General features: G+C 44.5%; 3 protein-coding genes across 9 annotated transcripts; 2 read left to right on the forward strand and 1 right to left on the reverse strand.

Moving 5' to 3' along the window:
- Nucleotides 1–279: 279 nt before the first annotated feature.
- Nucleotides 280–14699, reverse strand: tmem203 (transmembrane protein 203). The gene is made up of 2 exons (XM_072240580.1): nt 14549–14699; nt 280–3140 (listed from the first exon to the last, which is right to left on the reverse strand). Exon 2 carries the CDS (start codon nt 3025–3027, stop codon nt 2617–2619), a length of 411 nt encoding a protein of 136 aa, XP_072096681.1. The 5' UTR covers nt 3028–3140; nt 14549–14699; the 3' UTR covers nt 280–2616.
- Nucleotides 14700–14736: 37 nt separating this feature from the next.
- On the forward strand, nt 14737–80818 carry ndor1 (NADPH dependent diflavin oxidoreductase 1). Of its 7 annotated transcripts, none has more exons than XR_011882855.1 (18): nt 14751–14787; nt 19950–20000; nt 23510–23644; nt 26762–26839; nt 28033–28130; nt 30720–30818; nt 31818–31919; nt 39696–39905; nt 41549–41670; nt 44387–44607; nt 45779–45886; nt 48675–48789; nt 53994–54140; nt 55972–56090; nt 59502–59596; nt 75464–75606; nt 75830–75880; nt 80778–80818. XR_011882855.1 is itself a non-coding variant. In XM_072240573.1 (18 exons), the coding sequence occupies exons 2-17, from the start codon at nt 19998–20000 to the stop codon at nt 75830–75832; spliced, it is 1827 nt and encodes a 608-aa protein (XP_072096674.1). In that variant the 5' UTR covers nt 14751–14787; nt 19950–19997; the 3' UTR covers nt 75833–75880; nt 80778–80818. The 7 variants fall into 7 exon arrangements, 6 of the variants coding, with proteins under 6 accessions (XP_072096676.1, XP_072096674.1, XP_072096679.1 ...); XM_072240573.1 differs by having other exon boundaries at nt 75435–75606; XM_072240574.1 differs by lacking the exon at nt 14751–14787 and adding an exon at nt 15578–15592 and having other exon boundaries at nt 75435–75606.
- On the forward strand, nt 80803–98066 carry alad (aminolevulinate dehydratase). The gene is made up of 9 exons (XM_072240707.1): nt 80803–80874; nt 82241–82376; nt 85436–85519; nt 87850–87938; nt 89059–89114; nt 89832–89919; nt 91439–91525; nt 92114–92243; nt 98005–98066. The coding sequence occupies exons 1-9, from the start codon at nt 80803–80805 to the stop codon at nt 98064–98066; spliced, it is 804 nt and encodes a 267-aa protein (XP_072096808.1).
- Nucleotides 98067–124791: the final 26725 nt, after the last annotated feature.

A 124791-nucleotide genomic window follows, 5' to 3' on the forward strand; every position in this document is an offset into this window, starting at 1 on the left:
TTAAATAGGTGAATATTCCCTCCATTAAGCTTAATGAATGTATCCAAGACTGAGAATACATTGATTTTTGAGCACTATGCTAATGAACAATGAAGGGACAATGGAATTGAAGTTAAATGATTCGGCACAATTGTATTGACTGGCAAGAGAGGCATGATGGATTGTATCTCTTTTACTATATTGTTACATTTGTTAATTTTTAATTTTGTTGATGTATATCTAGAAAATAATGAGGAACAAATCTTTATTACTTAAAGTTAGAAGGTAAACTAGAATACAATGGCATGTGATAACCATGATTAAATGTCTATAAGATCATCTATTTCCAATTCAACCTTATCATCTCTATAAAATTCCTGTCACAACACACATTAACTTTCTCTGACTGCAGTATTTAACTGGAACAGGTATGAAAGGAACTGTGTAACTTCCAAGCAGTCAATCGCACCACTGCCAGTGAGCTGAATGAATGGCGTCACGAAGAGAAAAGTTACCTTCAGCAAGGTAACTGTGACTGGACTGGGAGAATGTATCAGGTGGCATTGTGATTTTTTTAATGCTGGTCCTGTGTCCACAGTGATTATAGAGGATGTTGCATTCTCTTCTCGCTGCAGTCTAATCCTATCAGGTTGACTGCAGTACACGGCAAGCATTTATTTTGCCAGTCCAGCACAAACCCATTATCACAGAAAATTAGGGACTTTGAAATTATAATTACAGAATATTTGATCAGACCTCTCAGTAAGAGCTGAAGCAATGCACCATGAATTACTATCGACTGGTTACTGCTGTTCCTTAGGAAACAGGTCAGACAATTAACAACAAAATGAATGACTCTTTGAGCCGTTGTTGATCGAGGAAGGTACTTTGCATACGGAAAAGCAAGCCTACTGCTCTTTACACCTCACCTGGAAATACGTACAAGACTTGGGTTTAAACACTGCACCTGTAACATCACCTTCAACCTTGCAACACTCCTCTGATATATAAAGGGTGGATCAGGATCAGGTGCAATGCATCTTGAACTTAGTCTTCACACCCAAACGTGAAAGACATAGTGCTACCAAATACTAGGCTGTTCATAACTGTCAAATATTCTCTTCACCTGGACTTATAATAGTTTTGCAGCCTTCAAATAGTTTTGAAGGGTACTCTCCACTCTGTAAATACTAACCTCCATCCAATGAGTGGAAGGTACACAAGATCAGGTGAAAGGAGCCCTCTGTACATGTAAATATAAATGTAAATAACTTACCAGTCTCCTTCCTATAGGTTAGGTTAGTTTCATTCAGGAAATTGCTATAACACAATGTTAACTGGGCCTTGTCTCAACATTCGGCAAAGCAATACTATTGCTGCTAACTGAACTACCTCTTACCAGCTTTCAAACAGGGATCTTATTCAATCTCCAGATAGCATGGAAAATAATAATCCATTCCTGAAATTCCTTAAAAGGTGTTAGAAAGATAAAAACAAAAATCAAAACGATAGAAGTGGCAGCTTTCTGAGAGAATCCCAACTCAGGGTGTAAACTAGAATTAACACAGCTTCCCCTCAGGGTGGTCACCTTCCACGGTAAATGAATGCACAACACACAAAGAAGCTTGAACACACAACATTAAAACATTCAGCTCATCTGAGTACAGGAAGCTGATCATGTATGCAGCAACAAACTGATTGCCTGTATTTAACCTGAAAACAATTGGAATGGTCTTTTGACACTAGCAGCATGAGTTGTTAATACAATTAACCTCAAATGCCTCCAGTGTTGATATACAACTGTGAGTTCTGTAAAGAGGTAAATAAATTACGAGCCAATCACTCAGGACATCAGTCACAGCGACTTGAAATCAAAAGTAGTTTACAAATGAAAATTATGAAACTCAATCTACAAAAGGCTGTTTGCATACAAAATCTTTATTACACTCTCCTGGAGTCCAGCCAGGTGACTTGGTAATACAAGATAGCATAGGGAGCTGTCAGGTGTTGTTAGGTCATTTAGGAGAGGGAGAAACAAAGAAAGGAGGAATTGGATTAATTTTAAAATTTAATTTAACAATATCTTTGATTACTTCTATCACTTCTGGTCCAATGAATATATCAGCTAAATCTCTGTAAGAAGTACAGGACATAGAACTCCACTGTATCTTCAACCTTTGGAAAACTTGAATGAGTTCCCAAACATAAACCTAGTGAAGGTAAACCTGTGGAGTCATCTATTGATTAAAGTTTCACCAAAATGTTAACACATTCAGAGGAGGGTATCTTGGTCCTAAGCAATCACCGCACCCTTTCTCACTGTTGCCTCTGATTAAAGAGCAATGGGGCAAGACCCCACAACCACTTGAGGGTTGTCCTGGCCTCTGGAGCTGAAGGTTAGTCGTGAACACACTCTTTGTGCTTCTCCTCACAGGGGCCAGCCACCAGGCTCACTGTCTGGTTGTACTGTGCTCAACAGCCGCTGCGTAATAAAGCAACCACCATGACATCACTGAGACAAGAACCATCATTTAACTCAAGTTTCCCCTCCTCACAGCCATCATCCAACACGCCTGGGACTTGTACATCTGGGAGTCCATTGGTTTGAAAGTGAAAGGCAGAATATGGTTTCAGGGCTCAGTTGACCCGGCAGGCTCGTATCATCAACAACTGGAGGAGAATGAAGACAGGTGACATGATGAGGCCATACCATAGGTGAGTGCTTTGTTCTACCAGCTTTTGGCACAGCAGCATCTCAAAGACAAACTTGAGGCTAAGGACAGTCAGGATCCAGAAAAGGCGCATGATGGCCAGGCGTTTCTCCCCGTCCTGGAACAAGCGGACAGAGACGATCATGGTGAAGTAGGTACTGAGCCCATCGGCAGTGAAAAGTGGGATGAAGACATACCACCAGTCCAGCTGTCCCACAAAGTTGTCCACCTTCACAGCCAGCAGCACCGAGAACACCAGGAAAGCTGTCAGATGCAGCAGCATTTCAAATGTGGCAAAGCCCAACCACTGTACCAACTCACGCAGCGAGAACAGCATCTTGGTGCCAGCGTTGCCTGGGCCCCAGAGAGGCCTTGTCAGTCAACAGGAACCAACAGCTCACATCGGTACAGCAGCAGCTCCTGGTGTCGACTTGCAGTAAATAAACTTCTCTGAAAAAGAACAGAAACATTTTGTTTTAACAGGGATCATTACTCTCAGTAACGGCACAAAACTATAGCACTTTTACAGAAAAATATTGTACTTTCTGTAACAAACTTTTGTAATCTCACAGTGCTAAAGACCTGGTTTAATCCCAACACCAGGCGCTGTATGAGGGGAGTTTGCATCCCTCTCCCTCTGACCTTGTGTTTCCAATGAACGCTCCAATTTTCTCCCACATCACAACGATGTGGGTTGGTGGGTGAATTGGCTGTTGTAAGTTGCCCCTAGTGTGTGGTGTAGAATCTGGGGGAAATGTGGGAAGAACAAACAGAGTGGGATAATGCCAGATTAATATAAATGGGTAGTTGAAGATCGGCAGGGACTCTGTGGGCCAAAAAGACATTTTCCATTCAGTACCGCTCCATGACTCTACTGTCACACAGCACATTACAGCCAATTGAACAGCCTGAAGTCCAGTCAATGTTCTAATTTAGAAAGAAACAGAGCAGTCAACATATGCAAAGCAAACTCCTGAAAACAGAAATGTAGCAAAGAGCTATTGACGGAACAGGCTCGAGAGGTAAATATTAGTCGAGGCATTGAGTTCAAAGTCAAGGGGTTATGTTACAACTTTATGGAACTGTTAGGCCACAGCAGGAGTATTGCATTCAGTTCTGGTCACCCCACTATAGGAAGGATGTTGAGGTCGGACTTCCGGGTCATCAAGGGAATGGCGGCATAAGGAAAAGGTCTCTCGACAAAAAAGAAGGTAAACTGCCCCAGAATCGAATTTAGACAAATACTTAATATTGCATAACTATATTAATAAAAGGGGCAAGGATGATGTCTAAGAACAAGATTAAAAAGTCCGCTCCGAAGGCTGATAAACACAAAGAGATGCAGCAAGGCAACGGGCCTAGCTCCCCCACGGCAAGCCAGGACGGAGAGAATGAGGGGGAATCGGTGACTCTGTCTTTGATTCTCGAAGAGATTCGCGAGTTCCGACAAGATAACAGCAAGCAGCTGGAAGATATTAAAGGAGAAATAGTAAAAACTAACTCGCGGATAGATGAAGCCGAAGCGAGGATTGTTGGAATTGAAGAGAAGTTACAAAACGCAGAGGAAGTGATAGCAGAAATGCTGAAGCTACAAGACCAGCTCCAGTGGAAAATAATAGATCAAGAAAGCCGCTCAAGAAGGGAAAATGTGAGGATCTACCGAGTTCCCGAAGGAACTGAAGGTAAACCCGGATTGATGATTCCCTTCGTGGAGAAGCTGCTTAGAGAGAACCTTGATATACCGGCCGCAAAAGACCTACAGATAGAAAGGGCTCACCGCGCGTTGGCACCACAGCCTCCGGCAGGCACCCAGTCCAGATCGATGCTGGTCAGATTTCTCAGTTACAGAACGAAGGAAGAGGTGCTTAAACGGGCATGGCAAAAGAAAGGTTTCATGTGGAGCAACTGAAAAATCAGTTTAGACCACGACTACGCACCGAGGATCCTTGCCAGGCGGAAGGAATATGCGGAAACACGGAGGGTCCTGAAGGAAAACAACATCACATTTCAGACCCTGTATCCAGCTCGGCTGAGAGTCTTTTACGACGAAGGGACAAAAACTTACGCTACGGTGGAGGAGGCAACGTTGGACCTGGTGGACCGGGGACTACCTATTAAAGTTATCACCCAACCGGAGTCACTACTGGAGAGGATTCGGCAGAAGTCGTGGAAGCCAGTGTGGCGAGGACGCTCCACACGAACCAGAGTGTCAAACTGCAAGGAAAAGCTGCAAATATTCAGACGCGAATGTACAGAGAGTACAGAGTAATTAAGAGAAATGACCGAAAAGAGCAATTCGGACTTAAAGGTAAAATAAAAGCTGGTATCTGAAAATAAACTAGACGGAATAACTTGAATGATAGCAATATGGTCGAGACATAAATAGGAGAAAATTCTCTATGATTATTCAAACTGCTGAGGGCCCTCTAACACAGGGTGAAGATAGAGGTTATCCCTCTGAACTGAGGCGGGTCGGTGCTCAGGCCTCACTGTGGGAAGTCGGGAAAAATTTTCAAATGTTATACATTCAAAAATGCCTAGGGTGTGGTTATATGTCTTGGTTTACTGTTGAGAAGGGATTGCTTATTTTTTGGTTAGAAAAGGAGAGTTTTTTTCTACTAGAGAAAAATGCAAACTGAATTGGTAAAAATAATTTCCTATAATGTTAATAGGGTTTTGAATCCAATTAAAAGAAATAAGATTATGTCTAAATTGAAAAAAGAGAGGGCACAAATAGCTTTCCTCCAGGAAACACGTAGGAGCCAATCTGAACATGGAAAATTAAAAAGAATGGGCTTTAAGCATGTATTTTATTCATCGTATAAATTGAGCCACAAAAGAGGGGTAGCTACTTTAATATCAAGTACTCTTAATTATGAACATATTTCAGAGACTAAAGACAAAGATGGACGGTTTGTAAAAATTACAGGAAGAATAGAAGGTACAGAAATAACATTGCTGAATGTTTAGGCTCCTCCAGGTTGTGAATGGTCATTTTATAGACACATTTTTGACCTAATGGTCAGTTCTCAAGGGGTAGTAATTTGTGGAGGGGATTTTATTATTAGATTAAATCCTGTATTAGATTCTTCAAGAATAGTTACTCAGAATAAATCTCTGACTCGGAAAATGTATTGATGGAGGAGCTGGGAATTATAGATGTGTGGAGGGAATTACACCCTACTAGTAAAGATTATACACATTACTCTTTCCCTCATTCAGCCTATTCAAGGGTAGACTATTTCTTTATCTTTAATACAGATAGACTCAGGATAAAAAACTGTAATATTGCAACAATTGATCTGTCGGATCATAGCCCAGTCTCTATGTCTCTAATCCTGGAAAGGAAAATGAGGAAAACAGTACGGCGGCTAAACTCACATATACTCAATAACCCAAAAGTAATGGAGAGATTAAGGGGAAAAATCAAAGAATATCTAGACCTTAATGACACGGGAGAAACATCACCAGTGATCCTATGGGATACATTGCAAGCTGTACTCAGAGGGAAAATTATTTCCATTACCATTCACATGAAAAAAAATCAATGCACAAAAATTAGCAGACCTTCAAGGAAAATTAGAACAACTTCAAGTTGTAGATAGCAACAAAAGTAATTCAAATCTAAAACAGGAAATTAGGAAATTGCAAAGTGAAATTGACGATATTTATACATTGGAAACTCAAAGAAATTTTCTTTACCTGAGACAAAAGAATTATGAAGTAGGAGGTAAATCAGTTAGATTATTAGCATATAAATTACGAAAACAACAGCAGACAATACAATTCATAAAATAAAGAATCCAAAGACAAAGCTTGTGGAGAGTACAATAGGGAAAATTCAAGAGAGTTTTGAAACATATTATCGAGAGCTGTACTCCCAACCCCAGGCCCCCAATGAGCCCTATATAGACAGTTTATTGAATTCTTTAGATCTATCTAAACTTACAGATTTACAAAATGGAAGTTTATTAGAACCAGTAACTGCCAAAGAACTGAACGTGGCCATCTCTAGGTTAAAGGCTGGAAAGTCCCCGGGTTCTGATGGGTTTACCTCAGAGTGGTACAAGTCCCTGAAGACACAGTTAGCCCCATTACTACTTAACACCTTTAATTGGATCTTGCAGAGAGGAGAAACTCCACCTTCCTGGAGAGAAGCGATTATTTCAGTTATTCCTAAAGAGGGTAAAGATAAACTAGAATGTGGCAATTATGGGCCAATTAGTGTTCTTAATTTAGATTACAAACTATTTACATCTATATTAGCGTGCAGATTGGAAAAGCTTTTACCTGGCCTAATCCACTTAGACCAGACTGGATTTATTCAACAAAGACAAACACAGGACAACATAAGGAGAACTCTGCACATATTAGAACAGGTTAATAAGAACGAGACAGAGACAATGGTAGTAGGATTAGATGCTGAGAATGCTTTTGATTCGGTTAGTTGGGCATTCCTATACAGAGTGTTAGGAAGATTCGGCTTTCAAGAAAAGTTTATTAAAGTAATTCAGACCCTATATGACAGCCCTACAGCCCAAATTAAGATAAATGGGGACCTCTCTGACTCTTCCATCTTAGAGAGAGGCACTAGACAGGGATGCCCAATTTCTCCGCTCCTTTTTGCGCTATATATTGAACTGCTTGCCCAACTAATAAGACAGAGCGAAATTGTAAAAGGTATCAAGGTGGCAGGGATTGAACAGAAAGTGACGTTATTCGCAGATGATGTTTTGGTCTATCTGAGTGAACCAGGAAAATCATTTATAGGATTGTTTACACTGTTGCGAAAATATCAGGTTATAAAATAAATGTAAAGAAAACGCAGGTTATGTCCCTAAATTATACACCATCCAAAAAATTGCAGGATACATACGATCTTAAGTGGGAAGCTAAATCATTAAAATATTTAGGAATAACCCTGCCGAAGGATCTTTCAACGCTGTCACAGGTAAATTATGGGCCATTAATCTCAGAGATAAAAGCAGATATGCATAGATGGAATCTTATCCCCTTTTTAAGTTTAAATTCAAGGATAAATACTATAAAAATGAATATTCTTCCTCGGTTACTGTATCTTTTTCGTACTTTACCTGTGGAGGTGGATGATAATCAATTCAGGGAATAGGGCAAATGGATTTCCCGCTTCATTTGGCAAGGAAAGAAATCTAGAATTCGATATAACACCTTACAGTTAGGGAAGGAGGGAAGGAAGGAAGGAGGTATGGTTCTTCCTTGCCTGAGAAATTATTTTTATGCCTCACAGATAACCCCTCTATTATATTGGTGTAATAGGGAATATAAGTCTAGATGGAAGGAAATAGAATTTGGATTAGTTGACAGTTTTCCTCTACAGGCCTCAATAGCTGACAAAGGATTGATGGCCCAATTGGAAAAATTTAAAAACAGTTGGATAAACCTTACATTAAAAGTATGGCAGAAGGTGATTAATTCGTGTGGAATTAATAACATGTTAAAACTCTTCAGATGGTGTGCATATGATACCGAATTCCTTCCCAACAGAGGAGATAAAAGATTTAAATTTTGGATAAAGAAAGGTCTTACAACCTACCTCTCATTTATAGATAAAAGAGTATTACAAAGTTTCCAAATCCTGCAGGACAAACTTGGCCTAGAACATAATGACTTTTTTAGATACCTTCAAGTACAAAACTATGTTAACCAGAGCTGTAGATATACAGACCTATCAACAGTAGAATTAGAATTTTTCAAGATCCTGAATTCGGCTTGCAGTTCAATACCTAGTAAATCAGTTTCTCAATTATATAATGCACTCTCCCATGCTAAAAAGGTAAACACATTGTATATTAAAGAGAAGTGGGAGAAAGAAGCGGGGTTGGTACTTTCAGAGGAGGCTTGGGGGGAGAATATGCAGCTTTCAGTGGTCCTCGACTAATTCTTTGACTTGGAGAGAACATGGTTGGAAAAATATTATAAGATACTTCAAGACCCCATATCAGGAAAAATATAAAGATACAAACGTGACGTGTTGGAGAAGGTGCGGCTCCAAGGAGGCAAATCATTTTCATATTTTCTGGGATTGCCCTAAATTAAGTATATATTGGGAAAGTATTCATAGAACATTAGTTAAGGTACTTAGGTCCCAGATACCTCTGAACTTTGAGACACTCTATTTGGGGCATGTATTGTTTCTTGAACAGAAGGAAGATATAAAGTTGCTGCAGGTCCTCTTAGCAGCAAGTAAGAAATCAATCACTAGAAAGTGGCTAAATCCAATACCACCTACATTAGAAGACTGGCATGAAATTATCTTGGAAATATTTAAAATGGAAAAGTTGACTTACTCCCTGAGAATTCAAAAAGAAAAAATTTTAACAAATCTGGAATAAATGGATTGAATATATAACCCCAATGCGAGCAGACTTTAGATGACTCTCCTAATGATTTATACTGCTCTTCTCATCAACACAGTAATATTGCTAACGTAAGCACCCCTAGTCTAAATGTTTACTGTTTTTGTTTTCTTTTGGAAAATAGAGAATTAATACAAGTAAAGGAAAAGATTTGGGAAAGGGATAAAAAATGATAAAATTAAGTAAATAAGTACATAGGGATTGGATAATTATGTCTGGGGGCAGGAGCAAGCATGAACAAGTTAGGATATAAACACCTACAATGGTTGTTACATAGGCTTACATACAACATTTTGGACCAGAAGAAATGGTCCAGAAGAGATTTATGGAAACTATTGTTACTATGTTTCTTAACAACTAATACCATTACTTAGCCTAATAGATTAGAATTACCACTGTACATAATTATCTATTTAAGTGTCTAATTTCCTTTTATATCATCTCAATGTGTACTTAAGAATGTATAATTATAGTTTTATACATATAAAAAAATGGAAAAGGTTATAAGTGTGGAAAAAGTACATGATACTTGTGAATTCCTTATCCAAATAAAAATAAAAATAAAAAAAGGAAGGATGTTGAGGCTTTGGAGAGGCTGTAGAAGAGATTCACCAGGATGCTGGATGTCTAGAATGTGCTGCCTGGTATAGTAGGAGAAGCAAATACCTTCGAGGCTTTTAAGAGATGTTTAGATAGCCACATGAATATGTAGAAGACGGAGGGATATGGACATTATATACTAGGAGAGATTAGACTTTGTTTTTTTTTTGATTTACTGTGGAGCTGGTTCAGCACAACACTGTGGGCCAAAGGGCCTGTTTCTGCTCTGTATGAAGGAGAATTCTCTTGCTTGGTCATCAAAATAGGAACCAATTATAAGTTCTGTTCCTAAGAATTCAAATAACACCATGGATCTGGGCCATTTATATTCAATTAAATGGAAACACAGTAACCATTAAATACCAGTCTAAGATGCATTCATTTATGTGGCTTTCAACCCACATCATGCGGCAAAATCTCAACTGCTGAGCAAGCTATTCAGATGGATCAAATCCAAACATATTAATTAGGACAGCTGCCCACAGATCAATCAAGCAATAATCTGAAGTAACGATTTCTTTCAGTGAACTTGCCTGGTTAAATCATGTCACATCAGCAGTACAGACAAACCAGGATGCAATGATACAGTGATATACAGATTCTGGAAGTACTCAACATCAATTTCATGATGTCGTATGGCATCTGATCAAACAAACCCAGGAAATCTGCTGATTGGCGCCTATAGTCTTCCCTTGGTGATTGAATTTAAAGCACTTAATGCACAGAGTAGCTAGAACAGAGAACATTTTCAGAGTGGGAGATTTCACTGTCCAGAATAGCTCTTCAGCACCTCCTCCAACGAAATACCCAAGGACATCATTGGCTTGCAGCAGGTGAGGAAAGAAGCCACAGGAAGGAGAAACACACCTATCCATGAAATTGGCAGCTGAACAGGCGATACATTTGCAGTATTAACAATGACTCCTAGTGCACAAGGTCCCATCCCACCTGTACAGCAAGGACCCCCTTCATCACGCGATGCCACTTATTGATGAGATAAAAAAATAAGGCAGCTTAAAGCTACACCATGAAACACTATTAACCACTAACATTACAGAAATCCATCATAACCTATACTTGCTACATTGTAGAGGTAAGCTGCAATATGATACACTGAAATTGAAGCTAAGAATTTATTTCTTGAAGCTTTAACAAAAAGAGAAGCAGAAGCAGTGGTTTTTAAGACAACATCGGATTACACTGAATAAGAAGTTTTTTCAAAAGTGTTGCTTCCCCAGAATTTTTTGTTTTGTTTATGACAGACCGCTTGAAGCTGAACACGAATATATTTTCAGACTACTTGTATCATGATGGAATTTGGAAAAACAAGAAACTAACTTTTATTGAATATAATGTATTTAATTGCATAATGCTTCAACTAAGCTAAAATATTTTGTTGATGATTTTCATTTGTACTCAGTGTCTTGAGACTTCTCGCTTAAGTGTCCAACAATAATCAGCCAGCATTGATAAGACCTCAAGATATACGTAGGAGCTGAATTAAGCCATTTGGTCCATCGAGTCTGCTCCACCACTTCATCATGGCTTATCTATGTTCCATCTCAGCCACAATCTTCTGCCTTCTCCCTGTATCCCTTCGTACCCCGATCAATCAAGAACCTACCAACCTCTGCCTTAAATATGTAACAACTTGGCTTCCACAGCCATCTGTGGCAATAAATTCCACAGATTCGCCACTCTCTGGTGAAAGAAGTTCCTCCTCATCTCCGTTCTAAAAGGATGTCCCTCTATTCTGAGGCTGTGTCATCGGGTCCCAGAGTGCCCCACCAGAGGAAATATTCTCAGCACATCCACTCTATCGAGGCTTTTCAACATACTGAATGCCAGTGAGTCCAGCCCAGACCCATCAAATGCTCCTTATATGACAAGCTGTTCAATCCTGAAATCATTTTTGTGCATCTCCTTTGAACTCTCTCCAGTGTCAACACATCCATTTCTCCTTGACTGCAATGTCCTGGTGAAACCTTTCACCATGCTTGTCACTGACAGCACCAAGATTTGCAGGGAAGAAGTCTAAATGGGAATGCTGAAAATTAATCTTTAGTGACATGTTGCACTTCATGGTTTTGTATGCTTGAAACATGTTGTCATTCAACTGCATGTAGTTTGCCAAGAAAATTTTCAACAACATCCTTGAATGCCTTCCATGCGGTTTTCTCTGATCCCACGGGAAGTTCTTTGACCTGCCTATCATCGATGACCTGTTTGGTTTGTGGACCAACAAAAATGCCTTCCTTAATCTTGACATCAGTTAGTCTGGGAAACATCTGTTTCAAATATCGAAACCCTTTACAGAAATTTATAGCCTTTCTAAAGCCTGTCCTGCCACGCAGCATCCACCATAAGCATGCCTGGACAAGACAGAAAACGTTTCAGCTTACATGTGGGGAACATCTTAATTGACTTAAAATATGAATTGAAATAACAAATATGGGCAATTTTAAAAAATGGTGCATGGTAGCCCAAAATCAATAAGATACACCCAAAAATATTCAGAAAGCCAAATTTTTGTTGTCTAGTGTTATTTAACGGATCAATGGCCCCCAAAATAGGGACACATTGGATATATTCACATGTAGGTCAAAAGACAGAGGAAGGTAGAAATTTTCAGAACAGTAAGCTGATACTCAATCTGCAAACCAAGGATCAGTGTTACAATCAATGTTAATAGCGCGGATGGAATGGCTCAAGTTTGCTGACAGTACCGAGTTGGATGGCAAAATAAATTTTAAGAAGGGGGCAGAACAGGCTTATTGACAGACTAAGTAAGTGGATAAGCGTAGTAGATGGAAAGTAAAGGGTAGAAAATAAAAATACATTTAAGTGGTGATAAAATATTAACACGGTCTTCAAAGGGAGATTCGAAGTGTTCTTATAAATAAAATACAAAGCAAACATAAGTTATAAGTTTGCAATCTGGAAAGTAAGTGGTATGTTCATTTTTGTTATGAGGGAATTGAAGTACTAGAGCCATAGTATATAGGATGGCTATTCAACCCATCAGCGTGTTAAGTCCCAGGCGTGAAATCCTAATAGCTCTCCTATTTATCCTGTGCCCTTGCAAATTACAATTCCCATCCCTTGATTTGTTCTTCCATTAACAGACCATAGGGCAGGTCTTCAGGGCATGACGGAATCCCATACAGTCAGGCACAGATTTCAAAATCAACACCAAATCTGTAGGAAGAGTTGTACTGACTGCTGCACCACTGTGCCACAGCAGCCTTAGCTCTGATCAAAGTCAAAGTAAAGTTCATTGTCATTTGCACAGACAGCTGCAATGAAAAACTTATTTGCTGCAGCATCACAGGCACACAGCATCAGAAACATAACGTTCACATGAAAAACATAAATTATACAAGAAGGGACACAATTAGAACAAAATAAAACAAAGTCCATTGTAGGTCAAAGTGACCACGGTGTTGCTATACTAAGGTGGTGATTAGGGTTGCTTCAAGAGCCAAATGCAATTACAAGGATCTCGGGAGGATACACTTCCTGAGAAGTAACACAAAAGTTCACATGAATCCTGGTGTGCAGGATTTGCTGAATAGCAGAAATGAAATGAATAGAGTTCCAAAGAATGAGAAATTATATCAATGAAACGTTTAACTCAAAGAGGAATTAACTCACTGGCCAGAGAGACCAAAACCTGTGATGTACACCCAACCCATGAATTGGACCCATCACTGCTGCATTCACCATCCTCACAATCTCAGCAACTTTGTTTCGAGCTCAAATGACTGCTTTCCCACCATCTCGGATTACCAACAGTCTCGCTTGTGAAAGGGATATTGAATTTGCAGCTTGGTGTTAATAACAGATTTCAATTTCCCCATACAATTGTAGAGCCAGGAATCCTCAGGACAGCCCCAACAGCTGAAAGGGAGCTACCTGTAAGGTAATCAGACAGTAGTGCATAGGATTTGGAAGGAGCATGGTGCCTGCAGCTGAAGATTGAAAAGTAGAACTCCCTCCAGTTACCTTGTTACCCAATACTAGGCTTCTTTCCACAGAGCAGATCCAATGCTCTGGTCCCCAACAAATGGGCACAGGTCTAGATACTGGGGTCGGAAGCAGTATTTCCCAGCTTGTGGCTAATACGTGTGTGGAAGATTTAGATTGGTAAAGTGAATGAGCAATCTGGAAAAACGTGACATTATCCACTTTAGCAGAAAGGTCAAATACTTCCACTTTGAAAAATGGTGACAGCCCATTGTTGTATTCAAAGGGACCTGGTACACAAAACACTTAAGTCTAATATGTCAATACATCAACCAGTTAAGGTGCCAATGGTATGCTGTCCTTTACTGCAATAGAATTTGAATACAAAGGTAAAAGTAATGTATTACTATAATTATATAGGATCTTGATAATATCACAGAGCCGATTGTGTACAAGTTTCATCTTCTTACCCCAAAAAATAAGATGTACTTGCTCTAGATTCTGCATCAAAGATTCACCAAGAATGACGGGTCTTTCAAGAGACCAAACATGGGGTAGACTAGTCCTGCATTCTCTAGCTTTTAGAACTTGAAATCATTTCGTGGAAATAATTCTTAGAGGTATGATTCTGGGGTATGACTGACGTGTGGAGAAATTTCCAGATTCAGATCGTTGGGAGTTCCCGACCCCAGCGGTGAGGAGGCTCTGTCAGAGTTTCTGCAAAGCTCAGATGGACGGATATTGGGAGCAATAAAAAACTATCTGGGGTCGGGGCAGGGAAGCGGCGCTGGAGGTAGATTAGCCGTGGCTGTTGTTGAATATGGAGCCCAGCATTAGCAACTCCGCTCGGCCCTTCCGGCCGTCTCTGCCCGGCCTCTCCCAGGCCCGCGACCTTACCTACGAATAGCGTCTTTCCCGGTATCCGATTCCTCGCTCGGGCGCCGCGTCTTTCCCCGACTCTCGGTACCGCGCCAGGCGGAGATTGCGTCCCCGCCGACCAGCGCTCCGCCCCGCCGATGGTCCCACTCACTCTCCCCAGCAACAGCTCCCACTGCGCAGCCGCACGATTGGTCCCTCCTCTCGCGAGACTGCGCGCGGGAGCCCGGCGGCGGCGGTGTCGCAAAACGTCGGGAATCGTAAGTATGGGAAAGGAGTGAGGGGTGTCTGAGGGTGACGATAGCGAATGAGTGAGAGTAGGAGAGGAGTGAGGGGTGTTTGAGGGTGACGATAGGGATTGAGTATCTGAGAGTAGGAGAGGAGTGAGGACTGTCTGAGGGTGACGATAGGGAATGAGTGAGAGTAGGAGAGGAGTGAGGACTGTCTGAGGGAGTTGTGGGTGAGGAAGGGGAAGGGAGGAATGATGGTTGGGGAGGTAAGTGAGGAGTATCTAAGGTGTATGAGGTTTATTTGAGGGTAGGTGGGACATGCCCGTGTGCGGGTCAGTTGAGTGAGAGTGGCTGAGGTGACCGAGATGAGTGAGGGATGTCTGGAGGGGTGAGTGAAGATGAACGTTGATGGGTTCTCAAGTGAGGGAGATCTCGGGTAGGTGAGGATAGTAAGGGGCTTGGATGTGGGACTGTTGAGATAAGTAAAGGGGCTGCCAAGAAGAGTGATGAGTGTCTTGGAAGGGTCGAGGGTGATAGAGGGCATGAGGTTCTGGAGTTGGTTGGTGATGAGAGTCAGAGGGAGGTAGAGAGAGTAAAACAGCCCTAGCATATTGAAAGTGGTTGGGGAGAGTAGGGAGGTTTAGGATGGTTTGGCAAGTGAAAATGATATGGGGAGAGAAAGGGAGCATGGAGGGTGGGGGGGAAGACACCTGTTCATGTAATCTGGAAAGTGTGACGAGATAATATTGCAAACCTATTTAGTCCATGAACACTAAATGAAAAAGTGACCAATTGTGAAGAACTGTAATCTTGTGCACATAATGGGAAGCAAGAGGTGTTACATCTACTATGCTATAAGCAATTGATGTAAACAGTTAAAGTGTTGTGGTTGGTAGATGCCCTTTCAGGGCAATGTGCACTGTGGAGTTGGAGTGAGAGTGAATTTTACAGTCAGAAGTACTCATGAGTTAAATAGTAGAGTGTGGAAGGTCGAAATAAAGGGCTTGCATTTAGTGAAGGATGGGGGATGTTCCAATATTTGCTGGACTATGTGTTACTGATGTCAATAACACGTTCTTTCAACACTGCATGTGACATTATGGGGCTATTTTAACAATTGTGCTTTGTAATTGTTACAATCTATATTTGCCTTCAGCTCAAGGACATAATGAACTGAAGAGTCCATTTCTGTGTTGTATGACTGTATCAGCCAACGTGTACATTTATGGTTTGGTATACACAGCCAGGAGTTGCTGTACACCAAGATAATATGTTTTTTCTTCACTATATGCACCGAACAACTTGTCCTTAGTGATTGAAACTTGCATCTCAACTTCACTTTCTTTTGCTCTCGATCATCACCCTTCTGTCCTCTCCCTCGTGAACTCTTTTAGCCAGACCTAAGGGTAGTCCTCAGATGCATTTAATTCAGCAGCTGATTACCAGTTTCGTTCGTTCAGCACAACATCCTGGACTGAAGGGCCTGTTCCTGCGCAAAACTGTTGTATATTATCAATATATAAAATAAATTCCAAGTAGCAATACTGAGATGTGATGTTGACCAACATGTGGTAGTGTCTGGAAATTTGTAGCAAGATATAACGGGTCTTTAGCAAAGGACATGGTGTTGTTTTTATGATCAACAATCCAACTAAATGTGCATCCAGTTAAGTACTTTATATTCCTGTGCTCAATTATACTAAGATGTAATTTTCACAGATGTTTTCGTTAATGGCAGCCATTCTTCAAGCAGTTGGTGTAACCAGTTCAGTGATGGTGAATGGTGTAAACGTGGCTAAGTAATCCTGACCAGTTCTGCATCAGATATTCAGGTCTTGTCCATAAGACATCTGAGCAAAATTGGGCCATTTGGCCCATCGAGTCTACTCCACCATTCCACTATCTTCCCTATCTATACCATTCTCCTGCCTTCTCTTATGAACCTCTGACTAATAAACTACATCAACCTCCATTTTAAATATAACAAGTGATGTGGCCTCTACCCCTGTCTGTGGCAATGATTTGCACGTAATCACCACTCTTTGGTGAAAGAAATTCTTCCTCATCTCGGTTCTAAAGGGACATCCTTGTGTTGTGATGGGTCTGGATTTCCCCCCCCCCCCACTATAGGAAACATCCTCTCCATGCCCACTCTTGTTAAGGCTTTTCATTATTCGATAGGTTTCAATGAGAGTCCCCTCCCCAATTCTTCCAAACTCCAGCCAGCACAGGCCCATGCTCCTCATAGTTAACCCTTTCATTCCTGAGATCATTCTTGTGAACCTCCCCTGGACCCTCTCCAATGCCAGCACATCCTTTCTTTGATCAGGGGTCCAAAGCTGTTCAGAATACTATCACAATGTTACTTATTCAGGTGTTTCTGTTAACTGTTGGCTTTGCATGTTGAGAGGTGAAATGACTTTATGATGTACAGTGGTATCAAAGATTATGGAGCATTGATGCAAAACGGTGGGAGTTATTTTCATATAACTTGGAGGAGGAACAACTCTTATTCTGTCTGGGTAACCTCCAAACTGAGGGCATGAATATCGATCTGTTCTCATTCCAGTGAACAAATATTCCCCCTCCCCGCCAACTCATTCTCCACTCTGACCTTTCAATTCTTCTCAGCTGCCTACTATTTCCCCTTGGGTCCCCTCCTCCTTCCCTTCCTCCTATTGTCCACTCTTCTCTCCTATCAGATTCTTCCTTCTCCTGCCAACCTTGCCCACCCACTTGGCTTCACCTTACACCTTCCAGCTAGCCTCCTTCCCCTCACCCTCCTCCCACCTTTTTATTCTGGCATCTTCCCCCTTCATTCTCAGTACTGATGAAGGGTCTCAGCCCGAAACGTTGACACCATAGGCTCCTCTCCCACTCTCAGACACTCCCTCCATGGAAGCTGCCTGGCTTGCTGAGTTCCTCCAGCATTCTGTGTGTGTTGCTTTAAATTTCCAATATCTGCAGACTTAGTTATTTTTATAAGCTGTTACTAAACTCTCATGCAAGGATTCAGCAAACTGACGTGTACAGAACGGACAGGGTCTGGTTGAGTGAAAATATACTGACTCCTGGGTGTTGCTTCTGGTTTGTACAGTTTCTACCCACAACAGACTGACAGCACTCCAGAGTAGGAGAGGCAAGCACAGGCCAGCGTTATTGTAGAGTTCTCACCTTTCTGCCCATTGTCAGTGTCTATGATGAAAAATCAAACAGATGAAGTTTCCCTTCTGGAAGCCCGTTCTGAGCCAGGGACCTGTCCTTCCCATGGCTTCACACAGTCTGAGACCTGGCCACTCAGCTAACTTCAGATGCGATGGCAGAACCCACAGCTCTCTCATTTGTACAAAGGCTGGGCAATTCCTCCCTCTCAGTAACCAGGGGCTGATAAGCCATTGCGAAAGGTCACTGGCATGGCACGTGGAAAGCAAGTTCAAGTTTGATTGTCATTCAACCGTACATGAATACACAATACAGCTACTGGTCCATTCTCCAGAGGGGAAGTGTTGACCACCAGCAGTATCAGTCTGGTGGATGATCCATCTAAATATTACACCCAACTCTAAATCTTAGCCCTGTTTCCGTTGCCACAGATACAGCCTTACCTGCTGAGTGCTTCCAGCATTTTGATACCTTTTTTTAAAATTTAATATTTTTAGCACCACAGTTTTTTGACATTTTCTAATACTACATAATCTGTTTGTTTAATCACATTCTCAGCTGATTTTCAGATTCCTTGACCCTGACAGCTATAGCTGTCCTGCCAAAGGGTTTTAGCCTGAAAAGTTGACAGTACTCTTTCCCTAGATGCTGTCTGGCTTGCTGAGTTCCTCCACCATTTTGTGTGGGTTGCTCGGATTTCCAGCATCTGCAGATCTTCTCTTGTTTATAGCTGTCTCCTTTTCTGGTGTTTTCCCTGGAATTTCTCTGCCTTCATTCCCTGAATCCTAATGGTTGCACACTCGAGTGGTTTAAAACACAAGTACAGGATGAAGCAATTGGTTGTAGTCTGATTATTGTTATGTGTCATTTGCTGTTGAAGTGCACAGTCCTCTCTCAGAACTGCCCAGTCCTCCAGAGTTGCCCTGATTGCCTTTGCTCCTTTTCCCTGCCACCATCAGCTCTTTCCCTTTGATCATCACGAAGTCTGAGGAGCTCATGCACTTATATCATAAATTCAAGAACAATTACAAACTCCGTCTCGAATGGCAAACCTTTCTCTGTCAGATACACCATGTGTTTCTGTGTTACTGTTCTCTCCTCCTAGCTTGGAACACCAATGAGATCTACTCCATGCTTTTATCTAATGCAAGCTCCTACCCCCATACTGACTAATACTGGACGTGACTCCCTCTTCTCTTTCTTTCCAAAATCTCTAGTCTGTCTTCAAATTACTTGAACAACTTCACCTGATTGGGGCCTAATTTTCCAACAACTCTACATTTTAACCCTTATATCCCCCTCACCCCTCACCCCTTCTTGCTACAGTTTGGTTCCTCAGTCTGTCTGAGTGACTGCTAACAAAGTCATATTGATATTTGCTTTAACAGTGTCTTGGTAAACTTCACTCACTCCTTCTGTCCTTGCCTTTGACTTCGTTCAACATCTGACATGATCGATCATGCCATTCCCTTGCATTGTACAGCTGGGTCGGTGGGAACACATCCACCAAGTCCTATGCTTGCTGTTTGTTGCCAGAGCTTCAAATGCAATATTCCTTCACTATTGCCTTTGCGATCTCCTTTACTACCTGACAGCCTCATCAAACAACAGTGCCAGTTTTCCACAACTATGCTTAGCACTCGGTCATTTTGCATTCCTCTTGTACCTCGGTCTCCTTCAGGTAAACGCTGATGAAATCGACACTGTGAGCATCAGTCCCTGGCACAGACTCTGCTCCCTTGCTACCCCCTTCTACCTCTTTTACTGTGTCAGACTGAATCTGATCATTTGCAAAGTAGCATTCTCTTTGCATGTGGATGGACTTCCAGTGCCGGATTATCTCCATCTAAAAGCTGCCTACTTTCCCCTCTTGCTTCAGCCCATTTTCTACTGCAGCACATTTTGATGGTGTTGCTGTCTCTCTACAAATGCTACCTGAGCTAAAGAGTATCTGTAGATTGTTGTTTATTTATTGAACAAGTAATTTCTCTGCTACTAACAATTCATTTACTGTTTTATTGCTTGCTCAGACAGGACTTTGTTCAAATTGTATTCTGAAGCTGATACTGTGGTGATGTATGGTAAGTGTTTCATTAGACTGTCACGTTCTGTAGCTATAATTAAACCTGTACACTATTCACAGAATGGCAGCACAGCTACTCACTGGTTAGAGCAGCTGCCTCATAGCTTTGAGCATCCAAGTTCAATGCTGACTTTCAGCACAGTCTGGTATGGAGTTGGCTTGTTCTCCCTGTAACAACACATCTCTGATTTCACACCACGGGCTGATAATGTTTGTTTGGAGGCCAAATGGATACTGTAAATTGCTTGCAGAGTAGATGGGGAAAATCGGGAGTGGGGTAGGTGGAGTTGATGGGGATATGAGGGGAACACTGCGTTGTGTAGATGTAAACAACAGGAATTTTGCAGATGCTGGAAATTCAAGCAACACACATCAAAGTTGCTGGTGAACGCAGCAGGCCAAGCAGCATCTGTAGGAAGAGGTGCAGTTGACGTTTCAGGCCGAGACCCTTCGTCAGGACTGTGTAGATGTGTCAGGCCGTGCAGACTTGTCCTGTGTTTCTGCGCTGTTTAACCCTCACTATGATGACACATTACTAGGGGAAATTTTTCAGTAATCCATGCTGTCGAGTCTCTCAAAAGCAGAGGTGGTGGTGTATGTCTCATGATCAACTCCTTGTGCACTGATGTGTCAGAGACATCCCAATATTGCTAACCAGACCTGGAATATTTTGCAATTAAGTGCCATCCATTTTGCCTGCTGCAGGAGATTTCAGCGATCTTTTCAGTAGCAGTGTACGTTCCACCTCATCAAAGAGGCTCTAGATGATCTGTGCGATGAAGTCAACCTGCACAAAACAGCACACCCTGACGCTTCCCCCATCATTTGGGGGGTGGGGGGGAGTTAACCAAGCCAGCTTGAAAAATTCACTAAATAATTATCATCAACAAACCACTTATAGTACCAGAGGAAACAACAAACTGGACCACTGTTACACTAAGATCATGAGTGCTTGCTCTTCTATTCCACATCTATACTTTGGAAAGTCTGTACTTCTACTCCCTGAGTATTGACAGAGACTGAAGACTGCAGCACCAGTAGTGAGGGCCAAGAAGGTTTGGACAAGGGAAGCACAGGAGCATTTACAGAACTGCTTTGAATCAGTGAACTGGACTGTATTCAGGGATTCATCTTTGAATCTGGATGAGCATGCTGCAGTTGTTACCAGCTTCATTAAAACCTGTGTGGATGAGTGTGTGCCTACAACGACCTGCTGTATAATCCCAAACTAAAAGCTGTGAATGAACCAGGAAGTTTGTCACCTGCTGAGGGTTAGATCTGTGGCACTTAAGTCTGGTGAGCCAGGTCTGTACAAGAAAACCAGATATGACTTGCAGAGGGCCATTTCAAGAGCGAGGAGAAAATTCCGAGCAAGGGTGGAGGTGACATTGGAAGCGCGTCAGCTCTGGCAGGATTTGCAGGACATTACTTCCTACAAAGCGAAACCCAATAGCATGAATGACAGCGATGCTTCACTACCAGATGAGCTCAACGCCTTCTATGCCCACTTTCAAAGGGAGAATATAACTGTAGCTGTGAAGGTCCCTGCTGCACCCAATGTAATGTGATCTCTGTCTCAGAGGTCGAACTCAGGCTGTCTTTCAAGTGGGTAAACCCTCACAAGGCGGCAAGCCCTGATGGAGTACCTGGTAAGGCTCTGAAAATTTGTGCCAACCAACTGGCGAGTATATTCAAGGACATTTTCAACCTCTCATTGATACGGTCGGAAGTTCCCACCTGCTTCAAAAGGGCAAGAGTGCCCAAGAAGAGTAGTGTGACCTGCCTTAATGACTGTCGTCCAGTAGCACTCACATCTATGGTGATGAAATGCTTTGAGAGGTTGGTCATGGCCAGAATGAAGTCCACTGCAGTACTCAAACTTCTACAGATGTACTGTGGAGAGCATTCTGACAGGCTGCATCACTGTCTGGTATGGTGGGCGGGAAGGTTACTGCACAGGATCGAAAGAAGCAACAGTAAGTTTTAAAATTAGTCAGCTCCATCTTGTCGCTTCCGTAGTACCCAAGACATACTCAAGGAGTGGTGCCTCAGAAAGGTGACATCCATTTTGAAGGACCCCCATTATACAGGATATGCCCTCTTTTCATTGTTACTGTTAGGAAGAGGATTTAGAAGCTTGAGGCACACACAGTGATTCTGGAAGAGCTTTTTCCCCTTTGCCATCCGATTCCTAAATGGACATTAAACCAATGAACACTACGTCACTTTTATTATTTCTCTATTTGCACTATTTTTAATTCAACTATTTAATATACATATATATACTTACTGTAATTGATTTACTTTAGTACTGCATTGTATATTACGTACCCCGTAACTGGTTTGCCAAACCAGCAGAAATGGACCACTCAGTTGGAGTCTGGATTACTAGAACTAAGAAGGTTTTATTAAAGAAACAAGCAACACAGTACTCTAATCAAAAGGATAATGAATGCAACAGTTCAGCAATGATAAACATACATGTACACAGAATTAAGATAACAGGATCAATCAAGCTTTATCATTGTCTAGGGGTAAATGACCAATTTCAAAGTGACACAAAGTTCAGTTCAATTTAGTTCAGTTCAGTTCGCAGTAATCGCTGCTGTGGCGATGGACAGTGGGGGGAAGGAGAGAGAGACCAAAACGAATGGATATTCAAAACGGCTTCCAAACAGACCTTCGCAGTCAGCTTTCGGGCGAGCCCTTTGTGATGTCATCTGAGGTCACCGACCGTGACCCCTCCGTTTCCAGATGCGATCGTTTCTCTGCGGTGAACCTGGCACCCAGGCAAGGGTGGACACACACCAGGTTCCCGCCGATCGTGCCTTTCCACCCTGTGCGTCTATGGCCCGGTACTTCCCACCGACTTGTGAGAGATGCACCGCTTCCAGGGTCTTGTTACCTCGGGTGTCGTGTGTGTGTCCTGCCTTAGCGAACCTGTTCCTTTTTATCCCCCTGCTGGGGTATCGCCTGTCCATCACTTCAAACAGTTCAGGGTTCAAAGGGGGAGCCGATCTTGACAGCTCTCCTTCCGTTACTCTCTCCCGTCCCTTCATTAACATCTCCAAATGCTGCTCCATTGTTTTCCTTATCTCTCTCTGTCTTCTGAAGACAGGTGGCAGACCAACTGTTGATCCCACTGGTGCCAGCACAGGACAGCTACATCTTAATCTATGTGTATTCTCGTCACATGTACTGCTGCCACTAAGTTAACAAATTTCACAACATATGCCAGTGATACTAAACCTGATTCTGATAATTCTGATGATAGTCATTTTTATTGGCATATCATCATTCATTGGATTTAAGAAAACAAAGTGTGTGGTTAAAGAACGTTGTGTTGAAACTTGCAACTTGTGAGATGGTGCCCCCTGTACTTGCATCAAGTGTGATGTATATTTTGGTTATTGAAAATAGCTGACATCGGTTGATAGCTTGGGGCTATGTCAGTTTTGCCTCGTCATCTCCCAGCCTGGAATACCATGCTTCACTCTTCTCTTGCAGATGGAGGAGCGGAAGCTGTTGGTGTTGTTCGGTAGCCAGACTGGCACGGCACAGGATGTGGCCGAGCGGATTGGCAGAGAAGGAGTACGTCGCCATTTTGTATGCCGGGTTTTGCCTTTGGATAGTTACACAATAGTAAGTACCAGTGAGTGGTGACCGTACTGACCTTGACTTCAAGTGATATAAAATTTGTGTTTTCTTTTTCTGCTGTTACTGCTAAGTGCTAACAGTGGCATGGTTTATCAGAGGCATACTTCCTCAAAAAATAAATCTGCCTCTGTTGTGTGTGAAATACTTTGGGACCTTGGGGATGTAGGCACAGCAACAAAGAATGCATCTTGCCACCTAAATTAGTCCCAAGAGTGTTACTGTTGGACTGTAGCCTTTTTTGTAACATAGGAAGCACAGTGTTCACACGGTACATAATACATAGCAAAACCCCACACGCAGCAATGAGCTAATAAAAAAGATAGTAATCAAAAATGAAAAAAACATAATTTAAACAACGCAAAACTAACCAGGATCAGGCTGCATCTGTGGAGAGAGAAATAGAGTTAATATTTTAGAATATTGACCTCATCTTAACAGTCGGATTTGTCCTTTTGCTTGTGTGACGTCAAGTGTTGGATTTACCCCAGTTAAGTATTGGGAATTTGGAAGCCATTGAATTTGTTTCCTGCTAGAAGTTCCATTGCCAGCTCATTGGCTTCATCCCTCTCCCTCTCCCTCTCCTGAAGTAGTTCACGTTTGCCCTTTTTCTAGGCTTCTAACTACATATCCACACCATCGTTAAGCCCTCCAGCTTTCATCTCTGTAAATATTTCCTAACTCTCTGCCTTTGTCTCAGGTGAATTTCTGCTGAAATGCACAACAAAATTTCTGTTATTTTCAGATGCTCTATAAAAACAGAAATTGCCTAAGACATATCCCACATAAAGCAGTATCTTTGTGGGTCAGTGACCTTAAGCGTTATCTCTATTTCTATATACAACCTATCCTCGTTATATGTGGGGGATACGTTCCTCGAAGTTGACGCATAATGTGAAATTGCATCATGTGAATAATTATTTAAATGGAGAAAATAGAGATGTGTTCCAGGGGGCTTCCTAAATATGTTTTATCTGTAATTTATTCACATTTTCATACCAATATGACACAAAAGCAGTACTACAAGACAGCATTTGTATTATATTTCATCAATTTAAGGTAATATTCAATGTAATAAGTCACAAAGTTAACATCCGAGGGTGTACAGTACTCACCAACAATGGCGGGTGTGTTCGCCAGGATCATACCAAGCACAGCAAGGGGTGAAGGAAGACTCACAGAACTCTTAGAACTGCCGGCAGCAGAAGATTACACCGATTTAAATAAAGTGGTGAGGGTTGTTTGCTTGGCAGCATTTTGTTTTTCAGCATAAATTTGCTTGTAGGGAAGAAGGGTTGACGGCAGGGAACGACTGAAGTGCTGACTCCGTTCTAAACTTGGGTCCATGTCCATCGCCATTTGTGCCAAGTGTTCCGACTTCCACCATTCCCTCACCGTTGGTAAACTCCTGGGATTTTCAAAATCATCTGTTGCTTGCAGCATCTGAGAGATAGTTCGCCGTAAAAAAAAATACTTTCGCCTTGAATGTGGATTACACCTTGGTCGAGTGGTTGAATCAGCGATGTTGTGTTAGGCGGCAGGAAACGCACTATTATGTTAGGATGCATACTGTCTAAATGTTTAGGATGGGCTGGCGCATTGTCAAGCAACAAAAGAACTTTAAAGGCAAGATTCTGTTTCGGGCAGTAGCGTCCCAGACCTGTGTTACCTTCAGCTGATGCCGCACTGTTTATAATTTCCAACTTTTTTTCAAGTGTTAAAGCAGTTCTCTGCCACTCGGCTGACAGCCCAAGACATGACATCGGACGCTTAGGAGGCATAGTTAAATATTTCAAGCACAAAATCACTGCACCATAAGTAAAACCATTGGAAGTTTAAGATTGCGCATCCACACCTTGCCAAAACCAATGCAAGAATGGTGGGAGAGAGATTGTGAAGTGCACGCACCTGACTTGTGTTGGCAGGAAAGCAGTGCTCCTCGCATAACTGTGAATCCACATAGTCTGAAGACACATATAAGGAGGATAGGGTGTATCCAGCAGTTTTCAATTCCCAGTGCCTGCACTTCATTTGCTTCTCTCTCACTATTCCGTAACTATCCTGCCATCTTCCAGCCCTTGTCAGTTCCACTTCGCTAAATCTTCAACACACACACGCTGCTGGAGAAACTCAGCAGTTTTCAATTCCTAGCCCTTGTCACTTCTACTTCACTATATCGTCAACAACAACACATTGCTGGACAAACTCAGCAGGTCCAGCAGCATCTCTGGGAAGGAAGAAAGGTTGATCCCTGAGTTCTTCCAGCAGACTGTATGATGCTTCAGATTTGAACACCTGCAGTTTCTTGTGTATCACCAAATGTTCTGTTGTGCCCTAGCACACTAATTGCCATTCATCAGCCCAACGCTTTCTGACCAATTTTATCATAACCTACGGCAGTGGTTGTAATTTAAAATTCTCGGTTTAGCCCTACATTTTTTCTCATCTTCTGCTTGAACCCTGCGTTTCTGGCTTCGTGTGCCTCACCATTGACAGCCTTTCCTTCCGCTGCTTGAGCCCAAACCTCTAGCACTCTCTAAATCCTTTCCTTGCTACTTCTCTCTCCGGCTGTATGTAATCCCTGATTCAATTACCTTGATCAAGTTTCTTGCCACTTAAATAAAGTTACCAGTGTATCTCAGTATCATATATATCCTGCTGCTGTCTGTAAGGAGTTTGTGTGTTCTGTCCATTTCCATGTGAGCTTCCTGCAGGTGTTGCACTTTCCTCACACATCCCAAAGACATACAGGTTAGTAGGTTAATTGGATGTATGGATGTGCTGTATTTGGGTGATGCTGGCTTGCTGGGCCAGTAGGACCCGTTACAGTGCTGTAGTCCTAAATAAGTGAATAAAATTTAATAGAAATTTCTGATCCTGCGTCTGGGAGTGCCTGTGAAAGAGTTAAGGGCACTTGATATAAAAATTATTATCATTGTTTTCAACAATATTTTAAATGTAGTAGACAAGGATCGAGGTACAGGTTCACAGAGCTCTCCTGTGTTACAGTAGATGAAAATGAATTGCTTTGCATGTTAGAAACTCTCCTGCTATGCTGTACCTTTTATGCTGATATTCTGACAGCGCTTTTCTCTACCCTCTCAGGCTGACCTGATCCAGGAGCCTCTGGTGGTGTTTGTGTGTTCCACCACAGGCCAGGGTGAACCTCCAGACAATATGAAGGTAAAGTATCATTTGCTAAAGTCTCCTCATGCCGATATGCTGCCCCTGTTTTCTTTGGGGTCTGGGAAGCGGATCTCTACGAACATAAAAGTGCAGATTTTATTAAAATCCTGCTAATGAAGAATTTACAGCACTGAAAGTTACTTCATTGTTTGGATAAAGTGAAACATGAATAATTTTTGCACAGTGCAGAATGTGAATGGTCTAGCAGGAAGTGTTCTGTAGTTAGACTGGTCTCCTGATGCAATCTGATACAAGTGCAGTATAGTGAATTGGGTTACAGAGCTGCACAGTACTTTATCACAGTGAGAGAGAGGGACAAAATCATTCATATCAGCACAAGTGCAGTGAGGAACCTGAGTTAAGTGTAACAGCAGTGGTCTATTTTTCCAGGCCTCTGTGAACAAGCAAAGAAGCTAAGTGATTTTTGTACCACTGCTTGTTTGACCAAGTTCTCCTCTGAGAGAAAGAGTTTTTGCCTGTTCTTTCTGCCTTTAGTCTTTCCTCAGCTGATGTTGGCATGTTATCCACTGTTGAGCAAAGGTCCTGCTCACTCTGCTACGCCCTATAGTGCCCCCACTTCTATTCTGGTTCCCCATCTGACCTCTCATGGCTCTCTCACCCCCATCTGACCTTTCTTGGCTTTGCCCTAATCTCCTGAACCCTTATCCCCCAAGCCTCTTTTGCCTTTATTCCCTCAAACCCCTTTTGACCTTATTCCCGCAAACCCCTCTTGCCCTTATTCGCTCAAACTCCTCTTGCCCTTATTCCCTCAAACCCCTCTTGCCCTTATTCCCCCAAACCCCTCTTGCCCTTATTCCCTCAAACCCCTCTTGCCCTTATTCCCTCAAACCCCTCTTGCCCTTATTCCCTCAAACCCTTCTTGCCCTTATTCCCTCAAACCCCTCTTGCCCTTATTCCCTCAAACCTGTCAAGCTTCTACCTACAGCTGTCAGCCTCATGGTGGTAAGACAGCAGCAACGAAGTATTTTCTCGTTGGTGGACAACCAGACTGTCAGTGTCAAAGGTTCCTCGTTGATCATGCACTCTAACCATTTTTTCTGCATCCCCACATTCTTCCCTACAACGTTCATGTACACAGAGTCTGTATAATTATAGTTAAATAGTTCTGTCTAAGTGCTTCCTCAAGCTCTCCCTTCCCTGATAAACGCTGACTCTCATTTTGCCTGTAGAAATTCTGGCGGTTTATCTTCCGACGGAATCTTCCTGCTGCCTCTCTCTCCATGGTGAATAGTGCTGTCCTTGGTCTTGGAGATTCTTCCTACCCCAAGTAAGTGGAGTAATGAATCTGCAAACAGAGGGTTTAATCAGTGGTTGTTTCCATGGATCATGATGATGAGTGAGCTAGAGATTTTATAATGTTGTTTAATATTTATCCTTGCAGCATATTGAATGTTATCAAAAATACTGTTGCTCAGTGTTCAGTGATCAATAATGCACTAGTGGCAGCACGTCTAAACAATTGTTTTATGTGCTCTGTGAATATGGCGTGCACACACCCTGACCCCCTCCACCCTACCCCCTGGCTCCATGTGGTTGTGTCAAACAGTGATTCAGGCCTGCTTTGATGTAACTTGCGCACAGCTTACTGGCTCTGCAGTAGCTGCTGACGTGGTGTGCCTTAACCAGATTGCTGAGGTGCGGTTTAGCATTCATTAAAGGTTGGAAGGTGGGGAGTGCAAGACTTGCAACATCTTCAAGCTGGACTCTCCTTTAAGTTATTCAATGTTTTTTTTCTTTTGTGCTCCTACCTTTAGAAGGCATACGATGCATTGGCCTTCATCAATCGTGGGATTGAGTTTAAGAGCCGAGGGGTAATGTTGCAGCTATGTAGGACCCTGGTCAGACCCCACTTGGAGTACAGTGCTCATTTCTGATCGCCTCACTATAGGTTGGACTGGAAACCATAGAAAGGGTGCAGAGGAGGTTTACAACGATGTTGCCTGGATTGGGGAGCATGCCTTATGAGAATAGGTTGAGTGAACTCGGCCTTTTCTCCTTGGAGCGATGGAGGATGAGAGGTGACTTGATAGAGGTGAACAAGATAATGAGAGGCATTGATTGTGTGGATAGTCAGAGGCTTTTCCCCAGGACTGAAGTGGCTAGCACGAGAGGGCATAGCTTTAAGGTGCTTGGAAGTAGGTACAGAGGATATGTCAGGTAAGTTTTTTACGCAGAGAGTGGTGAGTGCATGGAATGGGCTGCCAGCGGTGGTGGTAGAGGTGGATATGATAGGGTCTTTTAAGAGACTCCTGGATGGCTGCATGGAGCTTAGAAAAATAGAGGGCTATGGGTAAAGCCTAGGTAGTTCTAAGGTAAGGACATGTTCAGCACAACTTTGTGGGCTGAAGGGCCTGTATTGTGCTGTAGGTTTTCTACGTTACTCTGTTTTGATCATCTGACTGACTGCCCACAAATGTAATGAAAGATCATCAACCTATGTGAGAATCTATAAATTAGAAGCATTTAATTAATCTGATCTGATTGTAATCTGAACACTGCCTTCTCATACCCCTGATAACCTTTGCCTAATAAGTATCCACCTTAAAAATATTCAAAGATTTCGCTTTCATTGCTTTTTCAAGAAACGGTCTAAAGATTTGTGACTCACCAAGGAGAAAATTCTCCTCCACTGTTCTAAATGTACGACCGTTTGTTGTTACATCAGAATCCACTGACTTGTGTGACTGTAGCTCCAACAATTTGCTCAGGAACATTGTGATTGCAATTTTCCCCAGTTCCACCCTCCCAGCTCCCAATTTACTGCAATTTTTGGGGTATTACTTGTATCCCGTATAGTGAAGACTGTTGCAATACACTTAGTTTTTGGCCCATTTTATCTTATTCTCCCATCGGTTGCCAGTCTTCATATTTTCCAGTTTGGGACACCAGCTCTTGATTTAATATCCAATCTAAAAACTGTATGGGCCAATGATGTTCTCCCACAGTTAAACGTTGGATTATCAGCCTGGATTACACATTCATGACACGGTCTGATCATAAGCAATCTCATCCACTGCATAGACACCACTTCTCTCAGAGAATCAGAATCAGGTTTAATATCACCGGAATATGTTGCGAAATTTGTTGTCTTTGCGGCTGCAGTACAATGCAATACATAATAGAAAAAAACATGAATTACAGTTTTAAAAAAAATATAAAATAGTTTATATAGGTAATGCTAAACTAAAAAATAGTGAACTGCTGATACTCTCTTTCCTTGAGGGTGGTGGAGGCTAGATCATTAGAGGTATTTAAGGTAGAGGTTTATAAATATTTAAAAGTTTGAGGAATTGAAGTTTATCAGAACTGACGCAGAAGAGGAGACATAGAACACCCGTGGTAATATAGAAATGGATAATCTTGAGGGGCTGAGTGGCCTACTCTGATTTTCTTGTGTTTATTGAAGAGTACTGAAACTAGTCCAATCTACTCCTTGCAAATGATCTAATCTTGCGAACTCTAGTAGTTGCTTTCTTCTTAAGCCAAATCAAGCTGATACATTCAACTTGGATGTGTGGATAGAACTGGAGTCTGTGTGTAGTAGTCAATATGCAGATACAACTGTGAGTATGCGTGCAGCATTTAACATAAGAGAATCTTGAGTGAAAGAGATTTATCAGCTTTGTTTGATCATTCCTGATTGATCCAAAATTATTCAGATAAAATGTGGATAGATTCAGTTTGGAACTTAAAAATAAAAAGCAGAAAATGCTGAAAATACTCAGCTAGTCAGACCTCATCTGTGGGAAGAGAAATGGAATGAATGTGTTCAGTTAGGGACTGTGGATATGAATACATTTAAATGGCGAGTTTCCAAAATGAAGGCTTTTTGTTTTCATGTTCTTTCTAATTAAAGGTTCAACTTTATTGCCAAGAAGCTGAGTAAGCGTTTGATGCAATTAGGATCCAATAAACTACTACCAGTGGGATTGGGTGATGACCAACATGATCTGGGGTAAGAGAACTCTCTGTAATTCTCTTGAAAATTTCTCTTGAATGCTTTGGTTGATTAACAGAACCATACAATATTAATGTACATAAAAAAGGTAGCTTTTGACTTCAAGCTTGTGTTGTTTCTCAAACTGACTCAACGCTGATCCACTTCTGCTAAGCCCTGATACTATTCCTTATAGTTCTGTTAGAAGGTAACTGTTTTTATGAGTGTAACTAATGATGCTTGCGTGGTTTAAAACCTGTGAGCTTAACAATAACTGTGTTCAGTACTGGCCTTCCTGTTGCAATTGCCTCACCAGTGATCACAGGCAAACTTTGCTTTAACGCGGTTGATAGTCATGTTTTATAACACTTCCTTGTGGCTTTTTGAGGGGTCTTTTACTCTGAGGACAATTTTTGTCTGGATGTGGAATGCAAGCACAGCTGTCTACGTACAATATGGAAACTGGAGTTCTGTAAATGTCAAGCTACTTTTAGGGTAGAAAAGGTGCAATACCAGAGCTAGCTTGGTTCTTCAGAAATGTAGAACTTGTCAACAGTTTTTATTTCTGCAGGAATCCTTCTGCAGTGTTGTCTATATCATACAGATATACCACTGATCTCAAAACAAAGAATGTGTAGGTTATTGACAAATAACAAAGTTAATATACTATATCCCATCTTCCCCATATTTGATCTTGGACCTCCTAGCTAATGATATCACACTTCATCTGACCTTTAGCCTATAATCTACACTCATATTTCACACCCTTGGCCAAGTTTGCTGCGGGTTAATCTCAAAGCAGCCATTATTACATGTGAATTTTCTGAAATTTTTACTCTGGTCACAAAATATTTATATTGCAGCTACTTGCTGACTGCGGATTTCAGCTGCCACACATTATTGTCTATGTATTTTGTGTTTTCTGATGGAATCATCACATCATCTGCCACTAACATATAAAGTAGTTTTCTTCTGAGTGATGCTTCAGAACTAATGTAAATGCTCTTTCCCGTCCAGACCAGATGCTGTAATTGATCCATGGCTAAAAGAATTCTGGGAACACGCTTTAAGAATCTATCCTCTTCCGCCAGGGTTAACCATGCTTGGTGATGATGTCATGTAAGTACAGAACAGCAAGCAACTCGGGAGGGAGGCATGTGCCCTATTTTTAGGTTTCTCTGTTGCAAAGTAAAATTGGTTCCTAATGGAGGAGTGAATGATTGGACCAAGAATCAAGCACTGTGCAAGATGGATTGTGATTATGTAGAACTAGCCATTATTGCCCTGTAGATGTGGGTAAAGGAGACCTTGACATCTGCTGCACATCTGATCTGTTGGACAGTAAGCACTGGTTCTGGCATGGTGGTTTATCTTGCACTATGTTGGACACCAAGGGATGCTTCAAAAACACCTCCTGTGGATTCTCAGATTTTTACCATCATGGCTTGGGATAATGGATTTGTGGGAGCTGTCGTTCATCTTTTCAATCAAATTCATTTTGATTCAGACGTGCAAGGTGATACATTTGGTAGGAGAAAAAAATCTGAGTTCTCTGGTTAGCAAGAGTGTGAATAGGGTCTCCCTTAACTTAATCTTCATCTCCACTAAGAAGTGTGAGAAATTCATGGTCTTTGGCATTGGAATTTAGCCTGCTGTTTCCTCCTTTCCCTTGATCCACCTTGTTTTAGCTCAGGACCCTATTCTCACCCAGCAATGACAATTCAAGTTCCTTTCTTGGTTCCAATATGTAAGCTGATTCTGTTAATGGTTCTCTATCTCACTCTACTTTGTGCCTGCCATCACTACCAGTTTCTAATATACCTTTCACCTCTCAATCCTTGCAAATTGCTGCTCCATCACCAGTCCAAAAACATTGCAGATGGTCAAGTTTCCCCAGATCCATGCTTATCTTCGTCAGAATGTTGAATCCCTCCAATTAGGTTTCTAACTCTCTACAGTCCTGAAACTTCTCCTGTCGTTCTTAGCAGTCTGTTTGAATAGGATTAAGGGAATCTAACTCTCCTTGTCATAGAACCATAGAAACCATAGAAACTACAGCACAGAAACAGGCCTTTTGGCCCTTCTTGGCTTTGCTGAACCATTTTCTGCCTAGTCCCACTGACCTGTACACGGACCATATCCCTCCATATACCTCCCATCCATGTATCTGTCCAATTTATTCTTAAATGTTAAAAAAGAACCCGCATTTACCACCTCGTATCGCAGCTCATTCCATACTCCCACCACTCTCTGTGTGAAGAAGCCCCCCCTAATGTTCCCTTTAAACTTTTCCCCCTCACCCTTAACCCACGTCCTCTGGTTTTTTTCTCCCCTTGCCTCAGTGGAAAAAGCCTGCTTGCATTCACTCTATCTATACCCATCATAATTTTATATACCTCTATCAAATCTCCCCTCATTCTTCTACGCTCCAGGGAATAAAGTCCTAACCTATTCAACCTTCTCTGTAACTGAGTCTCTCAAGTCCTGGCAACATCCTTGTAAACCTTCTCTGCACTCTTTCAACCTTATTTATATCCTTCCTGTAATTTGGTGACCAAAACTGAACACAATACTCCAGATTCGGCCTCACCAATGCCTTATACAACCTCAACATAACATTCCAGCTCTTATACTCAATACTTTGATTAATAAAGGCCAATGTACCAAAAGCTCTCTTTACGACCCTAGCTACCTGTGACGCCACTTTTAGGGAATTTTGTATCTGTATTCCCAGATCCCTCTGTTCCACTGCACTCCTCAGTGCCTTACCATTAACCCTGTATGTTCTACCTTGGTTTGTCCTTCCAACGTGCAATACCTCACACTTGTCTGTATTAAACTCCATCTGCGATTTTTCAGCCCATTTTTCCAGCTGGTCCAAGTCCCTCTGCAGGCTCTGAAAACCTTCCTTACTGTCTACTACACCTCCAATCTTTGTATCATCAGCAAATTTGCTGATCCAATTTACCACATTATCATCCAGATCATTGATATAGATGACAAATAACAATGGACCCAGCACTGATCCCTGTGGCACACCACTAGTCACAGGCCTCCACTCGGAGAAGCAATTCTCTACTACCACTCTTTGGCTTCTTCCATTGAGCCAATGTCTAATCCAATTTACCACCTCTCCATGTATACCTAGCGATTGAATTTTCCTAACTAATCTCCCATGCGGGACCTTGTGAAAGGCCTTACTGAAGTCCATGTAGACAATATCCACTGCCTTCCCTTCATCCACTTTCCTGGTAACCTCCTTGAAAAACTCCAATAGATTGGTCAAACATGACCTACCACGCACAAAGCCATGTTGACTCTCCCTAATAAGTGCCTGTCTATCCAAATGCTTGTAGATTCTGTCTCTTAGTACTCCCTCCAATAACTTGCCTACTACCGACATTAAACTTACTGGCCTATAATTTCCCGGATTACTTTTCAATCCTTTCTTAAACAACGGAACAACATGAGCCACTCTCCAATCCTTCGGCACCTCACCTGTAGACAGCGACGTTTTAAATATTTCTGCCAGGGCCCCTGCAATTTCAACACTGGTCTCCTTCAAGGTCCGAGGGAACACCCTGTCAGGTCCCGGGGATTTATCCATTTTAATTTTCCTCAAGACAGCAAGCACCTCCTCCTTTTCAATCTGTACAGTTTCCATGATCTCACTATTTGTTTCCCTTAATTCCATAGACTTCATGCCAGTTTCCTTAGTAAATACAGACGCCAAAAACCTATTTAAGATCTCCCCCATTTCCTTTGGTTCCGCACATAGCCGACCATTCTGATCTTCAAGAGGACCAATTTTATCCCTTACAATCCTTTTGCTCTTAATATACTTGTAAAAGCTCTTTGGATTATCCTTCACTTTGATTGCCAAGGCAACCTCATGTCTTCTTTTAGCCCTCCTGATTTCTTTCTTAAGTATTTTCTTGTACTTCTTATACTCTTCAAGCACCTTATTTATTCCCTGCTTCCTATACATGTCATGCAACTCCCTCTTCTTCTTTATCAGAGTTGCAATATCCCTTGAGAACCAAGGTTCCTTATTCCTATTCACTTTGCCTTTAATCCTGACAGGAACATACAAATTCTGCACTCTCAAAATTTCTCCTTTGAAGGCTTCCCACCTACCGATCACATCCTTGCCAGAGAACAACCTGTCCCAATCCACACTTTTTAGATCCTTTCTCATTTCTTCAAACTTGGCCTTCTTCCAGTTAAGAACCTTAACCCTAGGACCAGATCTATCCTTGTCCATGATCAAGTTGAAACTAATGGTGTTATGATCACTGGAACCAAAGTGCTCCCCTACACAGACTTCTGTCACTTGTCCTAACTCGTTTCCTAACAGGAGATCCAATATTGCATCCTCTGTATTTGGTCCCTCTATATATTGATTTAGAAAACTTTCCTAAACACATTTTACAAACTCTAAACCATCTAGACCCCTAACAGTATGGGAGTCCCAATCAATATATGGAAAATTAAAATCCCCTACCACCACAACTTTATGTTTCCTGCAGTTGCCTGCTATCTCTCTGCAGGTTTGCACTTCCAATTCTCGTTGACTATTGGGTGGCCTGCAATACAATCCCACTAATGTGGCCATACCTTTCCTGTTTCTCAGCTCCACCCATAAGGACTCAGTAGACAAGCCCTCTAATCTGTCCAGCCTGAGCACTGCTGTAATATTTTCCCTAACGAGCAATGCTACTCCCCCACTTTCATTCCTCTGCCTCGATCACATCTCAAACATCGGAACCCTGGAATATTAAGCTGCCAGTCCTGCCCTTCCTGTAGCCAAGTTTCACTAATTGCTATAACGTCATAATTCCACGTGTCAATCCACGCCCTCAACTCATCCGCCTTCCCCGCAATACTCCTAGCATTGAAATATATACACCTCAGAAGATTTTTACCACCACTCACAACCTTTCTATTAGCGGATTTGCTTGAACTTTTAACATCATTTATTTTCACCCCAGCCACACTGTCAGCTCTGGCACTCTGGTTCCCATCCCCCTGCAAATCTAGTTTAAAGCCTCCCCAATAGCATTAACAAACCTCCCTGAAAGGATATTGGTCCCCCTGTAGTTCAAGTGTAACCCGCCTCTCTTGTACAGGTCCCACCTGCCCCAGAAGAGGTCCCAATTATCCTGAAATCTGAAACCCTGCCCCCTACACCAGTTCCTCAGCCACTTGTTCATCCTCCAGAGCATCCTATTCCTACCCTCACTGGCATGTAGCACAGGTAGCAATCCTGAGATTACCACCCTCGAGGTCCTGCTTTTCAACTTCCTACCAAGCTCCCTATACTCACTCTCCAGGACCTCCTCACTCTTCCTTGCTATGTCATTGGTACCGATGAGTATCACAACATCTGGCTGGTCACCCTCCCACTTCAGAATGTCATGCAATCGATCAGAGACATCCTTGACCCTGGCACCCGGGAGGCAACAAACCATCCTGGATTCTCTGTCATGACCACAGAACCTCCTATCTGCACCTCTAACTATTGAGTCCCCTATCACTACGGCTCTCCTCTTTTCCCCCCTCCCTTCTGCACTGCAGAGCCAGACTCAGTGCCAGAGATCCGGCTACTGCAGCTTGTCCCAGGTAAGTCACCCCCCCCCCCCCCCAACAGTATCCAATGCGGTATACTTGTTGTTGAGGGGAATGGCCACAGGGGAACCCTGCTCTGCCTGCCCTTTCCTCTTCCCTCGCCTGACAGTGACCCAATTTCCTGTCCTCTGCTCCTTTGGCGTAACTACCTCCCTTTAGCTACTATCTATAATCTCCTCATTCTCCGGAATGATCCGCAGGTCATCCAGCTCCTGCTCCAGTTCCCTAACGCGGTTTGTTAGGAGCTGCAGCTGGATGCACTTCTTGCAGGTGTCGTTGTCAGGGACACCGGAGGGCTCCCTGACTTCCCACATCCTGCAAGAGGAGCATTCCAACATCCTGCCTGGCATTCTCTCTACGCTAGACAATCTGAATAAAAAACTTACCGGAACCTACCCTGGCCTCTGCCTGTTCTTACCGAAGCCTGTTGAGCCAAAGCCGTCCCACTCTGACTCAGTCCACTCCGACGATGGCCACTGTATATGGTGATCTGCTTTTAAACCTTGGCGCGCTACATCACACGCCTGCGCAGTGCAGACCCTTCTCCCCGAGCAGTGTTTAAGAAAAAAATGACTTTTTCTACCCGAATTCTTCCACTCCCTTCTTCAGCTGCTTGCTTCGACTGAAACAAGAACCGTTGAAATTTTCTCTTTTAAACCTTGGCGCGCTACGTCACGTGCCTGCGCAGTGCAGACCCTTCTCCCCGAGCAGTGTTTAAGAAAAAAAAAATGACTTTTTCTACCCGAATTCTTCCACTCCTTTCTAATATATCTGCAGCCTTTGAAAGCATCTTTCTCTTCCTGTATATCTCCAACTATACTCAGCTGGAGAAAAATACACACCCCAGGTTCCATTCGTAGTGCTCCAGTTACAGCACGACAATCATCATCGCAGCTGCTGGAGCTACTCTTGGTTTTCATCAAGGATCAGCCCACAGCTCCCTCATGTTTCTAAATTCCCATCTGCTCCCTGGCACTGTCATCTAAAAACACTGCATTTGTTTTTGTATGAATGCTCTAAAATCATCCAGACTTTTTTTTAAATCTCCACCTTCTCTACTGACCACTCGTATGTTGACAATACCTGGCATAATTTCACAACCTCTATCTCTGCTGGTTCCTTGTGAGTCAATGATATACAATTTTGTTTCACTACCATGTCTCCCAGTTCAAAATTTTTCTGAATTGCAAGACTTTTTTTTTTGCCTGATGTGCAGTTCTGGATGCTTAGAAATATCTTCCAACAAAATATTGTGAACAGTAAGCCTTCAGTCTCTGTAACAAATTTAATTTGTATCCAGCAATTTCATCTCTGCCTGACATTGAATCTGTCCCGGTGTCACATTTTACCCAGAAGTGAGCCGTGAACCAGCACTATTGAAAACTGATGCCGATGTCTTGTTTGTGTTAGTTTGAGATGAATATTTTGCAAGTATTATCTCCCTCATTCTACTGTATGTCATCTTCCAAAACTCTGCTGCCTGCGTCTTAACTCGCACCAAAACCTGTTCACCCCGCTCCATCCTTACTAACCTACAGTGTTTCCTGGTTAAGCAATACTTTGACTTTAAAATTACAGCCCTTGTTTTGAAATCATTCATAGGAAGCTGCACTCCCTGTCTCCACCTTCTTCTTCAGCTCTATCATTTACCAAGTTATTCCTGCTTCCCAGGTCTGGGCTCTTGATTTTCTACTTAATGGTGTCACCTTTGGTATTGTGCCCCAATCTTTTCCCTTTTTCATTCCTCATCATTAATGATGCATTAAACCTAGTACCACACCCACTTAACATTTTCCCCAGTCCAAAGAAAGTTATCCATCACCACTCTTTTTACTGCTCTGTTTCTTGTTACTTAACCCCTGTGCTGCTACAGCCTTCTTTCCCACACCTTTCAATCTGGATGACAGATTATGAAGCACATTTTGGAATTCCATAGCTACCACAAAAATGCAATTCCATTTTTTCCACAAAAACTTTTATCAAGTTAGTTAAACTTAATGTGCTTTTAACTAATCTATGTTGGCTTCTTCTAATCAATCCATGCTTGTCCAAGTGAGTGCTTGACGACAAAGTCCAGGGTAACAGATGAATGAAACCCACACGTAAGCCATCAAAAGTGAACATAAGACATAGCACAGCGCTAATCTGAATAGGGATTTCTCCTCAGAAATAATCATACAGAAACAGGACTTTCAGATCATTGAATCCACACTACCCATTTTACACTAATCGTATATTAATATTATAATTATTCTTCCCAAATACCTGATAACTCCCCCAGATTTTACCCAGGGGCGGCATGGTACAGTACAGGTGACCTGGGTTTAATTCCCGCCACTGTCTGAAAAGAGTTTGTACTTTCTCCCCGTGAACGCGTGGATTTCCTCCCACAGTCCAAAGACGTACTGGTCAATTGGTCATTGTAAACTGCCCTGTGATTGGACCAGGATTAAATTGGGGGATTGCAGGGCACCGTGGCTTGAAGAGCTGGAAGAGCCTGTTCTGTGCTATGTCTCAATAGATAAACAAACAAACAAACTCAAGAACCAATTGACAATGGCCAATCAACCTAGCAACCTACACATTTTTGGGATGTGAGCGAAAACTAGAGTTTTCAAAGAAGGTATGCAGGGCAGAAGATGGTGGGTGCCTGAAATGTATTGCCTGGGGTGGTGCTGGAGGCAAATACGATAGAGAAGTTCAAGAGGCTGTTGGATGGACATGTGAACATGCAGGAAGTCATTGGATATGGACATTGTGCAGGCAGAAGGGATTAGTTTTGCTGGGCATTTGATTACTTATTTTTTTGGTTTAGCACAACATTGAAGGCTGAAGACCCTGTTCCTGTGTTATACTGTTCAATGTTTTAAGTCTCTGGAGTAGGGCTTGAACCCAGTGATGTTCGTCTCAGGGACGAGCACTGAACTTGTTCAGCCATTATACTGCAGACTGATGTATCAAACTGCACAAATGACAGTTTTCAGCAGATTGTTTCAGTGATTGCCAGTATTGGTGGGATTCACTTTGTTGGTTCTAATGCACAATACTACGAATGCTGTAAATATCTAATGAACACAGGAAACTATGGAAAGAGCAAATGAGGCAACATCTGTAGAATTAAATTATTAATATTTCAGGTCAGTGACATTTGCCTAGATTGAAAAGTTCCAGCACTTCTGCTTTCATTTCCTTGGCAATATGGGCACTCTGTGTTTCAGATCTAAAAACTTTCTGAATGTGACAAACTTCATCTGATTCCACGTGTAGATTGCCATCAAAGTACCGCTTTCAGTTTGAGGAGGATGCCACCAATGGCTTATTAGTCAGACCTTTTGACACCAACAGACAAGTTCCAGGTCCGCCCTCACAGCTCCACCCATTCTCTGCCCGGATGATCGGCAACAAAAGGGTCACAGATGACGACCACTTCCAGGATGTGCGACTGATCACCTTTGATATCACTGACTCCGACATCGAGTAAGAAATGTCTGAATCTGTAACTTAAATTTCAAATAGCCTACTATGTTTAAACTGTGCAGAGACCCCAGCATCAGACCTCTAGCTTGTCAGTAATGTCTTTGTGGGGTGGCTGATGAATATTAATTCTCCCAGTTAATCAGACAAGTTACCCAATACTATCCTTTTTGCTTTCCATCTTTCCATTTTGCCAGTTGTGGGTGAGAACTCACCTACTTCTGATCCACTTGTGATTAGAAATGCAGATTTGCATTTATTTTTTAATTTTTATGATGTCCGAACATCCCAGTGAAAAGCTTTTGAAGTGTAGTGAAGCTTTGGCAGTGGTGGCGAACTTAAAAAGAAAAAAACAAGATCCCTGATGTGAGGTTCTGATATTGTTTTCCATCTTTGGGATTTCTTGTTTTGTGGCTGTCTCTGCGAAGATATTAAATTGAACCATTCGGTGTGGTAAATGGCCAGATCATCTATTAATCACATTTGATGGGCAAATATTGGCCAAAGCACAAGGGAAACTGGTATGCTTTTCACATGGTGTGATATCAACTCCCGAAAGAAAGTAGTTCCAGGAGTACTGCACTGCACTGCACTGAACTTTCAGTGTTCTGAAAATCCTAGTAAGAAATTTGCACTCACAGCTTATAAATATGATAATGGGATCAATGATTCATATGGAGACACAAGAGACTGCAGGTGCTGGAATCTGGAACAACAAAAACTTTTGCTGGAAGAGCTCAGCAGGTCAACCAGTATTTGTGGGAGGAAAGGAGTTCTTGACATTTCAGGTCAAAACCATAAAGGAATTGCCAATGTTTTAGGTCATGTTGAAGGGTTTTGATCTGAAACGTTGACAATTCCTTTCCTCTCACAGATACTTTTCGACACACTTAGTTTCTCCAGCAGATTGTTTGTTGCTGAATGATTCACACATTTCCTGAAATTTCTGTATATTTAAAACTCAGTTGGTGACAGTGATTTTTGTACCATATACTTATGGCTAAATACAGGGTTTTGTTTGAGAGGATCTGCTCATGGAAATGTAAATGAGGCGCTATAGAAGGAGGCCATTCAGCCCATACTACACCTGTTGTCTTTCAATGATAGTTCAACAGCTCTGACCTTTACCCAGACATCATCAAAATCTTCCCCTTCAAACAACTGTCTTATTCTGGTTACTCTAAATCTGAATCGACTATAGCTTCAAGTATTTCAATTCAGATTATAACAATTTATGATATAAAATAAAACTACTCTTTACTTCACCTCTGGTTCATTTGGAAATTTCCTCTCACGTGTGGCCTTCTTTACTGAACAATCAATATATAAACAGTTTCTTATCTTTTTTCTGTCAAAGCCCTTTTGTGGTTCTAAACTTCATTAATTTGCCTTTAAGATTTTCTGTTCCAGCTGATCTTTCTTACCGAGTTTACATGACTGAAATCCTCACCCCGATACCAGTTTGGCTGAACTCCTGTACACTCCTCTGAGCTCTTGATGTCCTTCTTGAATAGTGCTGCTGGAATTGACCACATTACTCCAGTCGAGGCCTAAGCAGTGACCTTTGTTTTCAAAGCAGGTTTATTGTGGCAAGCGCTGAAGCTGTGATCCTTCTCTCTGATTTAATTTTTCCCTCTGAGCTGCAGGTACTCAGCAGGGGACGTGGCAATGATTGAGCCTCGAAATTCACCAGACAGCGTGGAGCAGTTCTGTCAACTCTTTGGTCTGGATCCATGTAAAAGTTTTATCCTGAAGCCCAATGATGCAGGTTGGCTCTTCTTTTGCATGTGATTGAGCATTTGTTAAAAAGAGCACTTATTCATAGAATTCTAGAGAGTTTATGACACAGAAGATCATTCTACCCACCCTGTCTGTGCTGCTTGGGCAGTGAGTTCCAGGCCCCTGCCATCTTTTCTTTAAATCATTTCCTTTACCTCTTTTCTAACTTAATTACTTTAAATCTGCTCTCTTCTTTTTAACACCTCAACTAAGAGAAATTGGTCCTTCATCTCGTCCCTGTCTATGCTGCTCATTATTTTATGTACCTCAATTAAATCTCTCCTTGATCTTCTCTGTTCTAAACAAAATAATCTGAGCCTACCAATTCTTTTCATTATAGATTAAATTTTTAAGTTCTATCTCCGTTCATATTAGATTCAGTGAATTCCCCATTATTAGTGTTCTATTGCCTGAAATCTGGCCACGGCCTTATTCTCCCATCTCCGTCAGATTGTTTGGCAGTACTGTTAACAGTGATTCTCCCCTCCTTGTTCTTGTTCAACATATGTCACAGCATTTGATGATCCTTTCAATATTTCCTTCTCACAGTCATGCTTGATTCTTTTACCAATTTTGCCACCCACCTTTCTTTAATTGCTCTCTCCTGTAAGTAGGATCGATAGGCTATTCCTGTCCTTTTCTAAGTGTTGTTTCCATAAAAGCCAAAATAGTTCCAGATAGCTTTAAGTGCACTTCTTGCAAGTGTGGATAATTATGCACAGCTCTAGTAGCTAATTGTTTCAAATTAGTTAATGCGCTAACATCTTTTACTTTACCTAAATATGTTTAAAGTCCTACATTTTGTGCATTTTCTTGGAAGTCTTGTATTTACTCCCCATACTATGTTTATAACCTAGTATTTTGGGCCAGCCGGTGGTATAGTGGCATCAGCACTGGAGTTCAAGGCACATAGTTCTGAGTTCGAATCCAGCCAGGTCCCAACCTGGACAGCAGCAGTATCTATGCAGAAGAGAAGCCTGGCAATCTTCTTTCGTATCTTGCCACGAAAACCCTATGAACGACTGCACTCCATAGGGTCACCGAGAGTCGACGATGACTCGATGACACTCAACAACAACAACAAACCTCGTATTTATTTGCCTCTTGGCAAATCTGTCATCTAGTGGTTCAATGGTTGCCTCGTATCCCTGCACCTCTTAAATTCCAGTTAGCTTTATACAAGCTATAATCCTTCCTTGATCAGCCATGGAGTTCATATAAACATACACTTTACTTCCTTACAAGGCCGAGAGCTGTGCTGAATTAACCCAGGGAAATGAAAAGTAAGGCAAAGAAGTGGGTTTGAGACAGGATCAGCCTTCATCACACTGAGTGGTGGAACAGCTCATGCTCTCCCCCTGTTTCTGCTTCTTACATTTTTAATGTGTAGTGCCAGAAATGCTCGTAATGCTCCGAATGTGATCAAAGCAAAGCACTGCATTAGCTGTAGCATTACAACTGTCCCCATTCAAAGGCCGGTGTTCCTTTAGCCTTTTGATTTCCTCTCTACAGTATTTTAAAAATCTATACATATGAGCCCTAATGTTTCTTTGACTATAGCAATACAGCACCAGAACAGTGCATCAGTTCCCCTATCATTGCAAGCAGCTTGTAAGTTACACAGTAATATGATAGCGGGCATAATGTGATCCCTGGCACTGCCCAACTGTTCGGTAAGATCTCAGCTCCAGTGAAACAATTTCCGATCTCTGAGACTGGTCTGGGCAGATAGGGAAATGGAACACCCAGTCACGTGTCATTGGTGTAATTCTGGAGATGTATGTCTTCTTCTGGCCTTTTGTGTTACTGATAATGCTTGGTGATCATGCTGATCTTCCACCGACAGGAGAATGATGCACATGCTCCATTGTCCTGTATGCAGGGAGTAAATAGGATGTGCTGTCCCAGTTGCTCAGAGCTGCTGTATATTGGGTGGTTTCCCATCCCTCCCTCAGCAGGTCTCGTGTTTCCCGGAAGGAACGGAAGTAAGTCCGGCTTCAAGTTTTGGAAGTAAGTGGTAGATACCTGTAGAATCAAAAACTCGAGGAAATCTGCAGGTGCCGGAAACCCAAGCAACACACACAAAATGCTGGAGGAGCTCAGCAGCTCAGGTAGCATCTATGGAAAAGAGTAAACAGTGGACATTTCGGGCCAAGACCCTTCATCAGAAAGGGTTGACAGTTTACACTTTTCCATAGGTGCGGAGTTCCTCCAGCATTTTGTGTGTGTTGCTCAGATGACACTTGTATTTCATTTTGCCACATTTTGTGTTCTATCCAACATGTTGATTGCTCTGTTAAAGTCAGCCACTGGCTGCTGATCCTTGAAGAATTAGTTATTTATTTTATATTTAGCAATAAGAGCACAGAGTAGGCTCTTCTGACCCTTCGACCTACGCTGCCTCAGCAACCCCACAAACCCAATTAATTCTAATCCAATTACAGGACAATTTAAAATGTATGTCTTTGGACAGTGGGAGGAAACTGGGGCACCCAGGGAAAGTCCTCGCATTCCATAGGAAGAACATACAGAGACGCCTTACAGAACGGCACCAGAATGTGGGATGGGAGTGTGTATATGGAGTTGTGCCACAGAACAGCGAGCAACTGAAAGAGCTAACTGGTCCCCTTTTCCTCAATTCCTTTGTTGCTGCCTTCAGATTTCCTTTATCCTGCTGTGACTAATATCCCACTCTGTCTCTCCAGCAACACCGCTTCCCGCTCGATTGCCACAGCCGTGCACAATTCAGTACCTAGTTGAGCGATATCTGGACATTAACTGCGTCCCCCGACGCTCCTTCTTCGAGCTTCTATCGTACTTCTCTCCTGATGAGTTAGAGCAGGAGAAGCTGAAGGAATTCAGCTCAGCCGAGGGCCAGGAAGAGTTGTACAGCTACTGCAACAGACTTCGGAGGACCACTTTGGAGGTAGGCCAGATAATAGCTCTTCATATGAAAAAATGTCCCACAACATCTTTCGGCAGCTACTGAGTTTAACACCTTTCAGAATATGTTAGGACAGCATGAAAAGATAAAGCAGGCAAGTTTAAGGAACATCTTGAAGGTGTTGGTGAGCTTTCCTGATTATGTAGAATGTGTTCTGGGATTGTGAAAGTTTATGCAAGATGTGCACTCCTAGGGGTTTGAAACTACACACCAAGACCACCAGACTCAAAAACAGTTACTTTCTCCAAGCAGTAAGACTGATCAACAAGTCCACCCACTAACACACCCCTCCACACCCCTCACCACCATTACTTTATCATTTCCTGTCAGTCATTTATGTGCCTAGTGTCACTTTATAGACATACAATCTATCTATATATATAGGCTACCTTATGTATTTATATTTATTATGTTTTTTTGCTATTGTGTTCTTTATTTTTCTGTGTGTTTTTTGTGCTGCATTGGATCTGAAGTAACAATTATTTTGTTCTCCTTTACATTTGTGTAAATGTCATTAAACACTCTTAAAGAGTGGGAGGTTAAGACAGAAACCTGGGAACCTTGGAGCCCAGGCAGGTGAAGTTATGGTTGTCAATGGCAATTAAAATTGGAAGGGTTCAGTGGTCTTGGGGGGTTGTGGGATGGGCAATGGGAACTGGGATCATACTGAAGATTAATGTGCTCAGTCAGAAGATCCTTGTGCACCGACAAGCCATGCTGCATCGGGTGTGAGGCAATGTATTTGTTCATTGGAAGTGCTGTCTGTACTGATGAGGAGGGTGAAGCTGCCCCAAGTTGAGAGATGAGGTGATAATTCTTTCAACAGCACAGAAGCCAGTATAGTGAAGCAAAGGGAAGCGTGAGAGAAGATGAAGCGTCTCACCCAAAATGCTGCCTGGCCTGCTGAGTTCCTCTGGATTTGCAGCAACCTTACCCAAGGGTGGAGGAGAGGTTGTTCTCCCTAGGGTGGCCAACATGGTGGAGGCATCACTGAAAACTATGTCAATCCTTTGCCGTAGCTTCAGGTCACTGGCCACATCCTGGAATCTTAGAAAGCTAGCATGATTTTATTTTACTCCACTGTACTTGTTTCTGGTTACTAAGCAAGTGTTGGACACTGTAAAAAATTTTAGTTGTTTGGGATTTTTCCTAGGTTCTGTTCGATTTCTCGAAGACGACAACTGCAGTCCCAGTTGATTATCTCCTTGACCTCATTCCTGAAATTCGACCACGGGCGTTTTCCATCGCTTCTTCCCAGTTGGTAAGGACCCCTCCACATTGGATTTATTTGGGAGCCGTTTTGCCCAAAATGGGATAGATTTTCAATTTGCTGATGCAGCGTCAAAGCTGTCAATGACACTGTCACACCTGAGGCTGTCTGTAACAAGCACATGATCACATGGCGTGGAGAGCCTGGGGACGGGCAGGGTTTGATTCTGTTACTAGATTCATAATTCAGACTATGTAAGTTTGAATCCCACCAGTGGAATTTCATACTTTTAGTTCAGTTTAATAAATCTTTAAAATTAGAGGAGGCAGTACAGTGTCTCAGCTAGTAGAGCTGCTGCCTCACAGTGCCAGAGACCTGGGTTCAGTGCTGTCTGTATGGAGTTTGTAATTGCAGAGGTTTCCTCCAGGTGTTCCAGTTTCCTCCCACATCCCAAAGGTGCGTAGGTTGATAGGTGAATTGGCCACTATAAATTGCTGCTAATGTGTAGGTGAGTGGCAAAATCTGGGGAGAGTTGATGAGAAATTGGGGAGAATAAAATGGGATTAATGTAAACAGGTAGGTGATGTCGACATGCAAGTGGATCAAAGAGCCTGGTTCTGAGCTGTATCCCTCCAGGACTCTAAGAGCAACCACATTAAGTTGTCAAACTCTGGAAAGGAGCTTATTGGTATGGAGTGCCCTGTAGGAATGAAACTTCTTGTCCTTGGGCTGTGGGGATGAGTCGGGAGACTGCGGCTTACGGTGAAGATTCACCAAGCTGCAATTGAATAGTGAAGCTGGTGTGAGGGATGGTCTAGCCTGTGTCTCACATTTCAGGGCCAACAAATGACAGTCTTCATAATGACCTCCAGGAACCAAAATGTTAAGTATTAAGGGAGTAAAATTTACAAATAGTATCTTCCCACTTTTACTTCTTCTCCCCTCTTACAAACAGAGCATTTTGATCTCCAGATGTTGTTAGTGCCGGGCATCCTCCACAGCAGCACAGAAACATATAAAACCTACAGCACAATACAGGCCCTTCGACCCACAAAGCTGTGCCGAACATGTCCTTACCTTAGAAATTACCTTGAGTTACCCACAGCCCTCTATTTTTTTTAAGCTCCATGTACCTATACAGGAGTCTGTTAAAAGACTCTATCGCCTCCACCATCGTTGCCGGCACCCCATTCTATGCACTCACCACTCTCTGCGTAAAAAACTTAGCCCTGACATCTCCTCTGTACCTACTACCAAGCACCTTAAACTTGTGCCCTCTTGCTAGCCATCTCAGCCCTGGGAAAAAGCCTCTGACTATCCACACGATCAATGCCCCTCATCATCTTGTACACCTCGATCAGGTCACTTCTCATCCTCCGTTGCTCCAAGGAGAAAAGGTCAAGTTCACTCAACCTATTCTCATAAGGCGTGCTCCCCAATCCAGGCAAGATCCTTGTAAATCTCCTCTGCACCCTTTCAATGGTTTCTACATCCTTCCTGTAGTGAGGCAACCAGAACTGAGCACAGTACTCCAAGTGGGGTCTGGCCAGGGTCCTATATAGCTGCAACATTACCCTTCTGCTCTTAAACTCAACCCCGCGGTTGATGAAGGCCAATGCACCGTATGCCTTCTTAACCACAGAGTCAACCTGCGCAGCAGCTTTGAGTGTCCTATGGTCTCGGACCTCAAGATCCCTCTGATCCTCCACTCTGCCAAGAATCTGACCATTAATACTATATTCTACCATCATATTTGACCTACCAAAATAAACCACTTCATACTTATCTCTACCTGCCACTTCTCAGCCCGGTTTTGCATTCTATCAATGACCTGCTGGTGAAGTGCTGCCAACATTGCAGCCAGTTCTAGTCTCTCACATTGGCTTGTACATTATCGCTATGCTACCATTGTTTGGCTGCAAGATGTTGAGTGGACCTGTGAGCTGTAAGAATGTGCCATGTTTCAGGCAATGACTTTCTGGTGCTTGCTTCCAAAGCTAATAGAAATACTCCAGAATTTTGACTGTCGGGCTGTTCCTCTTGTATATCCCCAGACTGTGCTGGCAGAATATAGGTCATCCCTTGTGCAACCATAAACAGACTGTATCTGGTGGTGTTAGAACATCGTGTGACCCCAGACAGTGTCTTTTATTTATGCATGAACCTGTGAGACATCCAATAGTTCATTTGTATGGGTTTCTATTCCTTGATGGATTTCCAGGCTAAGACCACTCTTACCCTTCACTTTTTCCTCAGGGGCTGGTGTAAGTGTGGAACAAGCTGCCAGCAGAACTGGTAGCTTCCAATTCTATTGTAACATTTAAAAGAAATTTGGGTAGGTACATGAATGGGAAGGGTTTGTAGAGATATGGTCAGGTTGCGGGTAGATGGGACTTGGCAGAAGATCAGGTTGGCATGGACTGGATATGCTGAAGAGCCTGTTACTGTACCTCTATGACTCTTGAGTGCTTGGGCATCCTTCAATGACATTGGTGCCAGGTGGCCTTCTCTGACTGGTAGGTTGTGTGTCTCTGAACCTCCCCTCACTCGCTACAGAAACCCATCTCTCTCGAGTTTTCCTTCATGCAGACAATTTCCAGTTAATGATGTAATGTTATGGAGCAAACTGTAACCTGTGAAATGCAGTGTTGGTGAAAATGAGAATCCCTTGTAGGAGATCGTGGTGGTTAGTCAGGACATGCGCACTTCAATCACCCAGGCCTCAAGCCAAAGGATTGGGGGGAGCTTCTGCCTCATTTAGTAGCAAACACTGTGAAAATCATATTTGAATGGAAATCAATGTGCATTTCATATTCTCAGTCTTTTTCCTGGTTCCCAGGCTCACCCCGGACAGATTCAGATTCTGATGGCAGTTGTTCAGTACAAGACCAAGTTGAAGAAGCCTCGACGTGGTGTGTGTTCCAGTTGGCTGGCATCCCAGAACCCACAGCAGGGTAAGCCTCACCTTGTGCTCCCCGTGATGTGCTTTGGCCAGTGATTCTCCGTCGAGAAAGACTTTGGCTCTTCCTTGTTCTATTGCTGTATGTTGATCCTACTGGCTAGCCCCCTCCATTCCCCATTCAATGTTGGTGCCCAGAACCAAAAAAACCTTAACTTTTGATCCTTTATTGATTGTTCCCCATATGATCTTTGATTTTTATGAACCTTGATCATAAGGTTCTCAGTTTTTTCATTTTGGCTCAACTGTCTCGATCTCACTCAGCAAATTCCTCCCAACCTCATTCTTCCTCTTTCTCTCCACTTCTAAAACTCCATCGAAGCCCATTCCTCTGCCCTAGCTGTGTATCTCACTCTTTACTGGGCATCAGTTCCACTATAAGGCAGGCAGACTCACTGGCCCATTGAGTCTGCTCTGCCATTTCACCATGGCTGATCCATTTCCCTCTCAGCCCCAATCTCGTGCCCTCTCCCCATATCCCTTCATGCCCTGACTGATCAATAATCTATCAACCCCTGCCTTAAATATACCCAATGTCTTGGCCTACACAGCCGCCTGTGGCAATAAATTCCACAGATTCACCAGTCTCTGGAGAAAGAAGTTCCTCCTCATCTCCATTCTAAACGGATGTACCTCTATTCTGAGGCTGTGTCCTCTGGTCTTAGATTCTCCCACCATAAGAAAAATCCCACCCAATCTACTCTATTCAGGCCTTTCAACATTCAATAGGTTTCAATTAGGTCCCCCCTCATTGGACCATAAAACCATAAGATATAGGAGCAGAAGTAGGCCATTTGCCCCATCAAGTCCGCTCTGCCATTCAATCATGGGCTGATGCAATTCTTCCAGTTATCCCCACTCCCCTGCTTTCACCCCATACCCTTTGATGCCCTGGCTAATCAAGAACCTATCTATCTCTGCCTTAAATGCACCCAATGACTTGGCCTCCACAGCCACTCGTAGCAACAAATTCCGCAGATTTACCACCCTCTGACTAAAGTAATTTCTCCACATCTCTGTTCTAGATGGACGTCCTTCAATCCTGAAGTTGTGCCCTCTTGTCCTAGACTCCCCTACCATGGGAAATAACTTTGCCAGATCTAATCTGTTCAGGCCTTTTAACATTCGGAATGTTTCTATGAGACACCCCCCCCCCCCATTCTCCTGAACTCCAGGGAATACAGCCCAAGAGCTGCCAGACGTTCCTCCTAGTGTAACCCTTTCATTCCTGGAATCATTCTCGTGAATCTTCTCTGAACCTCTCCAATGTCAGTATATCTTTTCTAAAATAAGGAGCCCAAAACTACACACAATACTGCAAGTGTGGTCTCACGAGTGCTTTATAGGGCCTCAATGTCACATCCCTGCTCTTATATTCTATACCTCTGGAAGTGAATGCCAACATTGCATTTGCCTTCTTCACCACTGACTCAACCTGGAGGTTAACCACTAGGGTATCCTGCACAAGGACTCCCAAATCCCTTTGCATCTCTGCATTTTAAATTCTCTCCCCATTTATATAATAATCTGCCCATTTATTTCTCCACCGAAGTGTATGACCATACACTTTACAACATTGTATTTCATTTGCCACTTCTTCGCTCATTCCCCTAAAATATCTAATTCTCTCTGCAGGCTGTCTGTTTCCTCAACACTACCTGCTCCTCCATCTATCTTTGTATCATTGGCAAATTTAGCCACAAATCCATTAATCCCACAGTACAAATCATTGACATATATTGTAAAAAGCAGCGGTCCCAGCACCGACCTCTGTGGAATTCCACTGGTAACCGGCAGCCAGCCAGAATAGAATCCCTTTATTCCCACTCTCTGTTTTCTGCTGACCAGCCAATGCTCCACCCACGCTAGTAGCTTCCTTGAAATTCCATGGGCTCTTGTCTTGCTAAGCAGCCTCATGTGTGGCACTTTGTCAAAGGCCTTCTGAAAATCCAAGTGCACCACGTCTACTGCATCTCCTTTGTCTACCCTGCTAGTAATATCCTCAGAGAATTGCAGTAGGTTTGTCAGGCAGGATTTTCCTTTCAGGAAACCATGCTAGCTTTGGCCTATCTTGTCATGTGCTTCAGGTATTCCATAATCTCATTTCTAACAATCGATTACAACAACTTCCCAACCTCTGATGTCAAGCTAACAGGTCTATAGTTTCCTTTCTGCTACCTCCCACCCTTCTTAGATACCAGAGTAACACTTGCAATTTTCCAGTCATCCGGTACAATGCCAGAATCTATCGATTCTTGAAAGATCATCGTTAATGCCTCCACAATCTCTCCAGCTACTTCCTTCAGAACCCGAGGGTGCATTCTATCAGGTCCAGGAGATTTATCCACCTTCAGACCGTTAAGCTTCCTAAGCACCTTCTCAGTTGTAATTTTCACTGCACAAACTTCATTTCCCCGACACTCTTGAATGTCCAGTATACTGAAGATGTCTTCCACTGTGAAGACCAATGCAAAATACGCATTCAGTTCCTCTGCCATCTCTCATTACAATATCTTCAGTGTCATTTTATATTGGTCCTGTAACTACCCTTGACTCTTTTTTACCCTTTATACACTTAAGAAAGCTTTTAGTACCTTCTTTGATACTAGGGTAATTTTCACTTCCCTGAAAACTCTTGAATGTCTGGTACACTGCAGATGTCTTCCACTATAAAGAATGATGCAAGTCTTTTGAATTTCAGTGAGTATCAGAGTTTCCCTTCTGCTAGTGGGCTACCGTCCAAGGCTGATGAGCCCCACTTGCCTGATGAAGGGTCTCGGCCCAATATGTCGACTGTTTACTCTTTTCCATAGATGCTGCCTGGCCTGCTGAGTTCCTGCAGCATTTTGTGTGTGTTGCTTTGGATTTTCAGCATCTGCATATTTTCTTGTGCTTGTGTTCTACCATACCTAGAGCACTGGGTAGAGATATGATCTCCTTACCTTTCAGAATGGGCGTTGTTCTCAGCAAAGGCTGACTAGACTTATTGCAAGGCTGGTAGGACTATTGTATGAGAAGAGATTTGGTTGAATAAGCCTGTCTGTACTGGAGTTTATAAGAATGAGAGAAGATCTCATTGAAATATTTTAAAATTTTAACAGGGTTAAGCAGATGATTGAGCAAGAATGGTTCCCCTGGCCAGGCTTTCTAGAACAAGGGAATCAAGATCTCAGAGTAGAGGGTAGAACATTGAGTACTTTGAAGGCGGTAAACCTGTGGAAATCTTTACCAATGAAGATGATGGAGGACCCTTTCAATCTTTTTTTTTCAAAGTTTTAGATTTGATCAGAAAGTCTTTCTTTTTTTGGTTGTATTCTCAAAATGGACTGCCCAGTCCCCCTTTTTTGTTTTTTTCTATAGTGTAGTGTTTTTTTTTTCCTTTTCACTTAAAACCCAATGTTTTTTCTTTTCTTCATAAACAGATAAGAGGAGAATTGTTATTTTCATTTTTTTATTAAATATTTTATACTAGTTTAACAATATCTATGATTTTGACAATGTCTATCTTAATCTTGGTTTATATTGTTACTGATATATATATTTGAAATAATTCTCCTGGTTGTATTTATGCTCCTTTTAAATCAATAAAAAGATTAATAAAGAAAGAAAAAGATGGAGGCCCATTCACTGACAGTAATAAAGAAAGAAGCAGACAGATCTCCAGAGACAAGTGGATTTGTGGAGACACCAAGAATATGTCATTGGACAGAGGATCAGGCACAGTTGCACTGAGTGGCAGAGCAGGGTTCAGTGGACCAAATGGATGGTTACCCCTATTTTATGCATAGCGCCTCTCTGTAACAAATTAAGGCAGTTTACTGTTTTGTGATAGTGGAGAATTATCCTTTGAGCACCTTCTTTGTTAAAATACTCATGAGTCACTTCACAGCGGTGATCTGTTAGGTTTCTACTGAACGTGAACTGTGTCCCATTAATTGTAGCAGAGAGTAGAACAAGTGAAGGGTGATTCAGTCAGTACAGCTGCCTAAGGCTTTATGGTTAGAAAATGTCAGGTACTAATTAACTCAAATATTCCTGCAGCATTTTAATTTTTAGCCAAAAACCTTGAACTTAATGAGACATTACTTTATCAGTCATTAAGTGCACCAGTTACAGGCAATGATTAAATAGATGATTGTATACTTGACTGGGTTTAGACTTTATCTCATTTCCCCAGTGACAGATAGACGGTAGCAACAGTTTTGCCACTGTGTAGTTATTTCAGTAACCATATATTATTAAAGTTGCAATTTTTAAGGTTCTGCTGAGCTTTAGTTTGGGATCCTTGTCACCAAAAGAGTCACCTTATTACATCAGTTCATCGAACAAATTGTTAAACTCACACAGGAACAAGGAGTATCCTTGCCAAGATTAAGACAAAAAGCACCAGGTGCTGGAAATCTGAAATAAAAAAGAAAATGCCTGAAATACTCGGCATGTCAGGCTGCGCCTGTTCTGATGAAAGGTAGTTGTCCTGAAAACTTAATTCTCTCTCGCCCTACTGCTGTCTAACCTGCTGAGTGCTTCCAGAGTTTTCTATTTTTGATCATTATCAAGATCTATGTCTAAAATTAACATCTTTTTCAATATTTTTCAATCTACTTCAACAGCAATTGTGAACTTCCTTCCTATATATGTCGGTTGTAGAGTGAGATGTTTAACATGGTAAAACTACTGCTTCCTCTATCAAAATCAGAATCAATCAGGTTTATTATTGCTGACTTAGATGATGTGAAATTTGTTGTTTTATGGCTGTAGTACAGTGCAAAGACATAACATTACTATCAATTACAAAATTAAATAATGCAAAACAAAAAGAAATAATGAGGTAGTGGACAATTCAGAAATCTAATAGTGAAGGGGAAGAAGCTTTTTTTAAATCTGGAGTTATGGGCTTCAGAGAGGCTCAGTCCCATTCACAATTTTACCAATCTACTCATCTATATCTTCCCCCAAAATCTACCAGTAACCCTTCCGTCTCTATTTTAGAAATGTTCTGGAAAAATAACCATATGTCTTAAACATGCAGCCTTCACAAGGAGAGATTAGAGGAGGCAGATAGTCCATAATATGATGGCATTGATGAATTCTTTAGGAGAATGAGTTTGCTGGTGCAATCTCACATTATCTTCCTTAGTCACTGACCTACTTTGTAAAGGTCATTTGCTCTGACTAAATCTCCTTGTTCTCCTCCTACAGGTGATGTGTATGTGCCACTGTGGGTGAAGAAGGGGATGCTGCAGTTTCCGACAGATACTGAAACACCCATTATCATGGTCGGACCAGGCACAGGGGTGGCACCATTCCGAGCAGCAATACAAGAACGTGTTGCAAAGGGGAGAAAAGGTCAGAGATTACTAGCTCAAATTAATGTTTATTCCTTTAGAGTTTATGTTCCACAGACTTTTAGCACCTTTAATGGGATCCAGCTTCTACCTTTTTATTGGAATATAAAATAAGAATTTCCACCTACTCGGGATATATCCAGGTGTCCCGGGTCTGCTTCCTGCAGCACCTCTGGTGGTGCCACATGCAACATGCACCGACTTGTGCCTGAAACAGAGCCTGTCTCTCTGACCCTCTAGTCCCAGATTCCATGATCAAAGTCTACAGACCAATTGGGCTGAGAGTGGCACGGCGCAGAGGCCCTGCCCCAGAGCAGGTTAAGGATGTATTAAGCACCTTTAAAAGTACACTACTTGAGAATAATTGAAGACATTGAAGTAATTTGAGTAAAAAGTAGCTCCATTCCCTATGCCTCCTATTCCGTGTGGCTAGATTCTACATTAAGGGTGTTAATGATTCTGTGTCTAGACTGATTTGGTATAGAATCCAAGAGGCAATCACTTCCAACCGCCCCCAGAATATTGCAGGTTCTGAAGGAAGGTGAACAGACAGATGCAAGTTTCCACACAAGTAAGGAAGTCCTGGACATCTGTACATTTTCCTGCATATGTGTAGTGTCCTGGGATCTATAGTCTGAATGGCTGAACTCTAGCTATAGATTTTGGAGCCAGGTGCCATGCCTAGTACCATTTATTTCATTGACCAGACAGTATAAAGTGATGCCACTTGAGGGATGTAGATTGGAGTGATAAGGCATGGAAACAAAGCCTTGGTCCCGATTCATCCATGCTGACCATGGTACTATCATGAGCTAGTCCCATATGCCTGTATGTAGCCCATATCCCTGTAAAACTTCCTTATCCATGGACCTGTATAAATGTCCTTTAAATGTTACAGTTTACCCATGTGTATCACTTCTTCTGGCAGCTTGTTCAATGTAACCTCCACTCTCTGTGTGGGGACTTTCCTCTGAGTTTCCCTTTACGTCTTTCCCCGCTCTGTTTCATTCCTCATTTTAATTCTGGTTTCTGACAGCATGATCCAAGACAATGCCAGATACCATAAGGTTCCTTTAAATCTTCAAATTGATTAGGGCCTGGAGAAAACCCTCACTATCTCAAAATATTTCTTTGGATATTTTATATCCAAGAGAGAGAAAGCAAGGCCTCATTTAACATCATAATGAAAGCATGCATCTCAGACAGTGCTGCAGTCTCTTTATGCTATGCTGTAACGTTAACCTAAACACTACGTTCACATCTCTGGAGTTGGAGACTTGACCTTTGACTATGGGCACCAGGTACCTTTTGCTGGCACAGCAGCCAGAACTGGGCACTTTGCAAGACAGCTGCCCCTACTTTTGGGATAAATCTCTGTCTCACCCGTGCATGTTCCTTCATTCCCTGATTTAATACCTGCAGCAATTTGATTAGGTTGATCAATTAAGTTGCTTTCTATAACAGTTTCGGCATTGTGATGAAACATAATTTTATAACAAACAGTTCAACTCTGTTCACATTGCCGTGTCTACTTCAATATCTCCTTAGCCTCTCTCTGCTTGTTTCCTAAATCATCAGGGCTTTTCTGTTGATTCTTAAAAGCTAGCTGAACAGAATCTTGCAGAGATTAATGAAAGGGTTCAACAGTAAGGTCCCCATTGTTTCCTAAAAAAAAAGACCCGTCACTCAATATTTAAACGTCCTCTCATCCATCGATGACCACCTAGTAATGAGGGCTGGATGGGCAAAGCAACTCTAATATCACTTGTGTAAGGAGGGAATGGAAAATCCCACAAAATTCCACATTGTGACATTTTTCTTTCCATCATAAGGCAACTACCTGTTCTTTGGCTGCCGTGGGAAATCAAAGGATTTCTTCTGTCAAGCTGAGTGGGAGGATCTGCAGCACAAGGGCTTGCTGAGCCTCTTCACAGCTTTCTCTCGGGATCAGGTGAGGATGGGGAGTGTATGAGGTTGGCCTGGGCCTGATACTTTGTGACTGAAACTGTAATTCATCTGACAAACGTTTAAATGTAGATTTCATCCAACTTTTTTTCCTAGAAATCTTTTGTTACTAGAATTAACTGATTTCTCACCTATGCCGTGGTTCAGTAGTTTATGATCAGTTTCCCAGTATTTTTGAGCCATTGAGGCTCACCTAAATATGCCATGCAGAATTAGGCAGGGATTATTACCAAAAACCTGCGTTAACCCAGGAAGCTGAGAGCTGGATGAAAAGAAAGACCTCTAATTGTGAAGCATCAGAAGAAATTGGAAGTGATGAAGAGATTTATTCTCAAAGAGACACAAAACAGTCGTAAGAAAGTATGACTCCGTGAGTCTAAAATATCCATGGGAGAGCAGTGAGCAATTTTAATGATTGGGAGATCTATTAGAAAGTTTCTTAAATCAGTTTATGTCCACTCGTACTATATGAAGTTAATTTAGAGTTGCCTGGTAGGGCAACTCAAGATCATGGAATGTCTATCCTGTACCACAGGATCTCCAGGATGCTTGCTGTGGACAATTTTAGGTGCAGGAAACTTGGAGGGCATGGATTCTGGAGTCAGCCGCTGTCACTGTTCACGAGGCTGAATGTCCCATGGGTGGGAGGTGGTCACCCTAGTACCTGAGAGGGTGCAAGCAGAAGGGGACTAAGGGTCTGCCAGACAGATAAGACAGAGCAGGTGAGTTGGTCAGTGCTCCTGTCAGACTATTTTACTCCCTTACCTGTACTGTATTGATTTCTAAGTGATGGGGGCAAAGGCTTCCCTGAGGAGAGAAGTCAGAGCCAAGGCAATAGCACCCTGGTTATTTGAGCTGTGCAAGGAGAAGGAGGAAGAGCCAGGGAGCTCTGGTTAGAGGAAATGGGGACAAATGAGAGTCACTGTGGCTGCAGATTCCTGCAAAATAGCCTCAGGGGAGCATTGAATGGACCACCTGCTCTTTGTTTTTTAGATGTATCTGGCAGTCCCCCCTTACTGCCGGGTTCAAGGGTATCACTGAGAGGCTACAGAATATCCTGGAGGGAGGGGAGCAGTCAAAGGTCACCATACCAGTGAGACAGGAAGATCAAGAGATGAGCTGCAGGTGGACTAGGAGCTGGGAAAGACTAAGATGCAGGTTTATATCCCAGTGCCATACACTAGGATGTCTGGGGTGTCTAGGGAGGGGTAGCATCTTTGGTGCGGGGCCTGCCGTGCCTTTTTCAGGGTAGCTCGTCCACCTTTGGTCCCCACCTGGCGCTCAGTTCTCACCTGTGGCTCCAAGTAACTGTAACACGCACAGCAACCACACCCCGATAAACTGTCTCGGCAGACGGGCTAAACCAGGTGAGGGTAGCCGACGGCTCTTCGACCCTCGGTGATGTAGGGGATTGAGCCTATCCCAGCATGTGAAATCTGGCCATGACAGATTGAGTGGAAGAGACCAATTAATGGTCCAATGGTCAAGAAGGCAGGCCAGCAGGCGTGGTGGAGCGCTAAGAGCACGACAAGGCACTTCAACGTCCTGGTCATCCACTGCAAGAGGTGGTGACCTCTTTAAACTCATCCGGCAGAAGGCAAAGGCAAACCGCTCCTGTAACCTGCCACGTAAGTGATTTCCCAATATGTCAGAGCGGCGTGGAGGGAAATCATCTGCCAACTGGAAATTCCAGATGTGACCTACAACAACGGCCATACACTAGTGAATGCAGAGACAAGAATACAGTGCAGATGAATGTGTGGCTGGAGTGATTGTGCAGGAGCTTTAGATTCCTGGGACATCAGGACAAGATCAGACGAAAGTGGGACCTTCAGAAGCTGGGCAAGTTCAGATTTGATGTAATTTATTTATCACATGTACATGGAAACACAGTGAAATGCCTCATTGCATTGACAACCAACACAACCTAATGGTGTGCTGGGGACAGCCCACAAATGTTGCCCTACATTCCAGCAGAGCAACACCATCTACAGCAAAACAAGACCCTTACCTCCCTCCCACATACACACACAGATAATCCTCTGACCACAGGACCGGCCATCTCCAAGCTTCCACCCTCCAGTGGACACGTGGACTCACAGACTCTGGGCCTTCGACTTGCCCAGTGGACTCAGACCCAGGGTTTCAGCCAAGACCTTGACCTCCAGACTTCCGACCAACCCTCGGGCTTCAACCTCAGGATTCGCCAATGACAAATGCAGACCCTGAACTCCAGGCCTCCAACTCTGGACTCGCCAATGATAGAACCCTAAACACTAAGTTTGAATTCCAGACTCACCGATTCACATACCTTGGAGTATTCTCGTGTACCCTCATGCCTCCCGCCTGCATGGAACTCCGATCCCAGAACCCATTGGCAATTCGCTGATCTAGGAGGCATCAGCCCTCAACTTTGCTGGTCTGCTGGCCTGACATCCATTGACGAATGTCCTTTGTCACACGTCCATGTCACCAGCCTTGAAAGTGGAGCGGAGACCTGGACTCCATCCTGACCTTTAATTCCCTTCGTCCCTATCCTTCAACCCTAACCTGACCCCTAACTCCCCTCTCTGTCCCCCAAAACCACCTTTACAAATCTAAAAAAGCAACAAACTCTGAGCTACAATCTCGGCAGAGACTGCAGCTCGGCCCCATCCTGACTAGAAGATGGAACATGATGATAATGGATGAGAGTGGCTGGAATGTGGATATGGTTAAACTATCTTGGCAAGAGATTGGTTTTTGGTATGATGCACTGATGAGAAGAGAGAAGGTGCACAGAAATAAACACTACTGGGATAAGAATGAAGTTTTAGATAGGACCAGATTGATGGATGGGTATGTGGAGAACTAAGTAAGGTTACAGCATATGCATATAAACGCACAAGAAAATATTGGTGAGCTACAGGCCTCGCAATGAGGCTTTTGAAGTTATTTTTAGAGATCACATTGAAAAGAAGGAGGTCTGTTTACACACCTGTAAGATCAGTGATTAAGTACTAATTTATAAATACTTGGGAGAAAGTCCTTCTCCTCTAGAAAATAATGCCCTCAAAATCTTTTATATCCACTGGGAGGCTATATGAGGCCTTTCATCTATAGTTTCCAAAATGCAGTAGCGTTTGCTCCATTTAAACGAGTATCAGCCTGAGTTATGGTTCATGTTTTTAGCCCCAACATGAGCGTATAACCATGTATCTCGAGTGTGAAGATTCCTGGCCAACCAAAACTGCCAAAAAGAGCCAGCTGAAGAAAGAGGTAATTATCAGTTGTGAGAACTTGAACCTCTGGAAGGAATGGCAGGCTGAACTGCTATTACATTAACACGTTCTTTATTTCTTTCATATGAATTTTATTTCTTCTAATATAACGTTTGCTTTGTGTGGTTTCAATGTAGGATCATAAAATATACGTCCAGCATCGTATAAAGGAGAATGGAGCTGTGGTTTGGGACTTGATCGGGAGCAAAAAGGCATACTTCTACATTGCAGGGTAAGTGGGCCAGAGAGTAACCTCACTGACAAGCTTCCCTATCCCAGTGCAGCAGGCTGAGTGGGTGACAGACTCCCCGTATGGATACACATCTCTGAACAGTAAAGATATTCCACATTGTATTGTTCTCCCATTACATGTTTCATATTCCTGTTTCAACCGTGTTGTCCCTCAGTATTTTTACACTGGTCTGTGCCACAACATTTGCGATGGTGAAATTTGAACTCAGAAGCAGGCCATTTGGCCTACTGAACCTTGCCAGTGTGTGAATGCCGCACGGACACCCTCCCACCTCAGAGCAGCACATCCTTTTCTAACTTTCTTCCATTTAGCTTGCCCTTGAGGGAATTTGTACGCCTCTTGCAACCACTATTTTTAGTTACGAAAAGCAATAGAATTAATTCTCTGGAAATCTGAAATAAAACCAAGTGCTGGAGTTGTTCAGTAGGTAAGGCAACATCTGTAAAGAAAGAAACAAGTTTCAAATACTGTCTGTTCTTTGAGTGGACAATGTCTCAATTCCTCACTGGATTTATTGGTGACTGCCTTGTATTTCTAGCCTTTAGTTTTACACTTCATCCTCAGAAAATGTATTCTTTACAGCTTATCTAGAAGTCATTTTACAATGTTGAAACTCTGTCAGATCATATCTCAGTCTTCTCATTTCTAGTACAAATAGTCCATGTTTCAGAGTTCTCTGATAATATATTTTCTGGTACCATCTAGGAAATCTTTTTCTCTAGGCTTGAGGTGTCCTTTTCATAATATGGAGATGAGAATTTTCAGAAGTAGGAATGTAATAATTCTTTCCTCTGTTTCCTGTTTGCTGGGAGTTTAGCTACAACTTTCTTGATGCCCTTACCTTCCCGCTTCCATTACTCAACTGTTGCAACTCTATGGCTAAGGGGATTTTACTGATAAAAATCATACAGATGGAAATGGGCCTATGGCATACTGTGTTCTAGCTGACTGACTGTCAGGTAACCATCTGTACTAATCCTATTTACTAGTATTCGGTCTCCACCTTGGCAATTCAAGTGGTCACCTAAATGTTGTGGGAATCTCTGCTCTATTACACCCACCAAGCAGTTCATTCTAGATTTCAGCCACCAAAACAAAATGCTTCCCCATATCCCCTCTGAATCTCCAACCCCTCATCTTAAAACTTTGTTCATGGACTCTTCGGCTAATTACCTAAATAATCTACATCCTTCATAACTTTGTGTGTTTAAATTAGGTTGCCCTTCACTCTTCTCCGGGGAAGAGAAATCCAGCCTATATCTCTGCTGATACCTGGAACGATCCATCCTAGGTTCTGACGAAGCAACTTTGACCTGAAACGTTAACCCTGTTTCTCTTCCCACCCATGCAGCATGACCCACTGAGCATTTCCAGCATTTTCTGTATTTATTTCATCCCATCCTGGTGAATCTCCTCTCCACCATCTACAGTTAATCACCCCCTTTGTAGGTGCAACACCTCACGTTTTTCAGGATTAAATTCTGACTCTTTTACTCTGCCATTCTTTCCAATTCGTCAATACCTTCCTCGCTATCAACAACATTGATACTTTTCTGTGATTCCTTCGTCTCATCCTGTCTTCTCACTTCACAGCAATGCCAAGATGATGCCAGCACAGGTCACCGATTCCTTGAAGTCTGTTTTCCAGTCAGAGGGAGGCCTTTCTGACACTGAATCTGAGCACCTCCTTGTGGAACTGGAACAAGGCAAAAGGTTCCAGACAGAGACCTGGTCGTGAAGTCACGTACCCAGGCTCGGAGCCCAGACCGCAGGACGTGCCTTCTGCAATGGGGTGTCAGTGAGTGCTGTCTGATCACGGATCACTCAACTGTGGGTTAGGAGCTCTTCCCTGCTTCTTCCACCCGATCGCTCACTGCTGAAGTGAAAGAGATTGCATGTTGCGATATAATTTATCAAACAGAAGCATTTCCCATGAGATGACTGGTCCGTCAGAACACACTAAATGTGACTGTTCAGTGAAATAACTTGGATAAAGGCAGCAATAGGCTGCTGAACAGTCTCTGCCTTGCTTGTGATGTTGTGCTGAGCATGATCACAGGCTCTGAGGCCACAGCTGCGTGAAGTAACCTGATGGAGCTGAGAACTTTTGCGTCCCACTCATACTTCACTGGGGTCATTGAGGGAAGCAGGCCTTCAGCCCAATTCATCCGTGCTGTCCAAGGTGACTTCCTGAGCTAGTCCCATTTGCCTGTTATTAGCCCATTTGCCTCTAAATCTTTTCCATCCATGTGCCTGTCTCAATGCCTTTTAAACATGATTCCCTTCTCAAGATGGTGCTCGAGAGTGGTGACTGAGGTGAGCTGCTCTCAGTAGATCCACTCATTTCATTGTAATTATACCTGCTTCTGCCTTTTCTTCCACATGCCCACCACCCTCTGTGTGAAAAATATACCCCTCAGGTCCCCTTTCAAATCTTTCCCCTCTCACCTTAAACCTATGCCTTCCAGTTTTACACTCTCCTCACTGGGGAAAAGACTGTGATTATTTATCCTTTCTCTGTGCCCTGTAATTTTGTAAGCCCTGAAAAGGTCACCCCTCAGTCTCCTTCGCTTCAGGGAGCTCCAGGGAGAACAGCCTCAGCCTATCCAATCTCTCCTTATCACTCAAGCCGTCCTGTCCTGGCAACATCCTAGTGAATCTTTCCTGCACCCTTTCTTGCTTAATAACAACCTTCATCTTGCACGGTGACCAAACTGCAGTATTCCAAGTCAATAACATCTTGTACAGATGTAACATGATGTCCCAACTCCTGGAATCAATATCCCGACCAATGAGAGCAAGCAAGGATGTCATACAGGTGTTGTATAAGCTGCAATAGCATTACTGTCCTTGCTTACTGGTCTTCCCTCTAGCCCTCTACCTCCCAGTCTTCCCCATCTCACAATACGACATTACTTCAGGTGAGAATGGAGTTAGACCGTGGCTTATCTTCTCCATAACCACTTTGTTGTCCTGCCTGGAATAGATTTGAGGCTGTCACAGTGGCATGGCTGATGGAGCAGCTGTTTCACAGCTCTAGAGACCTCCGTTCAGACCTGACTTGGGCTGCTCTTTGCACGTTCTCCTGGTGACTACGTGGATTTTGCCCAGGTACTCCGTTTTCTTCCACAGCCCAAAGGCAAGCAGGTTGGAAGGTTAATTGCCCTGGATGTAATTGCCCCTAGGTTTGAACCTAGGGGTAGATATTGAAAATAAAATGGGATTAATGTAGCATTGATGTCAAAGTCAAGTTCATTGTCATATGCACTAGCGCAATGAAAACTTACTTACTGCAGCATCACAGGTACATAGCGTCTTATAAGCAGCATTCACAAGAAAAACAAACTAAACACAAATTATACACTATTTTTACAAGAAAGAACACAAAATCAAGAAAACTCGAAGTCCATTTTAGTACAAAGTGTTTAAAGAGATTTCAGTATTGCTAAACTGTAGTGATTACTGTTGTGCAAGTTGATTCAAGTACCCAATTGTTGAAGGGAAGTAGCTGTTCTTGAATCGGATGGTGTGTGACCTCAGGCTTCTGTACCTCCTGCCTGGTGATAGTTGTGAGATGTAAATGGGTGGTTGGTATGGATTCGAAGGGCTGAAGGGCCTATATTCCTTTTGAAACTATATATGGCTGTTTGGTAACTGAACACCAGTTGTCAAATAGAAAATTATGAATTACTCACAGGCACTATACAAAAATATTTCTCCTCCTCATCTCAGTTTAAATGGCCTTGGCGGTACCCAAACCTAACCCCAAGTTCCAGATTCTAGTGGAAGTAACGGCTCAATAACTATCCCAGAATTGTGCATGTCTCAATGATGTTAGCTCGTGTTGATCTAACGTCCAGTTTATACAGGCCCATCTTGTTCCATATCTCCTCACAGGACAATCTCCTCATTCTGGGAATTGCTGCAATATCTCAGGATCCATGTAAACTTGAATTAAAGAAAAAGATGAGAACAGAAAGAGCAAAGTCACTCCAGAAATGTTTCTCTTCTCTATACTCATTTCCTGTGCGAGTCTGGGATCCATTCAACAAAACTTAAGAATCTGGTGTATATAATCAAACTAGTGAAATTAATAAATTAAAATAAGATAGTTGGTTGCTGTCTCTAGGGGAAACTATATCCTTGCTTCCCTAACTTGATGAAATAACATTTAATTGCCAGCCTTGTGACAAAGACACAAGGACCATTGTAAAGGAGGAAAACAAAACCTCCATCCACCTCCCCAAACTAAGATGAAAAAACCTTTGAATGATACGGTGCAGGTTGCATGATATTGGGAGACGGGTGTGTGTTTTGTAGATGTACTGAACATAGTAATTGAAATGGATGATAAATCTTAATTGAACGGCAGATCACAGACACACTTACTCACTAGACAACAGCACAACATGGGATGGTTAATGTGGCTGAGGAGGGTGAGGCTGCTATTGATGTCATAAGACACTTTGAGAAACTGTCATATGTGAGATTGATTGAAACTGATGAAATGGAGGCAGCACAGGGTTTGTTTTCTTATGTTGCTAGGGAATGCAGGAACTTGCATCAACTGAAATCTGTTTTAAACATTTCCAGAAGAGGAAGTTTAATTATTAAAAATGCAACATGATGAGTAACCACATGAATGAGAGGTGGAGATTTGGTAAAAGCACTCGGATGTCACGGACCTTATAAAAACAGTCATAGCTAAGTGTGACCCCACAAAATCATTCAAAGTCTTCCCAAATCAGAAGCCCCGGATGAACCATGAGATTCTCAATCTGCTCAGAGCTAGGTCAGAGGCATTCAAGTCTGGCAACCAAGGAAATTACAAGAGGTCAAGGCATGATCTCTGTAAAGCCATCTTCAAAGTTCAATGTAGAATTTATCATGATTTCATACATGTCACCACATACAACCCTGAAATTCATTATCTGCAGGCATACTTAGCAAATCTATATTCTGTAAACAGAATCAATGGACAACAAATTGTGCAAATGCAGATATAAATAAATAGCAATAAATAACAAGCATGAAATCACAAGATAAAAGAATCCTTAAATGAGTGTAGTTATCCCCTTTTGTTCAAGAGCCTGATGGTTGAGGGGTAGTTACTGTTCTTGAACCTGGTGGTGCGAGTCCTGAGGCACCTGTACCTTCTACCTGATGGCAGCAGCAAGAAAAGAGCATGGCCTGGGTGATGAGGATCTTTGATGATGGACGCTGCTTTTCTACGACAGTGTTTCGTGTAGATGTCTTCAATGGTTGAGAGGGTTTTATCTGTGATGTACTGGGCTGAATCCACTACCTTTTGTAGGATTTTCCACTGAAAGACATTGGTGTTCCCATACCAAGCCATAATGCAGCAGCACACTTTCCACCTCTCATCTATAGAAGTTTGCCAAGGTTTTTGATGACATACTGAATGTCCGCAGACTTCTGAGGAAGTAGAGATGCTGTTGTCCTTTCTTTGCTATTATATTTCCAGGACAGGTCGTCTGAGATAGTGACTCACAGGAATTCCAAATTACTGGCCCTCTCCATCTCTGTTCCTCCAATGATTACTGGCTCATGGACCTCTGGTTTCCTTCTCCTGAAGTCTACACTTCTTGGTGGACAAAGTGGCATTTCCAGACTAAAATTGAATTACTGAATGATGCTCGGCAGCTGTGGCAAAGTGTGATTGCTATCACCTCTTACAAAGTGAAACCAAACAACATAGGTGACAACAGGGCTTTGTTTTCAAATTATCTCAATGCCTTCTTTGCTCACTTTGACTGTCAAAATATGGAGGAACCTTCATGAGCTCCCACAGCCCCCTATGATCCTGTGATCTCAAGTCTCCGAGGCTGATATGAGAGCGTTCTTGAGCAGAGTGAACTAATGACAAGCACCTGGGCCAGATGAGTTACTTGGCCAAGTATTAAAGACCTGTGCTGATCAACTGGCCGGAGTGTTCACAGATCTTTAACCTCTCACTTTGGAAGACTGAGGTACCCATGTGTTTCAAGCAGGCTTCAATTATACCGGTGCCTGAGAAGAACATGGTAACCTGCCACAATGACTATCATCCAGTAGCACTTGCATTCACAGAGATGAAGTATTTTGAAACATATCAACTGCCTGAGAAGCGACTTGAATCCACTCCAATTTGTCTATGGAGCAACAAGTCCGCAACAGATGCCATATCATTGGCCCTTTGCTCAACCCTGGAACATCAGGACAGCAAAGGTGCAGACATCAGGATGTTCTTTATCGACTACAGTTCGGTATTCAATACCACCATCCCCTCAAAACTAATCAATAAGCTTCAAGACCATGCCCGTAATACTTTCTTGTGCAATTGGATCCTCAATTTCCTCACTTGCAGACACTAGTCAGTTCAGATTGGCAACATCTCCTCCACAGTCTCCATTAACACAGATACACCACAAGGCTGTGTACTTAGACCCCTGCTCTACTCGTTTTACACTTATGACTGTCTGGCTAAGCACAGCTCCAGTGCTATTTTTAAGTTTGCTGAAGACACCACTGTCTTCGGTTGAATCTAAGGTAGTGATGAATCAGCATATAGGAGGGAGATTGAAAATCTGGCTGAGTGATGCCACAACAACCTCTTAATGTCAGCAAGACCAACGAGGTGATTATTGTGTTCAGGAGGAGAAAACTGGTGGTCCATGAGCCAGTCCTCATAGGGTCAGCAACTTTAATTTCCTCTGCGTTATCATCTCAGGGGACCTGTCCTGGGCCCAGCACGCCAGTGCAATTACGAAGAGAGAGTGGCAGTGCCTCTTCTTCCTTAGGAGTTCATGAAGGTTCAGCGTGACATCTAAAACTTTGACAAATTTCTATAGATATGTAGTGGAGGGTATATTGACTGGCTGCATCACAGCCTGGTATGGAGACACCAATGCCCTTGACTGAAAATCCTACAAAAAGTAGTGGATATGGCCCAGTCCATCACAGGGAAAGCCCTGCCCACCAATGAGAACATCAACACAGAGTGTTGTTGGAGAAAGCAGCATACATCATCAGAGTCTCCCCTTCCACCCAAGTTGTGCTCTCTTCACTGCTGCCATCTAGAAGAAGGCACAGGAGCCTCAGGACTCTCACCAACAGCTTTAGGAACAGTTACTACCCTCAGCCATTAGGCTCTAGAACCAGAGGGGAATAACTTCACTTGACCCATCACAAAACTGTTCCCAGAACCTATGGACTCACTTTCAAGCACTCTTTACCTCATGTTCTATACATTTATTGTGCACTTATTTGTTGTTATTTCCTTTTCTTCTTTCTTTTTGTATTTGCAGTTTGTTGTCTTTTGTCCACTGGTTATGCGCCCTGCTGGTGTGGTCTTTCATTGATTCTATTATGGTTATTGTATTTACTGTGTATGCCTGCAAGAAAATGAATCTCAGGCTTGTATATGGTGTGTATGTACTTTGATAATAAATTTACTTTGAACTTTGAAAGCTTCAGCAGGCTGAATTAATCAACTACAGAGTAGTAGTGAGGATTGCAAAGGTTGTTTGGAAGAGGAAAAGTTTTTTTTAAGAAATGAAGGCAGGGTGGAACATCTGAAGAGAGTCAACTTGATTACAGGCATGAGAAGGTCAGGTTATTAATGGCTCAATTCAATCCTGTAAAGACAAAACATTAAGTCAAGTCACTTTTTATTGTCATTTTGACCATAACTGCTGGTACAGTACACAGTAAAAATGAGACAACGTTTTTCAGGACCATGGTGCTACATGAAACAATACAAAAACTACATTGAACTACATAAAACAATACAAAAACTAGACTACTGACCTACCCAGGACTGCATAAAGTGCACAAAACAGTGCAGGCATTACAATAAATAATAAACAAGACAATAAGCACAATAGAGGGCAGTAGGTTGGTGTCAGTCCAGGCTCTGGGTATTGAGGAGTCTGATGACTTGAGGGAAGAAACTGTTATATAATCTGGTCGTGAGATCCCGAATGCTTCAGTGCCTTTTGCCAGATGGCAAGAGGGAGAAGAGTTTGTATGAGGGGTGCGTGGGATCCTTCATAATGCTGTTTGCTTTGTGGTGCGGCGTGTGGTGTAAATGTCTCTAATGGCGGGAAGACAGGCCCTGATGATCTTCTCAGCTGACCTCACTATCCACCGCAGGGTCTTGCCATCCGAGATGGTGCAATTTCCAAATCAGGCAGTGATGCAGCTGCTCAGGATGCTCTCAATACAACCTCTGTAGGATGTGGTGAGGATGGAGGGTGGGAGATGGACTTCTCTCAGCCTTCGCAGAAAGTAGAGACACTGCTGGGCTTTCTTTGCTATGGAGCTGGTGTTGAGGGACCAGATGAGATTCTCCGCCAGGTGAATACCAAGAAATTTGGTGCTCTTAACGACCTCTATGGAGGAGTCGTTGATGTTCAGCACAGAGTGGTCGTTCTGTGTCCTCCTGAAGTCAACAGCCATCTCTTTTGTTTTGTTCACATTCAGAGACAGGTTAGGAATTAGCAGAGGGGTCTCATGAATTCATGATAGGCTCTTGAGTGTAAAACTGCTGGCTGTATTGAACCAAGAACGGTCTTTATGGAATATTTTAAACAGGAGGGACAGATGGGAATGCATTCTTGAAGCAGCAGCATGTTCCCTGGCATTTCCATAATCAGGCTGATAAATGGCTCAAATGATCAAAGTGGGAAATGTGTAAAGGATTAACACTGGAACGGGCATGTTAGCCATATGTTTGAGTACTGGGGTTTGAATACCACCAGCCCAGTGATTCATCAGTTACAGTAAGAGTGACTCCTTTTGATCCATGGGACAGATGTACAAGATGTACCGGTCCTGAAGAAGGGTCTTCGCCTGAAAGGTTATTCATTTCCATAGATGCTGCCTGACCTGCTGAGTTCCTCCAGCATTTTGTGTGTCTTGCTTTGGATTTCCAACATCTGCAGAATCTCTTGTGTTTAAGATGTACAAGATTGTCATTCTGCCATAGTAAACATTTCCAGTTTCCAGGAGGATAGACGACAAGTTTCCTTGAAAAATATTAACATCCTCACCATGGGGATCCCTGCTGCATGTTCACTTAAAATAGAAAAGAAACTGATTGTGAAGTTTGAAGGCACTGATTGGGAGATTAATTGATTCACAGTCTCACCGTGCAGACTTTTTTATCTTTTGACCTAAAAGTTGTGAAGACTTTTTTTGTCTTTTGGCCTAAAATCCATGCAAAACAAGAATCAACTAACACTTTCAAACAAGAGAAAATCTTCAAATCAGAGTAACACACACAAAATGCTGGAGGAATTCAGCAGGCCAGGCAGCATCTATGAAAAAGAGTACAGTCTATGTTTTGGGCCGAGACCCTTCAACAGGACTGGAGAAGTCTGAGTAAAAGGCTGGGGTGAGGGAAGGGAGAAGCAGAAGGTGATAGGCGAAACCAGGAGGGGGAAGGGATGAAGTAAAGAGCTGGGAAGTCGATTGGTGAAAGAGATAAAGGGCTGGAGAAGGGGGAATCTGACAGAAGAGGACAGAAGGCCATGGGAGAAAGAAAAAGGGGAAGGAGCACCAGAGGGAGGTGATGGGCAGGCAAGGAGATAAGCTGAGTGTCATAAGTGGGTGTTGATGGTGGACCCAAATGCAAGACACAGACACTGAAGTACGAGGAACAGGACTAGGTTTATTGAGATAGCAAGGTGAGTAAGGAAGAAACGACGTTGGACATTGACACAGGCCCTGGACGAGACTAGGATTCAGGGCCTGGGCAAGGACTTGGACTAGAAATAAGGAGCCTGGACTAGGAACACGGAACTCCGAAACCAGAGCCTGGACAAGGATCCGGAACCTGGGTCTTGACTCGGAACCGGAACCCGGGTCTAGACTAGGACTCGGGACTAGGATCTTGGCAAGGACAGGACGTGGCTGCAGGACAGAATGAGGTACCCCAGCAAAGGACAAGAAATCTCCAGCAGCAGGCTGAGCAAGGAACTCCTGGGCTAGGCGAGGAACCAGAACTAGATGAGGACACGAAGCTCAGATTTGGACAGGGCTGGAACACGGCGCCTGGACTTGGCCTTGTAACACAGAGCCTTGGACTTGGACTCCCAGCCATGGACGTAGACTGGACGCCCAGAACCTTGGACGTGGACTGGACGCCCAGAGCCTTGGACGTGGACTGGACAAGGTACGAGCAGGACGAGGATCTTGGACTCTGTTTGGCTCGGCTCTTGCACTCAGCTTGGTTAGGCTCTTGGGTACGGAGCCAGGACTCCTCATTGGAGTGCAGGGCCAGGACCCTTTCTAGAATGCAGGGCCGGGATGACTGCCGAGAACACTTGTCGAGGGAACTGCCGAGGTAAACTGCTCGGGGACTCCTGGACTGGACAAGAACACGAAGCCTTGACTTGGACAGGACTGGAACATGGCACCTGGAACTAGGAACACAGAACAGGGACCTCTCCTAGGGAACAGGACTCGGGGCCGGAGCTTTACACCGAGTCAGGACTCCTCCTTGGGAACAGGACGTAGGGACGGGACTCTTCTTTGACACAGACACTAAACACAGGGACACAAAGAGATAGTTCCAAACTCAACTATAAATAGTTCCTTATCTTGGCGCGGCAAGGCTCCGGTCTCACTCCAGCGGTTGAACTTGATGGGGAGGCAGGCAAGGCTTCAAAAGGAAGGGGAAGGGAACAGTCCAGCAGGGAATCCTTGGTTTGAGAGGTATTTATGTGCCAGCCCAAAATGAGAATCAGGTGCCTCAATTAAGGCACCCAATGGAACAAGGGAAAACAGGAAACCCCAGAATAAGGAATCAATGAACCGGGCCATGAACCGGAATGCAGACTTCGCGGACCGGACCATAACAGAGAGAGGGAAATGGGGATGGGGAATAGAGAAAGGGAGGGGGCGTTACCAGGTTTGAGACATCGATGCATGCCATCAAGTTGTAGGCTGTAAGGTGTTGCACCTCCAACCTCAGTGTGGCCTCAGCGCAACAGTAAAGGAGGCCATGGATGGACATATGGGAATGGGAAGTGGAATTAAAATGGGCGGCCACTGGGAGATTCCTCTTTTTCTGGCGGACGGAATGTAGGTGCTCGGCGAAGTGCTCTTTCAATCTACACCAAGTCTCACCGATATACGGGAGGTCACACCGGGAGCACCAGACACAGTAGATGAAGTTTTGCCTCAGCTGGAAGACCTGTTTGGGGCTCTGAATGGTAGTGAGGGAGGTGTAGGGGCAGGCATAGCACTTGTTCTGCTTGTAAGGATAAGTGCCAGGAGGGAGAGCAGATGGACGAATGAATGGGCAAGGCAGTCGTGTGGGGAGCGATCCCTTCGGAAAGCATAGGGTGGGGTGGGGGGAGATGTGAGATCCCGTTGGGGATGGTTAACACTAAGGCCACTTTGCATGGAAGCCTCAAGACCAGCAATAGAAATAAATGACAGAGAACGCAGAGGGGATTTGCTGAAACGGGAGCAGGAATACTATCCTTCAGTCGGTGAAGAGGCGAACAAAACTCGCCGGGTTTTCCTGCGATGGACTAAGGTTAAAGGATTGAAAAGTTTCCAGCGCCAGGAGACTCGCTAATCAAAGGGTCCGATGAAAGCGTCTTTGGCGATGTTTTATCACTCAGAAGGTAGACAATAACTTTCAATTCCCCTCTTGTGTTTGGAAAGCCGAACTTTGAAGGAACTGGGGGTTTCCTAAATCATCAGCAGCCACAGAGTAGCCGAAGTGACCCTTCCCCGCCCTTGACCATGTATCACGAACTCGGGTCCTCCCGCCCACACACATCCTTGTCACAGATTGGATGCTGTCCGGCTTCGTATTCAAAGACTGGCTCCGCTGACCAATCACATGCCACCATCTCCACTCTTGCCCACAGGCTGTGGACACCCGTCCCGTGACGTAGGAATTAAAAGCCAATCAGGAAAGGCAATGGGCGGGGCTTTCCTTTGCTTCCGGGTTATGTGGTGTTCCCTTCATTGAAAACGGGCGCAGAGGTGAGAAGTAGTTGTAATTATTTACTCTTTTCTGAAGATAATTTGTGCCAGTTTTAATATTTTGAATGTCAAACACTTAACGTGGCTACTAGTTGTGCCAGGGTACTGAAGGTGAGGGTAAACTTCATCGTTAGAGATGTATTTGCTGTACATATGTAAAGTGTGCGAGGGAATGTGAATGTTGTAAGAGGGTCAGTTGATTCTGAACTGACAACAAAATGCTGGAAGCGGTCGGGGATGGGGTGCGGGTCAGACAGCATGTACGGAAAGGGAAATTACCGTTTCGGGAGTCACAGGGCAAAATACGAACTGGATTTAGCAGCATCTGTGGAGGAAGAAATGTCGGGTCAAGATCCTTCACTGAGACTGAAAGATCAGAGGGCAGTAGCCAGTTTAACGAGGTGAGAGGAAGAGATGGGGAAAGAGCCAGGTAGACCGAGATAAAAGTGGGGGAGAGAAGGGTGGCAATAGTAATGGAGGCTGGGAGTTGATGGGTGAATGAAACAAAACTAAAGGGAGGTGAGGAGAGCAGACGGGAGAAGTGGGGATGAAGTGAGCAGATTGGAAGCAATGTATGAGTCAAGGGAGGAGGTGTAGGGGCAGGTGAAGCTCTTGTTCCGCATGCCTGGAGGGAGATCAGTGGGAAGGGACGAGGCAGTCGTGTCATCTGAGCAGGTCAGCAAGGGGAAAGAAGCTAGGTCATGGGAAAGTTAATGTGAACGATTGGGTGTGTGTAGGCTGAAGAGGAGGAGAAGTGTTTCTGGGCTTGGGAGTGGGAAAATTAATTGATGTGGATCTGTTTATCCTGCCGGTAGATTTGACCCGTCGAATGACCTAATCCAAACTATCAATGTATTAACTGTCATTATCTAGCAATTCACAATGTTTATGAGCTGGCTGTTTGGAGTAGGAGATTTGGATGGATTTAGGTCACAGGTATAGTTCCAGGTGAAAGGATAACAAATTAGTTTCTTTTTTTGGCGGCACTCTCTCAACCAACGTGGGTTCGTAACTACAGTAGATAAAGATCAGACATGGGGATTATTCTCCTTACCTCCGGAGCCACCTGTGAATGAAGGCAGGAATTCACCGCCACTTTCAGTGCACCAGCTCTCCTTTCAGCAGCAGAGGGGAAAACGGTGTTTGAATTCGGGACCTCAGGCCAACAAAAAGCCCATTGTTATCGGGCAGTGGTGATCCCTATGACAAACTCGGCTGATACCCCAAAGCACTGCAGAGGTACCACCAGCTCCATCACTGCTAAATGGGGGGGTTGGGGTCAATTACAGATACTGTACCTGCAGAGAGAGCATCACTGCAGTGCAGCCAGTCAGGGCTTCGGTAATCAGAATGCAACCACCGCAGATGCTGTTACTTACTCAGTGAGTTTGTATGGAAACTGGTTGCAGTGTGTGTTACGGGAAAGGTAGCTGCGCTCTAACCCGTGGGGAACCTGCACAGAAAGTTCACAGGGCCTAGTGCCGGAAGTGGTGCTGCTGGGGAACCAATGGGGAGTCGAACAAATACTGCGATTGCCGTGCGGCCAGTAAAAAGTTGGTTTTGTACCTGCAACAAATGGGTAATGGGTCTAGTGTAACCAATGGATAGAACAGTACAATACAGGAACAGGCCATTCGGCCCACAGTGTTGTGCCGACCCAGCTAAAAAGCAAATTAAAACCACCCAAACACTAATCCCTCCTACCTACACCATGTCCATATTCCTCCATCCTCCTCACATCCACGTGCCTATCCAAATGTCCCTAATGCCTCTAATGTGTTTGCCTCTACCACCATCCCAGGCAGTGCATTCCAGTCATCCACCACTCTGAGTAAAATAATACCCCTCACATCCCCTTTGAACCTACCTCCTCTCATTTTCAATGCATGCCCTCTGGTTTTAGATATTTAAACCCTGGGAAACAGATACTCCCTGTCCACTCTATCTGTGCCTCTCAGAATCTTGCCTCTCAGATCTCTATCAGATCTCCCCTCAGCCTCCTGCACTCCAGAGAAAACACCTCAAGTTTATCCAGCCTCTCCTGATAGCGCCTACTCTCTAAACCAAGCAGCGTCTTGGTGAACCTCTTCTGCACCCTCTCCAAAGCCTCAACTTCCTTCCTACAGTGGGGCGACCAGAACTGTGGCCCTACCAGAGTTTTATAAAGTTGCAACGTAACCTCCTGACTGGATTTGACTAATAAAAGTAAGCATTCCATAAGCCGCCTTAACCACCTTTTGACCTTGAGAGTTGAAACATTGCGATTGTAGAAAAGGCATTTGGGAGCCAAATAGGAGACAGTATTTGATATTTTCATCTCTGTAGCCCGCATTGAACTTCACTGAAGTTGCAGTCAGCTGTTGCGTACAATAGAGGGCTGAGTACATTGACAGTAATTAACTGGCGTATAATCAACAGTGATGCTAATATCTGCAGGGTAGGACAACTGAGTTTGGCTTTATTACACACTCCAGGGTCTGCCCAAGTAGCTGTTCTTGAGCCTCTGTACCTCCTGCCCGTGATACCTGTGAGAAGATGGCATGACCCCTGGATAGTGGGGGTCTTTGATGGTGGATGTTGCCCCCTTGAGGCAGTACCTTGGGTGGCTGCTTCCAGTGGTAGCGAGGGATGTCCCAGTGATGTACTGGGGCGAGGGCACTTTCCCCTGCAGCTTGCATTCTTGCGCACTCAGACTGCCATACCAGACCAAGGTGCAGCCAGTCAGGATAGATCTGTAGCATTTTGCTGTGCCGAGCCTCCTCAACCTTCTAAGAAAGTAAAAACACTGGTGCGCCCTCCTTACGAACATCCATCCATTATGTTAATGTCCAGGAATATAAAGCTGCTGATTACGTCCATGCAATACGTTAATGCCCAGGAATATAAAGCCGTTGATTGCACCCATCCGTTATGTTAATGCCCAGGAATATAAAGCTGCTGACCATCCCCAATGCGATCCGCCAGTTGTAGACTGATATATGTTCGCCCTTCGTCCCCTTCCCCGAGTCAGCAACCAGATCTTTAGTTTTACTGGCGTTGAGTGAGAGGCTGATGATGAGGTCCCCTGTGTCGATCCCATAAACTGACTCATCCCCACCTTTGATTCATCCAACACCAGTGTCCCTGTGGAACAGCCGTGAGCCCTTACAACTCCTTCACCTTCCTCCCTTTATTCTGCCGCCACATTCCACCTTTCACCCCCCAGCTCCTCTCATCAATCCCACCTACCTACCTTCACCTCCTCCCCTGGACTTGCCTATCACCCGACAGCTTGGGATCCTCCTCCCTTACCCCCGCCCCCAACTTTTTAATTATGGTTTCTGTCCTCTTTCTTTCCAGTCCCGATCGAGGCTCTCTGCCCAAAATGATAACTGTTCATTCCCCTCCACGAACGCTTCCCAACCTGCGGAGTTCCTCAAGAACTTTGTGTGCAGCTGCTCCAGATTTCCGGCATCTGCGGTCTTGTGTCCCCGCTTTACAATAGCACTTTTTGTTTTGCTGCCTGCCCATTGATGGTAAGATCTTTTAGTGGTGGTATTTGAATCCACAGATCTGGGGCCAGTTAGAAGTAGCAACCCCTTTAATGTATTGCTGTCCAAGGGGTGAACCCTCCCCTCTCCCTGGAGTGTTTGGATCCGTTCTGACCCGGTGTTCATCTGCAGAGGAGGTCGGAATATGTGGGTGGGGACGGGGAGGGTGTGATCTGAGAGGTGGAGTTTCAATGCAGTCCAGTCTGCAGCTCAGAGACAAGATACCCTCCCTGAGCTTTTAGCTGAAACATTCAACTGTTTGAGTTCTGTTCTCTCCTCAGAACTTTCTCCCTGCTCTGTTGGGCTTTAGGTCTCTCGCGTGCCCACCGGGGAAAGGACAATGCAGACAGAATCGCTCTTGCACAGTGGCTATTCGCACCCCCTGCTCCGAGCCTGGCAGACCTGTGCTGCCACCTTCACCGCAAGCAACCTCGTCTACCCCATCTTCGTAACGTAAGTGCTGGCGGGGGAGAGGGGGGAGCGCCGTCCCGCAAGGGAATTTTGTACTTAACCTCAAATGGAGGGCGCGATAAATATCCAGACCAGCGTTTGACTGACACTGCTGTCCCATTGAGAACGCGATTGGGACTGGGAGGTTGAAGGGTGCTGAGACCCAGGACAGAACTTGTTGCCCTGGGAACCGTGGAGCTGACACCCTCTCTCTCTGCTCTTTCAGTGACGACGCTGACGCCGTGGAGCCTATCCCGAGCCTCCCAGGGATCGCCAGGTAGGCAAGCCCGATGACCAGTCCCTGCAGGGAGCTGGGCAGAGGAGAGGGCGGGAGAGGAAGGAGGAGTAGTAGGCAGGAGTGAGGAAGAAGAGTACAGTAATGGGAAGGGGAGGTCGTGGGGGGTGGGGGGGAACGGGGAGGAGGACTCTCCCTCACTGATCTTTGCACGGTCAGTGCAGGTTGGCCCTGGGTTACAGCGGGGCTCCCTTCCCATGAACTGTTTCACGGGTCTGAAGTGCGCACGCAAGCGAAGTTGCAGGTGGCAGATTTATTGTCCGTGATGGGGTCTACAGCCCCGCCACACCCAGTGTCCATCCCGCCGGTCTCACCGACACCGTTCATCAGGCAGGCTGTAAGTCAGGCATGCATAAGCCAGGAGGACCCGGCTCGTGTTTCTTGGCCCCGTGGTGCCCTCTGCCTGTTCAAATGATGAAAATTATTACTATTTGTTTGCAAGAAAATGGGTAGGGAAGGTGAAGCTCTTCCTCTCTGATGTAGACTCAGGCCACTTTCTCCCTACTGTCTCTTGTTCAACCCCTCCAGACACACTGTCCTCTCATCCTGCACATTTGTAGCCACGCGTCTGAACAACTATCAGAACAGCCAGCGGCATTTTGAAACAGCTGTTTAATAGTAGCCCTGCAACTAGGACGATTGTAATGGGGCTGAGGAACTCGGGATACTGCAGGGTCGATCTGGAGCACTGCTGGTGGTTTCAGTCACCTTGTTTCTGAAGGGAGAGCTTTCATGAGGCATTGGAGAGGTAGTTCACAGAGTCTGTTCCTGAAATTAATGGTTTGAGTTCCAAAGAAAAGTTTGGCAGCTTGGAACTGTACTCATTGGGGTTTAGGAGAAAGAAGGGCGATCTATTGAGACAGGGAAGATTCTGAGGAAGATTAGCAGGATCAGTGCTCAGAATATGCTGGACCCATCTCATGGAGGTATCTGGAATCACAGGTGTAGTTTTGTTTAAAAAAAGATGTGGGCAATTTCAGATAGAAATGTGGAGAAATTTCTTCTCTAAAAGAGGGGCTGAATTCTCTGCCCCCAATAGCTGTGAAAATTGACAGAATTTTGGTCAGGAGTAGAGCTGAGTTCTGAGGAACAGGCAGAGCAAAGTACCAGTCCTGACTTCACAACCACTCCAGTCATTCAGCACGACCTGTTCCCCTATTCATTCAGACTCTCCAACGTGAAAAAGAGTTTCAGTATGTATATTGTATACATTTCTCTGACATTAAATGTACCCTTTGAACATGTTCTGCTGTTCAGTAAGGTGGGATTTCCAGCTACATTCACTCACCTTGTCTTCGAGCCTCCTGAGTGCCCTTGTCTAGCAGGTATCCATCAGGCTCGGGTCAGTGGCTGTGAGTATGTGCAGCGTTTCATGGGACTGAGCTCCACCCTCTGCGCAGCAGTGTTTTCTAACCTTCTCCTCAGTGCTGTGCCCCTGGCTCCGAAAGTTCCATCACTCCTTTATTAAAGGATAAAGTTTCTCTCTCTCCCCCCTTGCTGATTCGTTTAAAAATGCTGAAATTATTCAGCGTTTTATATTATTCCAAACAATAGATGTCTATTTCGCATATTTTCTGTAACTTCTCACATTTTAACATGGGGAGCACTTTCAGCGTTTTGGTGAATCTGTGCTGCCCTCACTTTGAGACCTGTGTATTCTCTAATGTGCGGTGCCCAGAGAGCTCCAGATGTGCCAGTCCCTGGCTTTGTACAGCTATAACTAAACCTCACTCGCTTTCTATTCCAGCAGCTTTCTAGCTCACTTAACACACACACAGTGCTGGAGGAACTCAGCAGGTCAGGCTGCATCTATGGGAAGGAATAATCAGTCACCGTTTCAGTCCGAGACATGTCATCTGGGCATTTCATTTGCCATTTACGTTCTAATCAATTGCGTTGGCCCCGCACCGTGTCACTTTTTACGAACTGGACAACGTTGGGATTTGCATCCTTGCTGTGAATAAATGTGATGTTAACTTGTTAGTTTTAAGAGTGATGGCCACTATTACAAAAACTGCATTTGTTTTAAATTCAAACCCTAACAGTACGATTGTACAATCACGTTGCAGGCAAAAAGCAGACAAATCATAACTAGCACACTCTAAGCTAGCACATTCCCATCCTCAATGAGGACAGATTTATCCCCTGTGATGAAATACCTCTGTTAACCATGGAGGTATGTTCTTTTTCCACAGCTACCCAGGCACCAACTTGCCCCCTGAACATTACCAGGCAGTCAGCCCTCGTGGAGTCCTCCACTGCCCGTCTCAACGATCCATGGATAGCTGTCTTAGCCTGCCCTAGGGGCAGGCTTATTTGGGCATCTGCCCCCCTCCGTACTGGATGACCAGAGATAAGGAGAGTGGGGCTAAAATGCAGCCAGAAGGCAAGGAGCAGACCCCACATATGTGAATAGAGGCTGCTCCCCTTTGCACACGGTCTCTCCCAGGCGGCTGGGCGATCTGTACCCATGGTAGTGACATGAATCAGGAGGGAGTCAACCCACCCTGACAGGAATTGCTGCTGTAGATAGTTTTTTTTAAAACAAATGAATTAACAACATTGTTGAGGAACGTAAGCAGCACATTGAAGATTCTGTACCACACCTGCCCCATCAGCTGAAGTGTCTGCCTGTGTGGAAGCTGATACAGCGCTGGGGCTGGGGGGTGGGGGAGGTGAGGATGGGGCTTCCCGGTTTGTCTCTCTCCGCACAGAGGCGTGGACGCTGAAGCAGTCGGGTGTCCTTCCCTTCAGACAAAGAAACCCTGTGGCTGAGCGGTCTTATCGAGCTGCACGACTCTAGGTTGTACATGTGGTTCACTCCCAGTGTGATACAGGGTCCCATTACACAGAACTCAAGCCTGGCAAACTGATCTTTGTCCAAAATTAAAAATGCTTGGATTAGTTCACCAGTCTGGTGTGAGAGAGAAACTGAAATCTGCAGCAAGGAAGCTTATTATGTAAACATATTTAATAAATATGTTTTAAGTATTTCTGCTATTCCAAGCTGAGCTACAAAATTAACTCTCATTTTACACAGTTCCTGGATGGCCCCCTGTTTCAGGCAGAATCCTCCACCCTGCAGTTTCCAGCAAGTTAGCTTTGTTGTGAGAAAAGGAAGGATATGGCAGATGGGAATTATAGTGAATCGAAGGCTGTGTGCAGTGGGATGCCACAGGGTCTGTTCCTGGTCCCCTGCAGTACATATCAAGATCTTCCACATGCATGGAATGGTGTGATAAGGAACTTTGCTGATGAAACCAAACTGGCCAGTGTGGTTGACAGTGATAAGTTCAGGGCTGCAGCAAGATATTGACAGACTGGTGGAGGGGCACTGGAGTGGAAAATGGAATTCAGTTTGCCAAAGTGTGAGACATTGCAATAGGACTGTTGGATCTCTATTAGGGTTCTTCCGGGAGTCAAAAATGGGGAGCAGCAGTAATTCTAATGATCGTTTATTTTAGAATACAAACAAACATACAGATACTAAGCAAACTAAATAAGAGCTGAGAAATAATGTTGAGGTAGAACGAATGCAAAGATAAAAGGAACAAAGATGGTGCAATGGAAAAATCAATCACTTTTATAAATCAGATCAGAAGTTCCTCAGATAGGAATAAACTAGATAATAGGCTACATAATTAAAACAATTACATCACGTGGGTAACGTGCTAATCCTTAGCCAATAAAAAATGAGAAAGATGATAAACTGTTTAGCTGCTGCACCACTTTCTGCCAGTGAGTGTGTAAGATACATGAGCTTAGTTAAAAAGTACAAATCTTATTAGAAAATATTATTAAAAAAAACTAGTGGTTTCCAACAGGGGAGAGCAAGTACAGTGGGAGTGAGGAACGAAGGGATCCTGGAGACACAGGTCACAGGATAGTCAGGTAAGTTAGTTCAGAGGACATTAGTCAAATTGGTTTAATTAACCAAGCCAGAGTGCACAAGGTTCGGGATCATGTGTAAAGTACTGGTTACACCCGCGTTTGGGACTCTGCACGTAATTTTGGTGAGAATGCCAGAGAAGCAGTGGAGTAGGGGTCAGGTGGAGAGTTCGGAGGATGGAGAGTTACAGTTATGCGATCAGGCTACCTCGGTGCTTTGGGGGGAGAATTGACAGATGGGAGCTGGAATTGAGGCTGAGACAGTTTGAGCAAGGACGACTTGTTTCTTTTGAGCTTGTGTTCCTTGGCGTTTAGGCGGATGAGGGGAGACATTTTCTAAACTGATAGGAGGCCTGATGGGGTGAACCTCGGGATGTTTTCACTACTGTGAGAGTTTTAAACAGAGTAAGAGGACAGTCATTTAAAAGTGAGGTGAAACTCTCCCCTGCAGACAGTGGTGAACCTGTGGGATTCTCTGCCCCAGTGGGTGGGGGGGTCATTAGAAGTATTTAAAGCATCTGACAGATTAGGGAGAAATGGCACAGTTGGACGAGCTCAGAACAGCCATAATATTAAATGGTGGGCAGGCTTAGAGGCCCTTGTGGTCTGAGTTCCACAGCCCGTTTGTCTTTGAAGTGTTGGTCACGGGGAGAATTCCTGCAGAGGACGGTGAGAATTGAACTGCGATCACTGGTGCTGTAACGTGTTACGCTAACCTCTGTACTATTGTGCTGCCCCACACCTGACGTGTCTGGTTTCCCTGACACTGTACCTCAATACAGTGTGTGTGTCTGTGTGCGTGTGAGAGAGAATCTCTCAAGGAGAAAGTGGAAATAGTTCTGTTTGGAAAAGCGGGTTGCCTTGTGCTTTTGGTCATTATAACGTTTCAGGTACGCTACACAGCTTCCTCCATCATTTTCCCTGGGGCGTGATGGTTGTACGGTGACGATGTGGTGTAAACAGAGGCTGTTTGTCTTGTCTGTCTCTCCAGGTATGGTGTCAATAAGCTGGAAGGGATGCTGCGACCCCTCGTTGACCAGGGTCTGGCTTGTGTGTTGATCTTTGGTGTTCCAGCTAAACTTGCCAAGGTAGGATTCAAAGTGGTGAGCTGCCTTTCCAGGAGTCAGGCTCTGTCTTTACACTCTTCATCACTGTTCTTTTTAGCGTGCAGTTTTAGAGATCTGGATATCAGTTGCAAGGCCAGTATCTATTGCATGTCCCTAATTGAGGCAGGTGTGAGGCACCTCCTTCGATCACTGCAGTCCTTCTGGTGAATTACAGTGCTGCTGGGGACGGAGTTTCACGATTTAGACCCAGCCACAATTATTCCAAAATCAGGGTTGGGTGATTTACCTTCAGCCCTTGGGCATCCCAGGTATCTTCATCGCCAGTCAGCCCAATCACGGTGTCAGACACCACTGAAGCAAACCCAGGAAGAGCAGGGAGCCAGATTATCTCTTCCTCAGACATTGGTCAGGCATTGAGATCTTCACATAAATTGATTGTTTGAATTTTCTGAAAGGTTTCACAAGGAATCTGTCACAACTTCTTGATGACGGAGAATTGAATGCATCAAACTGATCTACTGCCCCTGCTTGTTGCTGCAGGGAGGTTTTGGATAGAAGATGTCAGATGAAGACTCTGTCCCGAATGATTTTTCTCACGTGCCGTCACATGATGGCTGGTTACCTCGGTCACTTCCTGAGGCAGCACCAAATCATTGGGTGGTGGTCTAAAGCCGGCCTCAGTCTGATTTTGGCACAACATAGCTTTTCATTTTAATTGCCTGCCTGCTACATTCTCCTTGGTGCTCACAATCTGTTTCGCTGACGTATTACAGTGCACTTTGCGGGAGTCTGGAAAAAGTATAATCTGCCTCTGTTTAGCCTGTGCTGTCCCTGTCTCAGAGATTGTGGGATGGAACAGTACAGAAAGAGTTGTATCCCATCTCTGCCTGTGCTGTCCCTGTCCTGGGAGTAAACGACAGGACAATGTAGAGGGAACTTTGTTCTCAAGATAACTGTACTGCTCCTATTCCAGGAGTAAACAACGGGACAGTGTAGAGGGAGCTTCATTCTCTATATTACTACTGTTCCTATCCCAGGAGTAAACAACAGGACAGTGTAGAGCGAGCTTTGTTCTCTATATTACTACTGCTCCTCTCCCAGAAATAAACAATGGGACAGGGTAGAGGGATCTTTGTTCTCTATATTACTACTGCTCCTATCCCAGGAGTAAACGATGGGACAGTGTAGAGGGAGCTTTGTTCTCCATATTACTCCTTTTCCTATCCCAGGAGTAAACGATGGGACAGTGTAGAGGGAGCTTCACTGAACGTGGCCGCAAGTGTATTCTACATTGCTTAAGTGTTCCATCGGGTGATAACAACACACTAAAGCCAGTCACTCCTGAATGCCACTGCTGCCTTTTATTGAGCTGTGTTTCCTCGGACAGGATGAAAGAGGGTCTGGAGCAGACCAGCAGGAGACCCCAGCCATCCTGGCTGTTAAGAAGCTGCGCAGCACGTTCCCAGGTCTGGTGATTGCCTGTGATGTCTGCCTCTGTCCATACACTGATCACGGGCATTGTGGTGAGTAAACAGCTGGGGTTCCTTTCTCAGGTCCCTCCACCCCTCCGATTCTTAGTAACAAAGTGAAGGTCCAGTATTGTCCTGTCCACAGGTGCAATGCAAACCCTATGTGAAGCAGCATCGTGGGATGTAGCATCATAACAAAAACGTAATTACATATAAATTATGTGCACATTTCACAAGAAAGAACACCATTAGAGCTATAAAAAGCAAGGTTCACTTTAGTGCAGAGTGATCCAAGCCGTCATAACATTGCTAAACCTGTAGTGGTTAGGCTTGTTTCAGTTGGTTCAGGAACTGACTGATTGAAGGGAAGTAGCTGTTCTTGAATGGTGTTATGTGTCTCCAGCTTCCTGACATTCTTTCCTGATGGTGGCTGTGAGAAGATGGCATGGCCCAGATGGTGGGGATCTGTGGTGATAGATATTGCCTTCTGCAGTGCCTCCTGTAGATACTGCCAATAGCGGGGAGCAATTTGCCATGACGTATTGGGCTGAGTGAACTATAGCGGATTCGGGTTAATTGGTCAACCAGTTCATCGGGGCAGCTGCTGATTTGGAATGACTCTTAAAGAATAAAAGTTCATCGAGAAAATAGCCTGGATTCTCTTCGTTTATTTTGGATACTATGCCGCTTAATTGGGACAGGAGACTGTTGCCAAACAGTTTCTAGCTAGTGTCAGTCGGGTGAACTTGTGTGGCTGTTAGACACTACACTGCACTCAGAACAAATAATTCTTAAATTGTGTCAGTTGTGTGCATTTGTGTTCAAAAAGCAGTGATTTTAGTCACTGATAGTGGTCGATAAGTAAGCAGTAAGACAACTCAGAACTGTTTTCCTCACTGCGGTTTCAAGCATTCAGGCTCGGAGATGCCAAAAACACCAAGAGTGAAAAGAAAATGATTTCACTTCTTCAACAAGTTAGGAACTATGGAGAATTTGAAGGTATCGACAATCATCTTGATCGTTAAAATGGAAATGAAGATTTGGAGGATGCAGTCGTCGAGAGCCTTGTATGAAAGCACTCAGTGTCTGCACTAATTTAGTTCATTTGCCATCAATCAAAAGAACACGGCAGCACGTTGGCTGTCTGTCTTATCTGATGACAGTGAAACCTGTGTGAGGGAGTTGTTAAAATGGAGAAGCCGTTGTCCTGGGGCAACCTTGGAAGTACGTGTAGTCATCCCAAACTGAGGTCTTCCTTGGCTGCAGTGGATGACAGTGACTCCTTCTGTGCCTTGTCGTGCCCTTCGCTCTCCACAAAACATCGTGGAGCCGCCTTCCTGGTTGTTGGATCTCACTGTTGATCTCATCCGCCCAGTCCACCAGAGCTGACTTCAGGGGCTAGGACAGGCATGTCCCCGTCTCACCGGGGTATGAGATCAGCTGGCTACCCTCACCTGGTTTAACCCCCCCTGTTGAGGCCGTGCAGCAGGAGGGGGTGGCCGCCATCACAAGCAAGCAGCCACTTGGAGCCATGTGTGAGAGGCGGGTGTCTGGTGAGAAACAGAGGTGAGTGAGCTGACAGAATGGACTGGACAAGCCCCTTCAATAAAAGTGCTACCCGTTCATGGACACCCCTTACACAGAATTTCTCTGCTGGTAACTATTAGAAACTAATAAACTAATACACAGTTTTATAGTACTGTAGTAGCTTTGGTAGTGTTTTGATTTATTGCACATTTCATTTCAATACATAATTTGTTACTCTTTTAAATGGTAGTTTTTTTAATACCTTTTTAACTATTTCCATGAAACTTCAGTTAATTGGAGCAACTGCTTAATTGGGCCAAAATGTACTGGTCCCGATGTGTCCTAATTAACTGGAAAACACTGTGTTCTCTGCAGCTTTTTATGTTCATGCATATTCAAATTGCCGTACCAGACCACAGTGCAACCAGTCATAACGCACAGGATGAGTCAGTCTGACTCCAATAACCGGAGTTGGATCTGTGTCTGAGCCAAACCACATGTAAGTGACAGCTGGAGTAGTGAGTTGAAATGTTTTGAGGAGGAAGGGACCCAACTCAGGTCCAGAACTTCCACTGGATCTTTACAAGATATCAGGCAATGTCTGCTTCCAACAAGGAATCTTAATCACCTCCCCTTGACCTTCCATGGCACTACCGTTACTGAAAAACCCACCATTAACATCCATTGACCAGGAGCCACCTAGACCAGCCACATGGTTATCATGGCTGTAAGTGTAGGTCACGGGCTGGTATCCTGCAGCAAGTGACTCACCTCCTGACATCCCATCGCCTTTCCATCACTTGAAAGGTGTGTGATGAAAGACTTTCCACTTTCCTCGAAGATTGCAGTGCCAACACCTATCGAAAAGCTTGATGCCATCCTGGATAAAGTGACCTGGTTGACTGACACCCAACAGTGTTCATTTGTTCTCGACGTTTATCCCTCCACCACTTCACCCACAAAATGCATTGCGGTTAACTTGCCCGGGGCATTCCACCAGCACCTCCCAAACTGGGAGCCTGTACCCCCAAGAAGGGCAAGGGTAGCAGGTCAAGGAAACGCCACCACATGCGGGTTCCTCCAGTTCACGCGCCATCATTGAGATCACGGTGTAGAAACTGGCCCATCAAATCCAATCCTACCGCTGAACGTCCATTTGACCTGGAAATATGTCACAGCTCCTGAATTATCGCCGGGTGTAAATCCTGGAATGTCCATCCCAACAATGGCACGGGCGCATCGTCCAGGTCAGGCGGGGGCCTCACTGTTACCTTTTCAGGGCAGTTCGGCATGGGCAATAAATGCCGGTCTTGCCCGCAATGCTCTGATGCTGATCATTAATCTTGGCTGATGTGCTGGGGTTGGGGTATCAGGCTCAGTGACAGTGCTGGGAGGCACTGGGGTCAGGGACCGCCTGTGATAGGCACAACTGCAGCCATCTCCTTCCACAAGGTTCCTGTTGCCTCAGTGGTGCTCTCCCTCACACCAGTATCTCACTGGCAGCCAGCTGTTGAGGGATACATCTCCGGCAATGGAGGTAAAGGGCACAATGCCAGGGGTTAATGGCTCTTGGTCTTCTTCTCTAGGGATCCTCCGAGAGGATGGAACATTGAACAATGAAGCCAGCTGCCATCGGCTGGCAGAGGTGGCACTGGCTTACGCCAAGGCAGGTGAGCACAAAATTCAGGAGCTGGAACTTTTCCAAAAGCTATATATTTAAAGTGACAAAGGCTGATGGATCAAGGGGACCTGGAAACGTCTTCCATTGTTGTTCAGTTTTGATCCAGTAGCAGTCCAAAAATCAACCGAAAATCAACTGTGTAACCCAGCATGCAGTGGTGTTCAGCTACATAGTCAGAATGCAAAGTGACCTTGCAACGGGTTGACCCAGTGAGATGGTGAGATTGGTTTTGAGGGTACAAGTCATTTACTTTGTGGTTAATTCTGTGCAGTCACAGCTGCTCAACAAGCAGTAATCTGAGTCTTAAATCCCTGACTAAATTATGAATAATGTTTCGTCAGAACAATGTGGTCTGGTGAAACATTTTTGACACTTAATGGTTGTTCACGGTCCACAGATGCTCCCTGATACACGAACATAACCGACGGGAGCAGGAGGCCATTCAGCCCTTCAAGTCTGTTCTACTGATTGTGACTGATCTGATAGTTGGTCACATCTCTGCTATCCTGTTTGGCACCCATTATCCCTCATTCATCTGGAACCCAAAAGTCAACCCCAGCCTTGAATGTACTTAGTCTCAGCCACCATCTGGGGTAGAAATTCCAAAGATTTACTGACCTTTGAGAAGAAATTCGCCCATATTGCCAAGATGAGTAGCCAATTTTGTATCATGAGAATGTGTCCCAAGTTCTAGGACCCCAGTGAGGAAAACTCTGTCAGAGCATCTACACTTCCAACTCCCCTTTGTTTTCTTCAAAACTCCAGAGCATGTTAGATCAACCCTAAAACAATCCCCTCATCCCAGAGATCAACCGTGACCTTTCCTGTTCTGTCTTGACAGCAGCTATATCCCAGGGGATTCCAAGGGTGGTCAGTCGGGAACCCTGCACCAGAGTTCCTCCCAATGTGTTCTGTTCCTCCCTAATAATTTCCAATAGATAACTTCACGTGTTCTCTGTTATATAAAATCTGACATTGCTTTCCCCAATTAATTTGTTCATGTTCTGTATCCTTATCCTTCCCTTTGTTACCTAATTCTGTATCATCTGAAATATTGTATATCTGTCTAAATTGTTAATATAGGTTGTAAATAATTGATGTTCCAGTCCTGATTACAATCTGCCAACCTGAAAATTACCTATTTTTCCTTTCTCTGTGTCAGTTAACCAAAAATCTGTCTTGGCCCTGAATTTACTTAATCACAGCAGTTCAGCTGTCTTGAGTAGAGAATTCAAAATATTCACTGGCCTCGGGGAAAGAAACTCTCCCTTGTATTGAAAAAGAGGCCTTGACCTGCCATATATTTCCAATAACTTGGGGTGGGGTGGGGATGTTACTGGGAGGGACACAAATACCAGCACGAGCTGAAACACCATTGGCTGCTCCCTAAGAATGTGGTCAAACACAATATGACAACAAGAGAAATGAGTTACTGTATTAGAACCAGATCCAGAGAGAGGTTTTAAAGAGCATATTAGAGGATGTAGGGGGAGGGGGGTTCAGAACTTACCCCCCCCCCCATAGGTTATAGAAAAATAGTGTGTGACAGATTGTGAATTCTGAGACATTACCGATGGGAGATTTAGGACTGAACTTGTAAAGGAGATTAGATTACTGCTTGTCACAGTGTGAAATCTACTCTGACATTAGTCATCCAAATTCAGTGGTCATTTGGTAATGCAGTTAAAAGGGTTTGGTGGTAATTATATCCTTAACTTTAAATTGTAGAGAAAATGGTTGGAAGTTACAGGAAAATAAAAGATCCACCTGTAACAATCCAACCAGTTCATGGAATTTCAGTTCCTCCTCTTGCATTAGGATTGATACATCTAGAACCCTGCCTTGACCCCTGGCAACTTGAGACCAAAAGTCTCCCAGTTGTCACAGGAAGCTGACACAGTGTCCTCGGGGCCAGGTATGAATTCACCCAGACTGGACAAGTAAATGTCATGAAATTAGACAGCCTTAATCCAATTCTCAATGGGAATAAAACTATTGTACTCAGTTCTATCATTTATGGAATGTGTTAACTAAACTGTTGCTTAGAGATGCGTAGTCAGCAACACTCATGTTAGTTAATTGAATGAGCTTGGATTAGAATTTAATCCACTGACTCTATGTACATTCCTTCCTCAGTGCCCAGGCAGCTTTGAGCACTTTATGTTATTTCACCACGATGCTCAGAAGGAATTCCTTTGTCTGTTAGATCAAACTTGTGGGAGGGTGGGGGAGGCAGCAATGAAATTCCTAGATGTGTGGAAAACCTTTTTGCCAAATGCCCGAGGGGTTTCTAAGAAATGATGGCCACTCTCGTTTCAGGATGCCATATTGTAGCTCCCTCGGATATGATGGATGGCAGAGTTGGATCCATAAAGCAGGCTCTCACCTCCAATGATCTGGGAAACAAGGTAAAGCTGTTTTACTTTGCAGCCAGCTCGGAGCTTGGTGTAGAGTTATCAATGAAGATCAGTGCAGGAAAGCTGATCTAAAAGTAGGCAGTACTGGAAACGCTCAGCAGCTGAGACAGCAGCTATGGAAGGGGAAACAGGTTAAAGGGCCTTCATCAGAAATACTGGTACTTCCTGAACTGTTTGTTCACTTTACGGCTAGCTGTCATTCTGAGAGTTCTCTCCAGGTGGTACAATCTTAAAATGAAACCACAGATGCTGGAGTCTGGGATGAAAACAAGCTCTGTGGAGGAACTCTGGGTCAGACAGTGCCTCTTGAGGGAAGTAGACAGTCAGTGTTTCAAGTGGAAAATATAGAAATGTTGACTGTTCACTTCCTTCTACAGATGTCACTTGATCCACTGACTTCCTCCTGCAGTTGTTTTTTTGCAATATTCAAACGTTAGAGTATAAACTGGTTGGTCTGAAATGTTGATTCCTCTCTCCACCTGCTCTGAACATGTCATTGAGATACAACACACATCCTGCTGGTTAGCGGGTTAGGCAGCACCTATGGGGGGGGGGGAATGGACTTCCAGCGTTTCTTAACCCGAAACATCGACTGTCCGTTTCCCTCCACGCGTTCTGCCTGACCCACTGAGCTCCCCCGTTTTTTGTGTGTGTTGCTCCAGACTTCCAGCATCTGCAATCTCTCTTGTATCGAGCTGAGATACGAGATTCAGCACTGCTTCACCGAGTTGGCCGTGGGTTCTCAGCCGGTCACCAGGAGATTCGTGGGGCTCGTCTCTCCGAGCTGCACCTTACAATCAACAGCTTGCACTGTTGACCCGCCACTGTAGTTAACTCAGCAACTGGAAACTACACTTCCTGTTAGTTTGTCCCCACTCTCACGCACTCAGCCTAGCTCAGCCTACACCCCTCCGACAATTCCAGGCAACAACATTGTTCCACACAGATTGAGGGCCGAACCTTGCTGCCCTGGTGATACAGGGAAGTGGTGATTGGAATGTGGAGATTTTATATTGGGGTGGGTGGGGCTGGGAACTAGGTGATGGGAGTTTGAAATAAAATGCGCTTGAATTTTGTCAGATTTTCAACCTGAGTTTAATCTTTCCACCAGGTTTCAGTGATGAGCTACAGTGCAAAGTTTGCTTCCTGTTTCTATGGACCTTTCCGGTGAGTTCACTGACTGACACAGGGTTGATCAGCCAGATTCTTCAATTTAATGTCAGGAGACTGTATACAGTATGCAACCTGAAATTCTTACTCTTCACAGACATGCACAAAACAAAAAAAGCCCCAAAGAATGAATGTCAGAAGCATCAGATCCCCAATGCAACCCCTCCCACATGCAAGCAGTAGCAGAGCCATCGACCCTCCTCCCCCACTTGCACCAACCCCACCCTCCGTAAAAAGTATAGATACACTTGCCCACTCAGTACCAACCTGTCCCTGTTTTGCGTGGTGCTGTGGATAACTGTGTCGATGCAGCAAAGCCTGAGTGTTTAGGGTGAGCAAGTGAGTGTTAGGGTGGACGGTGCCAGTTCAAAGATCTAATTGAGGAGGAATTGGAGCAAAAATTCTGCAGACTCTGCAAATCTGAAACAGAAGTAGGAAATGCAGTAATCTCCCTGCAGACTGAGCGGCAGCAATGAGGTGAGGAATGTTGGCACAGCTGCTGCCCGAACTCCCAGTGTTGGCTGTTCTTGTCTTTAACCATCGGTGTGGAGTTTGGTGCCACGGGGACTGCGGGAAACAATTGCTTGACACGTTTTTGGGGGGTGGGGAGCGGAGGGTGAAGTAAGCTGGATGTATTAAAAAGGATAGAGGAACATGGGCCTTTTGTGCAGGTTGGAACTGGTGGTTGTGTGATTCGTGTCCTTCCCCCATCAGAGACGCTGCCCAGTCAAAGCCAGCTTTTGGAGATCGCAAGTGCTACCAGCTGCCTCCGGGCGCCAGGGGACTCGCTATCCGAGCTGTGGTAAGTGAAAGCCTGCAGTGTGTGAGCAGTCAGCACGCTGGGACCCTCCACTGAGCCGCTGTTGCGGAAACATCTCGGGAGCAGCAGACAGAACAAACTAGGCCGACTCGGAGGACTGTTTCCGACTAAAGGGCTTTATTTATATGTGATATCATGGAGAGCCTCCTTTCCTAAAAGCGGTGTTCAGAGGCTCTGGTTAGCTTTCAGACACGCTTCATTATATAGACACAGCGTACGTGACTAAAAGCACTTAACAATAATATTGCTTGACTGTGAACTTGGGCCTAGAGTGTAACAAACAGCATGACTTTGAACTTGGCCTAAATTTCAACAAACAACAGCATTGTATAAATGTGGCGCCATAACATTTTTCTTTAGACATTATCAAGGTCTTTCAGCTAAATTCTAAAAGCAAGGACTTTAGCTGAATTTTAAGAGCATTCACAAGCTCTTAGGTTAACCCCTACATATCCAAATAGTCTTAAGTTCTTCCACAGCCACAGTATGTAGACTTAGATCTGCTGCATCCTGCAAACACTGGGAGCATCTTCATGACAGGTTAGGCAATAAACCGCAGCCCATGCCAGTCTCGGTCACAATTAACTGCAGAGTACAGTAGTATGCTTCGGTAGGGAGGGTTGTCAGGTGCAGGGTACATCCTTCCCCAGTGAAAGAACTGTGCTGCCATGTGGTGTGGGTTAACTATTCCGTTGCACAAATGTAGTTGGTGAGGGGTGGACATACTTCTCTGCCAAAGGAGGTGTAAGGCGCTGCTTCCCTCTGCTACCCTATAGGTAACCCTTGGGCTAGGTGTAGCACCTGCTTAGCTCCCCGGTCAAGGTCACGCGAAGCCATGGTATCAGGTGGTGGATGGTCGTATGAGCAGCTGGTGCGTATCACAAGCCCTGGTTAAGTGACAATGACGCCAGGCGACAACCTCTGAAGAGTATTGATAATGGCTGGGGTCACCCATCTTGTAAAGACACTGCCCAGAAGAAGACAATGGCAAACCACTTCTGTAGAAAAATTTGCCAAGATCCATCCTGGTCATGGAAAGACCATGATGATAATGAGTTGAGCTGGCAAGCAGCCCACCATGTCTTTCAGGGCAGCTCTGATTGCCTGGTGCACTCCCTCTCCCTGCCGGCAGATTCGGATTGTAAATTGGTTATTACTGTCACACGTAGCAAGGCACAGTGGAAAAACTTACCTTGCAATTCCGTCCATGCAAATCAATTCATTACGACAGTGCACTGAGGTTGGACAGGGTAAAATAATAACGGTGTTACACAGAAAGTACAGTGCAGGTAAACAATAGGCAACAAGGTCATAAGGGTCATTGTGAGATTGAGGGTCCATTTCATCATACTCAGTAATCTCTGGTGCAGACTAGGACATGTTCTTCTTTTGCTCTCAGAGTCAGGAGATTGCGCACAGCAAATGCCTGCTGATAGTCATAAGTGTGACTGCTCCTTGTAAACGATGACTTGAAGTGACACTGTTTGCCACCCTGCTGCAGGACCGTGATGTGCGTGAGGGGGCGGACATGCTGATGGTCAAGCCCGGTATGCCTTACCTGGACGTTGTCCGAGAGGTGAAGAACAAAGTAAGTGGGTTTTGGTTCCCTCTGCCCATGGAGCTTGAAGAGGTGGGGGGGGAGGGGGGAGCAATTTTGTGCAAAAAGTAAGCAGCTGAGGGTGGCTGCTGCCAGCGAGCTCTTTATGACTGAGTTGGAATAAGGTGTGCAGACCTGACTTTGATCTAAGTGTCGGTGTTGACGGAGAGATCGTGTGTGCTTTCCTACTGGTGCAGAGCAATCCTCTCCTCTCTGTTGTAGGAGCAATAGAGGTAGGCTGTCATATCAGCTCATTCACCCCATCACTGTGAAGATTCATCACAACTTTCATTCCAGGTTCCCATCGGCTGTTTCCACTTGTTCCATCTTTGCACTTGAGAATTATTACAGGTACTGACAATAAGTACATTCTGATAGCCTATTTGTTGCCTGCAGAAAGCTGAAACTTAGTGAGACAAAGTCTGAGGGAAGATAGCGGGTTGTATTAGAATGTAACATTTGTTTGATAGCAGTTTGTATTAGAATGTAACTTTTGTTTGAACTGAGCAACCCTTGTCAATGATTTATTCATCCTCTCTCTCACTCACTCACTTGTTCTCTCTCCTACCTTCCCTTCAGTACCCCTGTCACCCGCTAGCGATTTACCACGTCTCTGGAGAGTTTGCAATGCTGTGGCATGGTGCCCAAGCTGGAGCTTTCAATCTAAAGACAGCCGTGATGGAGGCGCTGACCAGCTTCAGGAGGGCAGGTAGTACTCTTCACCTAACTAAGCACTTCTTCCATTGTCTCGCACCTGGCACCAGGCAGGGTCCCAGCAATGCATCAGTATGTCGTGCACCAACCGGTGATCATGATGAAGCCTATTATACCCAAGAATAGCCTGTCTTTGATAATCCTGGGCAGGTGGGTCAGACACCATTTGTACACATGTGCTGCTGGATCTGACCATGTTGTGAGTTTACACGGAGCATTTCAGTACTGGGGCAGTCAATGTGGTCCCCTTCTCTACTCTGCATCAGTGTGTGAACTAGGGCATTGGAGAGAGAAAGCTCGGTGTCTGCTGAGGTGTGTGAGGGACTGGGTATTCAATGAACAACAACATCACTTGTGATGCAGGAGGCCACTTGGCTGCTTGTGGTTGTACTGGAAATGATTTTTTTTTATTACCTGTAGCTCTTTAAAAAGGACAATCAGAAATCAGGTTCAAAATCACTCATATTTCATGAAAGTTGTTATTTTGTGGTGGCAGTACAGTTCAAGACATTAAAAATTTATATAAATTATGATTTAAAAAATAACTAAATTGTGCGAAGAAGGAATAGTGAGGTAGCGAATCATGAACCATTCAGAAATCCGACGGCGGAGGTGTTCCTACTGCGCCGTTTCTATAGCTGTCAGACTAACTTTCCAGTGCAAAGTAAAAGTTGTCTGCTGTACGGTGGACAGTTCTGGGTGGGTGGCCCTGAGATCTTTACTTTATTGTCGCCAAACAATTGATACTAGAGCGTACAATCATCACAGCGATATTTGATTCTGCGCCTGGAGTACCAATCGATAGTAAATATTAAAAATTTAAATTATGAATCATAAATAGAAAATAGAAACGGGAAAGTAAGGTAGTGCAAAACAACCGAGAGGCAGGTCCGGATATTTGGAGGCTACGGCCCAGATCTGGGTCAGGATCCGTTCAGCAGCCTTATCACAGTTGGAACGAAGCTGTTCCCAAATCTGGCCTTACGAGTCTTCAAGCTCCTGAGCCTTCTCCTGGCGGGAAGAGGGATGAAAAGTGCGTTGGCTGGGTGGGTCGTGTCCTTGATTATCCTGGCAGCACTGCTCCGACAGCGTGCGGTGTAAAGTGAGTCCAAGGACGGAAGATTAGTTTGTGTGATGTGCTGGGCTGTGTTCACAATCTTCTGCAGCTTCTTTTGGTCTTGGACAGGACAACTTCCATACCAGGTTGTGATGCACCTTAGAAGACTACTTTCTACGGAGCATCTATAAAAATTAGTGAGGGTTTTAGGGGACAGGCCAAATTTCTTTAGTTTTCTCAGGAAGTAAAGGTCCTGGTGGGCCTTCTTGGCAGTGAACTCTGCTTGGTTGGACCAAGTCAGGTCATTTGTGATATTGACCCCGAGGAACTTAAAGCTTTTGACCTGTTCCACTTGCACATCACTGATATAAATCTCCAGTTCCCTCTCTGAAGGCACCAAATGCTGTTGGATCACGGTCTGGTGTCTCTGAAAAGGAAAAGCAGTCACTCTGTCTGAGAACTTGGACAACAGTGGTGACTGGTTACATAGATATGGGGTCATCACACACACACGGCCAATCTGCCCACACCCACCACTGATGGCAATTTCATGACCCAGGTTCGTGGACGTGATTTGGAAAGAAGACACTCCCAATCAAATTCTTGAAACTGAGATTTGCCAAGTGTGTATGAAACTGAACCATAGCCTGTCAAATTATACCCAGATCAGGAGCCAGGGCAGCTCTGCCTTCTTCCCGATCACACACGCGATGCTTTTGGAGACAGAAGCGACTCTCACTCCATCCCCACCGGGCAGCTTTTCAATCTCTTATTTTGCTGTGGAGAATTCTGTGGGTGTTCACCCCAGAAGGAGAGCAGGGATGGTCCTGGGATTTGGGAAGAGACTTGGTGAATGATTTGGCTGGGTCAGGGGAGGAAGCAAACAGTGGATTTCCCCAAGGAACAAGGGAGAGTGTTTCACTGCGGTTGACCCTGGGTGTGACCATCTTCTTCAGGAGGTCACCCCCTCAGGGGTGCTTTCCTTAGTCATTTCAGGGGTGGGAGGTTGCCTGCATTTATGGCCCACCTCCAGAAGAGTGGCAGTGAGCTGTTGCCATGATTTTGGTCCATCTGATGAAGGGGCTCCCGTGACACTGTTGCACAGAGTTCTGGATTTAGAGCCAACAACAATAGAGGGCACGCACGTATTTCCAGATGGTGATGGTGCTTTGTGGGTGTCACCCTGGGCATGGTTCAGTGCACCAGCTGCCCTTGTCCTGGATGGGCATCGAGTTGTACTGCTGAAGCTGCTCCCATGCAGGCAAGGTGGCAGTGTTCTCTACCGCCTTCTGCCTGGTGACTACCCAGCCTTTGATCTGCTAGTGTAACCACTGTGGCTGGCCCAGTTGCATTTGTGGTGAACTCCAGGATGTTGACTGAAGATCAGAGGATTGCAGATTGCAGTCTGAAACAAAAAATAAAAATGCTGGAAGCATCAGTGGGAACAGAAGCAGAGTTAGGCTTACAGCTCTGAGTCCATTCAGAACTGGGAAAGAGAGAAAAAGCAAGTTAGTTTTAAATATGAGAGAAAAGCCTTCGATTCGAAACAAATTATTTTGGTCCATGTACGGCTGTAATCTGACTTGCTAAATGTTTCCAGCATATTTGATGATTAACCTCTGTTGATGGTGGGTGACGGGGTAGTGGGAATGTGATTGAAAGGGTTTGGATTTCCTGTACACCTTCGTCAATTGTCACTTCTGTGGCACGAGTCGCACTCTGTGTGGGGAGGGGACGTGTCTGACTCTGTGAGGGGAGGGGACGTGTCTGACGCTGTGTGAGGAGAGGGGACATGTCTGACACTGTGTGTGGAGAGGGGACATGTCTGACACTGTGTGTGGGGGAGGGGACGAGTCTGACACTGTGTGTGGGGAGGGGACGAGTCTGAAAGTGTATGTGGGGGAGGGGACGTGTCTGACGCTGTGTGAGGAGAGGGGACATGTCTGACACTGTGTGTGGGGGAGGGGACGAGTCTGACACTGTGTGTGGGGAGGGGACGAGTCTGAAAGTGTATGTGGGGGAGGGGACGTGTCTGACGCAGTGTGTGGGGAGGGGACGTGTCTGACCGTGTGTGTGGGGAGGGGACGAGTCTGAAAGTGTATGTGGGGGAGGGGACGTGTCTGACGCAGTGTGTGGGGAGGGGACGTGTCTGACCGTGTGTGTGGGGAGGGGACGAGTCTGACAGTGTGTGTGGGGAAGGGGGTAAATCTGACCGTGTGTGGGGGAGGGGACGAGTCGGACAGTCTGACGCTGTGTGAGGGGACGAGTCTGACGCTATGTGAGGGGAGGGACGTGTCTGACAGTGTGTGTGGGGAGGGGACGTGTCTGACAGTGTGTGGGGGAGGGAACGAGTCTGACGCTGTGTGGGTGAGGGGATGTGTCTGACAGTGTGAGGGGAGGGGACGTGTCTGACACTGAGGGGAGGGGACGTGTCTGACACTGTGTGTGGGGGGAGGGGACGAGTCTCACACTGTGTGTGGGGGAGGGGACCAGTCTGACACTGTGTGTGAGGGGAGGGGACGTGTCTGACAGTGTGTGTGGGGAGGGGACCAGTCTGACACTGTGTGAGGGGAGGGAACGAGTCTGACAGTCTGACGCTGTGTGAGGGGACGAGTCTGACGCTATGTGAGGGGAGGGACGTGTCTGACAGTGTGCGGGGGGAGGGAACGAGTCTGACGCTGTGTGGGTGAGGGGATGTGTCTGACAGTGTGAGGGGAGGGGACGTATCTGACACTGAGGGGAGGGGACATGTCTGACAATGTGTGAGGGGAGGGGACGAGTCTGAGCTGTGAGGGGAGGGGACATGTCTGACACTATGTGAGGGGAGGGGACGTGGCTGACACTGTGTGTGGGGGGAGGGGATGTGTCTGACACTGTGTGAGAGGAGGGGACGAGTCTGACGCTGTGAGGGGAGGGGACGTGTCTGACGCTATGTGAGGGGAGGGTACGTGGCTGACACTGTGTGTGGGGGGAGGGGACGTGTCTGACACTGTGTGTGGGGGAGGGGACGAGTCTGACGCTGTGTGAGGGGAGGGGACGTGTCTGACAGTGTGTGTGGGGAGGGGACCAGTCTGACACTGTGTGAGGGGAGGGGACGAGTCTGACGCTGTGTGTGGGGAGGGGGTAAATCTGACGCTGTGTGTGGGTAGTGTATGAGCCTTACACTATGTGTGAGAAGGGGATTCCATAGGGATTACCCCAGGTGGAGTTTTTTTCACTGGGAATTGCCCTGAGTTGGGCTTATGTCTGGGGAATGCCTCAAATGGGTCATCCTGTCAGCAATTATCTGCCATTTCAGAATCACTCTGTTTAAATTTTACTTCAGTCTCTATTCTTTGTGTGGGGATACCCAATTTTCAGTTGTTTTGTGTACCAGTCTACTGGTGATTGTTCCTTGGTGAGACTTTCAGTCATGGGCAAACTAACACACTAAGGTCCCCCTGTACATCAACATCTTTCAATCCCTCACTGTCTGCTTGCCCGTTCAGTTTATCTATCTACACCAACTCTACCTCAACTTCACACCAGTCACTCTGCATCCTTCTCAAAGCTCAGCCGACTACCTCGACAGATCGTGTGCCCTAGCAGTGCACCGTTAGTCACTGTTCCCCATTGTTAACCAACTCTATTCACCCCATCCTACTTCTTCCTTTGATGTGACTGCTGACTGAAAGCACTAAAACACAATCAGGTTGTAATTACTGTCCTGTATGATGTGAAATTTGTTGTTTTGCGCCAACAGTGCAAAGGCGTAAGCTGGTCACCCTTATCAATTATTTCACTCTTATTGCCTCTGCTGGTTTCTGGGGACTGGTGCAGTGGACCATTGATGTGGACTCCAAACACGAGCAAGTCTGCAGATGCTGGAAATCCAAAGCAACACACACAAAATGCTAGGGGAAGTCAGCAGGCCAGGAAGCATCTGTGGAAAAGAGTAAACGAGACTTCTTCGGAACTGGAAAGAAAGAGAAGTCTTCTGTTTCTTTCCAGTCCTGATGATGGACGGATCTCGGCCTGAAACCTCGACTGTGTCCTCTTTTCCATAGGTGCTGCCTGGCCTGCTGAGTTCCCCAAGCCATTTGTGTGTGTTGCATTGTTGTGGAGGTCATTCTAGTCAGAGCGTTGCAGTAGGGATCATCCCAATCCGGACGTTCCAGGTTGTTATGGTGACTGCATGACTTGTCAGGGATGGCTACAATCGGACATTCTGGTGTGCATTGAAGGTGAACCGATCTGGAGCTCTATATGAGGAGCAGTCTGAATATGATTGGCCCTGCTGATGTTGGGTATTGGCCACCTTCATTCGGTAGGAAGCCCTGACGGAACAGTCTCCTATTGGTTTTCAGTGGGGACTGCCCCAGGCTGCACCTGGAATGGGTTTCCTATGGGCAGTACAGCCCTGTGTTGTGGGGGACTCCATGTAGGGGGCTGCCTTAACTTGGGTGTTTGAGGGGAGTAATTGGCTTTGGTTAAGGGGCTCTGTGGAGACTGCCCTGAATGTTCTTGAAGTGTTGGTGTATAATTAAATGCAAGTCCATATTAAGCTACCCTGATTCCAGTGTACGTTCGCTGGTCATTCACCCAAAGATGGTCCCATTGGTACCCCACCCTCTGTCCACTGGAAGTGTGCACGGACAACAGCTCCTGCTGGGTGTAGCTTTCCCTCTGATGTGTGGTTTCTTCTGTGTGGATTTTGCAGGTGCAGACATCATCATCACGTACTACGTGCCACAAATCCTGAGCTGGCTGAAGGACGTTTGATGCTGCTCCTCCTGAGCACAGAACAGACTGGGTTTTGAAGAAATATTACTCTGCTCTTTCACTCACCCTCATCCCACAGCTGCTAACCTGGTCCAATGTCTATCTGATCCTCTGCCTGACAGTGAGAGGGGCAACTTTTAAACTGTAACGATTGTGTTCACCAAAGGTATATTTTCACAGATGTTTAACACCTATCAGATCTTTGCATCATGTTTTGGAGTGAATCCAGCTGAGAGAAAATATAAAAGGGCCAAGTGACTGAAGTCTGAAAGCCTACAGACACAAGAAAATCTGCAGATGCTGCAAATCCAAAGCAACGCACACAAAATGCTGGAGGAACTCAACAGGTCAGAAAACAACACGCAAAATGCTGGAGGAACTCAACAGGTCTGAAAGCAATGGACGATGCTGGAGTAACTCAGCAGGTCTGGCAGCATCTGTGGAAATGAGTAAACAGTCGACGTTTCTCAGCAGGTACTGACGAAGGGTCTCAGCCTGAAACATCGACTTTTTCATCATTTCCATAGATGCTACCTGACCTGCTGAGTTCCTCCAGCATTTTGTGTGCGTTGCGATGTCTGAAAGACTTCAGGTATCTGATTTTGCAAACGATCTGTGATTATTTCAATATACAGAACCTCAGGGATTGTAAAATGAATAAGTATGAAAGTTTTGTCAGTAAATCATGTGGCTGGCATGTTAATGTACTGTGTAATGGCTGCCCAGGTGCCTTTCTGAACTTGACCCTTCTGTGGGTACATGCCTTAGAAGTACAATCTGTATATGAAACCCTGTGAATGAATGAAATGGAATCCTCTGTTTTAATAAAACAAACACTAAAAATTATGTTCTGTTTGGAGCTCAAGAGAGAATTGTTCTTTTAAATTGTATAGTGTTTCATAAACTGGTATAACAAACGATAGATTAAACACTCATTCTGGCTAGCTGGTGTATTTTGTGTCCATTGATGTGTACCAAGTCAGAATCAAAGTCAGGTTTGTTATTACTGATATATACTGTGAAATTTGTTTTGTTTTTACTCGGTTTTATCAGCTGCTCAATGTCTACCTGAAGGCCAGCTGTATCATGGATCACTCTCATAGTAGTCATAGTCATCTTTATTGATCCCGGGGGAAATTGGTTTTCGTTACAGTTGCACCATAAATAATTAAATAGTAATAAAACCATAAATAATTAAATAGTAATATGTAAATTATGCCAGGAAATAAGTCCAGGACCAGCCTATTGGCTCAGGGTGTCTGACCCTCCAAGGGAGGAGTTGTAAACTTTGATGGCCACAGGCAGAAATGACTTCCTATGACGTTCTGTGTTGCATCTCGGTGGAATGAGTCTCTGGCTGAATGTATTCCTGTGCCCAACGAGTATGTTATGTAGTGGATGGGAGACATTGTCCAAGATGGCATGCAACTTGGACAGCATCTCTGTAGAGTCTCTTCCAATTGATCCTCGGGCGTCTCCCCTGCGGTCAGGGATGACTCGACTCCACTTCAGTCTGTGGATTTCCGAGGTGGGTAATGAGGCCACTGCAGCAACGACAGACTCTGGGCAGGAGAGTGCACAGATCGGAGGTGCTGCATCACAAGCTAGGTGCATTACAGTGAATTCCTGCAAACAAACCACTAATCTCAGATCTATCGTTTCACAGTGAATACTGAGTAATCCCAGAGACGATGTAGCAAGTCTCGTGTCTTCCTACACCTTAAGCACAGAGGCAGTGTTTTGTACCTGCTGGGACCGGAACTGGCAATTAAAGTTTCAGTGTAAAATCAAAGTTCAAAATGAATTTATTATCAAAGTACTTGTATATCACCATATACTACCCTGAGATACATTATCTCACAGGATTCACAGTATAACAAAGAAATACAATAGAAACAATGAAAAATTACAAAGACTGACAAACAATCAAAGATTTTTACTCCTCATGTATATGAAGGATGTCAATTCAATGAGCGAAAGAAGACAAACTGCAAAGTTGCGTAGTGAGTTTCCTAACTTAGTTCCATTGATGAATGGTCAACGTACTGAGAAATGTTTTTACTTGAAGGATTCTATATTGCAAGGAACGGGTGAACCCAAACGCAGGACACTGACACGGAGGGAGAGTAATCTGATGAGTGTTTATTAATGGTTGCAGGGAAGGCAGGGGAGTGAGGATTAGGCAGAGGAAAGCCCAGGAGTGAGCGAGGCTTGACCAGGGGACGAACCTGGGTCGCTGCGGTGAGAGCGCGGCATTTAATCACTGAGCCAGCGGAGAGTGTAGGTGGGCGGTGGGACGAGGCAGAGCAGGGATGCAGACAAGGGTGTGAGCGTGGCTGGAGGAGAACGGCAGGCAGGAGGATGAACGGGAAGGCTGGCGGCATGCAATGCTCCTGTTGACACCAGAGAGACAGAGTTAACACAGGCAAACAACAGCGCCGAAACAAAACTTAGAGTACACAGCTCTAAGCGGCCTAGAATGTGAACTACCACACTGGCTGAAGCAACGATCTGGTGATGAGTGGATGGAAAGCCAGGGTATTTATGCTGCAGGTTAGATGAGATTCAGGTGCGCCGCAATCAGGAAGTCCGGGAGCAGGAAAAACACGGGGAAAAGGGAATTAGGAAAACATGAGGAATAAACGGGAGGGACAGCTGAGACCGTGACATTTTCTGTCATCTAAGTCCACACCTAGAGTTGTAGACTGAAGCAGCATGGAAACAGGTCCTTTGACCCTCTGAATCCACTCTGAACATCAACTCCCCATTTACACTAATCCTGTGTCCATCCCGTTTTATTTTCTCCACACTCTCTTCAACTCTCCCATAGAAACTGCCATTTACTTACATTCTAGGGGCAATTTATACTGGCAATTGACGTACTAACCTGTGTTCTTTGGGATGTAGGGGGGAAACAGAGAACCCAGAGGTAACCCGTGCGGTCACAGAGAATGTGTAAACACCAGACAGGTTATTTCCAAGATCAGGACTGAATCTGGATCTCCAGTGCTGTGAGGTCCCGGTTCCACCAGCTGCAGCACTCAGCCACAAGACGTCGTGGCCCTGTGTATTTTCCAGGCAGAAGTACAAAGGATTTTGGAATGTGGGATGGTGGAATTGAGGCAGAACATCAACCAGTGGGGACACAGGTTTGGTTATTGGTCCTTTTTCTCATGTGTAAGGGGGGAGGGGAACCAGAGTGTAGGAACAGATGTAGGGGAGAAGGAAGAAAAAGGAGATGGTAAAGTTGTTTGCACCATTAGTGATAAACAGAGAGTAAGAGCTGGAAGATTTGTTAAATGCATTTATTTTAATGCCAGGAGCATTGTAAGAAAGGTGGATGAGCTTAGAGCATGGATTGACACCTGGAAGTACGATGTTGTAGCTATTAGTGAAACATGGTTGCAGGAGGGGTGTGATTGGCAACTAAATATTCCTGGACTTCATTGCTTCAGGTGTGATAGAATCGGGGGGGGGGGCAAGAGGGGGAGGTGTTGCATTGCTTGTCAGAGAAAATATTACAGTGGTGCTCTGGCGGGATTGATTAGAGGGCTCATCTAGGGAGGCTATTTGGGTGGAATTGAAGAATGGGAAAGATGTAGTAACACTTATAGGGGTGTATTATAGACCACCAAATGGGGAGCGAGAATTGGAGGAGTAAATTTGTAAGGAGATAGCAGATATTTGTAGTAAGCACAAGGTTGTGATTGTGGGAGATTTTATTTTTCCATACTTAGACTGGGAAGCCCATACCGTAAAAGGGCTGGATGGTTTGGAGTTTGTAAAATGTGTGCAGGATAGTTTTTTGCAGCAATACATAGAGGTACCAACTAGAGAAGGGGCAGTATTGCACCTTCTGCTAGGGAATGAAATAGGTCAGGTGACGGACGTTTGTGTTGGGGAGCACTTCAGGCCCAGTGACCTCAATGCCATTAGTTTCAATATAATTATGGAGAAGGATCGGTCTGGACCCAGGGTTGAGATTTTTGATTGGAGAAAGGCTAACTTTAAGGAGATGCAAAAGAATTTAGAAGGAGTGGATTGGGACAATTTGTTTTATGGGAAGGATGTAATAGAGATATGGAGGACATTTAAAGGGCATAGAGGAAATAGCAGGGGCTCTGACAGAAATTTTGAGGGCATAGAATCTTTATGTTCCTGTTAGGTTGAAAGGAGAGGTTAAAAGTTTGAGAGAGCCATGGTTTTCAAGGGATATTGGAAACTTGGTTCGGAAAAAGAGAGATATCTACAATAAATATAGGCAGCATGGAGTAAATGAACAGTTAGCAGGGAGGAGAAGATGGCAGCATGCCATCCGTGCGCAGCTCTCCGGTGAAAAATGATGTTGTATCTGTTAAATAGGGGCCGTGGGCAATTCTGATCTGATGGAGAATGGATGTGAAAGCACAGAGGAACAGCTGGAGAAATTTCTGAAATGCTCGTTCACTGCTGTCGTTACTGCGCAGTCGGGAATCTTTCGGACGGTAGGCCTCAAAATCCCTGGCCTTGCCTGCTTTTGGCAACCGAGAAAGAGGTCGAATTGCTCGGGCAGAGATGGCGCTCAGTACTCGGTGTTGGAGAGCTGATCAGAGCTCGAAGTTTTCGGATGACTCAGAGTCGGATTGTGGTTGGCATGGCAGGGAGAGCTCTTCCTTCTCCCGTCTGCATGAGATGTGGGACATTTGAGAAACTTTGAACTTTACTGTGCTCACGGACTTCATCATCAAGTTATGGTATTGTGCACTGTTGTAACTATATGTTATAATTATGTGGTTTTGTCAGTTTTTTCAGTTTTGGTCTGTCCTGTGTTTTGTGATATCACACCAGGGGAAATAATGTATCATTTCTTAATGCATGCATTACTAAATGACAATAAAAGAGGACTACATGTCTTCATAATCTAAATGAGGTGCTCAAGGAATATAAAGAATGTAAAAAGAATCTTAAGAAATAAATTAGAAAAGCTAAAAGAAGATACGAGGTTGCTTTGGCAAGTGAGGTGAAAATAAATCCAAAGGGTTTCTACAGTTATATTAATAGCAAAAGGATAGTGAGGGATAAAATTGGTCCCTTAGAGAATCAGAGTGGACAGCTATGTGTGGAGCCAAAAGAGATGGGGGAGATTTTAAACAATTTCTTCGGTATTCATTAAGGAGAAGGATATTGAATTGTGTAAGGTAAGGGAAACAGATAGGGAAGTTATGGAGACTATGATGATTAAAGAAGAGCAAGTACTGGCATTTTTAAGGAATATAAAAGTGGATAAGTCTCTGGGTCCTGACAGGATATTCCCTAGGACCTTGAGGGAAGTTAGTGTGGAAATAGCAGGGGCTCTGACAGAAATATTTCAAATGTCATTAGAAATGGGGTTGGTGCTGGAGGATTGGTGTATTGCTCATGGTGTTCCATTGTTTAAAAGGGGTTCTAAGAGTAAACCTAGCAATTATCGGCCTGTGAGTTTGAATCAGTGGTGGGTAAATTGATGGAAAGTATCCTTAGAGATGGTATAAATAATTATCTGGATAGACTGGGTCTGATTAGGAACAGTCAACATGGATTTGTGCGTGGAAAGTCATGTTTGATAAATATTGAATTTTTTGAAGAGGTTACTTGGAAAATTGACGAGGGTAAAATGGTGGATGTTGTCTATATGGACTTCAGTAAGGCCTTTGACAAGTTTCCACATGGAAGGTTAGATGGGAACTTTCAATCATTAGGTATTAATATTGAAGTAGTAAAATGGATTCAGCAGTGGCTGGATGGGAGACACCAGAGAGTAGTGGTGGATAACTATTTGTCAGATTGGAGACCAGTGACTAGTGGTGTGCCTCAGGGATCTGTACTGGGTCCAATGTTGTTTGTCATGTATATTAATGATCTGGATGATGGGGCGGTAAATTGGATTAGTAAGTATGCAGATGATACTAAGATAGGTGGAGTTGTGGATAATGAAGTAGGTTTTCAAAGCTTGCAGAGAGATTTAGGCCAGTTAGAAGAGTGGGCTGAAAGATAGCAGATGAAGTTTAATGCTGATAAATGTGAGGTGCTACATTTTGGTAGGACTAATCAAAATAGGACATACATGGTAAATGGTAGGGCATTGAAGAATGCAGTAGAACAGAGGGATCTAGGAATAATGGTGCATAGTTCCCTGAAGGTGGAATCTCATGTGGATAGGGTGGTGAAGAAAGCTTTTGGTATGCTGGCCTTTATGAATCAGAGCATTGAGTATAGGAGTTGGGATGTAACGTTGAAATTGTACAAGGCATTGGTAAGGCCAAATTTGGAGTATTGTGTACAGTTCTGGTCACCAAATTATAGGAAAGATGTCAACAAAATAGAGAGAGTACAGAGAAGACTTGCTGGAATGTTACCTGGGTTTCATCTCCTAAGTTACAGAGAAAGGTTGAACAAGTTGGGTCTTTATTCTTTGGAGCGTAGAAGGTTGACGGGGGGGGACTTGATAGAGGTATTTAAAATTATGAGGGGGATAGATAGAGTTGACATAGATAGGCTTTTTCCATTGAGAGTGGGGGAGATTCAAACAAGAGGACATGAGTTGAGAGTTAAAGGGCAAAGGTTTAGGGGTAACATGAGAGGGAACTTCTTTACTCAGAGAGTGGTAGCTGTGTGGAATGAGCTTCCAGCAGAAGTGGTTGAGGCAGGTTCGGTGTTGTCATTTAAAGTTAAATTGGATAGCTATATGGACAGGAAAGGAATGGAGCGTTATGGGCTGAGTGCAAGTCGGTGGGACTAGGTGAGAGTAAGTGGTCGGCAGGGACTAGAAGGGCCGAGATGGCCTGTTTCTGTGCTGTAATTGTCATATGATTAATGATGAGGGAGCAGAAGAAATATAATTTCGGAATGTTATGAAATAGTCCATATGCTAATGAATTGAGGGAAAGTATGGAAGAAGTTTGTTACTCTTGGGTAAAATTAGTGAATTCGGAGTTAGAAGAGAACCTCCTATATAATTGGGTACAATGGAATTTAATTTTCTGCCCTTATTTGTTGCCATTATTTCCCTTATAATAAACTTGGAGAGTTTGGGTACAACGTTCTGCCAGAAATCATTGGGAAGCATCATCTCTTAAACAGAGTTTCCCTTCCTCTGCCATCAGTGCCAACATCATCAGCATCTCAAGAACCACTACTTCAATTCTACTTATCAACCTCGAGATGGTGCTGGCAATATACATTTACCAGGCAGCTCACAACATTTTCATATCCTTTGAACTGCTATGGCTGCAATCTGCAGCTTGTAATTTCTCTTTAAGAAACTTACCTTTGAACCATTTGAACACACTAGCATTTTTGCAATCTCCTGAGGGACTCGGAAAACTTGACTTTTAGCAATGCAGGTACAGCACCTTGAAGCAGACGATGGACGGCCATCGGTGGAAGGTACCAGCGCGGACTTCCAACCAGACTAAAGGGATGGGGTACGTGACTACCTCTCCCTAGCATTTTGCTGGCTAATGTACTGGCGAGCAGGACAGAGAACCTAAGGGCAAGATTGCTTTATCAGAGGGAAATGAGGCATTACTCTGTTCTCTGTTTCACGGAGACATGGCTCATACCCGACACTCCAGACATGGTGCTCCATCCAGAGGGGTTCTCAAGCCACCGAGTGGACCAAATTGCATTAACAGGAAGGGGAGAGGTGGAGGGCTCTGCTTCAAGATAAACTCATTGTGGTGCTCAGACATAGTGCTCTTGTTCACCGGACCTGGCACATCTAATAATTAACTACCATCCATTCTATTTATTGAGAGAGTCCTTTACTGTGATCCTGACCACAGTTTACATACCACCAAAGGCAGGTGTCAAGCAAGCTCATTGCATAAACAAACAAGAAACGGCCTACCATGACACCTTGCCGAGGACTTTAATTAGGTTAACTTGAAGAAATCTCTGCCTAATTACCATCAGCACATCACCTACAGCACCAGACGACCCAACACACTAGACCACTGCTACACTACCATTAAGGATGCCTACTATTGAATCCCGATACCGCAAGTTGGGAATTCTGACCATCTGGCTGTCCACCTTTGACCTGCATACAAACAGTGGCTAAAGAGGAAGGCACTAGAGGTTAGGACACCAAAGAGGTGATCACAGAAGGCAGAGGAGCAGCTTCGGGATCACTTTGAGTCCGTGGACTGGTCCATGTTTAAAGAGTCATCAGAGGACTGAATGAATACGCTATAGTTGTCATGGACTTTATAAAGTCACTCGTGGAAGAGTGTGACCCCACAAAATCGTTCAGTCTTCCCTAAACAGAAGCACTAATGTGCTGAGGGCCAGATCGGTGGTGCTCAGGACTGGCGACTCAGGAGAGTGCAAGAGATCCAAGTATTACCTCCAGAAAGAAACCTTACACATGAAATGGCAATTCCAGACTAAACTTAAATCATAGAAGGATGCTCAGCAGGTGTGGCAGGGCTTGAATTCCATCAACACCTACAAAGCAAAACCAAGTAACGGAAATGACAACAAGGGTTCACTCCCAGATGGACTCAGTGCCTTTTGTGCTGGTTTTGATTGACAGGATACAGAGGCACCTTCACAAATTCCCACAACCCTGTGATTTCAGCTGCTGAGTCCGCATGAGAGCTTCCTTCAGGAGGGTGAACCCACAGAAAGTGTCTGGCCCAGACGGCATGTCTGGCCAAGTACTGAAGACCCACGCTAATCAACTGAGGGTACCCACTTGTTTCAAGCAGGCTTCAATTTTACCAGTGCCCAAGAGGAAAGCACCTCCGATTATTGTCGAGTAGCATTTACATCCACTGTGACAAAGTGATCTGGGAGGTTGGCCATGAATCATATTAACTCCTGCCTGAGGAGTGACTTGGATCTGCTTCAGTTTGCTTACCGTCACAACAGGTCGACAGCAGATGCCATCTCAAAGGCTCTTCACTCAGCTCTCGAACATCTGGACAGTGAAGGTGCACACATCAGTATGCTCTGCATTTTCTGTAGCTCATCATTCAACACTATCATTCCCTCAAAACTAATCGCTAATCTTAAAGACCTTGGCCTCAATACCTCCTCGTGCAGCCGGATCCTCAATTCGCTCACTAGCAGACCCCAGTCAGTTTGGATTGGCAACGACATCTCCACAATTTCCAACAGCGCAGGGTTGTGTGCTTATCCCCCTGCTCTACTCACTTTATACTTATGACTGTGAGGCTACGCATAGCTCCGATGCCATATTTAAGGTTGCTGACACCTCCACCGTCATCAGCCTCATCAAAGGTGATGATGACATCAAAGGAGAGCGATTGAAAACCTGGTGGAATGTGCACGCCAGCTTCTCACTCAACGTCATTCACCACAGGAGGAAGAAACTGGATGCCAGGGAGCCACCCCCAGGGGATCGAAGGTGGCGAGGGTCAGTAACTCTGAATCCCTTAGCGTTGTCAGAGGATCTGTCCTGGGACCAGCATGTGAGTGCCATCACACGGCAGTGCCTCTGCTTTCTTACAAGTTTGCACAGATTCAGCATGTCATCTAAAACTCTGACAGACTTCCATAGGTGCACAGTGGAAAATATTCTGACCGGTTGCACCATGACCTGGTATGGAAACAACAATCTCAAAGAATGGAAAAGCCTACAGAATCTGGTGGACACAACCCAGCTCATCACCAGCAACCCCTTCCCACCACCGAGCTCGTCTACAAGCAGCATTCATCACTCAGGACCCCTACCACCCAGGCCATGCTCTCTTCTCACTGCTGCCATCAGAAAGGAGCTACAAGAGTCTTAGGTCCCATACCACCATGTTCAGGAACAGTTTTTACCCCTCAGCTCGGGCTCCTGCACCAGCAAGGATAACTTCACTCACCTCAACTTTGAACTGATTCCGCAACCTGCGAACTCATTTTCAAGGAGTCTACAACTCATGTTCTCTGTATTATTTATTTATATATTTACTTGTTTGTATTTTCGCAGTCTTCCTTTACACATTGGTTGTTTGTCAGTCGTTGTGTGTAGTTTTTTTATTGTTTCATTGCGTGCTACTGAATGCCTCTAAGAAAATGAACCTCAAGGTAGTATATAGTGACATACAGTATTAAATTAAATTAAATTTTAAAGGCATCCGTTAGTCTTGCGAGACCATGGATCTGCACCTGGAAAGTCTTCACTCTTTAGGGCGCAGGCCTGGGCAAGGTTGTATGGAAGACCAGCAGTTGCCTATGCTGCAAGTCTCCCCTCTCCACGCCACCGATGTTGTCCAAGGGAAGGGCGTTAGCACTGGTGTTGTCGCAGAGCAATGTGTGGTTAAGTCCCTTGCTCAAGGACACAGCACATGTTGCCTCGGCTGGGGCTCGAACTCACAACCTTCAGGTCGCTAGTCCAATGCCTTAACCTCTTGGCCACGTGCCCACAATATACAGTACATGTACTTTGATAATAAGTTTACTTTGAACTTTGCTCCCCTTTATTTGCCACCCTCACCCCACCTTCCTGTCACCGTGACAAGGATAAAGTTCCCCTTGTCCTTACCTACCACTGTAGAAGCCTCCACATCCAGCACACCATTCTCCACAGCTTTCACCATCTTCAACGGGATCCTCCCACTAAACCTAGATTTTCCTTCACTTTCTCTGTGACTCCCTTGTCCGTCCACCCCTCTGCACTGATCTCCCTCCTGGCACTTATCCCTGCAAGTGGGAGAAGTGCTACACCTGCCCCGTCACCTCCCTCCTCACCACCAAACAGCCTTTCCACATGAGGCAACACTGCACCTCCGCAAGTCTATCATGGCCATCTACTGTATCTGGTGCTCTGGTGCATTGGTTAATCCCAACATAGATTGGGGTCCATTTCATCAACCACCTTCACTCTGTCTGCTACAACAGGCAGGATTTCCCAGTGGCCACCCATTTTAATTCTACTTCCCACTCTCATTCTGACATGTCAGTCCATGGCTTCCTCTACTGGCACGATGAGGCCACACTCAGGTTGGAGGAGCAACAGCTCATATTCTGTCTGGGTAGCCTCCACCCTGATGGTATGAACATCGATCTCCCAAACCTCTGGTAACTTCTTCCCCCTCCCCTTCTCTCTTTTTCAATTCCTCATTCTGGCTCCCCTCTTACCCCTCATCCCAGGAGGCCGAGCAATTGATAGATACGACTTTTGAGCAGGTGGTTACACCCACAGTGCAGATTTCGGGGAGTAGATGGGTGAACACCGAGAGAGGTAAAGGGAGAAGGAAGTCTGTACGGGGTCCCCCTGTGGCCATTCCCCTCAGCAACAGGTATATCCCTTTGAATACTGCTGTGGGGGATGACCTAAGCTCCCAGGACTGGACACCATCTACTCCAGCAGACTCAGGAGGAAAGCAATCAGCATAACCAGAGACACCACACACCCCGGCCACTCCCTGTTTGACCCGCTGCTGTCCTGCAAAAGGTTCAGGACCCTAAAAACCAGAACTAATAGACTGAGGAACAGCTTCTATCCCAGAGCTGTGGCCTCCATCACACCACTCCCACAGAACAATGACTGAAACTGTGAGCACACACAGGACTCAAATACTTGCACTAGTGGCACTTAGTGCATTACTGTGATATTCTGGTGCTGCTGCAGCTTGTTTTCTGCTACGTATCTATTTAATACTGTTTTTCTATTACTGTCTTGTTTTTATCTACCGCTTTATTTAATTGCCTGAGAGGAAGCCAGCGTTTCATTGTACCTATGTGTAATGACAATAAAGATCATTCAATTCGATTCAATTCAATTCACTAACTGGGCAAGGCAGCAGCAGCCTGGCCAATAGCACTGTGGTCAGCTCTGAGCCTCAGAAGGGTAGGGTGAAGTCAGGCAGAGCAACAGTCATAGGGGACTTGACAGGGAGACAGACTGGAGATTGTGTTGCAGCAAACAAAACACCAGGATTGTGTGTTGCCTCCTGGGTGCTAGGATATCTCTGAGCGGTTGCAGAATATCCTTGAAGGGGAGGGTGAGCAGCTGGAGGTCGTGGTACATGTTGGTACCAGTAACATAGGCAGGAGAAGGGTAGGGGTCCTGCGCCGTAAGCTTAGGGAGTTAGGAAAGAGGCTGAAGAGCAGGACCTCCAAAGTAGTAATCTCCAGATTACGCCCAGTGCCACAAGCTAGGCAAGGTCAGAACAGGAAGATAGCACAGGTAAGTGAGTGGCTGAGGAGATGCTACAGGGACAGGGTTTCAAGTTCTTGGATCATTGGGACCTCTTCTGGGGAAGGGGTGATCTGTACAAGTGGGACAGGTTGCACCTGAACCAGAGGGGAACCAATATCCTGGGAGGAATGTTTGCTAATGCTGTTGGAGAGGGTTTAAACTAGATTTGCAGGGAGTGGGAACCGAAGTGAAGAGGCAGAGGATGGGGGGGGGGGGTTGGCGCACAAGTAGTGACAGCTTGTAGGGAGTTTATGAGGAAGGATCGGCAGATGATTGAGCAAAGAAGCACTCAGCCTGATGGTTTGAGATATGTCTATTTTAATGCAAGGAGTATCATAAGCAAGGCAGATGAACTTAGAGTGTGGATCAATACGTGGAACTATGATGTTGCGGCCATTACAGAGACTTGGATGTCTCAGGGGCAGGAGTGGCTGCTGAGTGTGCCAGGATTTAGATTTTTCAAAAAGGTCAGGGAGGGAGGTAAAAGAAGTGGGGGTATAGCACTGCTGTTAGTGTCACAGCTGCAGAAAAGAAGGAAGTCATGGAGGGATTGGCTACTGAGTCAATGTGGGTGGAAGTCAGAAACAGGAAGGGGTCAATAGCTCTACTGTTTTTTTATAGACCCCCCAATAGAAACAGAGACATCGAGGAGCAGATAGGGAGGCACATTCTGGAATGGTGCAATAATAATAGGGTTGTTGTGATGGGAGATTTAAACTTTCCTAATATTGACTGGTATCTTCTTAGAGCAAGGGGTTTAGATGGGGTGGAGTCTGTTAGGTGTGTTCAGGAAGGTGTTCAGATACAATATGTAGCTAAACCAACTGGAGGAGAGGCTGTATTTGATCTGGTATTGGGAAATGAACCTGGTCAGGTGTCAGATCTCTCACTGGGAGACCATTTGGGAGGTAGTGATCACAACTCGTATCTCCTTTACCATAGTGCTGGAGAGGGATAGGAGCAGACAATTTGTGGAAAAAAATAATTGGGGTGGGGGAAATAAGATGCTATTAGGCAGGGACTTGGGAAAATAAATTGGGAGCAAATATTCTCAGGGAAATGCATGGCAGAAATATGGCAAATGTTCAGGGAACATTTGCATGGCATTCTACATAGGTATGTTTCATTGAGGCAGGGAAAGGATTTTAGGGTAAAAGAACCATGGTGTACAATGTATGTAGAAAATCTAGTTAAGAAGAAAAGAAAAGCTTACAAAAGGTCAAGAAACTAGGTATTGTTAGAACTCTAGAAAATTACAAAGGTGCCAAGAAACATCTCAAGAATGGAATTAGGAGAGCCAGAAGGGGCCATGAGCAGGCCATGGCAAATAGGATTAAGGAAAACCCCAAGGTATTCTGCAAGTATGTGAAGAGCAAGAGGATGAGCCTTGTGAGAATAGGACCAATCAGGAATGATATTGGAAACGTGCATGGAGTCGGAAGAGGTAGCAGAGGTACTTAATGAATACTTTACTTCAGTATTCACCAGTGAAAAGGACCTCGGCAATTGTGGGGATGACTTACAGCAGACTGAAACATTTGAGTGTATAGACATTAAGAAAGAGGATGTGCTGGAACTTTTGAAAGGTATTGAGTTAGATAAGTCATGGGACCGGCCAAGATATACCCCAGGCTACTGTGGGAAGTGAGGGAGGAGATTGCTGAGCCTCTGGCGATGATCTTTGCATCATCAATACGGACAGGAGAGGTGCCAGAGGATTGGAGGGTTGCAAGCATTGTTCCCTTGTTCAGGAAAGGGAGTAAAGATGATCCAGGAGATTATAGACCAGTGAGTCTTACTTCAGTGGTGGCAAGTTGTCGGAGAAGATCCTGAAAGGCAAGATTTATGAGCATTTGGAGAGATGTGGGGCTCTCAGTAATACTAGATGGACTGATAACTGTTAATCACTTATTACCAAAATGGTTTCTCTGAGGTGTTATATTAAAATGGTTTCTCGTACTGTTAACTGCTGAGCAAGGGGTTCTCTGTAACAGCGATGTTTGGGTTATACAATGTGATAATGGAAACTGTATTCATTTGTTAGCCAATGGAAGTCATGTTCTGTTATCTTGTATATGTGTGCTGAGTTGAGGAGCGCGGGCTTTTCGGGAGGTGAGCAGAGAGGACGGACGTGTGAGGAACGGACAGCGGTTCCAGGGCAGCGGACACCGGACCTCGAGGGTTCGGAGGGTGGCCGGAGTCTCGGAAGGTCGTTGTGGATGGAATCGGAGGTGTGAGCTCCAACGTATTAAAATATTACGTGCACAAGACTGATAAGTTACTTATGTGGTGCCTTTTCTTTTAGTTGTTGCTACTAACCCATCACCAAAATTTGCAATAAAGTGTAATTCTTTACTCGCACTTTGTATATTGTTTCATATTTGTGTCGTGGCTGATCATTGGGCGACTCACACCTTATCCGCACCAAAGCAATTGCACTGTTTGGCGGGGTCACGGCTATTCACCCTAGGCAACAGGAGTCAGTGTGGCAAAGGCCGTTACAGAGGTATAATCTGATTAGAGATAGTCAGCATGGATTTGTCAAGTGCAGGTCATGCCTTACGAACCTGATAGAATTCTTTGAGGATATAACAAAACACATCGATGAAGGTAGATCAGTGGATGTAGTGTATATGGATTTCAGTAAGGCATTTGATAAGGTTCCCTGTGCGAGGCTCATTCAGGAAAGATCCAAGGAGACCTTGCTTTGTGGATCCAGAATTGGTTTGACCACAGAAGGAAAGGGTGGTTGTAGATGATTTATATTCTTCATGGAGGTCGGTGACCAGTGGCGTTCCACAACGATCTGTCCTGGAACCCCTCCTCTTTGTGATTTTTATAAATGACCTGGATGAGGAAGTAGAAGGGTTGGTTAATAAGTTTACTGATGACACAAAAGTTGGGGTTGTTGTGGATAGTCTGGAGGGTTGTCAGAGGTTACAGCAGGACATCGATAGGATGCAGAACTGGGCTGAGAAGTGGCAGATGGAGTTCAACCCAGATACCTGTAAAGTGGTTCATTTCAGTAGATCAAATTTGAAGACAGAATATAATATTAATGGTAAGACTCTTGGCAGTGTGGAGGATCAGAGAGATCTTGGGGTCCATGTCCATAAGACACTCAATGCTGCTGTACATCTTGACAGTGTTGCTAAGAAGGCATATGGTGTGTTGGCCTTCATCAACCATGGGATTGAGTTCAGGAGCTGTGAGGTAATGTTACAGCTATATACGACCTTAGTTAGACCCCACTTGGAGTACTGTGTTCAGCTCTGGTCGCCTCACTACAGCAAGGAAGTGGATGTGGATGTGGAAGCTATAGAGAGCGTGCAGAGGAGATTTACAAGGATGTTGCCTGGATTGGAGAGCATGCCTTATGAGAATAGGTAGAGTCAACTTGGCCTTTTCTCCTCAGAGCCTCGGGGGATGAGAGGTGACCTGATAGAGGTGTATAGTTTGACGAGAGGCATTGATCTTGTGGATAGCCAGAGGCTTTTTCCCAGGACTGAAATGGCTGACACAAGGGGGCATAGTTTTAAGGTGCTTGGAAGTAGGTACAAGGGGATGTCAGAGGTAAGTTTTCCACACAGAGAGTGGTGGGTGTGTGGAATGCACTGCCAGTGACAGTGGTAGAGGTGGATACAACAGGGTCTTTAAGAGACTCTCAGATAGATACATGGAGCTTAGAGGGCTATGCAGTAGGGAAATTCTAGGCAGTCTCTAGAGTAGATTACATGGTCGGTACAACATTGAAGGGCCTGTAATGTGCTGTAGATTTCTATGTTCTATGTTCCATCTTCCCTTCTCACCTGCCCATTCTCTCCCTCTGGTGGCCCTCCTCCTTCTCTCTCTCCCATGGTCCACCCTTCTTCAGCTCCTCATGTTTCTACCAAAGGGTTTCGGCCCGAAACATCGATTGTACTCTTTTCCATCGATGCTGCCTGGCCTGCTGAGTTCCTCCAGCGTCTTGTGTGTGTGTCCCTCCTATCACCTGGCAGTTTCTCACCTACCCCCTGCCTGGTTCCATCTATCACATGCCAGCTTGTTCTTCCCCTTTGTATTTGCCCCTGGCGTGCGGACACCTCGGTAGTATCGGCCCATTGCTCACCACAGGTAGAGTTGTGAATGGTGAAGTGCGGGTCCTCTACTTACCGAGGGAGCTCACTGCCATTGTGGTTGTTGCTTTTTTTTTTACCTCCCCGCGCCTCCCCCCACCCCGCGCTAGTGCTGGAGAAGCACTGTAAGACCTCTACTACCTCCAAGTCACTTATCCCAATGTTTTTTTTATTGTTGCTGGCGACTTCAGTCGTGCCAACTTAAAAACCGTCCTGCCAACGTTTTACCAGCGTGACAACTTGATCAGGACCTGACCTCTGCTCGGTTTCTGAAGCACGGACTGGAGCAATTCAGGGAGGCGGCGAGCTACAATCGTTGCGCCGGCATTGAGCTACCTGCGGGATGGGTGACTGGTCACCATGATTAAACACTGCACTGCCAGGGTAAATCAGCAACCATGGCTGGCTGCAGAAGTTTGTGCACTGCTTAGGGATCAGCACGCTCCCTTCAGCCCTTCAGATCGCGGGGGGTGGGAGGTAAGGCAACTCCAAGAAGCTCTCCCATGCCATCAGGAGGACAAACCAGAAAACTCGCAGCCACTTTTGGGGCTCCAGGGACACACAGAACATGTGGCAAGGTGTACAAACCGTAGTAGATTACAAGTCCACTCTGTGTGTTGACAACAGCGACCCCCCCCCCGCCCACTTCTGTGTATGATTTGACGCAATGAATGATGTGACATTGAGGAAAGCCCCCTCTCTCCCCCAGAGGAGCAGGCACTCTGTCTGGTCACAGCCGAGGTGAGGAGGTTCCCAGCCAGGATAAACTGACACAAAGCTGCGAGCCAGACAGCATTCCTGGTCAGGAGTTGAGGGACTGTGTGGCCCAGCTAACAGAAGTCTTTAATGGACATCTTTAACATCTCTTTGCAACAATCCACTGTCCCCTGACGGCTTCAAGGCAAAACCCATCATTCCGGTGCCCAAAAGAGCGGTGGTAACTGGCCTAAATGATAACCACCCAGTGGCACTGACTCCAACAATCATGAAACAACACACATCAAAGTTGCTGGTGAACGCAGCAGGCCAAGCAGCATCTCTAGGAAGAGGTGCAGTCGACGTTTCAGGCCGAGACCCTTCGTCAGGACTAACTGAAGGAAGTGTTTTGACAGCTGGTAATGGATCGTATAAAATCCCACTTTCCAGCTAGAATAAGGGTGAGGAGATCCTTTCCAGTTCGCCCGCCACTCAAACTGCTCCACTCTTGACATCACAGCTTTGGGCTCTAACTCCGCCCTGTCCCACTTAGAAAATGATACCTCGTACACCAGGGTGCTGTTCATGAACTTCAGATGGTGTTCAACACAACTATCCCTCGAGGCTGGTGGGGAAACTGTCCTCGTAGGGACTCAACCTCCCGCTCTGTAACTGGATCTTGGACTTCTTGACAGAAAGATCCCAGTCAGTCCTAGTTGGCAGGAATATCTCAAGCTCCATTACACGGAGCACTGGTGACCCCCGCCCAGGACCGTGTGCTCAGTCCGCTGCTGACTCACGACCGCACTGCCAGATCCCGCTCAAACTGCATCATTAAGCTCGCTGATGATAAATACTGGTTGGCCTCATCAGCGACAATGACGAGTCGGCATGCGGAGAGGAGGTAGAGAGGCTTGTCGAATGGTGTGAGAACAACAACCTGAGTCTCAGCGCGGAAAAGAGATGATGGTGGACTTCAACACGATGCAGGTCGACCGCTCTCCATGCAGATCGATGGCGTAGCCGTGGAGAGTGAAGAGCACGAAGTTCCTTGGAGTGCACACAGCGGATGATCTACCCTGGACACACAACACCACCTCACTGCTCTTTCTGGGGCAGTTGAGACACGCAAGGCTCCCCACCCTTAGTCTAGCAACGTTCTACATGAGCACCAGTGAGAGTGCCTTACCTGGCTGCATCGTTGCGTGGCACGGAAGCTGCAAGGCATCAGACCCAGTCAGGGCCAGATTAAGCTAGTGCGGGGCCTGTAGCATATGTTATAAAGGGGCCCTAAATTTTAAAAAAATGCACATAAGTATTAAAACATAAATTATTTACTTGCATAGTAAAGTAATTCAATGTTTTCATTTGCTATACAGCCAGATAATACGACAAATGTCTGACACTTCAGTAATAGTATTACTTACGTGTAGGTATCAAATGTCAAAAGTAACAAAACTACAAAAGTTACATTTTCTAGATTTAGCATGAGCAAATTTGTTGATACTGGAAATGTCTATTTCACGCCGAAGTTCATGTTCGATGCTCATTAGAGTGAGATTGTTCAATCTGTTTTGACCCATGGTGCTCCTTAGTTCATTTTTAATCCTTTTCAGTTTTGAAAATGAGCGTTCTCCACTGCAGTTGGTAACCATGAGTGACAAATAGATGCGTAAGGCATTTTCTACATTTGGAAAACATGACTCCAAAGAATTGTCAGTTATCAAACGGTACAACTGTAACTCTACAAGGTCTTGTTTGGTGCCAATATGAGAAGCAAGATCAATCTTCAACAGTTAGAACCATAGAACATTACAGCACAGAAAAAGGCCTCTTGGGCCTTCAGTAAACTGCACAAATTCTTCATCAAGACTCTCTTCCAGATCTTCCAGATATGATTTAATAAGATTGATGACATCTTTACGATCTCTTCAGGTGTAAACGACTGTAACTGATGAAGGAATCCAAAAACACCATTCACCTTTAGATAAGCTTTCTGCCTTTTTGACAGGGCAGAAAGCAAGCTGTCAATAATGGCAAGAAATGTTCGGCTTTTAAACTTCTGAGAAGGTGTTTGAGATTCAACAAGTGGATCAAGAGTGCTGGAACCACTGAAATCATCATACGCGCGATTTTGCTTGTGTTTTCTTCGAGTTTGCTGTTGATAATCTTCACAGTACTCTGAACTGGCAACTGAAGCTGCCCAGAATGGCTGGAAGACCAAGATTTTCCCTGTAGAAATGAGATGCAGGGAATTCGTTGCTACATCTACGACCAGTCTATTGAAGAAGATGGGGGTGAGGGGTCACTCCCTCCAACAAGCAGTCAAGTCCTTGTCAAATGCAGCAGAAGAAAGCAGCAATTGGATTTGGATTAAAAGGAAAGACAACAACTGGGCTGCAAGATGAAGACAGGAGGGTATGGAACTGAGGGGGGTGTATCTGGGATGCCAGGTAGCACCATTGAGCCCTCTGGAGACGTCGTGGGCTTATCAACAAAACATCAAAGAAGGAGGGTGCCCACCTGATGACCCCGATGATGTACCTACCCTCCCTCCTTGTCACCACTCCAAGCCCACTGCCAATATCGAGAGTGCCGACTTACCATAGGGATTGAAACATCAAGTCCTAGTAGCTTTACTTACAAATTTACTACACTTAGTCATATTCTTGGCTTTTTGCTCAATGTCTGGAAAAAGTAGACCGCATAGCTGGAATAGATCCATGCAAGGATTCATAGAGTGCATAAGCTGTGTTCAAGTCTTGGCTAGAAGATTGTAAAGAAGCACTGGTCATTTGAAAACGCTGTAATACATGATCCCACAATATGACCATTATTCCTGTTTCCAACTTCATCATGGTTGAAGGTAGTCCACGAGCCTGTTGTCGACACTCTGCCTTCTGATCATTGTTATTTGAAATGTCATCCAAGACTTGCTTTATTGCAGAAAAGCTGTGTAAAAGTTGCATCTGCATGAGCTGACCACCTGGTATCTGACATTCTTTTCACAATGGGCAAATGAGCACCACCATCAGATAACACAGCAGAAAGGAGATCCCACCGATAAGTAGAAGCAGAAAAAAATTTGTACAGGCTTTCTACAAATTGAAAGAAAATTAATGCTTCTTGACAATATTCAGCAGCACATTTTCCAGCCAAATGTAGTGAATGTGCAAAACATGGAATGTAATCCGCAAACTCATTCAGCTCTTTAATTCGTGCTTGTAAGTCACAATACTTGCCACTCATGTTGCTGGCATTGTCATAACTTTGACCATGGCAGTCTTTTATATCAATGTAATTTTCCTTTAAAAAGTCATGTAAACTTTGAGCGAGCTGTTCAGCACTATGATCTTCTATATTCAAAAACTTAACAAATCTTTCAACTAGTCCAGACGGCAAAACATAGCGCACAGTCGAAGTCAGTGGCGCGCCTCCCAGCGGCCTAACAGCGCACGCTGCAGCTAGCACAAAGGTCACCACGACACGGCAAGGAGCCAACACACGCCTGCACACGCATACCGTGCAGCAAGCAGCTCCCTCGACATGAAAACAGCAGCGTTGCCAGATCGTCAGGAGGATACGGTGAAATGCCGATTTCACCACACTGCAGCTCGCAAGCATTTAGTGCGGGGCCCGTAGCATACGCTACTTTTGCTACTAGGTTAATCTGGCCCTGGACCCAACAGAGGATAGAAATAAAATGGCAAGAGGATCAACATGGACTCCCTCCCCTCTGTTGGTGACTTTCACAAGGCATTGTTGAGGTTTCCCACCACCCTTCCCACAATCTCTTTGACCCACTACCATCAGGAAGGAGGTACAGGAGCATTAGGACCAGAACTGCCAGACTGGGTAACAACTTCTTCCCTCAGACTGTGAGAACAATGAACACCCTCCCATCACTGAGGTCTGGTCACTAGGACAAGGAGCTGTTTACTGTTTATCTGTGCTGCACACTTTACCTGCATTTTGAGTTATATTTTATGTGGTAATGTTTTATTTTATGTGCTCTGTGTGATATATGTATTGTGGAGTAACACTGCTTCATTTGGTTGTATGTATGTACAGGCAGATAACAATAAACTTGAACTCCCCCACTTCCCTATTCTGGCTTCTTCTCCCTTCCTTTTCAGTCCTGATAAAGGATCTCAGCCTGAAATGTTGTTTGTTTATTCCTCTCCATAGATGCTTCCTGACCTGTTGAGCTCCTTCAGAATTTTGTCTCTGAGAAATGCACCAATATTTATGGAGCAAAGGCAGCCTGTTTTGTTCTTATGTGCGTGCACCTGGTGAAATCATCAAATCTATGATTGACTGATTCACCCAATGTTGTGAAGTGATGCATTGTCATCACCGATTAACTAGACCCTGAAAACTCACACTCATTCCTCAATCTCACCTTTATTACTTGCGCACAAGGAGCCCTGTCACCAAACTGTTCTGATGTTTGAACAAAGAAATGCCATTTTTATACAGAAATTGATCAGCTGCCTACATATATTGACTAATTGGTAACTTTGTGTGTGTTCAAATTCCTTATTTGCATCTTCAATCAACAATCACACTACAATATTACAGTATTAACGGCCAATAGAATCTCCACATTAGAAGTCAATACTGTAATATTCCAGGGAAGTAACTAACCAATTGTAAATTGTAAACACTAGAACCCTTCATCTGCACCGTTGTCTTGGTATGCCCAAAGGCTCCGGTCCCCTCTTGTACAAAGAGAAGTTATGATCTTCAAAGATGTTTCTGAAGAAGCCTTCCTTGCTTGGGTTGACTGCACGTGAACTGTAAGCAACCTTTTCCTGGGCACCTTGGTAGTGTAACAGTTTCTTCAACGCTATAAACTAAAGGAAGAGAAGACGGTGGCACGGCGCAGCGCACGCGGCCATTCTGAATGAATATCGTATGTGTAACTAGGGGGCCGTGCACAATCTGGATTTGATGGAGACAGCCGTGAGAAGCACGGAGGAACATCTGGAGAAACTTCTAAAATGCCCGCTTCGCTGCCGCTGCTACTGTGCGATCGAGAATCTCCGGAGGGGAAGGCCCCAAATCCTCGGCTTTGCCTATCGCCTGTTGCCGGGGCCGGAGTCGAAGCGCTCGACAGAGATGGTGCTCGGTGCGCGGTGTTGGAGAGCTGGTCAGAGGCTCGGAGTTTTCGGACGGATTCGGAGCTGAACTGTGGTCGGATGCTTCCAGTATGCTGCATCGGCAAGTTGGCGGAGGTTTACCGTCTGCGTGAAATGATGGGACTTTCAAGAGACTTTGAGACTTTTACTGAGCCATGGTCTGTTCTTATCAAATTACAGTATTGCTTTGCACTGTTGTAACTACATGTTATAATTATGTGGTTTTTGTTAGTTTTTAAGTTGGTTTGTCATGTGTTTCTGTGATATCATTCTGGAAAAACATTGTATCATTTCTTAATGCATGCATTACTAAATGACAATAAAAGATGACTGCGTGTCCTCATGATCATAATCATCATATTACAGATCAGGACATCGGAGTTCCATCCCAGCATCCTCTGTAAGAAGTCTTAGTACACCCTCCCCGTGAAATGTGTGGGTCTTCCCCGGGTGCTCCGGTTTCCTCCCACAGTCCAAAGACCAACCGGGTAGATTAATTAGTCACTGTAAAAATTGTCCCATGGTTAGGTTATGGTTAGATCGAGATGGTCAGGGCTTGCCGGGTGTTGTGGCTCGAAGGTCTGGAGGGGCCTGTTCTGCTATGTATCCCAAAATAAAAATAAAAACAAATGAATATAATTATCTTAGCCCTCACTGCAACTTCCACAGTGTCATTTAAAATTAATATCGATAGCTTTGTAATACTGTATCTCCAGCAAATTAGTTCCTAACTCTATCCATTCTGCCTCTACTTTGAGTTTTTGAGCTAAGATTCTCCTCTCCTGTCCTCATCGCATTCTTCAATATTAGGGCTCCCCCATCTCTTTTAAGCATCAAGTATCGTGGACTTTTTAAGTCCTAGCCTTGGATAATTTGTGAGCACATTCTGTAATAACTATTGGATTGAATCTTTATTTATATTTATGACATTATTTCACCTGCGTCGTTACAAAGGCTAAGGGCATTCAAATAATTAGCCTCAAATTCTGCCTTTGTACCATTTCTGTTTCTCTGATTCACATTGGTGTGGCAACAACATTTAAACATCTTTCTTTCTGGGCTGTCTTTGGATATTAAATTGAGCTGGTGCCCAATCTTTTATAGACTTTACACAATCTTCTGAGGGAGTCCTTCTCAAAGCCAATCATTTGAAACCTCCTTCTGACTCACCACCTATACATTACCTTCCTGGTCCTATCTCAAAAACAAGGATAAGAAATGCCAAAATAATGTGTTAAATATTTAGAGTCACAAAGACAAAGAAGCTGGCTCTTCAGCCCATCATGTCTCTGCTGCCTGTTCTACCTAATTTAGTCATAGTCACAGTCATAGTCATACTTTATTGATCCCGGGGGAAATTGGTTTTCGTTATAGTTGCACCATAAATAATAAATAGTAATAGAACCATACATAGTTAAATAGTAATATGTAAATTATGCCAGTAAATTATGAAATAAGTCCAGGACCAGCCTATTGGCTCAGGGTGTCTGACCCTCCAAGGGAGGAGTTGTAAAGTTTGATGGCCACAGGCAGGAATGACTTCCTATGACGCTCTGTGCTGCATCTCAGTGGAATGAGTCTCTGGCTGAAAGTACTCCTGTGCCCAACCAGTACATTATGTAGTGGATGGGAGACATTGACCAAGATGGCATGCAACTTAGACAGCATCCTCTTTTCAGACACCACCGTCAGAGAGTCCAGTTCCATCCCCACAACATCACTGGCCTTACGAATGAGTTTGTTGATTCCGTTGGTGTCTGCTACCCTCAGCCTGCTGCCCCAGCACACAACAGCAAACATGATAGCACTGGCCACCACAGACTCGTAGAACATCCTCAGCATCGTACGGCAGATGTTAAAGGACCTCAGTCTCCTCAGGAAATAGAGACAGCTCTGACCCTTCTTGTAGACAGCCTCAGTGTTCTTAGACCAGTCCAGTTTATTGTCAATTCGTATCCCCAGGTATTTGTAATCCTTCACCATGTCCACACTGACCCCCTGGATGGAAACAGGGGTCACCGGTACCTTAGCTCTCCTCAGATCTACCACCAGCTCCTTAGTCTTTTTCACATTAAGCTGCAGATAATTCTGCTCACACCATGTGACAAAGTTTCCTACCGTAGCCCTGTACTCAGCCTCATCTCCTTTGCTGATGCATCCAACTATGGCAGAGTCATCCGAAAACTTCTGAAGATGACAAGACTCTGTGCAGTAGTTGAAGTCCGAGGTGTAAATGGTGAAGAGAAAGGGAGACAAGACAGTCCCCTGTGGAGCCCCAGTTTTACTTATATTAGGTCCATTGGCTTGGTGATTCACATGGGGATTTTTGTCAAATTGCTGCTCCACCAATTCTTCTGGCAGCATTTTCCAGTTCCAACCATCTTCTGTGGAAAAGATCCACCTCGGATCCATTCGAAAACTTCTACTTCTCGTTGTAAACCTATGTCCCCTCATCACAGCCATCCCTACCATGAGAAATAGACTCTTCCTTTCTGTCTCCCCTCTCTATCCCACTCTCAATTTTATAATGAGTAGAAGTCTGCCAGGTCACCCCTCCATGTTAGGGAAAGCGAAGTAGTCATCCAGTCTCTCTTCAATCCTGGCAGCATACTGGTGAACTATCTCTGCACCTTCTCCAGCGCATCACTTCCAATCCATAGCGTGGTGATCAGAATTTTACACAGTCTAACCAATGTTTTCCAAAGTTGTAACAACACGTTCCTGCTCTTATGTTCTGTGCCTCTGCTGATGAAGGCAAGAATTCCATACGCTTGAGGTCATTCTGTTTCCTCACACTCTCTTGGGCTTTACCATTTACTGTGTATGTCCTGCCTTTGCTTGCCTTGCCTTAACGCATCACCTTGTACTTGTCAGAATTAAGTTCCATTGCCGTTGCTCTGTTCAGCCCTCCAGCTGATCTGGACCCTACTATAGTCTTAATCTGCCTTCCTCGCTATTTGCAGCACCGTCAATTTGTGTATCAGTTACAAATTTACTTATGTATCTCCCACATTCACAACCAAAAGACGTACTGGTTAGTAGGTTAATTGGTGATTGTAAATTGTCCTGTGATTAGGTTAGGGTTAAAGAGGTGGGTTGCTGGGTGATGTGGCCTATTGGACAGGAAGGGCCTGTTCTGTGTTGTATCTCTAAAGTCATCAAGGTCCCAGCACTAATCCCTGTGGTACACCACTCTTCGCAGGCTGCCTCTTGTTACCAAGCCAGCTTAGATCCAATTTCCCAGCCCTTTCCTGATCCCACAGGCTCCAAACCTTTGGACCAACCCACCATTCAGGACCCTACTAAAGATTCAGAAGCTTTGTTGAAGTACAGGTAGACAACATCTACTGCAGTCTGCTCATCAATATGCTGAATGCTTTCTTCAGAACAGTCAATCCAATTTGTGAGTCAGGGTTTTGCAGAACTCAAGGTTGTATGGAGTATCCATATTTTGGTAATGTGTACTTTGACTTAAACTTAACCATGCTATCTATTCCCATTCAACCCCTGCTTGAAGATAAATCATGTCCCTTAGATTTTTTTAATTGAATAGTTTCCCTACCACTGATGTAAGATTCAAAAGCCTGTAGCTAGCTGGCTTATTCCTGCTGCGTTTTTTTAAATAAAAAAAGCACTTGCTATCCCCCGATCATGTAGTACTTTATCCAGTGCTAAGAAAATGGTAAACATATTTATCTAAGCCCCAGCTCCATTGAAGGGATCCAAGGTTACAGGGCAAAAGCAGGAGAGTGCGATTGAAAGGGTGGATGGAATGGCAATGGACTGACTGGACTAAATCTGCTTCTATGTCTTATGTTCTTAGCAACCTCCTCTTCCTAAATGCTAACAAGCTCCAGAACATTACCATTCCTCTTCCTGACTGTCCTCTCTACTGTGTCGTTCTCATGAAGCACCTTTATTTTAATCATGTTTATAATACGGCCTTTTGCTGCCCTGCAATCTAGACACCGGTGAAAATGCAAAGAGCAATTCACATGGATGGTTGCAGAACAGAGAATTTCTACCTATTTCAAAAGACTCAACAGCATCAGTTAGTTTTCTCTCGAACTGGGAAGGGCAACCAGATAGTCTGTACTATTGTGAAAAGGTTTACTTGAGAGGTGCATACCGAGTGCAGGAAGCCCAATCTAAGGGTCATAAATATATCAGCCATGATATTTTTATGACCCAGTCAATAAATACATCAGCCATGATGGAATGGTAGTGCAGAGTCGATGGGCCGAATGGCCAAAATCTGCTCCTCCAGAGGGACTCAGCGGGTCAGGCAGCATCTATGAAGGGGACTAAACGATCTATGTCTTGAGCCGGGTTCCTTCATCGGGACAATAAATACAATAGGAATGTGGGAGTAACCCCTTTAAAAAATGGAATTTGCTACCAGTGGCTTTAACAGGGCAGATAAGTACGTGAGAGAGGGAAAAAAGAATAAATTGGAGGAGGTATAATAGAAGCAGTTGAACATTAAGAGTACAAAAAGATCATTCCATTCTGGTTAATTATGATGTATAGGCACATGGAATGTATGGTATTGACCACCAAATCAACACTCTGCTGGAGGATGTAGATATTGGAATTGT

Source organism: Mobula birostris, chromosome 22, assembly GCF_030028105.1.
Source record: "Mobula birostris isolate sMobBir1 chromosome 22, sMobBir1.hap1, whole genome shotgun sequence".
Classification (NCBI taxonomy): Eukaryota; Metazoa; Chordata; class Chondrichthyes; order Myliobatiformes; family Myliobatidae; genus Mobula; species Mobula birostris.

Coding starts and splice junctions, on each gene's coding strand:
- tmem203 (XM_072240580.1), bottom strand. CDS start 3,027: ATGCTGTTCTCGCTGCGTGAGTTGGTACAGTGGTTGGGCTTTGCCACA.
- ndor1 (XM_072240573.1), top strand. Junction 31,920..39,695: donor ATGCTTGGTGATGATGTCAT/GTAAGTACAGAA, acceptor TTCCACGTGTAG/ATTGCCATCAAAGTACCGCT. Junction 44,608..45,778: donor TTCGGAGGACCACTTTGGAG/GTAGGCCAGATA, acceptor GATTTTTCCTAG/GTTCTGTTCGATTTCTCGAA.
- alad (XM_072240707.1), top strand. CDS start 80,803: ATGCTGCGACCCCTCGTTGACCAGGGTCTGGCTTGTGTGTTGATCTTT. Junction 80,875..82,240: donor TTCCAGCTAAACTTGCCAAG/GTAGGATTCAAA, acceptor TTCCTCGGACAG/GATGAAAGAGGGTCTGGAGC. Junction 87,939..89,058: donor CCAATGATCTGGGAAACAAG/GTAAAGCTGTTT, acceptor TCTTTCCACCAG/GTTTCAGTGATGAGCTACAG.